Here is a 144,179-nt window from a genome sequence, read left to right as displayed (position 1 = left end):
TGAAAAAAGTCAAAATGACAAAAGCTGAAAACATGAAAAAAGTCAAAATGACCAAAGTTGAAATCATGATGAAAAAAAGTCAAAATGACAAAAAATGAAATCATGAAAAAAAATTCATGATAAAAAAAAGTTGAAATCATGATAAAAAAGTCAAAATGACAAAAAAAAGTGAAATCATGATGAAAAAGTCAAAATGACGAAAGAAGTTGAAGTCATGGACAAAGTCAAAATGACAAAAAATGAAATCATGAAAAAAAATTCATGATAAAAAAAAGTTGAAATCATGATAAGAAAGGTCAAAATGACAAAAAATGAAATCATGATAAAAAAGTCAAAATGACAAAAAAGTGAAATCATGATGAAAAAGTCAAAATGACTAAAAAAAGTTGAAGTCATGAAAAAAGTCAAAATGACCTAATGTGAAAACATGAAAAAAGTCAAAATGACAAAAAATGAAATCATTATTAAAAAAAAATTGAAATCATGATAAAAAGTCAAAATGACAAAAAATGAAATCATGATAAAAAAGTCAAAATGACAAAAAAGTGAAATCATGATGAAAAAGTCAAAATGAGTAAAAAAAGTTGAAGTCATGAAAAAAGTAAAAATGACCTAATGTGAAAACATGAAAAAAGTCAAAATGACAAAAGCTGAAAACATGAAAAAAGTCAAAATGACAAAAAATGAAATCATGATTAAAAAAAGTTGAAATCATGATAAGAAAAGTCAAAATGACAAAAAAGAAATCATGATAAAAAAGTCAAAATGACAAAAACAGTTGAAATCATGATAAAAAAGTTGAAATCATGACATGAAAAAAAAAAGTTGACATGAAAAAAGTCAAAATGACAAAAAATGAAATCATGATAAATAATTCATGATAAAAAAAGTTGAAATCATGATAAGAAAAGTCAAAATGACAAAAAAGAAATCATGATAAAAAAGTCAAAATGACTAAAGAAGTTGAAAACATGAAAAAAGTCAAAATGACAAAAGCTGAAAACATGAAAAAAGTCAAAATGACAAAAAATGAAATCATGATTAAAAAAAAGTTGAAATCATGATAAAAAGTCAAAATGACAAAAAATGAAATCATGATAAAAAAGTCAAAATGACAAAAAAGAAATCATGATAAAAAAGTCAAAATGACAAAAAATGAAATCATGATGAAAAAGTCAAAATGACTAAAGCTGAAAACATGAAAAAAGTCAAAATGACAAAAAATGAAATCATGATTAAAAAAAAGTTGAAATCATGATAAAAAGTCAAAATGACAAAAAATGAAATCATGATAAAAAAGTCAAAATGACAAAAAAGTGAAATCATGATGAAAAAGTCAAAATGACTAAAGCTGAAAACATGAAAAAAGTCAAAATGACAAAAAATGAAAACATGAAAAAAGTCAAAATGACAAAAGCTGAAAACATGAAAAAAGTCAAAATGACAAAAGCTGAAAAAATGAAAAAAGTCAAAATAACAAAAAAAGTTGAAGTCATGATAAAAAAGTCAAAATGGCGAAAAAAGTTGAAATCATGATAAAAAATTTGAAATGATAAAAAATGTCAAAATGACAAAAACTTGAAATCATGATAAAAATGTTGAAACCATGATAAAAATGTTGAAATCATGATAAAAAAGTCAAAATGACAAAAAAGTGAAATCATGATGAAAAAGTCAAAATGACTAAAGAAGTTGAAGTCATGAACAAAGTCAAAATGACAAAAAATGAAATCATGATAAGAAAAGTCAAAATGACAAAAAATGAAATCATGATAAAAAAGTCAAAATGACAAAAAATGAAATCATGATAAATAATTCATGATAAAAAAAGTTGAAATCATGATAAGAAAAGTCAAAATGACAAAAGCTGAAAACATGAAAAAAGTCAAAATGACAAAAGCTGAAAACATGAAAAAAGTCAAAATGACAAAAGCTGAAAACATGAAAAAAGTCAAAATAACAAAAAAAGTTGAAGTCATGATAAAAAAGTCAAAATGGCGAAAAAAGTTGAAATCATGATAAAAAATTTGAAATGATAAAAAAAGTCAAAATGACAAAAAATGAAATCATGATGAAAAAGTCAAAACGATAAAAAAGTTGAAATCATGAAAAAAAGTTAAAATGACAAAAAAAGTTGAAATCATGATAAAAAAGTCAAAATGACAAAAAGTTGAAATCATGAAAAAAGTCAAAATGACAAAAAAAGTTGAAATCATGATAAAAAAAAGTCAAAATGACAAAAAATACTTGAAATCATGATTTAAAAAAAAGTCAAAATTACAAAAAAAGTTGAAATCATGAAAAAGGTCTCTCTTGTGTTTATCTTCCCAAGGAAAAATCCAATTCTATTTCATTTTTTTGGAGCTTTTATTTGCCCACTGGAGAAACATCATAATATTTGTTTTAATTGTATTATGTCTTAACTCAAGAATCGCCACATTAATGCGGTGGAGGAGTTTGTGTGCCCCAGTGACCCTTGGAGCTGTGTTGTCGGGAGCAATAGCTCCTGATAGGGTCTCCCAAGGCAAAGTGGTCCCAGGGCAGGTGACAGACGAAGACCGATTCAAAGACAATCCAAATCCATTTCCTTTTTTTTTGGAGCTTTTATTTGTCCATTGGAGAGAGTTGTCATAATGTGTTTTAATTAATTTTTTTTATCTTTTTGTTTCATTGGTGTTTTTGAAATGTATGTCATTTTCGCTGTCAAGACATTTGTAAGCCTTGGAAAAACTTCAATTGTACTAAACTTTTTTGGAGATTTTACTTGTCCATTGGAGAGAGGTGTCATAATATGTGTTTAAATTTAATTTAATTCAATTTAATTTAAATAAATGCTTGTTAGAGATTAATAAAATTAGCAATAATCTGCATTATGACCTTTAGTAAAATGCTGCTTAGAAATTTATTTAGTAAAACCTAAAACGCACATTTTATATGCCAGGCACAGCACACAGAAATAAGGAGTATCAACAGAAAGGATATACCGATAACCCTTTGCACATAACCACAAATTTGAGGGCAGATGAAACACTGAATCACTCTTTGTACCTATCTCCACCTGGGCCCGTGGCCTTGAATTGTTGCACAAACACTAGACAAGATACAGAAGTGTGCTGTTTTTTTTTTTTTTTTTCTTCCACAGGGCGGTTACCGGAAACTGAAGCACCAAGAGGCTAGGACTAGCCTGTGTGCCAACGTAATGGGCAGGCCGAGTCTAAACCATGGTGCTGCCCCAACAGTTTTAACCATTCAGATAGTCACACATTCACATTATAAAACTCTGTGTAAAAGTAAGTTAGGTATCCTTTTCTGGGAGGTGGTTACAGCTAACTGCTTAGCAGCCTGTGATTTCTGAACAGAGAAGGTCTATGTACATCATTCACTCTTTTATTATTGTCTTAAATAAACAGTCAAAAGGATTTTACTCTCCTCTCATCTGTTCTGCAAAAAAAAACGAACTCTAACTAAAGCTAACCTAAGAGTGGTGTTAGCATTGGGCTAGCCTATTACTACAGAATGCCAAGGAGAGAAAGAAAGCTGAAAGACAGTGAGGGAGAGAGAAGGATTAAGGTATGCCAAGTCATCCATTGCTAGCTAAACTGCATTCCCTTTTTGTACAGACAATTTAAAATGGATTAAAGAGTAAAAAAAAAAGTATGCAAAAATGTCTTCATTAAAATCGAAAAAATAATTTTAAATTTTCATTTTGGAATTTATGTTTGTTTTTATAGGGTCTCAGATTTGCAAAGGATCATTACACACTGTGTATATTGAAATGTCACTACCAACTCAGCACCAATTGATTTTTATGCAAATAAGAGACCCTTTAAAAACATGATTTTAATCAACATTGTAAAGGTTTTAAAGTTCCCAGTGTGGTTTTATCATAGAGCTTTGGTTATCATTTTAATTAGGGCCTCGGGGCAATCGCACCGAGCACTACTGTTATACTGTGGATTTTTTCTTCTTCCTCTTCCGGACGCAATTTAGTCCCGCTACTAGTCCTACAACTTGAAGAGTTGCAGGACAAATTATATATCAAAACTCGCTCAAAGTGAAGTCGGATCAATGATAGGTATTATGGTTTTGCCAAAAATGCTTTCTGTTCGATGCCAGAAATTCCAGTCCACCTCTGGACCTCTGTCCACCTCTGGCTGCTGCCACTGTCAGGTGTCCGTTAATTCTGTTGATTGATTTGATCTGATTGCCTTTGATCTTTGATGTGATTACAATTACAGATACACACACACACACACACACACACACATGCGCGTAAGCGCGCACATTCCTCACACACACACACACACACACACACACACAGGTTACTTTATCTGATTTTAATTACACACACACACAGACACACATTTTGAGGTTAAAGGGCATAGTTTGAAATGTCTGAAGAATCTCATCATAGTGTACACACACCGGCAGTAGCCCCCGTGGCCCTTTCAGAATTTCCCCAGAGGAAATTTTCTAGTTATTATTATTATCATCATTATTATTTTTAGTAGTAGTAGTAGTAGTAGTAGTAGTATTTGAAAGAAAAAAAATAATGCAAAATATTTAAACTGAAAATGTTGATATTGAAGTCTAGCAAAATATATTCTAGGTAAAAGTGTAAATAAATACATTTTTAAGCATTTTTTTCTTTTCGTTTAAATATTTGATTTTTTTTTTTTTTTTTTTTTTTACAATTTTGTCAGTCATAGCAATGAAAGATTTGACCCCAATTTGTTATTCATGTTAAAGTACTGGTTTGTATTACATTGCATATGGCCCATTCGAATCCAATGAGGACTCCAATGAACTACTGCACATATACATAACTTTTTTTTCTGAATTCCCACATTTTAATGACAAACCACCAAGAGAGAATGTGTGCATAAATTAATGTTCCTGACCATATTTATTGCTTTTTCTGCATCACCTCATGTAATATTGTTGTAACAGTTCAAATAATATATAAATGAGACCAAATAAATATATTTTGGCAGAGTTAACAGGCTTGTTTATATTCTTCATATTAAATGCATTGTTATAGCCTAACTATAACTATCAGAACAACCCAAACATATAGTATTATGAAAAACATGCTTCTTATTGAAAGTTTTTTTAAATGCTCGTGGCTATTATTATAACAAGCAAGATTGTGTTTAAGTGGTATAAGTCAGCAGATCAATTCAATTTGTTAACCACAATAAATTGAATTAGATATCATTGTATGTACAACAATGTGATAGGTGGGCATTTGCTTGCTTTTCAGTATTGCATCATGGAAGACATTCTGCAAAATGTAATTGCAGCCCAGTCCAACTCACTCTGGGAATGACTCGTCTCCACAATGCTTATAACTGGGATATTCTACTGTAAATAAGACAGAGAGCTTCCCTGTGAGGATGCATCTTTTGCTTTAAAGTCCTCTGAAAGCTGCATTTTGCAAGTGTGTACTGAACAGACGTTCAGCAGACAGGGGTTATTCTCCCACTCCCACTCAAATGAGCCGTTATGTGTCAGCGCAGCAGCAGAGTCGACCCCACCGGGAAAGGATTTAAAGAAGAGCTGAACTTACTCATGCTAAATTAGTAATTAAAATAATCGGACTATTCCCACAGCAAACTAGAAGTTCCTGAAAGTTGAACTCGCATTGGTGTTGTGGTCCATACATACTGAAAGATGAGCATAAACAAACTCTTACTATCAATCTTCTCTGCGTTTTACTAAAAAAAAAAAAGGACCTTAAAAGGTGTATTTTCTATTTGTGCATTGCTGAATGCACTATTAAGATTTGAAAGCACCCCAGTTATTCCAGATCCATTATGTGTTTTACTTGCTCGTATACTGACTTCTCCCAGATGTATTTTTTATCTTATTGTTACATCTCATAAAGTAGACTTCAGTGTGATTTAGTGTGCAAACAGAAGCTAAACATCAGCACTCCTTAATAATCTGCTGTGTATATATTTCAGTTGGTTTTGAAGATATATTTATGTGTGCTACAGTTTTATGGGGGGGTCCAAAATGGGAACTGGATGAAGTTTTGTTTAGCACTACTAACAAATACAGAAGGAAATTCTCTCGGAGATCTTGGCTGATGTTTTGACCTAATTCTAACCACATATTATGTCATTTTCTAAACCTAGACAGTAGTTTCGATGCCGAAACCAAAGTAAATTGAATCCATTGAATGATGATCTTCTGCCAGCCTATTCTCCCATCAAAAACGTCAATATAGGTTGTGTGTACAAGCAGCGAAAAACTAACTATATTGACGTATTTCACTGTCCGCTACAATGCATCCACCGCCATCCTGCTTACGTAGTAGCGATTGGCAAAGTTAAAATGGCAGCTTCCGCCCTTAAGTTGGAAGCTGGGGTGGTGGATGGCCCCAACAAACTGCAGACTTTCAGAGTTCGGGGTTCGTGTCCCTTGTGAAAACAAATGTAAACCATTTTAACTTAAGTTACGTTGTTTACATTAGTTACGTGAATCACGTTTTAAAATCGAACTTTATTTTTTTTATGTAACTTGCGGTAGTCATGTGACCCTTGTGTCGTTGTGGGTGGTACCGACACACAACCTCTTCTGCCATTTAGGTTGGAGAACTTGGATCAGGCCTCTACTTGCCCAGACTTTTGGGGACAATGACTGCTTATAACGGCCATTCAATAGTGTGAGAACGTACGTTCATGAGGTGTTTCTTTGGTAAAAAATCTGATGTGAGACTGATCAGTTGGTCACCGATCATGGTCACTTAGCTGACAACCGGCTGGTTTTGACTGTTGACCAACAGGCCTGATTCAATATTAAAGCTTGGTATTGAGAGAGAGTTCAGTGAATTTAAGCCAGGAAAGTTGAACCCAAAATGCAAATCATTTCCCTGGACCAATGAACCCTTTCAACACTCTGTCCCAAACTTGCTGGCTTACAGCTGTTGGAAATTGCACGGCGTGCACTGTACAGCAATATGAACTATTTAATTTAAGTGCTGTGCATCACGGACAACTGCATTTACTGAGCTGCATGAATAATTCCTTTGACAAGCAGCACCTTCCCCCATTATTTCCATCAGCAATGTCATTTACCAATTGTGGATTTTCCCCCATTTGTCTCGGCCTTGATTTTCTGGGCCGTTGCTCTTCGTTTTCTCCCAACATAAAAGCTTACAATCCATGCACACACAAGTAAAGTCCTCCCCTGCAGCTGATTGGCTCACATGGAAAAGGCAGGAAACCTTCTCTTCAGTATTTGTATGGTGTTCAGATGAAGCACCCACTCATAACGATACCAAATTGAATAAAAGGATTGAGACTTGAAGAACTTTTCTTAAAGGATTCAAAGCTGGAGCAGAGATGTGAGTGGGCCTTTTGATCTATTTATAGTGGCACTGCTTTGTCTGTTACAGCATTTACACTGATGTGGAAGCAACCTTTACCCTTGAGACATTTTAAAAATCCATCTATGATCTCTCGGTGTGCTCTGAGTTTGACTTCTTTAAAGTTCAGGTTAAATCCCAATATAACTGACTGACATACATCTCTTTGACACATCTGTTAGATTATATTATTACAAGAATAAGGGCTTTTCCTGCATTGCTCTCATTTCATTTCATCAAGTCATTTTCATCTCCTCACCCTTTCATGTTCTGGGGAATACACTCTTCCTCGTCTGTAGCCTGTAATAATACTGATAATAGTATTGACTTAACAAAGCCAACTGATGACTGATCGTATCACCAAGCAATCCAATGGTACAGTAATCCCTTTAAACATTTAATTCTCACATTCTGTACAGCCCTATTTTAGATTGTAATTCTAATATTTTTTTTTTCTTTTTTCTGGAAACAGGTGATTTAATACTGTCCAGGTTTGGCATGTTTTTGCAAACTTCTCAGCCTCTGCCTTAGCTTCTACCAGTGGATGCAAAAGTGCAACTAAGAATGCTATGAAAAAGTATGATTTTCTACACAAAGACACTAAAAAGCCCCATTAAAAGCAGTAACATGCAACATTTTTTCCGTGATTGGAATTCCATTTTACGACACTATTACAACACAAAACACCAGTGCACAAGAAATTTGTTCTAAAAAAAAAAAGAACGATAATCATGGATGAACACAGGTCATAGTTCACAAGAAAGGAAAGACAAAGTTGTGACTATGTGTTTAACCCTCTGAACGCATGTTTTCTTTTTTTTTAAATTGCCAAAAATCCACCATTACTCATAGAAAGAAACTGTGAAAACAGACATTATCATTGTTATGCAAACTTTCTCACAGTTCTTGAACAGATCACAGGTTTTGATGGTTTCAGTAAGAAAAAGTAGCCAAAACAAAGTTTAAAATTGTACCAAAGTCTCTTTATTCTACATGTCTCAATTGAAATGTCACCAAAAATAAACCGTTTGGAAGAACTAGATCTTGTTTCAAACATTAAATTCTGCGCTCATCAGCGACACTGTGAAGCCATGGCTGATTCTACTGAGAAAAACGGTGATGTGACAAATATACACTGAATATAAGAAAGAACTGCAGGCAAAGGGAAATAGTTCAATATGTTTAGCATGTGGAGACCCAATTCTGTTTTTACAATATTCATGACACGTGTTGGCACTTGAAAAAGTGTTGTATATGTGTACTCCATTTAAAAATATATTTATTATAGAAATTTAACTTTATTATTTTTTATGATGTATGGCATTATAATGGTTGTATGCTGCACAAAATACATTTATAAGGCATTCAAACTAGTCATGATGCTGATTCCATAGAGGTGTAGGATTATATATTGCATTACAAGGCGACAGTGAGTAAAATGTAAAAAGAGCAAAAAACGCCCTGAAGCACCTTGGGGCTCAGAGGGTTCATAAACTTTGCGTTGGCTGAAGGGCTACTGCACTATGGTGATTTTCCTCTCTGATAAGTCATCTGTAGTGTCCATTTGGCTGCAGTTACCTTTGAATTCTAGAGAGACATCAGCCACATCAGTGACATTTCCCACCTGCTCCGGTCTGAACATCTGCTGCTGTCTGGGTCAGCAGCTTGTACTCATCTCTCACTCACACTCATCGTCTTTGCTCAATGTGTGCTTTATCCGTCCTTTGATCGCTTTCCCCTCAAAGTTTAAGCAGAGTGGAATGGCCACAAATCACCATAGTGTTGTGTGACACTGACCACTTCGTTCACATTGAACATAGTGGAACCTGTGAACCGTAACATAAATAAATAGGGTATGTAGAACCTTCAACAACATTCAGGTGTCCTGTTATTCTGCAATAACATATTTAACTCAAACACTTTTCCAACAGTTTGTGGTTGTGTGAAGTAAAAATAACATTTGGTAATTTTTTTTTTATTCTGTAGGCACGTAGTAATTTGATTTTAACTTATTATACCTCGTACATCATTTTATACATTATATGAGCAGAATTATTGGAAAACAGAAGATCCAGCTTCTCCTATGGCTACTACCTGACACAAGTGAACAACAACTGAATTAGATGCATTGTTGGATTTTTTTTAGCAGTGCTTTAGGTCACTTTCAGACACTGTGGCTCTGCAAAAGAAAAAGCCAACTGGTGACACAGTGGGGGTGCTAACGCAGGAGACTCTAACAAAACAACACAAGGTCTTTGGGCAAAAAAGTTGAACAGTATATGTATGTCATGTTTCTGAGATGTGTGCTAACTTTGCAGAGTTGTAGAATCCTGTATGTGAGTATTCTAAAATGCTGTGCAGTGTTTTGACATCTAAGTCTTTGAACGTTTTAATCTCTTACTCCAATCAGACTCAGCGATTCATATTTCATCATCTCACCAGTGCTGAAAGACCACACCCCCACACTGTAACAAGATTCTGTAGTTTTTACTGCATTTTAACTGTATAATGCTTACTGTAAAAGCTGTTTACACAACAAGTTCTCCAACATAAATGGCAGAAGAGGTGGTGTGTCAGTACCACAAATTACGGCATGCTGGCACGTATCTTGGTTTGAGTTTCACGGCACATATGTACGTATCGCGGCGCGGCTCGCGGTACAACGGCACATTCTAAAAATATCACACATATACGGTCTGTGGTTGTAAAAAAAAATGCATTTTCTGTGGATTTATGTTGGAAAACAACTGACCTTACGTTTAGGGCAAAAAACATTTCTGGTAAGGCGTTATAAAAGACAGTTTAAACAATAAATAAATGTATGTAAATGTTGGAAGTGAAGTAGATACATGACTACCGCAGGTTATGTTAAAAAACGTAAGTTTAATTCAAAAACGTGATTCATGTAACTTACGCTAACAACGTAACTTAAGTTAAAAATGGTTTACTTTTGTTTTCACACGGGACGCCAACCCCACTCTCTTGGGTGAAATCCTGCCGCTGGTTAAACACATCCATCACCCCTGCCTCCCTTCTGCCAAGCGCGGGAATCCGCCCTTTGAAACTTTGTTTGGCTGTCAATCACTACAACATCAGCAAGATGGCAGTGTGCGCATTACAGTGGACCGTGAAAGATGGAGACAGAGCTCGTTTTTCGCCGCCTGTACACGCCACCTTTGACGTTTTTGACGGGAGAACAGGCTGAATTACACCATGTTGCTGTAGAAATTCACTGGTGGGTACATTTACAGTAAATATATTTTTAATTGTTTTTACATACAATAAATTTGAGCGGGAATTTTCTTTAAATAGTAAAAATCTGCAGCGAGTACATTTTAAATATTTCAACAAAGGAGCACCCAACATCATTTTCCTTGACATCCACACAGGAGCTTATTTACTGCAAAGCAATGTATTTCATTGTTTTTCAAGAGTATAGTGTTTATTAGTGTTTAGGTTTATTTAGCGCAGTTTTAACATGTAAAGTTAACGTTACACACGTATGAGACAACAGGAGTGCACTGTGAGAGAGAAGTAGAGAGACAGGCAGTCCTTAGCTTGCAAGATAGTGTAATATGATCAACATAATAATTGTAATAACCATTTGTACATCTATTTTTGAATGACAGATGTTTTCTGGTGTCTTTAAGTTTGCAACTTCTCCAGTTTTGTGTTATTAAAAACACATTTATCATCACATGGTGAAATACATCTGGAATCATTATCACACAGTTATTACTTGCTATTGTTTGTTGGTGTTAAGTTTGATCTACCATCAAATTCATATAGTACAACACATATGTTTCTTAGATTAAGCAACCCTTTAATTGCAAGAGCAAAATGAGTAAAAACATTGTTTTGGTTGCCTTCATGAATAAGGGTGTAAAATGGGAATAATGTCAAGAGTACAGAAGCTCTGACACTTAAAAAAAAGAAAAAAAAGAAGAGGGAATAGCAAAGCAAGAAACTATTTCTTTTATTTGAGAGAGGTGGGGATGAGTAAGTGGAGGGTTAAGTGGTTATCAGAGAAATAGTAGTGGAGACTTGAAAAAGGGTGAAAGAGGAGAAGAATATAGGGCTCAGGCAATGACAGAGAAAAAACACAAGTCGTTGAGTCTACCTTGACTTCAAGGACAGTTAAAGAAATTGAATAGAAGAAAATAGAACATGAAGTTCTCGCTGATGAAGAATAGGTTGCCTTGGTGATTAAATAACTCTTACAAACACGTGAAGGATGTATGATGTATGTTCGGCAATTATCTGACTAACAATGGAACAGGTTAAATTTCAATATCGCAAACCTTATAGTGGTAGGATGAGAGAAAACACTGAAAACACACAGTAAAATATGCATGCATGAGATGAAAAGGGCATGTGAGAATGTGAAGATAAAGAAACATTAATAAGAAGAATATGAGATATATTAAAGAGAGTATTGTGATTCAAGGACGGGTATGGTAAGTATTTCTTCAAGTGTTGAAGTTCCCTTGGGTGATTTTGCTGCTCTGACTGAAATGTGTCACAAAACTAAATTAAAAAGGAATGAAACATGTAATGATTGTTGTATAATCCATGGAGCTGCTGCCATGCTCTTGAATTAAAAGAAATACCATACATTTATGAATTTATGCAATAACTTGACACAAGCAGTGCTGCATAATAAAAGATTAGCATTGATTTCAAGTTCAAGGGTATGCACAGGAAACGTACAAAAGGCGTGGGAGAGTTAAAGTATTTTCATATATGTGGGAAATAGGACATTCATATGTACTCGCTAGTTGCACATATATATAGTAGAACTGTAAAAATGTATTTGAGATCGAGCTTTGTGACCTAGCATGTTGTCCAGCTGGTAGTAGCTATGAGAAGATGGGTCATACACAGATTGACATGGGCAACAACAATATTTAGGTAAGTTGTGGCATTTAAACAATGCCGTTGTTCCACGGCCAGGGCGGAAGCCGCATTGTTCCTCCTGAATCTGAGGTTCGACAATCGGCCATAGCCTGCTTTCCAGCACCCTGGAGTAGACTTTCCCGGGGAGGCTGAAAAGTGTAATTCCAAAGTAATTGGAACACACCCTCCGGTCCCCCTTTTTGAAAATGGCAACCACCACCCCAGTCTGCCACTGCACAGGCACTGTCCAGACCTCCACGCAACACCGAAGAGGCGTGTCAACCATGACAGCCCAACAGTGTCCAGAGCCTTCAGCATCTCAGGGTGAATCTCAATCAACCCTGGCGCCTTGCCGGCGGGCAGCTTTTTAACTACCTCAGCGACCTCTGCCAGGGATACTGATGAGTCTTCCCCTGAGTCTTCAGACTCTGCCTCTTCTGTGGAGGACATTTTGGTTGGATTAAGGAGTTCCTCAAAGTGCTCTTTCCACCATCTGAGGACATCCCCAGGTCGGGTGAGCAGGTCTCCTCCCCCGCTGAACACAGCTTGGGCCAAGCCCTGCTTTCCCTTCCTGAGTCGCCCGACGATTTTCCAGCTGTGGAGCTGGAAAATCGGCCAGCCAAGACCGAAAGGCCTCCTTCAGCTTGACGGCCTCCCTCACCGCTGGTGTCCACCAGCGGGTTCTTGGGTTGCCGCCACGACAGGCACAGATGGCCTTCAGGTCACAGCCCCTACCAGCCGCGTCAACAATTGAGGCTTTGAACATGGCCCATTCGGACTCCATGTCCCCAGCCTCACCCGGGATGCTGGAGAAATTCTTCCGGAGGTGTGAGTTAAAGATCCTGCAAAGAGAGACAGAGAGACAGACAGAAAGAAAGACAGAAAGAAAGAAAGATCACACATGAATAGCTAAGAGTATTGTTTTTCAAGGTTTGGTTAAGATACACCTATCCATCCTTCTTAGTGGTTGGCATAGCAACGCCTTTTTCTGGTATGCTTTGCAAAAATAAATAGCAGAAGAGAATAATGAAATGAATAAACTGACTTAACTAAAGCACATAACTGTTTTTGTATATTAAGTTAAATACAGCAAAGTTTACATTAAATTCTAAAAGTCTATAAAACAAACTTCCCATAATGACTATTATCATAGGACTTTGGGAAATCATCTTCTGGTTACGAGTCCTCACAAAATGTGCAGGATTTCAGTTTAAGTGTAAAGGAAGAAGAGATATTAGCTGTTTGCAGATCATACAGTACTGTACTTGCATGTTAAAGCACAAGATTTAATTTTTAACACAAGGTAATGAGGCTGTGTTAAGAGGCAAGTTCAGGTCAACTGTCAGTGAGAGCTGTTCATTCCTCTGCTCAGTAGCACACATCTTCACTTGATAATCCTTTGGTATAAATCATATCATTGGATTTGAGTGTTTTCTCATTAAAATGAGAGGAAAAATGTACATTAATTATACAACTTCACACCTTAGCTGCAAACTTGCACCTCCCACCCTCCTCTTCCTGCATTTAAAAATAGCTTTGTCTCACTACATCGAGGAAGAAGGGAACTGAGTCCCACATGAAGCAAAGTCAAAGGAATACTTAAGTGGTTTATGATAAGTCAGTTTCAATGGACTGGACTGCAGATCATGATAGTGACATCGATGATAAGGAGTATTTCACTAAGTGGTAAGAGAAAAATGTAAAAATGCACCTCAAAATTAGTAGCATTTTGAATACATTCTCTGGGGTTTGGAGAAATATTCATGATCCTGTTAGGTTGTCACTGATCATGTATTTCCGTAAAATGGCAGTAAGAAAGACATTTGGATTGTTCTTAATCACCTGAATATATAATAGTGCTAAACTCTAGTGCAGTGGTTGAATACTGCAAAATCGTGGAAAACTAAATACTATTTTGAGGTACTTGTACTTTACTTGAATATTTCCATTTTATGTAATGTTATACTTCTACTCCGCTTCATTTAGAGGCAAATATCGCACGTTTCTCCACTACATTTAGCTGTCAGCTTTAGTTACTTTTCAGGTCAAGATTTAACATAAAAAACATGATAAATTAAACCTCATAACAGTATGTTAAGTAGATAAAATGAGCCTACATAAATACATCAATACAAATAATCAAATAATATATTTAGAATATGTTTAACAATCTGAGTGGGTCAATTCTGCATACAAGTACTTTTACTTTTGATACTGATACTTTTGCACTTTTACTTAAGTTAGTTTTGAATTCAGGACTTTTACCTGTAGTGGAGTAATTTCACAGTGTGGTATTAGTACTTTTACTTAAGGGATCTGAATGCTTTTTCCACCACTGACTCTAGGCAACCCACACTTTCCAACCAATCAGTATAAATCAGTAAAACAATTGTGTTCTCCATACACACTGATACAATGTGCAGAATAACCTTGTGCTGATATCAAGATGAAATATAATGATGTTGATGCCAACATCAGCGATGTCCACCCACTACCTGACAGGAAGCGCCCAGCTGTTCAATTCACATACAGTGGGGTATACATTTGCTCAAAGGTAAAGGTTTGAGTCCAGTGTGATTGTCAATAATTCAGATTTGGATGCATGAACTAAACATGGGTGTGGGTTTTTTTTTTTGTATAACATGACAGTAACTGTAAATAGATACTGTGTTCCCAGACAACAACCCGATATACGACTAGTGCTGTTGTACATGAACTCTGTGATCACTTTGCTCTTCTGCCTCGGCTTCAAAACACAACAGATTGGGCTGTGAGTTCATGATCGACCCATGCTGTGCAAATATTGCCCTGTCAGTTCATTATGCAGCTGCTGTTGTTTCAAAGATCATTTTTCCAACACAACAGATGAAACTCACCGGAGATAAAAGAGAATGGAATGATGGAGGAGAGGAGTGGAGGAGTAAAGGCAAAGGAGGAGGGCAGGGGCAATGTCTTATCCGCCTGTATGGTTATATGCATACATACACGCGCATATTCACACACATGCATGCATATTCACACACACACACACACACACACACACACACGCATATTCACACACACACACACACACACGCACACATGTATACAGCTGGGTTGGAATGATGGAGCACAATGCACAGGATCTGTGCCATTCTTCTTTTCTCTCTCACATATCTCTTACCTATCTCTTAGTTGTCATCATGTTTCTATGTATAGCAACCTCCCCACCACCACACATGCACGCACACACCGCACACACACTTCTCATATTTGTACTTTGTCCGTATAGCTTCATCCATCTGTCTCTATATCTCTTTTTTACCCTTCATCTCTGGGTCTGTCTTTCTGTCCCAAAGGGTGTGTCCTATTAACTGTAAGTTAAGAACAGGCTGCAGTGGGAGGAATGAATCTTCTCTCTAGGCTTTCGTTGTATCACAGTATCACATTAGCCTATACCAGGCTATTTCATAATCCTGACATTTAGATTTTAAGTATCTTCAAAAATACAGGCGTGTGTTTGACTGTATTGGGGATATGTATATGTGTATATCTAGAGGTCAGTCTCTTCTGGCGGACGAGGTATCCTTTTTCTAACCCACTTTAGACAAAAACATGCCCACTTCCACATGACAAAACCCTTACCTTCAAGTATCAACACGGTATCACAAATCTGTGTACAAAGAACAACTTTACACTTTATCAATTATGTGTAATGCAAACACGCAAAATCTAATTTTGCCTGATACACACAGGAACTTTTCTAAATTAGCGACTCTGCCCGCATAGGACATGGTAAGGTTCTTACCACTTCTGTTAGGTTTAGGAAAAAAATGTCCTGGTTCGACATTATAAAAGATAGTTTAAAACGTAAAAAAATGCATGAAAATACCAGAAGTGAAGTACACTGAACAAAAATATAAACGCCCCATGTCAAATTTTAGAACTTTTATTAACGTTAGGTTTATGCAATATATGAAGCGAATCAAAATTAATTTTTGTTAATGACTAATCTTCAGATCGATGTCCATTACATCTTGATATTGGCAACACGTTGGGGCTCAGGTTGAAGAAATTGAACGTTCAGTATCTTGTGCATCCACCATTTGCATCCAGAACATCCCAAAGATGCTCTATGGGCAACATGCCGCATGACCTGAGACAACTGAGGCATGATGACTTATGACAAAATTTGACATTTTGGGGTGGCCTTTTATTGTCCCCACCCAGTATAAGGAGTGTCTGGGTACTGCTCATTCTGTCTGATCACCATCTGGAAATGCCACACCCATGTACCCCATGTAGAGTGACATCACTGAGCAAATGCTCAATGATTGAGAGATGAATTAAAATGTTACACAAATCAAGAGAAATAGTCCTATTGTACAAGAAAAAGTCACTAGATGTTCACTTAGAGTTGTTAACTTCATGTGACATCAATATTTGACATGAGGCGTTTATATTTTTGTTCAGTATAATTACGAGGACAATGTGACTATCACATGGGACATGAACCCTGTTCTCCTGTGTGAAAGTCCAGGGTTTTTCTGTCCATCACCCCTCCCTCCCTCCTACCCTTTGTGCAAATGTTGTGCTTTCTCCTCCACCTCTGCTTCACTCATAATAACCACGGCCGACATGGGGCACCACTAACTTCAAATGTAAACATGGGGATATGTACGCAAAATGTGATTTTGGTGTATGCATTGGACATAATTTCAAGGTCGAAAAAGAATGGCCTGTAAATTTCCAGCATGACTTGTCCGTGTAGGCTAATTTAAAAAATAATTACATATCTTCACACACACACACACACACACACACACACACACGTAGGCTAAGCAATGCCATACATGCTGCAATGTCTTCTATCCCCAAGGGTTCAGCTTTTACTTTTTTTTCCCTCAATTTATTTACACAAACACTGTCATATTGTACACCGCAGTGAAATGTCAGGAAGATATACTAGCATGAAAAAAAATAGATACTGCCCAAGTCGACTCCTCTCCTCCTATCTCTCCTCTTTCTGCCTTCATATCAGCTTTACTTCCCCTCCACTTCTTCTCTCCACATACTCTCTTTTCTTCTCCCTCTTTTCATCCTTCATACCTTTCCTCAATTCTTCCGCCTCAAAACACCTTTCATCTTCCCTTCCTCCATACTCCCCTTACTCATTTGCCCTCTCATTATTTACTTGCCTCATCTCCTTTTATTCCTTTTACCAACAAGCCGGTTGTTTGTGTGTGTGTGTGTGTGTGTGTGTAGCAGTGTGTCACACTTTCACAGTGCGGCGTGTTTTCTTTGGTCGTCTTTCGGCTGGCCTGCATCCCAGTTCTTACCTCACATGGCTGAACACACAGACATTAAGAAAAAAAAAATCCTTCCTTTGCTCTGCCTCTGCTCTGGCTCAGTATTCATCGTGGTCATCTTTGCTTTGTCTTTCTTTCTTCTCTGCCACCTGCAGATGGCAGAGAAGAAAGAAAGACAAAAGAAAACGGCAATGATGTTCAAATTTGGAGCAGGAAGAAAGGAGAAAAAAACATGTGTTTACACCAATATCATTTTAAAAGGAGATTTCTAAAGCTTGCGCCGGTATATACATTGTTTTGTGTTGTTTTAGAAAGCAGCGAATGTGTATGCAAACACTGAAATCCCAAATAACACCTTAAGTAAGGTTAGTGTTAATATCAAGGAAACTGTGTGCGTGTGAACACAGGCAATGATGCTGTTACAGATGAGTCATTAGGCACCAAAGTGGTCTCAAATCAGGCAAAGTGGGATGTAGTTAGACTTCCAGATAGATGGATACCAATTAAGCATTGTCAATCACACAGGGCACCATTCTACCATTGATTTATGTCTTTTTCCTCCTTTTGCTGCTCAAAATAAAAATTTTGCATTTTTTTCCCCCACAGGCTAATATCATCCATGTGTGTTTTTTTTCCACGATTTCTCAGTTGATCTCCACATGATCACAATATGCCACTGGAGTCAAAAGTTGGGTGGTCAAGACCCGGGTAATGCAGAATGAACATCTCATACCTACTCAAGCATTGTGCTTTGGTCCAGGCAATTCTGCTGATGAACTTCTGATGAAAATCTGACTCACTGAAGTGTCTCTGATGTTAAAATATGTTGTCTTTATTAAAAGGTTAATTTTCAATATGTTGCATAAATGAAGATGTATAATTATCATTCGTAGGGTTGCAAAGAGGTGAAAAATTTCCGGGGAAATTTCCAGAAAGTTTCCATGAAGTTAAGCTGGGAAATTTATGAAAATATTCGAAATCGGAAACTTTCCATGTGAATTAAATGGAAATTGGGGGAAATTTAAACAAACTATCATATCCAAACACAAATATAAAAATTTTGTTTTGTCATAAGCAGACGAACAATCAATTATTTCATTGAACAACAAAAACATGAATGTTGAGTTGAATATTACTCACCCTTTACCTTTATTACTCAAACCTTTTCTGAGGCAAAAACGAGCCACCGCTTCATGAAACACTCATTTAGTTGAAGGTCAAACTGTTTCAAAGACTTTTCTGAAGCTGGACCTTTGAGGGAGACAGAAAGAGAAAAAGAGGTGGAGGGAGAGATCAGGACTGAATGAAAATGAAGAGCAAGCGATGCAGCTATTCTGTCTCTCCAGCTCTCCAGCTGGGTAGCTCGCTGGCATCCTGCCTTCGCTGGATGCTCGCGACACAGATAGGATCATCCTATCATTGCACTCATTAGGAATTCAGAGACAGCAATATCACAAAAACTGCAGATTAGCTAAGCCTTAATTTCTTAATACAGCTGGGCAGTTAGCTGGCAGTTTGCCACTTCAATAGGACCCAGCTTTCGCGTATTATCATCACATCATTGAACTCACTTAGGACATAACAAAGGCTTACATTAGTGAAGCCTCTTAATTTCAGATGCAGCGTAATAGTTTGCTGGCAGTCGGCTGCTTTGAAAAGGCTCTTACGTCAGGATTTAAACAGGCACAAATGATTTTTTTTTCTCCCCCCTTCATGATTAGGGCACATAGGCCTTTCTGATCTACTCGTGGCAATCTACCAAACAGAGAGCAACGTGATTTTTAAATGCCCAGAGAAGGGTATGAAGAGATTCTTCTTCAGTAGCGAGAACAGTTAAATACACACAACAAAAGCCTTATAGAGGACCGTATATATTATAAAAACATTGGATGAGTCATAGGAACCATCTTGGTCTTGTGTGTGTGCCAAGTCCTCCATCACACCTGTTCAAAGGTGCATGTTGTTAGGTCAAAAACATGTTGTTGTTTTCAATGTAGAAGATGCTATCTAGATGCATTACTCATCGTCCGCTGCATATGCCTGTGTCGGATCTCCAATTAACTCAAGCATACTCAAGACATAACTTCATTTTTATTGATTACTGTATGTCTATTATTATATTTTGCCTTCTGAATGCATTGATGTGCATACAGGCGTAATTACTTCGGCTGTGGAAAACAGAGCTTCAATGTGAAACATTTATCTTATGGGGTAACAAATGAGTGTTGAAAGTTAATATGACAAAAATTTGCATTTCACAACAAACTACATTTATCAACTTAATACATGGTGGCATCTTGTATTAGTCGGAATTGCACATGTCAGCAAAGCTTGTTTAATTCCACTCTGGCAGCCTGGCCTGTAGTCGGTTTTCGAAACAAAGGAAATCCATGCACTAAAGATGCATACGGTATTTGCCAAATTAGAAACATCCAGGAAATAGGGATAAAAACTTAATTGAATGATTCATGAGACAATAATCCAATGAATAATATTAAATATAGAGAATACTTATTGTGCAAAGATGGTAAATATCATGATAGAATATAACAGATTGTATACCGAACTAAATAAGAAATGGAAAAAAAAACATACATAAAAAGCATACATAAATATCCAGGGGCGTCCTCACTGCTGTGTGTTGAGTCGCTGCCTCCAGTCATTTCAACAAGGGGAGGGCTTCTGATGGGAAGGGGTTTCAGCTTCTCAGAACCTGTCTGCTTTCCACAGGCTAGAGAGCCATGTCATTACGTCTCTGCTTTCCCAGAAACACTAGCACCAACTTCAAGCATAAGAGCAATGTTGGACTGCATCATCTCTTTACAAATGTTGCTCCTGGCTCTACGAGCCGACGTTGGCATCCAAACACGACTGGTTCAACATTTGTTCTGCTCGTCTTGATGCTATGGACAACAATTATGTTCTTATTAACACTGAAAGGAACATGTAAATGTAAGCCTTTGTTGTAAGCCAGGCATGTCCAAACTATTCCACAAAGGGCCGTGTGGCTGCAGGTTTTCATTTCAACCAAGCAAAAGCACACAGTTTGACCAATCAACTGTCTGAAGACTGAGATCAGTTGATTAACTGAGTCAAGTCTGGTGTGCTGCTGCTTGGTTGGAAAGAAAACCTGCAGCCACACGGCCCTTTGTGGAATAGTTTGGACATGCCTGTTGTAAGCTAACGCTAGCCTACGAGGTCTAACTAGCTACCTAGTACAGCCTACCTGGTATCAATCACTTTGCAGTTAAACAAATAAAATAAAATGAATGATACATGTTTAAGTTAGTCTTGTTGGTCACGATAATCCCGCCCCTGACGTAAGCCGTTGGTGGTTTGAGACCAGCAAAGATATGGTGCCGCTCTGGAACCAGTTTTCCTGGCCAAGAGTCGGATCTCTGGCTGTCGAAACGCAAAGGACTGGTTCCAGATTAGGCACCAGCTCCGGACAGGCTCTCCAACTGCCTTTATCAAAAAAGGGTATATGTACACCTTCAAAATTCACCATGGCAATGTTTTTCTGGAGAAACAAAAGAGAGAGAAGCATTATCATTTGGTTCAAATTAATATCATTGATTGTCAATTCAATCAACTATCGCCCCGAGCCTGGTAGGAGGTTGTCAGCGAAGTTTCCACATGGTGGTATGAAAGCAGCTCAAGTCCTATTACAGGCAGACCTGTTACATGAGTAAACTTCAAATAAAGAATATGACTAAACTGTCACTATTCCCCAGAACCACTTTTAAATGTTTTCCCTGGATTTCAACAATTAGATGTGTGAAGTGAAATTGGAAGGCAGCTGCACAAAATTAAAAAAACCTGAAAACAACAACAGGAAGCCACAAGATCGTTCTGCAACATAATGAATACTCCAAAACAATTTTTTGTCTTTTCACAAAAAATCAACGATTTCACAAAATCCTCTAAATGTGGGCACACATAGGTGCCAATTTCAAGAGTATCCTATCTGACCCTAGCCACAATAAAACTGCACTGTGGCCACTCTGATGTCAAGCACTAGAATTGGTAATCAGCTTTCAAGTGCATGCTCCCCTTCAAGCCAACTGACCCTGGGACACAGGCCTGCTGTGTTTTTCTGTTGTGAATTCAATACAACCTCCATTTAGTCCAAATGGTCACTTCTGAGCAAATTGTAATATTTCAGTGAAGTGTTTGTGACTGATGTGCCTTTGATGATAAGGAGGGAGGCAGCTACTTTAGCGTTGCTAAAATGCATCCCTACTGCGTCTGGGTGATTTTGAATAAATGCCATGACCTCGCTAAATCAAATGAGCGAAACCAAACTCTCCACTCCCGTGTTTACTGTCACTCTTCACAGTGATACACATGCACTCAGATAAATTTACGAAGGATAGTCCAGGAAGGAATTTCTTGTCCCAGTTGTGGCTGATTAAAGTGCTGCAGAGTTGGACCAGAATGAACAGAATACTGAAGTGAACTGAGGAGGGTTTTGATTGACAGGCAGCTTGTTACCACTCCAATTAGAGAGTGTTTACCACCTCTTGCTGTGTGTGTGCGGAACTGTGGAGATACTTATATCAGTATAGGTGTGTGAGTCTGTCTGAGTGTATGAGTGTGTTTACAATTACTTCAGCGGTTCTGGTTCTCTCGCAAATTGATGTTTGCTGTATTGACAGGCTGGTGCAGCAGTCGGATTGGCACATTGACAGATGACGGTGCAGGTCTCCTGAGGGAAGTGGGTGATTGGTTCAGCTGTTTGTCAGTCAAACTGCCCTCTTCCTCTCCTGGAGCACAATCTATTCAATATGTTTTCATGTTACGACAGAGAAGGAATGTTTGTTTGACAATAAGAATATATAGTCATGGAAAAAATGATGAGACCACCCTTGTTTTCATCAATATCTTGTTCATTTTAATGCCTGGTACAACTAAAGGTACATTTGTTATTTTTTTTATTATAATGATAACAAAAAAGCTCATAAGAGTTTAATTTAAGAGCTGACATCAAGACATTTTCCATGGTTTTCTTGAAAATGATTTTTGTTATTATAAAGAAAATCATGTAAAATGGCTAGATATCAGTTCTTAAACTAAAATCTAATTAGATTTTTTTTGTTGTTATCTTTATATTTCCAACAAATTGGAGAAAAAGGGTGGTATAATATTTTTTTCTATGACTGTATAACTGTTATTTACAGTAGGAGTAGGAACTTACAGTGGGTTACTGTAACAAAATGAGGTTTGTTGCCAAAACAAAATTTCTCTGTTGATATTTGAGAGGCTGCGTAGCTCAGGAAAACATATAAAGCCATATGCATAAATGATGCATGCTCACAAAACACACGTGTAAGCCGTTTCCCGCACATAAACTGGTACGTGCAGTGAGAAGTGCAGTGCATGCACTTACTTTATTTAATATGTTATGTACCAGCGGTGGAGCAAGTATTTAGATCCATTACTGAAGTAAAAGTACTAAAGCCACACTGCGGAAATAACCCACTACAAGTAAAGGTATAAAAAGTAAACAAACTTGTTACGCACAATGGCCCCATTCACAATTGTAATATATATTTATATATACACACACAGTATATATATTCCAAATATATTATTGGATTATTATATATGCAGCATTTTACTGTCCAGGTTGGATAATTTTAACTACTTAATATACTTTTATGTGGTTTAATTTCTAAATATGCACAATGATTTAAAATCTATCAAATTGATTGATTGTATATTTTCATGTTAAATCTCGTCCTGAAAAGTAACTAAAGCTGGCAGCTAAATGTAGTGGAGTAAAAAGTACAATATTTGCCTCTAAAATGTAGTGAAGTAAAAGATCAAAGTTACATATGTGGAAATACTCAAGTACAATTTTGAGGTACTTGTACTTTACTTAAGTGCAGTACTTGATTAACTGAACTTAATTACATTCCACCACTGCATCTAAGCATGAATCATCTCCCTTGTTAAGGATCATTTAATTTGATCCGAAATTGTGAAGCACTTTGTCTCAACATGAGCGTTATGAATGAATAATTGATTAGCTCCGACTATTAATAATAATGACAATTGAGATTTTAGCGTGATAATGGTTCATGGAAACATGATGAATTGGTGGAATAGACACTGCAAAAGCCACAGCCAAGTGTAATGACAGCTGTTCTGGCACCACTGGAGAACATCGCCGATGTGATACAATCAATGAGATTGTACAAGACCAATCAATCAACCCAGACAATCACAGACCAACACCCCCAATGTAAACACAATAATATATTTCATAATAAAATGTAAGACAAAGTGATTCCAATGTGTTTTAGCGTCATTTTACATGTTTTACCTTTATATGATAAATACCAGATTGTATAGTGAATCATAACTATTTGACATTAAATATATTAATGTATGGAAATATACTGCTTCAATCCATATTTGTTGGCATATAGCTTTTAAAAACACTGTTTGCTCTCAGCAGTATAGCAGCAACCTAACATAGATTTACATCAAGTTATTTTTTAGGGGGAAAGAAATGAAAGACATTCAAAGCATCATCCAAAAACCTCAATAAAATAGTTGAATGTAATACAATGACATCTGGTACAGCCCTGCTTATAGTAAAGCAAGTTAACTGTATTTTCCTTTTACATTTGTATCTACATGTCTGTACTTTAGACCTGATTATAGTGCAGCCAGTAGAGTTAGCTCCATTCCTTTTGTGCCTATTTTCCCCACTTTCTTTTAGCTGTGATGTTAATAACCTTGACATGCCAGCCCACCGAGGTGACGCAATACACTGTAGTAAAATCAAAGCTCCACAGCACACCATATGGCCAGCCGAGCATCACTCCTCTCTGCTCTCCCATGACCAAAGTGCTGTGTGATTTGACCTGTCAGTAATGTGCAATGTTCCTTTAGCGGCTAGAGAGACTCACTGAGGTGAATGACAGACTCTGTCCTCCATTCTTGTCTGTGTCCAAAACTTTTAACCTAAAAATGAGTTATAGAAGAAGAGGGCTGTGTACTTCTGTAAAGTATGAGACTGTTATATAAAGTGTATCGGCCGACTATGGTTTGTGTTGTGTGGTGTCCGTCTTTGCCTGTGATCATGTAAATACTTTATCATTTTGCACACTTGCTGGAACAAAGTTAATCAATACTTGAACATGTTTCTCTCATTCTGATGCTTGTGTTTGGTGTGTTATCGTGAGGGTCAAGTATAGGGTAAGGCGTTAAAGTTTCATAGACTGTCCTCAGACATGTGTACGTGTGTGTGTGTGTGTGTGTGTGTGTGTGTGTGTGTGTGTGTGTGTGTGTGTGTGTGTGTGCAGAGATAGTGAGCTCTGTGCAGTCTGTGTTGTGTTATATGTGCCCCAGGTCTCTGCTCCTCTTTGAAGTGTGAGAGCTGTGTGCTTTTGATATGAAGGCATTTAATAAGCCTCACTCACTTTCTGTGCATGTGTTTGTATGTGTGTGTGTGTGTGTGTGTGTGTGTGTGTGTGTGTGTGCATGAGTGTGTTTAGCACCAAGAAATCCAATCTGCCTCGCCTTCTCAATGTGCAATTGCCAGTGTGTGTGTGTGTGTGTGTGTGTGTGTGTGTGTGTGTTAATATGAAGACATTCAATCAACCCTGATTTTTTCCATGTGCTCCACATGATACATACAGCAGGAACACATACACACTAAACTGACCTTGTGCTGTACGTGGTGTTTAGGGATTTACACAACAGTGAGGGAGAAAGAAACCTCTACAAATAGCCACGGATGCAGAAAGAGACAGCCAGAGAGAGTCTATAAGCAGAGACCAGCAGACAACCTGGGAGACAGAGTGACTGACAAGCAGGCAGACTGACAGATAGTGAGGCAGACAGAGGCAGATGGATGGTGAGAAAACAGGGAAATATACATTGTTTTCCTATTCGTTTCCCTTGTCAGCTCTTGATTAAACAGAAATGTTATTCTTCATCGTCTAAAAAAAGTTTTAATTATTCAGTAGATTTCTATTTTTTCTAGCTTTCCTTTATGGATAAATACTTGAAAAACTAAAAGACATTCCCATCAGCATCAGCTTTTATATTTAGTGCTCATTAACAGTTGTTAGCATGCTCAATGGCAAAGATCACATATGCTTAGCATGTAAACATTGGTGTGGTTTCATCTCATGAAGTATCCCTTTTTTACTGAAAATGTATTCTCTATATGCATACTTTATATTTCTAAGCCAATTATATCTCCAATGTACAGCCATCTCCTTAAGTAGCGCACTTAATATTCTTCTGTGCAAAACCTTCTCTAAAAAATAAATGCTCGGTGCTTGCATTGCACCACTTGTTATACAGGCGTGCAAACTCAAGTTCTGGATCCTTAAACATGTTTATCATAAACACTATACTGTGCAGAGTGTTGGTTGTCTTGCATATATTATACTGGATCTCAGCGCTTTCCTTTATCTTTGCAGTTTGTGTGAACACCACTTCTCCAAGGCTGGTCCCAACTGAATCAGATTTATCCAGCTCCAACATCTTTTGTCTTCTCGCTCCTCTTTCCGTATCCTTCTCTATTTATCACCCAATTAGTGTTTCTTTTATTAGAGTACTTTAGGTTAGACCTCACAAACGACTGCCTCTCCCTCTGTGTTGCTCTCCGCTTCTTCCTCTCTCTCTCTCTCTCTTTGTTCGAGCCTCTTGTTCTATCTCCATTTCCCAGTACCACTTCCAGCTTTCCTCCACTTTGTCTTTCATCTCGTCTCTGTTAGCCTCCCCACTCATCATCCACTAGATCGGCCCGCGCACTCCCTCTCACTCTCTCTCTCTCTCTCTCTCTCTCTCTTAAGCTTCCCTCTTTCTCGCTCTCAACCTCCTGCTGAGTCCTTGCTCAGCAATCTTGTCATTACACGCTAAAAACACCTTTTATCAGATGAGATTTCAAAATAAACACGGTGCCCCATGCTGCGCGCGTGCACACATTAACAGCTTCCACATACGACACGTGCAACATGCAACAGCCGATATACATGATCATGCCTGTGTTTGGACCACCACACTGGTTAAATGTAGAAGCCGTACACACACACACACATTTGCAGAAAATTCTTATATTTCTACTGTGTATGATATTTCCAATCGATGCGGGAAGAGCTGACTTAGGAGGAATTCGGTGTTTTGCTGAAGGACACCTGAGTAGGATGGATGGTCGCTGTCACACTAGGGTTGAACACAGCTCCTGCAGCTAAAAGGACAGTTTCCCAGCTCACCGCGCTGTCCATGTGCTTCCTGATGTGTCAGTGGAGCGAAGCAATGAGTGGCAGCAGACATAGTCATATGACAGGTGGAACATGTTTAGTTCCCATTGTATTGCAAAAAAACTGCTATGGATACAATTACAAGCCTGCAAGGAGGTGCTATGCACAATAAATGCATATATTTGTCATTTCTGTCAAATAAGTAATTTAAGTTGTGATTATTTTTCAAGCACTGGGAACTGCATCTATATAATTTTCCTCTCGGGCAGTTTGTTTTTAAAATTGTATTTTTATTTGGTACAACACAGCCAGCAGGGAGTAATGTGCCTGCTAATTATCGACTGCAGACGTCTCAAAACCAAGTTATTTATGTTGGCCCACCAGCTGAGGAACGGGCTCTACTGTGACTGTATTTCCAGGTGTGTGTTCCGTTGCTCACACTGCTTTATGTTCGTTAATCTCATTATTCTCCTCATCATCTTGGCTTTGTTGGCAGCTCAACACAGAAATGGGATCAGGCTGGATTTAGTTTCCCTTTTAGGATATGCAGAACAGGTTTCTAACTCAATTTGTAATTTTGCCTCACTTTATCCTACTTTGCTCTCTCCTCCATCTTTCTCAATATTCATCATGCTGTCCTTTGTTGTCCTCCCGTCACTCCCTGCCCCTCTCTGCTGCTCTTCCTGATTAAAATGTGTTTTGTTAATGAGACAGAATTGAGTGGACTCATCCACTGATTACCCATCTAGTTAAGTCATTTTAAAACACACCCTACTTACATTACACTCATGTCATCTCATTTAAATCACCGTTCGAGGGGGTAATATTTGTGATAATTTATTGCTACAAAACACAGCATGAGGTAACAGGAAGAATTACATGTCAGCATCCTCCAAAACAACAAAAAAGTTGACTGTAGGTATAAAAAAAGAGGTTATAATTGTTTTGGAGCCAATTGTTTTAGCTCCACACAATCCAACTCCATCATTATCTCTTAGAGCCAGTAGGAATATATTAGTGCCTTGTTTTTCAGATTTTTTGGAACAAACTTTGTTTTGTAATGTTAATTTCATTAACCACATGGTAAGACCTAAATTATACTGGTTCCCTTTATAACTCCTAATTTAATGAGTTGGCTGTTGTTCATGTATCACCCCTTAAAACTTCTTATTAAACCATCTCATTTACATTTATTTAATTGGTCAAACACTGATTGAGCATTTTTTATCCACAATTATATATCTGACCAGGTTTAAAGTGACATCTTCTTACTAAGTAGCAACTAAAGTAATGGTAATAACTCTAAAAGGCCATTGCATAAATGCTGGATGTTTGTGTTATTTCTGAATTTTAGGATTTAGTTGCTTTGAGCAGTTTGGAGTGTTTGGAGTGTGTTTCTTCGCTCCACCAAGTAGTTTATGTTATTGATGCTGTTTGTCAGTTTCAATTTCTGCTTTTTACTACAGAAAAGCTACTTGGCAAAATTTAATCAAACTTTGTAAACGTATGCAGCATAGGTGAAAGAAGGCATTTGTTCTTGATTTAAGAATTTTTGTGTCAGAATATTTGCCAAAATGATTATGAATTATCTGACTCAAATGACAAGTTGATCCATTATTTTATATTTCACTGAACCTTTAAGGAACACACAGTGCCTAAAAGCGTGTGATTTACACTTATTTTATTCATTTCGTATGTTGTTTTAAATTCAGAGCAACTTAGATCCTTAATGTATTTTGAGCAAGACAATGAACGCCAGGTTAAAGGATGCTTTTCCATAAGGCCCGGAGGCGCTGGGAACTAAATGGTTGACTCAATCAACCACCTGAGTAACTGTACACTCACCCACTAGTGACAGCCGTCACTCAAGTGTCCTCTTTTTACTCCCTTAATCCATTTTCCCCGCTCACTCTCTCTCTCTGTCTGTCTGTCTGTCTGTAATTTTCTCTACAACTCTCACCGTCTCACAATTTGCCTGTGTATGTGTGTGTGTGTGTGTGTGTGTGTGTGTGTGTGTGTGTGTGCGTGTATGTGTGTGTGTGTGGAGTTCCTGAAGAGGTTAAGCACATGATTAATGGGTCTATCTAACAGCATTTACACTGTACCCATCTCCACTTAACTACACACAGGAGCACACGCGTACACACACTCAACAAAACACACGTGCGCATGCGTCAGCCTCTCCTGCACCTCGTCGCCCAGGGTAACGGTATGTAAATGATATGCAGATGACAGAAAGTCAATTAGGAGACCAGAGAGCTATGACTCTGCAGAACTCCATTAGCGAGGCACTGATCAGCTCCCTGACTGTGACTCCCTTTCTCTCTCTCTGTCAGTCTGTGTGTGTGTGTGTGTGTGTGTGTGTCTGTTGTATGCTTCGTGTGTGTGTGTGTGTGTGTGTCCGGCCAGAAATCCATTAGTAGAGCACTAATCTTAGCTGTGCTTTGCAGCTGACAGTCTGTCTTTTTGCATGGACCTTATCTCGTATAGTTTCTTGAGGTTTGCTTAATGTAAGATTAAAGAATTTGCTGTGTGTACAAAAAGTAACAAAAACAAACAGAGAAAAAAAATGATTTGATGTATCAGATATTTGAAAGCCATCTGAACAGTGCATGCCACATTTTATTTAAGAGTTGGAAGAAGATCAAAAAGCAGAAAGTGGCTGTGGTTGCAATTGTATTTCTTTTCATCCTTTGTTGATTTTGAAATAAATAGTCATTTTCTAAATTAATAAAAAAAGGTAATTATACCCGTAATCACACAAGATTTTGTACACTGATTAGAAATAAATAAATATGTGTTCAAAATTAATCATTTTCATTTGCTGTTTGGCACAGAAGTGGCTTGGTCTACTTTCAAGACCTTTTCATGGATGATGGCTTTGCATCATTTAAACGTCTATGTGAAGATCATAATTTACCAAAGTTATCTTTGTAAAAAATGCTTAACCAATGATGTCAATGTTTTCAATATGAAAAAATCATAAATAAAGTTGTAAAAAAAAAAAAAAAAAAAAAAAAAAAAAATTATTCATTTTGTGGCTTTTTTCCCTGCTGTAATCGGTTGATTCCCTAAATAATTGTCAAATAACCCAAGGGAAAATATTTTTACTGTTAACCAGGTCTACTGGAAATTAAAGTTATATTTTTATCATTATCAAATACAATACATTTTGAAATATTTTAGGAGAACAATGCATGAAATATGACAAAGTATTAGATTGGTACTCCACCTAATGGTCCAATTTCCTGAGTTGGGAAGTGGTATTATATTTTTATATTTTTGTTGTTTTTGCATTTTTATTGCCTAAAGTGTTTAGACAACATGTTGAGCTGTTTCAAGTGGATTAGTTTATATATTGAGTGCCCTATCTAGCAATTATATTAAAAGTGAGGAAAAAAATGTGTATTTGTGTATTTCTCCCCCAGGATTCAGATCTGATCCACAATTTAATGGGTTGTTTCATGACCTATGCCACACCCTTCCTCTAGGTTTCATGAAATTGTACCATTAGTTTTTTCAAATAAACAGAAAATGTAACCCCCTCGGTGAAGTTAATAAGCTCTTGATCACAGAGTGAATTCATATGTAGCTTGAAGCGCATGAACAAATATTGGGGAGCTGTAAGGATGAGCAATATTAAACTACTGGAGGCTACACATGGAAACTCCCTTTAATTCTTGTTAATTTGGAAAGCTGGAGCCTTTTCTTGCCTAAAATATATATTGATTTTTCTCATTTCACATTTATTCAAATTGATTAAACTATTATCCCTTCCTTACAAAGTCCTGTTTATCCTGTCTGCAGGCCATGCACTGTAGAATAAACTAATCCAGAAGCAGAAAAGCATTCTGTGCTGTTTTATTTCTAATAAATGTCAGCAATTGTACACCTAAAATGTTATGTTTTTTACGTGACAAGCCAGAGCAGAATTCAAATAGAAAACATCTTCATGCATATTTCTTGAACCCTGTTCATGCAAACTCCATGTATACAGCCAGCCAACAGCTGTTGATGTGTTTGCTATTCCTCAGAGATTCAATATGTCATGTTGCTTATGGATCAAAAGTGCATTCACAGACTTCCCTTTGACAAGCAAACCATCCTTGATCTCATCCTCACTAAATCCCTTTGGGGGCACACAGACAATTATATCAAGAAATCTTCATTTCATTGTCATTTCTTTGATACTTAAGAATGAATTTGGTTAAATCAGCCAATACAGAGAAAAAGCGTACACCCCCTGAGATGACAGTTTTTCCCTTAGGCCATGTTCAGCATCTCAGGGGAGTAAATTCATCCAGGGAATTACTACTCGTTATAGTAAGCTTATATACTTATATAACTTATATAGTAAGCAGTAGTCAAGATACCAAATTATAAAGCATAGTGCTGTCACTGTCAGTTATGATGAAGAAAGTTGGTATCCAAAAGTAATGTCTTGACCCAAGAGTGAACTTTAAGGAAATAATGCAATAGTAATAATAATTTGATGGCGTTTGGAAGAAACCTGGAAACTCGAGCATCTATAATCTTAACGATCAATTAATTGATAAATCGCTATTGGCTTACTTTTTTATTCATTCATTCATTATCCTTAAATGCTTATCCGCACTTGGGTCGCGGGGGCTGGAGTCAATCCCAGCTGACATTGGGCGAGAGGCGGGTACACCCTGGACAGGTCGCCAGACTATCGCAGGGCTGACATAGACAATCACGCTCTCATTCACACCTACGGCAATTAAGAGTCACCAATCAAACCTAAGTGCATCTTTTTGGACTGTGGGAGGAAGCCGGAGTACCCGGAGAGAACCCACGCTGACACGGGGAGAACATGCAAACTCCACACAGAAGAGCCGCAGGCGGGAGGCGAACCGACAACTGTGAGGCGAGAGCGCTTACCGTGTATTGGCTCCTTTAACTAAATTCATTCATTCTTAAGTATCAAAGAAATGCATACATGGGCAAAATAAATGATGTGTGTGTGTGCGCAGTACTATGCAAAAGCCTGTTTTTAATAATGGATGCTTTTATTTTGAAAGGATGAAAAGAGACTTGCCTGTCGATTGTAAACTAACTCAAGTGAGGTGATACTGTAAAGATAACGTCAAGGAGTTTAATGTTTGAAGAGGCATGAGGCATGAGGTTAGTGTTCAAAGTAATCTTCCATATTTAAGGTTTTTGTGTTTAAGTTTTAGATCAAATTAAACGTAGTAATTCATGCTAGCAAGGTTTGATACAACGAATACCCTTGTATTTCTGTGTGTTTTATAATTGTTTTTGCGACTTTCTGTTTGCAAATTGTAGCTTTATCCAATTTAATTCTCAGCTCATTGGCTTATTGACGTACGGCCGCAGAACTGAAAGCTGTTTCAGTTGAGTGAGTACTGATACACAGTCAGAGATAAAATTAAAATTAAAAAATACACAGATTGATTAAAAATTCCACATGATCGACCAAATTCTTAACAACCATTAATTGATCATTGATTCATTATTCCCATCCCTACTGTGATGTCTCTCTCTCACTGGTGTGTTTAACGATAAATGTACACAGAGGCATTACTACAGCGTGTTCCCAAGGACTGGGCCGGTAAGCAAACAAAAATGCCTAAAACAAACTTAACAAGGCACCTTAGAGCACCCGCACGGCCCGAGTGGAACCTGAAGTGAACTTTCTGCATGTCTTTTGACTTCACTTTTAAACTTGGCTGGCCGACTTTAGTCTCCAGCTCTAAATATGTTCCTCTATCTGCCCGTCTGTCCTCTTTTACCTGACCTATTCCCCTTATTCAACACTCACTGTTCTCACTGCAACAAATGTGCTACCCTTTTTATGAGGCACAAGGAGCATAAATGCACAATTTCCAGCCTCTGCCCAGTGTCCTGTCCCTTTCAAACCTCTAACCTTTTTCTAAAAACATCTCATCTTAAATCATGCATGACCGTACCTTGGCCAGTCACCGTCAGAAAATGGGTTGAGAGACTGAAGCACACCTGTGTCTGCTCTATTTTTCTTTCCACTCTCTCATTTTTCTATTCTGTCCTCTCTTTCAGTGTGAAATAATAAAGTTTTGCAAAGTGCTTCCTTCCTCCCTCCCTTCCTTCCTTCCTTCCTTCCCTCTCTGTGTCTCTGTTCCATTTGGTCAGCTTTTCCTCTTTTCCTCCTCCATCCTCTCTCTGTCTTGTATCTGTGTCAAGTCATGCGGCTGACAACAAACCTGTCCTCATCTCGGATCCTTTCTTCCTCCTTCACTTTTGCTCTACCTCTTTACTTCTTTCCATCAAGCTACTCCTTTATTTTTACCCTCTATTTTCTCTTTCGCCTCTCCTCATTTCCTTCCCTCTGCCTCTGTGTGACCGGTCATGCGGTAAACAGCAAAGGCAAGCAGGTAGTTGCTGCACACCGGCATGATTCACATGGTACACTGAGTCTCTGACTTCCCCAGCCCAGCACAGATAGACACAGACACCAACAACTCTCACAGGCTTTCATCTCCAATCCACTGGCTGCATTCATACCAGTTAGAATCCCAACAGAACCATGGATCCCTCACATAAGGATACAGCTTCATTTTACTCCTTAAGTCTTGTAGCACAGCAACCGGACTACAACCTTGACTACAACTGTAGGATCAAATCTTTTATATTTTCACATTTTCAGTTTCTGGGGACCACATGAGATGAATGGCCCACTGGGGAGTTCACCTGAAAACGACATACCTTCAAGCACTTTTTTCTGCTTGCATCCGCACCATCAATAAGAATGCTGAAGTGACCTATGCTGGCTGGTGGTTGGAGAGTATTTCCCCTAACGTATACAGTATATGTTGCGTAAAACCTGGATTTTCCTATCAGTTAAATTATTTTTTCCCATGTTGTGTTCAACCAATCGATGTACACTGATGACTCTTGACCAGTCAAAGTACACTTATGTCGCTCACAGTTCTTCTTGTCCTGAGATAGTAATTTCAAGTTCCACCATGGCTGTATTTAAACATTCAAAGCATTTATCATTGAGGTGATCGGCACATCTCAATGTTGTAACGGTCCCCTGGCTGATTATTGATGCATCTATTTGGTGCTAAAACTCCGCCTACCTGGAGCCTGGCGCTCTCTTTTTTTTGTGTGCAGACACACAACATTCTCTTTTCACATTACAGCTACACTCACGCATACGGTCATCCAAACCATTGACTTTACTGATAATCACACCTTTTCATATCTTTGGTTTATGTTTTGATTAATGGTTATTCGTTTTGTTAAATAAATCATTTGTTACCTTCTGCCTGCCTTACCCAGTCTTTTGGCATGGCTTTAGAGCAAGTTCAAGACAATGTGCCTTGGTATCTTGGATGTCTTTCCAAAATTGTCCTATCCCATGCAATGCATAGCATTTCTTAAAATTAGTGACCCTACCAGTTGTAGGACATTATAAGGTACACTGTTGTAAAAAAAAAAAAAAAAATGCTGCAGTTTTGTTGAATGTATGCAAGAAAACAACTTCTCTAGCTTTAGGGTAAAAAGCTTCCTGGTTAGGCTTTATAAAAATTAGTTTAAATTGTAAATAAATGCATGTAAATGGACTAAGTGAAGTAGTACTGGAAGTTACGTAATTACGTAAAAACGTGATGCACTAAAGTTAAATGACGTTTGAATAACATTTACTTTTGTTTCACATAGGGTAGGAAAGTTTGTTTGAACCCAAACAACCAACTTTTATTATTTATACTCCACCTCAGCGTACTTCATTAATACTTTGTCCACTAGAGGGCACCACCATCTCCAAACATAAACATGACAGATTGGTGTATCATATACACGCAAAATTCGTCTTTGGCATATGCATTGCTCACAATTTGAAGTTTTTAAGTTGTGTTATTTGTACGCAGATTCAAGAGAAGGGGCTTTACGCCAATCACCTTAATGTGCTAACCTCATTATATATGTTGCTTAACAACATACAGGCAGCTAAAAGTTTCCGGGCGCTTGTAAACCTTGGTTCCATTTTGAATGCATTTATCAACAATATAATGTATTCTGCATGTAGGTGCTTTTACTAGACTGTTCCATGACAGACTGCTATGAACAGACAACCCTATACGGTGGTATTTATTTCCGGAGTATTGTATTGTTGCACATGGTTTTATATTTCAGTGAACTGTGTAATTTTTAAGCATTGTAATCTGGGCTTGGGTGCAGACAAGGTTATTTGTTTGCCCGTGCCCCAACATATCTTTTCTTTCTCAATAAGCCAACAATTTCGATGCTCGTCTTTTACAGGCAGCAGAGCACACACACCGTACTTGTGTTGTTGAAACATGAGCAGCCTAAATCCTCCTCCCGCCCAACAGACACATACGTAGATTGATCTTGTGAGTACCATCAAAATCTGTATGACATATGCAAATGTTAAAAAACATCCCCTACATACACAGCGTCTCGACATAAACACACACAAACGTTACGAAAAAAAACTCAGCGCTACCCATAACCCACAGCACACATGTTGCGTAAACATACACCTCAAGGAAAGTGTGTTGAAAGCGAAGCCTGAGCAGCCGTGTGGGCTGCAGAACGTGTTATCAGCATCGGAACAGTTTGAGTTCCAGATAATTGAAAGGAGTTGAGGAATCTGTCTCACTCTGTCAAACAACCACGCGCACACACCAGCACACATTTTGAGAAACCGGCTTCAATTACTTTTCCCTGCTCTCTCGTTTTGTACCACTGTTTTACTGTATCAAACAGGATTTCACTGCACTGCATATAAGTGATAAACAATTGTTTAATGCTGTAGAAGACTGTTATGTATGCTAAATAATACACAGTGATGTGATAGATTACATTTAAATGCTGCCAAACACTTGTAAAAGTGCAGGTGTTTAAAACAAGAATTTTATTCAAACACTTGTGAACATGTGACAGTGAAAACAGCATGCGGCTTTTTTTTATTCTCATGTTGCATGTTTGTTTATATCTGCTAGGATTTGTTGCCTCTGTCTTCCCCTGTGTTTCTGTCTCCTGCCTTTGCTGTTATTTCTTTCAGGGGGAGAAACAATCTAAGTGCTGTCACTCAGACACTGTTCTCAAGTTGACTTGCTCTTGCACTTCTTCGCTGTACTTGTCTAAATTGTGGTTACAGAATGTGGCAGAGAAACGATTTGGGCTCAGAGTTCAAAACCCTCCCTGCCTCTGGAACTACATTAGTGGCCCCTCAAGGATCAAAACCCTGCCAAAACTTCCTCTCCTGGGTTTCACTTTCTACTTTCCAAATAAATAAGGAGGAAAAACAGTTGGATTCTTTTTTGTCCCAGTACCAGCTGTCTCTGAGAGGAAGCAGTTGTGCTGAGAATAAATGGAGCAGCGACAGATTTACTTAAATCACTGAGTATAATAATTTGACAACGGCATACTTCTTCACACATCACGCATGCATTCGCAAATTGGCATTCCCAGAATCAGAGTGGCACAAAATTGGGGTGTTTGTATTTTAGAGTGCAAGCAGAATTCTTTTCTTTTTTTTTTTAAACAATAAACCACAAGAGGGTATTTTTTACAGTGATTTTACAACAGCCAAGAGCTGTTCTCTGGCTCTGCAATGAGAAAACCCTCTCAGTTATTCTAAAATCACTTTAGTACAGCCTGAAGTGGATTATTGCTTTTTATGTAACAAAGGTTACAAATTATAATGCAAAAAAGCCCACATTCAATTCATCTTCTATGCTTTTAATCAATAAAAAAATGAATTGAATTCTTCCACTACTACCAACCAGTTTCCCTGCCATCCATCATGTGAAAACACAACCACTCAGCCAGTGTTTAAAAATAACTACTTGTCCATCCTCTCTTCTTCTACTTAATAAATGTGACTACATTTTTTTATTTAGGTATCAAAACTTGTGAAGATGGCCGTCAGATTTGGCCATATTTACATTTTAGACTGTCCTACATCTCCCTCTAGCGACAGTAGAAATTATGAATGACGGCGAGGTGGTGAAAAAAACACGGAATTAGCACTTGGGGCGGGAGGGTCAAACAGACCCCAGACTTGTGAAAACAAAAGAAAAACTATGTGATTTAAACATCACTCAGTGTTTTGTGTATCATGTTTTTCAGTACTATTTCACTTCCAGCATTTCAGTACATTTATATATTCTTTTATGACGCCTTACCAGGAAGTTTTTGCCCTAAACCTAGATCAGCCGTTATTTACAACTGTTTGACATGTGCGCTACTTTCAGAATGCTTCACCCATAAAGGTCATTATGGGTGGTAATGACTAGAGGTGTGGAAAAAAATCGATATAGTATAGTATAGAGATATTTAGCATTGGTAGGCCATTTTTGTTTTTTTCTGGAGGCCGTAGCGAGCTCACTTTGAGGATTAAACTGAAGGTATACTAGAAGATCTAAGGAATCTATAGCAGCATGAGCATCAGGATATGATGTCGAGAAGTTGTTGAAATAACAGTGAAAAGTTAGGCTTTTTTAAATTTATGTTTCATTTAAAAAAAAATCAGAACAGTGAAGCTTAAAGTTGAGGAAAGTTTGAGAAAACGCTACAGTTGTTGTCGTCCACATGTTTGATATCAGTTCAGTTTAGTTTGACTGAATAATTTGTTGGTTGGTGTGTGTGGGTTTGACTTTCATTGTTTAGAAATAAAAGAGAGGAGTGAGATGAATAGACTGAGAATTTTCTCTTATTTGACAAAACAATTCTTGATTGAATTGAATTTTGTGGACACAAAATGCAGTTAAACAGTTAAATATATTGTATCGCAATACTCACTATATCTCTAAATGCTTAAAATCTCAATAATATATCAGAATCAAGTATCAGGATTAAATTGTCTCGTGGGGCCTCTGCTGATTCCACCTCTAGTGTTGACAAACGTATTCTGTCGTTTAGGTTGGAGATCTTGTTGCTCAAGCCTGGATTTGTTGGGTGAACTCTGAAGGTAAATGGCTGTGAAAAATCCAACCGAGCTTGAGATTTGCCCAAAAAACTCAGACTTGCCCTGACGGTTCAAATAGTCCTGTCACTTTTCCAGTTGGCAACCATTTAGTATAACAAAGCCTTTCCTCTTCCTCCCCTCTGTCTCTCTCTCCATCTGTCCCTTCTCCTCTTGCCTTCTCAATAACTGTTCCCATTCCTTCTGGTTCTACTTCCTCATGATTCTCCTTCAGTATTTTTAGTCCCACATCTTTCTTAGTGTCAGTGCTCTTGTTTTTGTCTTGATTTAGTTCGTCTTAAGGCTATTCATACAGTAATTGAGATGTGACTTCAATCCTCAGTGGAGCTCACCAAAATACAACTCGCTCCACTGCTGCTACTGCCTTTACTAAAATAAACCCATGGGAGAAGGATAACAGACAGACTCCACTCAGGGTATATTCATGTGTGTGTGTGTGTGTGTGTGTGTGTGTGTGTGTGCGCACGTGTGTGCGTGTGTGTGTGTGTGTGTGTGTGTGTGTGTGTGTGTGTGTGTGTGCACATGTGTGTGTGTGCACATGTGTGTGTGTGTGTGTGTGTGTGTGTGTGTGTGTGCACATGTGTGTGTGTGTGTGTGTGTGTGTGTGTGTGTGTGCACATGTGTGACAGCAGAGAGCAGCTGGACAAAGGGATGAAAATAAATAAATGGAAGACATCTTCTCGACTCCCCACAGAGAGAGTGAAGCAGGGGGTGGATCTGGGGAGGTAGGAGGAGGAATGAGAGGCAGGGATGGAAGGACAGATGGATTTGTTGTGTCCATCCATCTCACATCTTGAGATGCAGACGGACAGGGACACGAAAACAGAAAAAAACAAGGGGGTGGCATGATCAAAATGATTCAGCAGTTGTGAGAGAGTGATTGATGAATATGGAGGCAGGTATTGAGGGCTGAGAGATGGGTCGATGTCAGAAATAACAGATGAGACAAGAGTTAAGAAAGACAGCAGGGAGAATTAGCAAGATATAAATGAGGAATGAGAAGGTGAAACAACAGCCGATGCCTTGATGCATTTACTAAATTATTTAAAGTAACATAGCCTCAGCCCTTAGTTAATGCCTTATATTTCATTAGAATAAGAATTTTTACTTCTATATACATCAAAACCTTTAAATGTTTAAGTCTTTGTGTAAAACATTAATCTCTTTCTGCTGTTTAATGCATGTACTGCAATACATATCCACTTTAGTCAATGATTGGTGCAGAGGTACTTTGGTACCCCAGGGGGAACTTGTTAAAATGTTCAAGCTGGTTCTCAACAATGATTCCATTAGCCCTACCCTACATTCAATTGTGCAAAAATGAAGAATAAATGGTTCAAAGTAATGGATAAATAGTTTAAAAAGTTAGCTAAAGGCAAAAAAATGCATGTTTAAAAAGCCTGAGTGGTAGTTGCCATTGCAAACATAACCCATTCATGCCTACGAAGGGCCTTTGATGGAAGTGTGATCTGGGCTCGCCTTAACACAAAGGTGGAGAACTTTTCAAAATTGGTCAAAAACATCTGCCGAAAAAGTTTGTAGTTTTTGTTATCATAAAAACATGTCATACTTATAATAATATTAAATCTAATCTCTGGGCACATGGGACTACTGTTTTTGCAATATACTGCATTATATTGCTGAAGAAACACAAGTACCATGTGCCCAAAAATAAATATAGTATCATAAATATTAGTATGAAGAACTGGCTGTTTCTTATTTTATCCAAGAGCACTGGCAGTTTTAAGTAGGAGCTAATTGTACCAATATTTATGGAAACAGACATTTCTGTGGAGTTTTTCCCCATTTTTTTTGTTCATCTTTATGGCTGATAACTGATAAACTGCACTACAGGTAAGAAGGTAAATGTAAATGTAAATTTTGGGGTTTCACTTTGACAACATCAGCCTTAAAACTTACAATGTGTATGTAAAAAAATGTAAGAAAGTGTACACACATTTGGAACATGACGGGTGGTTTCAGTGCAGGGCTGCTGTGGAGGAACATCGGACAAAAAAGGCTGTGAATAACTGGTGTAGAGGTCTTTCCTCTTGATGTTGTGCCTCACAACGCCTCGGAGCATTTAGCTTGGCTTAGTTGCTTAATTAAACTTCTTCAAGTCTGAAATTCAGTAGTTTACTCTCATCCTGGGAGATGAGGTCAATTAAACATGTTGGAATCCACACTAACTGGGCACTTAGTTTAATTTGTTTCTTGATCCATAAATGAAAATGCATTGTTGGAGGGATTTTTCCAGCATATTGAAGCGTGAACAAAAGCAGTTTTGTTTAAAATGACCTTCACCAGAAGTTGCTTCATTTACACAAACACTGTTTGCACTGTTTTGGAGGATCATTTTTTTCTACTGTCTGCTATGTTGTTGAATAGAATATTCTGGATCCATATGGCGGGTTTTCTAAGTACCTGCTACATGATTTGTGGGGAAACGGTCTTATTTTTAGACAGAGCATTAGAACTCCCATGGTAGTCTACAAGAGTTTGGGTCACTCACAGTTTCACGTGCTGAAATAGAATCTTGTGCTGGCTGCAAATTTTACTGCAGGCATTTTAGTGTTCATCTAAAACTCCATGCTAAACCTGTATGATATGACTGGCCTTGGGGACTTGCTTGATATTATTTCCCTGACAGCCCCACCCAGCTTTTTAAAGCACTCTGACTCCACTTGTGTAGTCCAGGACAGCACAGGATAAATAATGCAGTGCGTCTTATAGTGCTCATACTTGCTCATACTTGTTGTTGCTTCTTACAACGCTTAAGTTCTACAGAAGTCCTTCAAACACTCTGAAATGCTTTACACTCTCTTTTACAAAAGAATGAAACTGACAAGCAGCAAAGGAGGAAAAAAGAAAGAAAAGAAGTCGAGGTCAGAGGAAGAAAAAGGAGAATGCCGAATGAGAAAGACCCTAAAAGAGGTCTGTGTTTATAACATTTCTCTTGGCAGTGTGAGTGCCGAGAGGTCGGAGAAGAGTTGAGAAGAGACTTCTTTTTAGATCCGTGGAGGCCTGTAGGTCAATGTAGAAGCAGCTACAACAATATTTGGCTTTTGGGAAATCAATGCTGATCGTAACCAGGCTCTTTCAACTACAAGAGTCTGAAGAGCTGCTTTGATGTAGTCTATGTCTTCAAGTCAGGAAAATGTTGTCAGGATCAGAGTGCCCAATTTCACTGTTCAAAAACCTAAAACTCATAGTATATCAGTCATGGTCTCAGGGTGAGACTGCAGACGTTTCCTCACCCACCTACATGACGTATTACTTTAAGGTCATGTCCTTTACGTCTAAATGGCAAATGAAATATACTGTAAAAAAATACATTCATGTGTTTGGACACGTCGGATGTTAGGAAGCATCTTAGATCCCAGCATGAGATCCATAAATGTTCCATGTAGCAGCATTGATTTAATGTGATGACATCCTCCTCAGGGCTCCCAGCTCCTACAGAGATTATCCGTGTGATCTGCAATAAATACCTGCTTAGCTGCCACTGAAGTGTCATGTTCCAGAAAGGCCTACAGTATGTGTTAATAAAGATAAAATTTTGATATTACATGGTATTCAGTATCTATCTCAATAGAGTGTGGATTGTAGAACCTGATAATGTAATAAATTCCCGATAATGCAATAACCCCGATAATGTAATAAAAATCTGCACTTGAGTCCATTGAAAATGTAATAAAACCTGATAATATAATAACTTCCCGATAATGTAATAAAGTGCATTTCCCAATAATGTAATAGACTTTTTACCAATAATGTAATAAAGTATAACACCAAGCACCTTTAGATGTCAAGAAGCTGTTGAATGCATCCGTGTGTCATGGATACCTCGTTTGTGAAAAACGGATGCTGGTCTGCTGTTAAATTATTACAATATTGGGGAATTATTACATTATCAGGACTTGCGAAATGAAGGCTAACCTGATATTGTAATAACCTCCCATTAATGTTATACTTTAATACATTATTGGTAAAAAGTGTATTACATTATTGGGAAATGCACTTTATTACATCATCGGTAAGTTATTACATTATCAGGTTTTATTACATTTTCAATAGACTCAAGTGCAGATTTTTATTACATTATCGGGGTTATTACATTATCGGGAATTTATTACATTATCAGGTTCTACATGGATTTAACTTTAAGCAGTTGGCTTAAATAGTGCATATGAACACAAAATTTTAGCTATTTTGATTGATTTTACATTAGACAGGAAAATTTAAAAATCCAGACAAAAACATCAAGGCATTTGTACAAGCAGCAAAATACGACGATGTAGACTGTCCTCCGCCGCCATCTTGCTGAGGTATTAGTAATGATTGACGGCGATGCAGAGTTTAAATGGCAGATGTCATACTTGGGAAGGGACGATGGAGAGGTGGTCGAACAAACAGTGGACTTTCACCCAGGAGAACAGGGTTCATGTCCCATGTGAAAACAAAAATAAATGAAATTTAACATAACGTGGCTCACGTTTTGTTAATCAGATTTCTTTTTAACGTTTTTAACGTAAGTCACGTCACCATCGTAACTACTTCACTTCTGGTATTTACGTACATTTATTTACTGTTTAAATGGTGTTTTATAACGCACAACTAGGGCTGGGCAATATGGACCAAAACTCATATCCCAGTAATTTTAGGCAGAATGGCAATATATCATATATATATATTGGTATTTTAAACAACATGTGCAAAGTGTTTAGTTCAAACTCAACATCACAAGTATTCATCATCAACCTGTTTGATTTAAAGACTTCAAATAAGTCAAATTCAAAACCTTCAAAGCCTTTTGAAGCAATTTGCTTGCAGCGTGTTTTGCAAACAATGTCATGTTGCTCTTCATCTGCAATATTAAATACCTCTTTATCAAAGAGCACCATGTCCACCATGGGTTTTTTTTAAAAAGTTTGTTATGTTGCATCCTTGCACATGTGAAAGAGTATGAGCAGCAGAGAATGCTTTGTGTCTGCCGTGCGCAGAGAGGAACAAATGGCTGTAACAAATAGAGGTCATACATTAAGGCAACATCTAAAGATATTATATATCGGTATGGCGGTATTGTCTCAACTACATATCTCTTTATAAAATACATCGGTATAACTCGTAATACCGATATAATGCCCAGCCCTATGTTTAACCAGCTATTTTTTTGCCCAGGGTTAGTAGTTTTGTGGCCTAAATTAACCGGAACTGCAGCCTTTCTTTCAACCATGAACCATACGTGTATGTATAATGAAGTGTGTGCTATTTCTAGAATGCTTCTTTGTACCGTGAACCACTCTTGACAAATGCTCACGTGTCATTATGGGTGGTATTGACAAACAGTCTATTCTATCGTTTAGGATGGAGATCTTGTTGCTAAAAACAAGGAGATCTACTTTATTTGAAAGTGCTCCACGTTGCATTAATATGAAATAGTCACTGGATGCCACTTTTGATTTCCCTCATGCCATCAGATCCTGGAACATACAATCAGTCTTTATATGCAAGTTCTGAAAATATTTAACATCACAACTGGCATCAGGTTATGCAGAAAAATATGATCCTCTAAATTAAATGAAATAAAACTTCATTAACTGCATGAAATTATATACACCCATGATACTGCTTAACAAAGGCTCGGTGCTGTGAGCCAGGTAAATACTTTCTAAATATGATTGTGCATCGGCTGGTCCTCATGCAAATCTCTGCCACTTGAAATGAAAGAAGCCCTTTGCTGATGAGTCTTATAAATATAGCCTCTTAAGACTTTGCAAATGACTGTAATTATTGCAAAATCTAGAAATATTGGTGTAAATTGCATGGTACAAAAGCCTGCTGCTATGGATACCTATCTATGTCACCATGCAGAGATAAGCACATGTTGAAACTGGAAATGTTCAAAATTATTTTTGTCTGATTAATCTCTACGCGCATACGTGTAAATCCCTACAACAACGGAGAAAAGAAAAACAGTCATCAAAATAATGTCTAATCCTTGATGCTTCGCTGTGGATGCTTGCCAACTTTCTTTCATGGCTTGTCAGGTTGTGATTATTTTTGATAAATGCACTTGGAACGCTTTTATTTGGAGGTTGTTAAAACACTTCAACCCACGACCCATTTCAACCTTTCTTGCTCTTATCCTCAGACTCAGGCTATGGTAAATATAATAAGCACATTGGAAGTCTTGTCATGTGTAAAAGCACCACAGGTAGGAAGCCCTGGGCTGAAACGTATTCAAGAATCATTTATTTGTGAGTCTGCTTGAAGCAGGTACAGGTTGGCACCCATGGGTGAAATGGATCCCAACAGGTTACAATAAACGCTAAGAACTGATGACAAATAGCATGTGGCACATTTGTCCGTGAGCTGAAACTAATGTATTATTATGTTATTCTAAGTTGTTCCTCCAATTGTAACCTTCATGTTCAAAGAACTGATGCAGCTAGAAAGCTGTAAGACTGGAACAACAGGCCGAGGTCCGCAGTGGTCGTCTGCTCGCCTCCTGTAGGGGAACAAAATGTGCATATTGCAGTCACACTTTCATGAATTTCATGCACTGTCACGGTGATGCCGAGCACTGAAACAACATGAGTACTCTCCAGACAGCAAATCAGAGAGGGGCTAGTCTTTGATAAAATGTAGTTCACCTACTTGGAAATGAGGAGAAATGGCAAATGCTGCACGCCTGCCGAAGCCTTTTGGGGCTTTTCGCTGTCTCCGTTTCTCAAACACAGTCCCTCGGATGGTTTGATGGCAAGATCTCCTGCCTCTGCTTTCCAGATGACTTTTTTTTTCCCTTTTGTCTTGTTTTGACTAGCAATGTCAGTGATGTTTTCTGTGTTACTACTGATTTAAAAAAACATATCAGCAGACTCATCTGTACTTTCTCTGATATTTTGGAAGACAAGAAAAAAACATTCTATGAGCTTCTGATGCTAAAATTAACATTAGGTTCAGTTTTTGCACACATAGACACTGAAAAAGGGAGCAGAGAATTTGTCCTGTGCACTTAACCCATCCTTTACAAACCAATGAACACACAATGCTAGGAGCAGTGGGCAGCACATTTGTGCGCCCAGGAGCAGCTTGATTCCTAACCTCTAGGCCAGCTATTGTCAACCTTGGGGTCCCGACCCCAATTGGGGTCGCGAGATAATTTTTGGGGGTCGCCAAATCATTTTGGAAGTCAGCTCTGTCTCCACTGTGTTAAAGTGTTCATGGGTTAATGTGTTTTAGTCTTTTTGGTCATTTAATGTCTTTTTTTAGTCATTTTGTGTCTTTTTTAGTCATTTTGTTTTTTTTCTGGTCATTTTGTTTTTTTTCTGGTCATTTTGTGTCTTTTTTATCATTTTGAGGTCAATTTGTGTCTTTTGGTAATTTTGTTTCCTTTTTTTGGTCATTTGTGTCTCTTTTGGTCATTTTGGATCTTTTTTTTGTCATTTGGGGTCTTTTTTGGTCAATTTGTGACTTTTGTGGTCATTTTTTGTCATTTTGTGGTCATTTTGAGTCCTTTTTTGCTCAATTTGATGCATTTTTTTGGTCATATTGTGTCTTTTTGATCATTTTGTGGTCATTTTGATTCTTTTTGAGGTAATTTTGTGTCTTTTCTGACAAATCCCAAAGTAGCAAGTTCTTCCTTTCCAAGGAGTCTCTGGCTTGAAGCTGACTGTTACACACTCAGGAGGTCAGAATGGACCTTTAAACTTATAGCAAAGGACTTAGATTAAAAGTAACAATAAAATATAAAAAAAATATATAAATGCACAGACAGAGAGATGTTTTAGTTGTTGTCTGCTTCATTATTTGTCCAAAATCAGTCGTATCAGCTGAATTTGTATGATCTGAACTGGTCGTGTGAGATTGTGTTCAGTGAGCGGGGGTCACGGACAACATGCATGTTAAATGGGGGGTCGCCACTCAAAAAGGTTGAGAACTACTGCTCTGGTTGAGCCCTGCAACACTGCCTCTCCTCTCTACAACATTATCACCCATCTCTTGGACAATATCAACAGAAACAGACTGAAACTCACCTTTGAATGAAATATATCCATTTGCACTTTTCTGCAGTCTTCACTTCATTTGGACATTTCATTTTTTATGCTCATTGTTGCTTTTAGTGCTTGTACTTTTTTAATCCATTCCTCAAATTATTTTTAAATTATTCTATCCCCAGGTATGGTATTTTCATTTCCATCCCATGTGTGAACATGGGATGACAATAATGATTCCTTGAATCCCTTGAATAAGGGATTCATGAAAACACAATTAGATACTTTGATAACAGCTCGATGGTACGAACATCAATAACAGGGTCCTAGTTCTGTAACCCAAATAAGTAAATCTAAAGTTGGCTCAAACTGAACCAGGAATAAATATAATTTCATTTTCACACCTGAATTATACAAAACATTCATATGGATTCAAACAGAAAGAAAAAACATCCAGCTTCCAACTATGATTTTTCACTTTACACCTGAAATACGCCAGTCTTGCATCTAAATGCAGTCCAGAGTAGAGAAGAAAGTGCAGGTTGCCGAGCACATGTTACTTCAGGTCATGTAAGCATGTTGTCCAGTTTCCTCCTGTACTCTGATCTCACCTACTGACCTAGTTGCTAGTGTGCATGTAATGGTATTCAGTGTGCCTGCAGCTCTCAGCCCTCCTCTCATATTTTACAGATTAAAAAGAAACAGCATTAATATTGAATTTAATATTTTCAGTGCAATAATATGACTTTGACATTCCTGCGTTCAATATAAGAAATACTTGTATTTAATAAAAGTGGTTATTTTAGCATTTGTCTGGGTAAGAATGAGATTATTTTTACCTCATTGTATTCTGGGCTAAGAGAGTTTAACAATTCCCACCATATAAAGCTTTATTCATATTAATTATGGTATTTACAGTCTAGGTTACAGTGCATTAGCTGCTACACTCTGCGAGGTCAGCATCATATAGTGCTCAAGGAAAAGACCACCACTGAGTATTTAATAATGCATGCCGTAGTGGTTAAGAGATTATGAGTTATGTAGCAACACCAAAAGTGCATGCTTCTGGCAGCACTATTAACTACAGCCTAGGAGGCTGCATTACTGTGGGGACAGCCGGAGAGTCTGAAGAGGATTATATAACACCACCAAAGGAGATGTGACTTATGCAGAGGTATGACAACGCAGATTTGACTAATGCACTTCCCAACAGGCAACAAGCCACTGGGTGGAATATAAACCTGTGTCCACCAATCACCTTTATTTATTTTTAGCAAGAAGTGCCTCACAGCTTTTTTATCGTGCCACCATAATCTCCATCTTTTACTGGGAAGTTTTTAGTTTTCAGTGCCTGCCACTTGAAGTGCTAAAACACATGCGGACTGAAAGCTTCTGTAATAAAAAGGCGGCTGACGGTGTAAGAAGATGTCCTCAGAGGAAAGTATTATTTAGCTTAAGGAGGAGGATGACACATAGCCCTGTAGGAGATCTTTCACCAGGCCCAACAGGAATTTAGAGATTATGAGAAACATACAACAGTAATAACAGTGTACAGCTGGCTGCTTTTTATTCACTACAGGCCGGAAGAGCTTTGGTCTCATTTTCTCTGTAACCGAAAGATGGATTTATCTGCAGCTTCAGGAACGGATTCACCCACAAATAATTGACAAATAAAGGCTTCAGGCAGCAGATAAAAGAAAGTAAAGAAAGGATGCAGAAAAATAAAATGCATGCTTTGTTTTAGGTTAGGTATCTCTGATTAACATGTCTTTGATTCCATAAATATTCTTTGTTCTCGCTCTCTTTGAACGGTTAAGTCTGATTAGGATAAAGAAAAAAGGCCCATCATTTCATATTCTTACCGTCAATCTACGGTTTATGATTTTCACTGTAATTCAGAATAAAATAATATATAAGCATTTTCTCTCCACCTGTGTTCTCTTCCTCAGTGAACGAAAGATTTCATGTCAGGGGGAAAAAAGAGAGTATGCCCTTTACTCAACAGTACATTCCATTGTGCATTGCATTATGATTTATTGAGACTGCTGTCTCAGCAAAAACTATGTCTTTGTACAGTGGTTTTTACGCTCTAATTTTTAAAGGAGCTGAATATTCAGCAGTGATGCTTTGATTATCTTAAAAATGCCTGTTATCAATGGTGTCAAGTGAAGCTGCTGTAATAACAAAAAAACTGCATTACAAAACATTGGAGGCCTGAATCTGCAAGACACATCAGCAATGACCTTTTCTCTTCTCTTTAACTTTACAATGAGTCATAATAAGACAGGAGATTAGGAGATTGGGGGCAGTGAAAAAAAGTTGTGAACATCTCTTGACACATCACCCTTTAAAGGCCGACTCCATTAGTGTTCTTTTCTGGGTTTATGAAATGGAACTGTATGCTCAACCAGAAAAAAAGCAGTGACGTTAATTTTTCACAGTAAACGCCAACACTATAAGTCAACATGCTGTGCTGGAAATATACTTTATGTTAGTACGGATCCAAAAGTCACACAATAACACAGAGAAATCAACTAAATGAGGTGACAGTATCATCAGTCCAACAACTTTTGTGTTCTCTGAGGAAAAATTGTTGTTTTTTTCAGTGGAGTCGGTTGGCTTAGAAGATCACAGCTTTAGTTTCCCGACGTAAAGAGCTGACGACATGGTAAAGGGGTAAAAATATTTTTGCTATAGCATACACAAACTGATGGAATGTATTAGGTTGTCCTTTTTTTCAAATATATTTTGCTGAAGCCCCCATCCAGTGGAAATATACCAGAAATGTTCCACCACTTTGGAATCCTTGTTTGCGCTAATATAATAATAAGTCTCTAGATAAAGATAATAAGGGTGTGTATGTAGACATGTCATCACCAACCTATGTCAGATCACGTCAGAAAACATTTTTAGAAGGGCGTTTTGACTTTAAAAAAAGACATATTAAAGCCAAATACCAATGTTTTATTTAATACATAAGCACTGCAAAAAAAGAAAAGTTGGGTGAACTCAAAATTTCAAGGCAACAAACTTCGATACAATTTTAAGTTGGACAATTAAACTAAATATTTTAAGTTTTGTTTTTGAGTTTGCTTAACTCTGAATTCAGGTTTTTGTCAACTCAACTGTAAGTTGTACTAACTTATAATTTTACAATGTAATAACTTTTAATCCTTACTCCTGCTAACTTCTGCAATGTGCTGAATTGGCACGATTGTAACGCCGCTATGAAATAAATGTCAGCTAATGTTGCGACCACAATTTTTAGTTAGCATTGATACGCTAATGGCTACTCTTGTTGCTGTAACAAGCAGCGCGACTAGCATCAGTTAGCCGCTAGCATCAGTTAGCCGCTAGCTTTCGCTAATGACCAAATTTCACAACAAAGAAATAAGAGTTAGCAGAACTATTGTCCCTTGTTGTGAACCCCAACTTAAAGATATAATTAACAACAACTCACCAACTTGTTTTTGAGCAGACAACTGGCTTCCTTTGTTGTGCTAACTTACATTATTGCCCGAAATGTCAGTAATTTATATTTCCAAGTTTTACCAACATAAATCACTGTTTTAGGCCAAAAAATACAAGTTGGCTTTTTTGCAGTGAGGAGCACTACTGGAGCTACAGCCTGATATAAAAGTCTTGTTTCTAGCCAGTGATGCATTGTATTGATACATAATATAATAGAAAGATGAATTATTGCAGCTTTAAATAAGCAGTGTGGGCTTTCTCCACTTGTTTTTACACACACACACACACACACACACAAATGAGCCCCACCGAATCTGAATAACGTGAATCAGTATAGAAGCACAGTAGTCTGTGGACAAATGGTATTAAATCATCCAATCACACTGCAGAACACTGACCAGCGGGCCCATTCATCACCCAATTATAAGCCAGCATGCTAACCAGCAGCTCATGACTCAAGCTCTGTCAGGGGGAGGAAGAACACTGTGTAAAACAGGTAGGAAGCATCATGTATAGACCTTCAGGCCTGCAAATCTGCTTACAATTACAGAATATACATATTCATACTATTTACAACTACACTGACATATGATGCCTGTTTTGTTTTTTTTATACCTCGCATTACCTTCTCTCATTTACTTCTCATTTCAACATATCCGGCAGTATCCCTGACAGCACTATCCATCTACACACACACACACACAGCCTCACACACATACTGTACACACAAAACTGTTGCAGAATTATTCTCCTCTCTCTCACTGTGTGACAGATAATAGATCAACCAGCACTATGTACCCCCACACACACATTCTCTCTTAAAGCAGAGCATACACACATAAGTTAGACTCCTCCCTGGTGATGCAGCAGATAATAGAGAAGCAGGACCAGGGGCCCCCTTTTGCTTTTTACCTGCAGCACTGGGTCATTAAGTCACTGCGGACAGTGTGAAACAAGACAGCGTGGAAGACGGGCTGAGACATAAGGAGAGACTAAAGGAGAGGGAGGACAGAATGAGAGGTAAAGTGGAGTGAAAGAGAGATCGAGATGATGAGTATGGGGGAGTGACGAGAGCGGAAGAGAGACAACAAGAAGCAGTCAGACAGACAGACAGACAGTGTTTGGTGGGTGGGATGTGATGAAGAGATGAAACATTCCACCCGTCATTAGTGAAGTCGTGCCAGTCTCTGAAGCTCCCCCGAGGCCTTGATATGGAGGGTCGAGATAGGGTCGTGTCTCTCAACTCCACCTGGCTGCTGTTTCAATCAGTCAGCAGTACACAGAGTTTCACTTTCTCTTGCACTGCTGCTGGGAACTTAAAATCACAGAACCCGCTGAGCCAGTCACAACTGTGTAACCTTCAGCTCACGTTGCCTGGAAACATTGGTCAGACTTAACACTTTCATTTGAAAATTGTGTATCATCATTTGTGCTGGCCAGCCGTGGTTTCAAAAAAATCTCTTCTGTGCTTCTAAGCTTCTCTAACCTACCTCCATAGTGCTTATTTAAGGCTTCTTGTGATTGGACGGCTGCTGGTTTGCCCCCGGGAGCACCAGTGAGATAAATCTGGGTGGAAGAAGTGGAAGAAAAGCTGCTGCTTGGTAAGGTGCCCTTGAACAAGGCACTTTACCCCCAGTTATGCCGGTGGGGCTGCTCAGTGGCTAACAGATCAGCCTCTGGTTGTCCTGGGCAGCTTCCAGGTGTGATAAATAACGATGTGTGGAGCAGAGAGGAGAAAGAACATTCATGCACAGCAAAGCTACACTGGTTTAATAAAGTCTGGAAAATGACTCACAATGTCGACAGTAGTTTGCAATTCATCCCTGAGAGCCAGTGTGTAATGTGTGCGCGCAGGCTTCATCTTAGTGTTGCATTACAATACAATTTTCGTGGTGATACCAGGATTTATTGTTTTTTTTCTGACATGCAGGTGAGATCAAAGCTGAAAGGGGAACTAATTGTTCCCTTTATCCTCTCCACCATGGAGGTTGTGTTCTTGGCTCGGTTTGTCTGTCTGTCAGCAGCATTACAGAAAAATCACTTGTCCAATTTTCATAAAATTTAGTGGAAAGGTGTAGAATGGGCCAAAGGAAAAACTATTCAATTTTGGAGCAGTGTGCGTGGTTTGGTTCGTTGGTTTGTTAACAGAATTGGGGAAAAACTCCTGGCCGGATTTATATAAAAGTTAGAGGAAGGGTGGAGTATGAGCCAAGGAAGAACACCTTAAAGGGAATGTGAATCACAAGTCGAATAAACCAGTTATTTTTCCCTTTCATTAATATCATCAAAGAGGGTATTTGACAAGGTCTGCGTTATATGAAAACAGAAAGTACTGCTTCAACTTGCATTTTTATCCCGATACTTGAGTCACGAAACAATATGTTTGCGATTTTAAGCAGTTTACGATATGGTGAGTATTGCGATACAATATATTGAGATTTAACTGTTTAACTGTGTTACGTCCTTGGGGTACGTTGTGTGTGTGTGTTTTGGGTTTTGCTTTGTTTGTGCCTCAGGACCGCAGCAGCGTCACTGGCTCCGTAAGAGGGAATCCCCGCTGGGTAACGCCTCCACCGAAGGCCGGATCGAGTGTTCCCCTGGCTCCGCCCTCTGTCCGCTCGATTGGTCCGGCGTCCAATCATCTGCCGCACCTGCCTCCAGCTCGGCTTTAAGAGCAGCTTCACGGGGCTGTGGACGGCCCCTCCTTTTTCTTTGTATGGCCTTGTGTAAAGTGTGTCTCTTGACTTGATTATAAGGTATTTGAAAACCTAGTGTGTGTAGCTACTAGAAATTGAGGCACTCGTATTGTTATCGTTAACTGTTTATTGGGCATTAGGTTTAGTTTTTCTTTTTCACATTTATTCACATCACACTCCGATTATTACCTTTGTTAGTCTCACTAGTTTATGGGTGGTTGCATTTCTGTATTTTTGTTTGTGTAGAGTAAACCAGCGTAGTTAGCCAGAGTTCCTTTGTTTGTTGTGTTTTAAGTAGAAAGATAGTTTTGGGGAAAAGCGAGTTAGGAAGATTGTTTCAGTTTGTTTGTTTTATGAGTTGGCGCCACCCTCCGCCCTGTTCATTGCCTCACCTTATACCACTTGTATCTAGCCTGAAGAAGGTTCTCCTTTCCTTAACATTGTTTATTTTGCTGTTACTCAATACAAATCTGTATTTGCCTGAGTACACCGGGGTTGTAACAAACTGCATTTCGTGTTCAACAAAATTAAATTTGATCAAGAATTGTTTTGTCAAGTAAGAGAAAATTTTCAGTCTATCCATCTCACTTTTCCGTCTTTCTATTTCTCCACAATGAGAGTCAAACCCACAGACTGACCAACAAAGTATTCAGTCAAACTGAACTGATCTGATATCAAACATGTATGGACGACAACAACTGCAGCATTTTATCAAACTTTCTTCAACTTTAAGCTCCACGGCTCTGAATTTTTTTTAAAGAAACATAAAAAAGCCTAACTTTGCAGCGTTATTTCAACAACTTCCTGACGTACATGGTGCCTATAGATTCCTTAAATCTTCTAGTTTCATATGATACCAGTATCACCAGTATATTCCTAAAAGTGAGCCCGATACGGCCTCTAACAGATAAATCAATGAAAATACTGATGGCCATCGGAACACTAAATATTAATACTTGGCGGCCATGAATCGATATAATATTGCCACGCAAAATATTGCGTTACTATGCTGTATTGATTATTTCCTCGACCTCATGTCAATTATGAAACACAAGTTAATATAATCTTCCTCTCACAAATGAACAGTTGAATTTATAAGCAATAAATCGCACTGCTGCTCAGTTTAATACTCTGCTGCTCTTCCTTTAATCGGTTGGGTATGATTTTTTTCTTGAATTTTTAAAAAAAGGTCTCAAGCATAAAGAAAGAGATTTTGGGGCTATAATACCCACCCTTTGTACTTCGTCCCTTTGCTGACTTTTTCATTTTAGTATTTGTCATGCCACAGTGGCTACTATCAAATATAAGTTATAGTCTACCTCTAGCTGCAAATAAATCACCTTCCTTTATCTTCTACCTTGTACAAAAAGTGAACAAACCTCTGTCAAGAATGCACGCACACTCACAAACACACACATACACAATATGCCCTGCAATCACTCACATTCATATGCATAGCTCCTACACATACAAATTCAACAAGAAAGAATAAGAATCAAGACCAGAGTGTAATTGCGATCTAAATCCTGTGATTAGAGGGAGTGAAGCGCAGATGAGCTGATCAGCTGATTTGGTTGATTAGCCTGACGCCGACAACTTTAATTCACTGCACAGAGTCACACGGAGGACATGGCAGCATGAAGGAGTGTGCAACTGTCTCCTTTAATTTGCAGAACAGCCTTTTCCCCTGTTAACCTTTGCAATGTGTCTTGTACAGCGTGTGTGATTTTTTTTTTTTGCTATATCATGATTCTGCAACCTTCCACAAACAACATGAATATCTAATTGAGATTGCTTTGTTCACCCTTTCAGAATAAAATCATGAACATTTACCATAAGCACATCTGGCATTTCCTCCCACATGCTGAACTTTCTCAGGAAGATTTACAAAACCAAGCACGGCATGTATTTCACAACTTTCTGAGCAAGATAACTAAACCGAAACGATTTATTGAAACTTCTTCTGTCAGATGTTCAGACACTTAAAAGGTTCAGTGAGTTTTGGACGGCAACAAAGCGTTTCACCTCTTGCGTGATTTACTAATCAACACAATGACACTGTTCAAAATCGTGACATTAGATAGGAGTAATAAACCTAACAGTGTGCTCAAAAATGTATAGCAAACTTTCCACACTTCCAATCTTGCCTCATCAGATTACAGTTACACAATTTTTTTACAATATGATGGATTTTTTTTTCAGTCTACTACTGTGTTCATACGATCTAAATTTACTCATCAGTCATTAATAATAAAGCCAACTACTGACTTTCTGTCATACTGAAACCACAAAACTGTTACCTCTTCGCATTCTGTTGACAATGTTGGTTCATTTTTTTTTTTAATGTTCAAACTAAAATTCTAGCCATGCCTTACACAGTACACTTTTAAGGCAAGAACTGTCAAACTTTTCCCTTGCAGAAACCCCAGTTGCAAGTTGCTATGATCTTATTTTTGTCTGGGTCTCCTCATCCCCAACTGAATCCAGCAGCAGACTGACAGAAGGTCAAACTACAAGGCCCAATTCTCAGAGAGGTGCTAAACTCTTCCTCTCCCTGATGAGTCTGTCGGCTGTGAGTGCTGTTGTCGAGGAGCTGATATGGCTGACAGTTTGATGGAGAATTGCCAGGAGCTAGGTTACCCTATATGTGGTGTGGTAGACAAGAGGATGTAGTGCTAAATATGTGAGCTCTGCCTGACTGCCGCTGCCTCTCCCCACAGTGCTGTAGCTGAAGGGCAGTCTTATTCAGAGAGAGGGTTCTAATTTAGGACCAGCACCGATCAAGCAGAGTGACTGTTCTCTGGCAAAGTGGCAGTTTCATTTGGGAACTAGTGATTTTTTATTTCTACCTGTGCCAGTTCTGTAATTTCATGGCTTGCGCTTTGATATCAGTTGCAACAAAATAGGTGGGGGAGCTCACTGTGGAGGGGAGTGGCAAAAAAAGTAATGAACATGTCAACTCAATGCAAAACATGCTAGCATTGCAGGTGTTTTGGAACAGCTGCAGCCAGCATTGGTGGTCCTCTACATCAGTAGTTCTCAAACTCTTTTAGCCACGCACCCCCTTCTACAATCACAACAATGCAGTCCCGCATTTGAATTCATCTGAAATTATTATTATTTATTATTATAAATTGAATTATTAACTGAATTATCTGCAAACTTTCACTTTTAAGAGCAAAGAGGATGATGACAGGCTCAGGGTGAGAGGCAGAGAGCAGATAAAATGTAATATGTTATAATGTTAATAATAATATAATATATTATGTATATATATTATTAAATAATATGTTAATAATGTTAATATTTTTTGCCGCATTAAACAAAAATGGCAGAAAGTTTAAATGACCATTTATCAATTAATATTACAGTTTTTGATTTAACATTTTATAAAGGAAATGCTTTATTTACACATCTTTATTGTGTGGGGAAAAAAATTGAATTGTGTAATTATCAGACCGCCATTACATTTTTCATCTTGCGCACACCCTAGTGGCAGCTCACGCACCCCCAGGGGTGCGGGGATGGGTTGGGGGCATAATCAAATGTGCCATACAGTATGTGGGAACCAAAAAAAATAAATAAAAAAACAACAACATTACAAACTGTCTGATCATAGCTGCCCCAGTGGATGATGTCTCCATATCAAAACATTGCCTGGTCTCTGCAGTTCCTTTGGTGCATACAGTGTTATGATAGACAACAGGAACCATCATCCCCCAAAATTGAAAATAAGATTGTAATGAATTGAAATGATCCTTAAAGGACACAGACGGGCAGTTCCAGGCTAATCTATTCTATTTGCATGCAACCTGTGTTATTAAAAACGTAAAAGTTGCTAAAATTATTGTACCAGCACCAACTGCAAACCATAAGGTGATATGAATGCATTTCCTTTTTTTTGAGCAGTTGAGTCGGTGTGTTGTTGAGGCTTTAGATTGTAGGAGTTTTGTTAACTAGAGTTCAAATGAATACAAAAAGCCGATGAGACTGCAAGTGTAAAGAAACTTTATCTAGAAAATGTGTTAATTGACAGTTTAATCAGATCATAATGATATATTTCTCAAAACCAGACCAGTTGAACCCTTATTTGGGGGAAAAAAGCCACTTCTTTTATAAAGCATGGTAAGGTAGAGTATTTCTGCTGCTTGGAATATAAGTGTAAGTGTGCATTGACTAAACACAAGTAGCAGTGCTCTAGAGGAAATGCATGATAAAAGAGACTGAGAATTAGTAAATGTTGTGGTTTAGGTTTAGAGTCTGTGACTTAGGGGATTTCCCACATTGGGGCTGAATAAATGAGGTAAACAGTTTCAGTTAAAAACACTCCTGAGCTGAGGAGGACAGACTGATTCTATGGACTCTAAATGTTGGCACTTACATTAAAGTATGTAGGCTATTCAAAAGGACTGATGATAAAGCAAACTAAAATAAGTTCTGCCAATTAATGTATGCTGCTCGTCTTTCTTGAAACAAAAATATAGAAATATTAGCAATGCAACATTTACGTTGCATACATAGTCCATCAATTACATAAACGAGACATAAACTCAAACACAATTTGTTTTGCATGGCTGGTTTTCCATCCACACTTCATTAAATTTTGCACATATACACGCACCAGTGACTTGAGAAAAAAATTTTGCGTGATCCACAATACTCTCCTGTTAACCCTTGTTGTCACTTGGTGAGAAAGCTTACATAATATTTCCAGTTGTCTAAAGTAGATTTTGTGCACACAAGTCTGACAACTTAAAGAGAAATTATGAAATTTAGTGATAATGAGAGACAATTTTATATGTAAGAATGAATTGAACGGATGGGGCAGTCCATGGCCTAGACGTTAGGAATCAAGCTTGTAACTGGAGGGTCGCCAGTTCAAATCCCATGACTGACAGGTCAGGGACTGAAGTACCCTTAAGCAAGGCACCTAACCCCCCCATGCAGCTCATCACAGTGTTGTGCAGCCCACTGCTTCTTGCATGCTGTGTTCATTTATGTGTTAAAAAAAGGATGGGTTAAATGCAGAGGTTAAGTTTCCTCATTGTGGGATTAATAAAGGATTAATCTTAAATCTTAATTTTAAATCCATTTGCAATTACTTGACACAACCATTACTATTATGCATTAAACTTATGTAGAAGGGCTGCTCACAACTGCTTTATATTTTTCCACCATACAAAGTGGCAATGTGTGGGTTTGATAGGGACATTAACCGGCCAGTCATTCTATCAGAGGACATAATGACATAATTGATGTCACCTATAATTTCATCTCAGCACAGACGTTTATGATGAAGTGCGAGGTTATGGTCAAGTGACTAATAGTTAAAGACGTGATTGTCATAGAGCCAAAACCACTTCATTATTACAACCTTTTGTGCATATAGCTGTGTATGCAACCTGAAACTGTCTGGTCACCAAATTAGGTCAAGAGAAAGAATGAGTTACGTTAGCCGATATTATTCTGGATCCAAATGATTTGGATTTGATTATTGGATTCAGAACCACATTTGGATTTGCGGAAATACAACTTAAATATAACCTGATGAGCCAGATAGTTTGTTACAGAGAACTATCCCAAAAACCATCACTGGAAACTGTTTAAGTGAGTGCAGTTGATTGGATAAACCATCTTTTCATCTCCATCGATCATAGGCTGTCAACGCCAGTCAGGAGCAGCCTTCAGTGCAACAACAACATAAGCGGCGTAGGAGGTCGTGTGTCAGTACCACAAATTGAGGCTCGTAGGCACATATCGTGGCTCGCGGTACAACGGCACATTCTAAAAATAGCACAAAGGTACGGTCCGTGATTGTAAAAAAGGCTGCAGTTTCTGTGGATTTATGCTGTAAAACCACTGGCCTAGGTTTAGGGCAAAAACTTCCTGTTAAGGTGTTTTAAAAGACAGTTAAAACATTAAATAAATGTATGTACATTTATTTATTATTATTATTATTTATTAAAGTTAAGTAGTTACAAAGGTCACGTGACTGCCGTAAGTTACTAAAAAAAACGTAAGTTACGTTCAAAAATGTGATTCACGTAACTTACGTAAAGTTAAAATGGTTAACTTTTGTTTTCACACGGGGCGCGAACCCCGCTCTCCTGGGTAAAAGTCCACCATTTGTTGAACACATTCACCTCCCCAGCCTCCAAACAAAGGCAGAAAATCTGCCATTTTAAATACATTTCGCTGTCAATCGCGACTACGTCAGCAAGATGGCGGCGGACGCATTGCAGTGATCGGTGAAATACGTCATTTTGACTAGTTTTTGCTGCCTGTACACTAGGGGTGTAAGATTAAACTCGACGATATTTCTTGTCGAGCTAAAAATCAGTCTTTGTGAGTTATCCAAACTTGTGAGTTGTCCAAATTTCTATTTGTGACCTGTGGGGGCAGTAAAAGGAAAAGAAGAAGAGGAGGAGAAGGAGGGGAAGCAGCAAGCAGCCAGAATGACGTCGCATGGGCCGGCGGCTTGTTAAGAAGAGTAAGAACGAATCGAAACAGTTCTGCTAACAGGCTAACAGTTAGCTCTGTAGCAGTACAGTGTGTATGTGCTAACAGGCTAACAGTTAGCTCTGTAGCAGTACAGTGTGTATGTGCTAACAGGCTAACAGTTAGCTCTGTAGCAGTACAGTGTGTATGTGCTAACAGGCTAACAGTTAGCTCTGTAGCAGTACAGTGTGTATGTGCTGCTGCTGCAGGAGGTGTTCACTTAGCGATCTCTGTTTGTTTACAACAAGCACCGGACACTCTGTACACAGTTAGCATGCCAATTAATTCAAGATCACTATGTTTATGATAATTAGCCATGCTGCTTTGTTTTGATCAGCTGCTGATGTTGTGCGATTACGCGATGATCGAAAACCATAAGTAACCTCCGGAGTCTCATTAATCCCTCTGGGGGATTTTATTTTTTATTTATCTTATTTTAACTTTTATAAATTTTAGTTTCAATTTGTGGAAGAAGAAGTTTATTAAAAGCTCATGCTTAAATCATGCATGTAAAGAGTTATAAAAAAAAAACATTTAAAAATGCATGTGCAACTTGGTTAAATAAAAGTCTTTTGGTCCAGTCATAGACTGCGTCATTGTAGTTTTCTTAAAATCTCGTCTCGTCTCATTCTCGTGAACCCAATATCGTGTTTTGACTCATCTCATGAGCTAAGAGTATCGTCACACCCCTACTGTACAGACGACCTATGTTGAAGTTTTTGACGGGGGAAACAGGCTGTTCAGTAGAAATTATTTGCTCTTCTTTCACTAAAATCATACTCTCCTGTTCTGATGTAACTGATGCTATACCAGCACCTATGCTAACCTCTTCAGGGGCTGCCATTGTTGTAGTACAAACAGTGACTTCTGCTAGATAAGATGCATTTTATGTGTATGTAATCTTGTGATTCTTCAATATCACAAGAATCCAGCTGTCGCACAAAATAAACTGGACCCCCCACTAGTCAAGAATAATTTCCCTTTAAGTGCTTACTCCCTATTTTGTGCCAGTGGAAGTACTTCCTGCGGTTTGTTTGGTTTTCATTGAGCAGTAAAGCAGGATGTAGACAGTTTTGAGACAGTGGATTCAAATAAGCGTGGGTAAACACACACATTGGTAATTTAATGGTCTCAGATATTCTGCAGCCCACACTCTTCTTGCAGTAAAATTCAACTTTTAGTTGCAGGGAAAACATGAACACTAAACAGGACGGAACAATGTCCCCATTTGTATGGAGCTGAAGCAAATGTTTCTGACAATGTAATGGTCTCATGGGTGCCCAGACCATGCAGCGCTGTGCTCCACTGATTGATTTTCAGCAGTTACATTTCTATAGTCCAGTGGTTGTTATAAAAATCAAATTTTGAGCCACAATGAAATGCACCCACTCCGGAGCCATGTCTCCGTGTTGTTTGCAGCCGACTCTGGAACAGAATAGGATTTTCATTCAAGGGCAAACAGACATTTAATATTAAGTGCATTCAGGGAAGGCTTTTCAGCAGACACTGAGCTGTACAGACCCTTCTTACAATGTAATTTAATTAACTCGGAGGGACTTTATCAGCAGTTATTTCAACAAGTGCTTTGCTTTCAGGATTCATCATTGCACCATAGGTAAACAGCAGCTCCGCTTGTGTTCATCTGAATACAAATTATTAATTGACTCAAGGGAATACACAGAAGGAATCACTGGGGAGATAATTTGCAGTTTCAATATTTGCTAAAAAATATAAAAATTAACAGGTCTGGTTTGACTATTGCAATGAAATCTATGTGTACACTGTTCGTGCTTTGTCTCTTATTTTCAGCTGAACTGACAACAATGAGCAAAGAGCACTGGGGTACCGAGGATAACGGGGCCATACATTCCAGGGACCCTGCTTTAATGAAGTGGCTGTTGCTGAGATTTGTAGCAGATAGTAAATGAGCATAACAACTCTGCTGTAGTGCAGCATCATCATTTTATACATGTGAACAAAGTTATTGTCTATAAATCCAGCGCTGTTAGTGTGGGGGCAGCATTAAGTTAATGTAAACAAAGAGATGCATGTCCCATTATTTCACAGCAGGGCATTATCAACAACACTGGCTACATTTTCACTGTGGTGTTATGGTGCAATTTTTCTGCAGCCTCTAAACAATTTGCACATGTGATTTCCTCCAGCATCAGGAAATAAATACATAAAAACACACTTTTTCCATGCCCTGGTGGTTATGAAACAGCAGAGCAGTTGTAAGACGGAGGAAAGATGGCTAGAAAAACAAAAAACACAATCAGCTATAGGAAGTAATCCGCCAGGGCTCGGAGAAGCTGAGTACTCTGACAAGCATCCAATTGATGATGAATGGGGTGTGTGTGTGTGTGTGGGTGGGTGTTGTGACCGAGTCAATGGAGTGCTAGCAGGGCAGAGGATAAAGGGGCTAAAACAGTGACCCAACCAGAACCCTCTCAGCTAAGTGACTGTGGGCTAAGCTGGATCACAAGCTGGTGTCAGCTTGGGTCAGTGGTTGCACCACTTTTCTACTTTGACATGACAAAGTAAAATCTACCTGAATTAACTTTGCGTGACCACTATAGAATTATAATAATTACTTAATTGATTAATCCATCCATCACTTGGGCTAGAAAATGTTAGAAAATGTGAAAATATTTTCAATTTCTTCTGTTGTCTCAGTACACATATGTATACACACACACACACACACACACACACACACACACACACACACACACACACATTTATGGTTCATGATTGTAAAAATCATTAAAAAAAAAAAGCTACAGTTCCTTTTACGGAGGGTACAAAAACACTGATCTAGATTTAGGGCAAAAAAAAGGTGTTATAAAAGTCAGCTTAAAAAATAAACCAAAACGTAAAAATGCCAGAAGTGAAGGAGTTACAAGGACGACGTGACTACTAAATAAACGTAAGGCTGCAGTTTTGTAGAATTGTGCTACAAAACCACTGACTTAGGTTTAGGGCAAAAAACGTCCTGGTATGTCAGTTTAAATAGTAAATAAATGTACTAGGCAGAAGTGAAAGAATTACGTAACATAGTTACGTTAAAAAGTGAACGTGAAGTGATGTTTTAATCACTTTATTACTTTTGTTTTCACGTGGGACACGAACCCCGTTCTCCTGGGTGAAAGTACGGCATCAGTTCAACCCATCCATCAAAACCCAAATAACCAAATAACCAAATAAAATTCACTGTGTCAATTTCTTACCATTTTTGGTTGCATTGTCTAGTAATTGAGTCCCTTTGGCCCAAGCACTTCCACTGAATGGATACACTGTGAATAAGTGATTCCATGAGCTCATCACAGGCTGCAGCCAGAGGCAACAATGCTTCTTTGAGTTTTGATTAGCAGGTAAAAAACAGTAGTGCTCTCTCTTTTCTGTTAACAGAGGAATATCTCCTTAATTGAGCGGTTTTGTCCTGAAGTAATCTGAACAGTTTCGTCTGTATTTCCATGTCTTCTTACTTACAATAATGTATCTGTCTGTGTCACTGCAGCAGACCAAGCTCTCTGCTCCGACTTCAGAAATGATCACTTCAGTTTGGATTCTGCATTTAAACATGTGTTACTTCTTTTGAGGACTGATTTAATTCTGGTTGTTTACTAATCCTTTTACGGTATCAATTAGTCAAGAACCAAGCACAATGTCACTCTTTAATTAAAAAAAATGTAAATTATCTTCTTTGTTTTTTTTTTGCTGTTCAGGATCACATCCAACCTGTTGGGTTTGATTAAAGCAAACGTGTGTTTTCCTGTTCAGTTCACTTTATTGACTGGTGTAAATGTTTAAATCATACTCTGTAACAAACTAAACAACCTGACTTGACTCTGCTTTTGTAAGATGTAATTGTAGCTTGAATTCAAGAGCTGATTAAATCCTTCTGATGATCAAGTAGACTGCCAAGCTCGCTATTAGCAATCTATATAATTATGCAGGATGATATCCATAGTGTCAGACACCTTTTCTAGCATCTCATTTGTCTATATGACATGACTTCATGTTGCAGTGACGCCATTAATGTTCCCTGTTCGTGAGCTCTTTGTGAGATCAGAGAAGACAGAGAAAACATAGCATGGAGTTCGGTGCTGTGTGACCTGCTGTCACCATGCTTTTGCATTACCCTAATCTGTAGCATTACATAAATATTACATGTATATAGACCATGGAAATCTCAGATCACTGCAACAGTGTTTAGTGGTAAATTTGGTTAAATCAGCCCACACAGTTTTCAAAGGATTGTGTCTGGGCCCTGAGGAGAGAGAAGGATCTTTTGAAAAGATGTTTTCTCAGATTACAGGCAAGAGCAATTTTGTGTCAGACTAGTTTGAAGATTTCGGATCTGTGACTCCATGGCAGATTGAAATTTTCCAGAGACATATTTTTTGTAATTTTTCTCAGTTCGCCCTGAATGCAGAAGTCACTGCTCAACATGGCCTCTGTTTTGTTTAGTGTGGGGACAAAATGTAGAACAACACTGTGTCATATCTGTTCAATCATGTTGATGGACCAAACCTTCAGTCTTCCTTCATGCATGCGCACGCGCTATGAGGGGTATTTTATGCCAGCACACTATACTAAAACGTGTGTACAGCGCCTATGCGATGACATCAAACGTCTAACGTGCGCGTGTCAATTCACGTCACGCAGACGCTGTACACGCATTGTTGCGCATACGCCTACATGACGGCTGCGTGACGGGTGAACTACGCCTCAAACACGTGACATGAAGACCCGCGTGACTGTTATGTACAATTCTACATGAGCGTTAGTTATTTGTACATTGAGACGAGCGTGCACACAGGTGTCCGCTACTTTCGCTCGTGGCACTTTTCACCCGTCACCCATGTTATCTGGTGTACTCTCAATACGCGTGTCTGTAAGCACGCCTATTCATCAGACTTTATGCTGGCACAGGCGACGCGTTTTAGGCATTTAAGTTAGTGTGCTGGCATAAAATACTCCTCATACACGTGCACACGCACGCGCACACACACACACACACACACACACACACAACAACAGTGGTTTTTAATCCCCTGGTTAAAATAGAAATTAAACAACTGTGCATGTGTGTGTATGTTTGTGTTCAAACTGCTCTGCTACAACATCTCCCCCGGGGTGTTGCTGTACACTTAACAGTGTATTCTTAGTCATCTTTTTTTTTAAAAAGAGGCTGAAAACACATGAAGCCTCCTGCGTCACATGTCATTTTATGTTACATGTGTTTTCATGTGTTTTTGCATGTTTGAAATTTGAAACCTCCAGGTTAGACAAAAAACAACCAGAAGCTAATTTCTGCAACAACTTCCAATGTTCACTTGACAAAAGACCTTGCACACTGTTAGGTCAAATCGCTGTAACTTTAGAACTTGTTCTCTGGAAGTTCATTATTTGAGTTTCCATGGTCTCTAACACGCTGAATAAATGTCATAACCCTACTCTCCATGAAATCAATATCAAAGCATTTTGATTTTCCAAACACAGTTCTTCTCAATAAAAAAACCCTCACTCTGTCACATCACACAGTTAATAAATATGGGCCGCTTCGGTTCACATCAGCCTCCTGGTCTTTGTACGTCGTAGAATCAGTGTGAAGCGATGATGAAAATAAACAGCAAATGTCAAGAAACCCGGCGAAACATTTATATAACCTAGAATCATCTGTGGGAAGATGTTTTGTTTTCTCTTCTGCTCCGTTGCACTGTGTGTGTGTGTGTGTGTGTGTGTGTGTGTGTGTGTGTGTGTGTGTGTGTGAATGGCTCAGTGATATTTGAAATTTGAAGATAAATAAGCTTAGTTGGACGGTAGAAAATAAGAATATGGAGGAAGAGAGGGGAGTCGTTTAAATGGGAAAAGAATAAAAGAGAGGAAGACTGACGGAGGTGAGGCACGGAGTGTATCGGGAGGGCAGGGTGAGTGATGGAGGTGGGAGTGAGGAAGGAGAGGGGGGGTGGGATGCAGGGAAGATGGAGGGAGAGCTGGAGGAATGATAGGATGGTGGGAGTATAGAGAGAAGGAAGAGGGAGGGGGGAACAACAGTGGGAAGGATGGAGGAGGAACAGTATGTCATGCGTTGTTTTATTCTCATCCAGAGGCCAGTGAGAGGAGGCAGATACCTGCTGATTATTCTGTTGTATTATCTAACACTAAAGAGAGAAAATGTGTTTGTTTGTGTATTTGCAGAGTGTTAGATAAGAGCTGCTGTTGATATAAAGCAAACATTTACACTCTTGTTACTCCCTTTACTCCCCTTCGCCTCTCAACTTGTCTCTCCTAATTCTTCTTCCCCTCCTCTTCTGCCTGTCCTCTCCTGACCTACCCTGCTGCCTTCTTCTTCTCCTTCTTCTCTCCTTCACTTCTTGTGCTTCCTCTCTCATCTCTTCCTTCCCCTTCCCTTTCATCTCCCCTCTTCCGCAGTATTCTTAAAAGGATATCCTCACACTTTGCATCCAAAACCGCAACAAAGAAAAAAAGAAATCATTCTTAAAAGACATCCGAACTTTAGTCGCTGTACGTTACATAAGCAAGTTTTAACAATGCATAGAACTGTACGCATTGTTGAGAGAGGGCATAAGAGCGGATGTAGAGGTAAATAAAACTCCTACACATGAAATGCATCAATGCATCTGGCTGCTACTACCGCGTGTACTGCTCTGTCTCTGCATGTGACTGCTGCGGCGCATGTTGATGTTCCCTCGAGGTGGACGGGTCTCAGACGCAGCCACAACATTTACATTCCCTGGATATGTGGATTGTGTGTTTGAGGAGAAAACAAGTGGAGGGTCACAGATTCCTCTGTATGGTCTCGTTTAAATATTCATGTTGTCTTGCACTGTAACTCTGTACATCCCACACATGAAGAAGAGAGAGCCTCGTCCGAGCGCTCTCCTCCTCTCTCCCGTCTGCACAGAGGCAGCTTGGCTTTGGGGAGAGGTGAAACTTCTAATTTGATATCATGAGGATGAGGGGAAAAAAGATGTGTTGTTGCGTGATTGAAGGCAAGAACAAAGTGTTCACCTGCCAAGTGAAAATGAATGTTTGATGAGGCTGATTTTGTCTCTTGACACTTTGATGAAATGTTTATGGGCAAACAGGGAAGAGACCAAATGTACATGTTTGTATGCGTGTGACTGCATATGTGCCTAGTATACAGTCAGACCATTGATTTCTCTAACTTCTTGTTCATTTTAATACCTGGTACAACTAAAGGTACATTTGTTTGGACAAATATAATGACAATAACAAAAATAGCTCCTAAAAGTTTAATTTAAGAGCTGATATCTAGCCATTTCCCCTGGTTTTCTTGATAATAACCTAAATCATTATCAATAAAACCATGGAAAATGGCATGTAAAAACAAAGGTGGTCTAATTTTTTTTTCCTTGACTGTAGGTTTGAACACTCAGGGTGAATAAGGTTATATTTTGTGTGAGTTCTGTAACAGTATGGCCTAGGGATATTAATAATCAACCATTTAACAGTAGTTGAGTTGAAATGACAACTGCTAACGGTGACACATGCCAACACACATGCCTTTTATTGGAGTAGCTACAGGACTCTGAAATCCAGGCTGTTCTCCGGTCAAAAAAGTCAATATAGATCATGTGTACTGGCAGCGAAAAATGAGCCGTATTTCTGTCTCCGTATTTCACTGTCCGCTGTAATGTGTCTGCCGCCATCTTGCTGATGTAGTAGTGTTTGGCAGCTAGGCGAAGTTTATAAGGGCGGATTCTCGTGTTCGGTTGGAGGCTGGGTGGTAAAAATGGCGGAGAGTGGGGTTCGTGTCTCATGTTAAAACAAATGTAAACCATTTTTAACTTATTTTTTAAGTTACACGATTCACGTTTTTTTTATGTAACTTGTGGCAGTCACGTGACCCTTGTAACTACTTCACTTCCAGCATTTACATACATTTATTGACTGTTTAAACTGTCTTTTATAACGCCTTACCAAAAGTTTTATGCCCTAAACCTAGGTCAGTGTTTACAACATAAATCCACAGAAACTGTAGCCTTTTTTACAACCGCAAACCGTATGCTGGGGAGGTGGTTCCAATAGCTACGTGCCGGAATTTGTGGTACTGACACACGACCTCTTCTGCCGTTTATGTTGGAGAACTTTTTTTCAACTAAGTTTGTGGCTACCTCGACCAACTGTTGGAGAGCATTTACAATGGAGAGCTACACTCACCGGCCACTTTATTCGGTACAACTATTCAACTACTTATTAACGCAAATATCTAATCCAATCACATGGCAGCAACTCAAAGCATTTAGGCATGTAGACATGGTGAAGAAGAGCTGCTGAAGCTCAAAGCGAGCATCAGAAAGAGGAAGAAATGTGATGTAGGTGACTTTGAATGTGACATGGTTGCTACCAGATGGGCTGGTCTGAGAATTTTACAACCTGCTGATCTACTGGGATTTTCACACACAATCATCTCTGGCAATTGTTCGCTAAAGGTTTCTTTTTCTGGAGTGAGTGGTGAGTGAAAGTTCTTTCCACTCAATTCACATGGTCTGTCTGTACAGCATATTTAGGTATGCAAGCACTTTCCACATTTCATCCTTTGGTAAGTTTATTTAGAAATAGAAGTGATCAATTTTACTGAGAAAAAAAGTTTTTAAAAAAGTCTAACCAGGAACGTCCTATCAGATTGTCACTCATCCAGGAGCAAACTAGCACATGCAGCAATCACAACTGAAGCAAATGAAAGATGCTCATAGAGCCCTGATGCAGATCATTAAATGACAGTGTGTGTTTTTACTTAGCAAACACTCACAGTAGAGGACTAAGTCTAAGTGGCAGTGAATGCAAAACTGCACTTTCCCACTACTGTGTGTGCACTTTGTCTGAGTGTATTTGAATACCCAAAGAGTCAACAGACACAGAATGACTCTCTTGTGTTTTCTGTGTATTCTGTTGCTAAGGAGAAAAAAAAATAAGCAGTCAGATCCTGCATATATTACACAATCTGGGGGGAAAAAAAGAGTGTGTACAAAAAGTACACACTGCTGGCTGCTTCCTTTTAGTCAGTTTGCAACGACTTGCAAAGACTTGATATAAACAAATGATCACGTTAGCCATTCCTACCTTAGGCATACACAGAGATCACATTTATGAAAAACACCAACAAAAAAGTTGATTGTAAAGTTTGGTAGGGGCATTTCTACATCACTGAAGCAGTAAAAAGTTTCTCATGAGACATCATCAGTCTGCATTTTAAATTGGTCTTTGTTTTTATCGTTGAAGTATCTTTTTAATCTTTCCATTCCTTTTCAGCTGATAAGTAGCAAAAAAAATGGCAAACTGAGAGGTGCCTGAAATGTCAGTGAATCGGGTGCTGATATTTCAGTGGAGGGAAGGACTGAGACTTTTTGCAGTATAAATACTGCAACGTAAATATACTTCATGACAAGGAAAAGCTCTGCATTTTTCAACCCTATTTAAGTACTATCAAGTATCAAAAGGGGGAAAATGTCCTGTGACTGATACTTGATTGTAGTATATTTCTAAGATTATAGGCTGTATCTCTAATGTATTTTTTTCTCACGTAAAAGAGCTTACAAATCATTTATAGTGCTCCTTGTAGGTGCCAGCATATCTTCTAATAGCTTGTTTGTTTCTTAGGCAATCTGTGTGATCACAGTGTGTTAAACCCACCACCATCCCCACATGAAAGAAATCCTACCAGCAACGCTGCCATTTCTAAGCATCTACGCGTTTCTAAAAAGGTTTTTGAGGAGGCAGTGAACCGGGTTAAGGGTGAGCTGTAAGGGAAAATATAATGGGATAGACATGCCTGTTCTGTTTGATAACCATTTTAAGCTCTTTTTTTTTTCTTCACCCATGATTCACGGATTCATTGTGCTCTGTGTGTGTGTGTGTGTGTGTGTGTGTGTGGTTGTGTTTCTTCCTAGTTTTTTTGCCACGTGTCTGTCCACCTTCGGATCTGGTAACTGTTCCAGTTGGAGATTAAAACAGGCTCAATGAAGCTGAAGGTCAAAAATAAAACACTTCTTTAACACAGAGTGCCTTCAGTTTAACACAAACTGAACAAAATGCAACAGTTTGCCATTTGGCTGCCAGGAGTGAGAAGACATTTCTATTAGAAAAGATAAAAAAACGTAATAATCCTTCTGTCAGGAATAGGGATGTAACGATATCTTCAACTCACAATTCAATATGATTTCTGATACGATTTTCTCATTCTCATTTTTCGCCATTTCTGAGGTGGGGTGAAACTGCAAAACACAAACTGCAATTAATGCAAAGTTTATATATATATAAACTACTAAATATATTTTCTCTTATCTTTAACAAATTGAAGAGAATCACTTTTTATTTCTCTGAGGTCAACTGTGCAAAACAACGCATTTGTAAAAATGCAACTGAAATAATACTTTATTAATTGTTAAATAACAAAAAATACATTTTTATTTTAAAACAAATCCCACATCAGAATAACTAAAAAAAAAATACAAATAAATACAATCTCTTCAAATAAACAAACTGAGGCTTGCATGTGTTCCTAGTTTGGAATATACATTTTTTTCTAGGTTTTTCTGGGTAGATCAGCCCATAATTCCCAGGCAGACGCAGAGAACTCTGCATAGTCACAACATCGGCTGTTAGTAAACTAAGTTAGCAATTTGTGAGCAAGCTACAGTTAGCTATATGTTAGCAAGCTAATGTTACTATATGTTAACCAATATCCACTTTTGTCCTCCTAAAAGTTATTTAACTTGTCAGTACTGCATTTCACCACACAGCAGCTTTTAGACATTATTCCTTTGTTTGCTTACAGACGAAACTGACGAGGCTCCTTCATTCAACACTAAGCCACCAGAGTGCGATGATTGTTTTCCGCGGGCTAAAGTGGCTCTGTCTGTATAACTCACAGTGACGTATGCCGTCACACAAGTGAAGTGACATGCCCTCTGCTGTTGATAAAGGCTATCACTATTAATTTTTCATCTCAATCAACTTAAATCGTCACACATTTATATCGATTTCTAACTGTCTTGCTCTGCATCGTTACATCCCTAGTCAGGAATACTTATCAAGTGAAATACTATACAGTTATATAAAGCAGTATAGACAAAGAGCTCTCTGTGTGAACCCAAGTAATTTGCACACACTGCAGGCAACGTCTGTCTTAATAAACATATCATATACTAGAATAAGAGGAGATCATGAAGGTGCAGAAAACCAGCACAACAGTATGGAGCAGTAGTCATGAGAAGACTATAATATTGGCAGCTAACAACAGAACTCCATGTTGATTTGTCAAACATGGTTAGATCAGCTCACGGTCAGCTCATGTGGTGCACATCATTTAAATGCTTGCCATAACAAGCGTGATTTGTGCGGAAAGTGGGTCAATGCAGCAGCCGGAGTAACAGGATAGCACAAAGACAAACAAAAAACAACCAGAAAAATAGAACAGAAGCTTAAATATAGATGCACACATACTTGTGTATTGTGTTATTTGCTTGGCAAAGAAATTTACTGCTGGAAACATATCGAAAATAGTATTCTTAATGCAATGATTCCTGGAAAAAAAAGTTTATAAAAGTGTTAAATCGGTGGTATATCAGCTAGAGCAGCACAAATTTGCTGTCAAACACATTATCACAAAGATACATGGAAATGGCAAACATGCAAACATCTTTTCAAGCTAAATTAACTTTATCTGCCCTCAGTGGCTGATTTAAACTTTTCTTTCATCAAGCACTTATGGCACTGTGATGCAAAGAGAGAGAGAGAGAGAGAGAGAGAGAGAGAGAGAGCAATATAAGTAATTGGATTGCATTGCAACTGCACTACATTTGCACTGTGTGTGTGTGTGTGTGTGTGTGTGTGTGTGTGTGTGTGTGTGTGTGTGTCGATCGTGATGGTTAAAGAAAATATGCCTTTGATGCTTTGCACCCTACCCGATTGATTCACCTAAAATAAAGCCAAGTTGGCATATTTGTAGGGAAAACACAAAAATGAGTCAAGGTGTGAAAAGCAGTGCTGAGAATTCTCTATATGATAAATAAATCTTCTGTGTACTGTGCTGGTACCCAGACCCTGCAGCGCCCTCCTAGCTGGCTGGTGACGGCACCATTTGGATTAAATAAAAATGCGTCAAAATCCATTTGCACTCACAACAAAAAAATAAATAAAGTTGAAAATGTTGCCCTGAAGACAGAAAGTGGAGTAGGTCAATAACATGCTGTGGAACAGTAAAGGTCAGGGACTGGAGCATATACCTGTGGTGTACAGTGACACCTATTGTGCACAGGGAGCCACACAGTGTACATGCTGTCACACACACACACATACACACACACACACACACACACACACACACACACAGACACACACAGCCACACACAAACAAACACACAAAAATACACACATACAAACCTGCTGTAATACTCACTCAGTGATGCAACCCTGCCAAAAACCCACACACTTAGAATTGTTAATGCCTGTGAACAACTTTCTAAACTTTCTTTTTATTCATAAATGGAATTTCAAATCACTGCCCTAATTTCTCTTCCCTCGTCTTTCCTTTTCTGGCTCACTCGCTCGCGTCTCTTCTCACACTTGCAGTTGAAATGGAGATTGTGTTTTCGCAGCAATGCAGAGCAGACCTCCTTAAAATTGGCTCTCTTAATAATTCAGCATTTGAATAAAGCTGGAAATCCGAATGTCACTGTGTGTGATTGTGTGTATAAGTGAGAGTGAAAGACAGCTTGTGAAAGGAGAGAGGAGGAATGGGGGGAAAAGAGGCGGGGCACGGGAGAGAAGCGGGAGAGAGCGAGGCTTGAGAATGAAAGTAGAGAGGAGAGAAGAGCAGGAGAAAGAGATAAAGAGAATTTGGAGAGGGGTGTAATAGGGTTTGAAAAGCCTTTTAACATTAGCACTTACGTGCTACTAAGACTGTGTGCAAGCAAGTAGATAGTAAGGAAAGCCTCTGTGTGTGTGTGTGTGTGTGTGTGTCCTGTAGACTAAATATACACAGTGTTAGACATCTGCCTCATGAAAAGGCACCTCTCAGTTGTCTTTACAATCGCCCTGACTTATCTCTATTTACTCCTTTGGACCGGTATATGTTAAATACTTAAAGGAATACTTATAATCTCACTGAGAATTTGATGAGTGATAAATACCAATTGAAATATACTGCATATCACTGGTTACACTCAATGCTACTTTACAATATAACTATCTGTGGAGAGTAATGTCTTGCATTACTTATTAACTAATTAATTAATTAATGATTCATTAATAACCACAGAAATACTGCCAGGCATAATAAGATGGAAGAGGGCAATGTTGCTTCATAGTGGGTAATTAAAGCACAGCCTCTTGCAGTTTTTTTCAAATCTCATTTTGGGAGATAGTGCATAACCAGAGGGCGTGTCCATAGAGTGGCAGAAAAGCGCTGACATAGCACTGTTGAGCGCTTCATCCATGAGGTTTTTCTGACTATATTCTAACATATCACCACACTACCCACAGCCATTGAGCTGGGAGGATGGGTATGCATGACATGTGCATTCGGTATGATTACTTATGATCAAAAACTAGTCGACAACATTGCTAACACAGCCAAACATCAAGCAAATACCACTATACAAGAAATAACAAGCCAGCTGATATTACTTAGGAGTCAAACATAAAAACAGCCGTGTTTTGTTTTGCAAAGCTCTCTAAAAGCCAGTTCAAAGTTTTCTCTGGCACAGTCATTCTCCCCTTTTCTCTTCCTAGCTCAGCAATGCCTGAAAACCTCCTCCTCCTAGTGGTCCAAAGCTCCTTCGGTAGTGGGGTAAACAACAATGCTCCCTCAGTGTTCTGAGCTTTCAGTCCTGGCAGCCAGCTAACTGAGCTAGCTGACAGCAGCTACAGTTAGCAACAGTAGGTGATTTGCTATCAGCTAAACACAGAGATTGTAGGAGAGGAGAAGTAGTAGTGCAGGCTGCCTCTCAACGTTAGTGGTCGGGGAAATACTGTTTCCTTGTGTGCGTTTGGTTCTTGATATGCGGCGAAAACATAATGAGGAAGTAGTAAAAGTAAGGTTGTATGGTTATTTATAGTATTACTAAAATTGTTATAATTCATTGCACTACTCGTTACTGGGGAAATAAATATTATTTCTGTAATGGGTTACCAGTAAATAAATGTAAAGTTCTAACAGCTAGACAGTTAGCTTAGCACAAAGACTAGAAATGGAAACAGCTAGCCTGGCACTCTTTGAAGATAACAAATCTGCCTGCCAGCACCTCAAAAGCTCAATAGTTACTATGTTATATTTCATAAGAGGCGCTGGCAGGTATTTGCCATCAAACAGAATGGGGCTAGCTGTTTCAGTTTGTGCTAAACTAAGCTAATTGGCTGCTGATTTTAGCTTGACAAAAAGAGCATGTATTTTCCAAAATGCTGTTTAATGTATTTTCTTTTAAAAGGCATGAATATGGAATGATTTTGTTTATCTATTCTGAGTGCATTAGTATAATTCATGAAGAGAAAGCTCTTTTTGAAAATTCAGCATGCTTTTCGGTCATTGTGTGTGTCTCTATGTGTGGATGTATGCACACTCACATAGTTTGTGTGAATTTTATGAGACCATGTTTCAAGCTTGCACATCTAGGTGTTGTTTGTGTGCCTGCGTGGGTACCTATGTGTACTCGGTCTTTGAGTGTGTATTCAGAGCAGAAAGTGGTTGTGTGGATAAAGGCTGCTTTTTCTGTCAGAGCACAGTAAAACACAGAGTGTGTAGTGGCGGGCTATAGCAGGGTTTAACTGAGGCGTGCAGAATGTAACAGCATTCAAGCTGTCAACCCAGTTCACTATAAGGGAACTGAACTAGACAGAAAATCAGAAACACACCATTCTCCACTCCAAAAGAGACTGTGTTTTAATGCTCACACTGTCGGCGCTCTGAGCTCAAAGAGGCGGGTGCAGGCTGTGGGTGGGCTGGCTTCCACTGAATTTCAAATTGATTTGACAAACAACAATAGAGTTGATGTGGCATTTTCAAATGTAGGGCAGTCATTTCAGCACACAGAAGAAACACAGAAGGCTGCAAATATAAGGCTGCAAGGAGTCTATGGAGATGGGCTACTCAGTGAGGGTGGTGGTTTCTGTGGGAGGAAGTGTTAAAAAATGGGGAAAGGAAGTTGGAAATAGCAATTTAAAGTTTAAGCAAGCTGCATCTATTTGTCATGCAACCCTATTGTGGCATGTTTTCTTCAGCTCATTTTACACATCCAACCGAGGAACCCAGATAAACCCAGTCTGCCCAGGAATTAGCTTGTACTGGAGGATTCTGCAGCTCATAACAATGAATAAGTCTGCACGTAGGGCATCTCAATGCACAGCTTTTAGGATTGTATATTAAAACTTGTTTACATTGTAGACTGTAAAAAAATATGGAGGTCTGATGTCACTGAAAAGGTGACCTTCGAACTCTGCCTAACTCCGGAGTAATCCAAAAATGCGCAAAGAGGTGGAGCGTGGTTGAGCTGTTTGTTGCAGCCTGATTATTGAAACACGCCAGCTGTGATGGGCCCCACCCTCAACCAAGCATAACTTTAAGACTTGATATAATTTAAACAACCCCGTACAGTTGTCATGATCAAGTAAATTAGCTGTAAAGATGTTTATTTCTGCTGTAAAGTTTGGTATTTTAACATGGGGGTCTATGGGCACTGACCTGCTTTTGAAAGCAGTCTCACTCAGTTTTTGGCACTTTTTTCATTTTTCTGGCACAAACTTCATTTTTCAGCCCCACAAGGTTGCAGTTTGGTTTAAAAAGGTAATCCATCACAGTGAGTAATACCTTGTGGAAAGGTGAAATTTGAGGAATTGGTTGAGAAAAAAAAATAGAGAATTGCCAAACCTGATTTGCTCCAGCGAGACATTATTATGTAATTTTCACATCATGATGGAAAAACAGGGACTTTGAGTGAATGTTCAAAGATTGAAATAAGGAGTAAAATGTGTTTGCATTCACATTGAACCAGCCCTCCTGTCAATCACAACTCCTTCAAGCCAGCTCACAAATCACATGCTTTCCATTTTCCATTCCCTGCTGTGCACGCCTCACTTTCAGATGAAGTGTTGAAAAGCATAGTTTTGTGGAGTTTGTGAAAAGTCCAATAAATGTGCCGTCAGTTTTACAATAGCTTAAGCAATTCAGCTCAGGTATTCTAAATGATACCCCTTTGCATTCCAGTGGCACAGACTTTTTGTAGACTTTTTTCTTACCGAGGTTGGAGCAGACTCAGTCTTAATGCTAATGCTGGCTTTCCTCAGTATATTGACACTAAAGGGCTTTCTTAGTTACCAGAACCAAAGTGGTTGTTATCGCCAAAATGTCCACTTTTTGACATTTTTGTTTTTGAAACAAAATCACAGCATGAATTTACTGTGGTGCTCATCAAAGTTTTTTTCCAATTCTTTTCAATCAATGCTCGAGTACAGAAAAAGAAGGTAAGATCTAGCACCACATGTACACAACAAATGGTATTAACACAAAACTGGAACCCAACAAATGACACATAATTGAGCATGGGAATAGCATTCATACACTCATATCATAATGTTCTATGCCCCTATACACTAGGGCTGCAACTAACGACTATTTTAATAGTCGACTAGTCACCAACTATTGAAACGATTAGTCGACTAATCGGATAATTATTCATTTTTTCTTAAATTTAGCATGAAGTTGCTTTAAATATGTGACAAATGATAATTAACACAAGAAAGATGGGTACTTAAATGAAAAAAACATATTTTATTCAACAATTCAGCTGCTGATTCATACAAAAAATAAATAAACCTCTGTCCATTTTTTCTGGACAGGAAAATGTGTTTTATAAAACTATTTCTGCTCCATCAAGTGGATGGAACTGGTTCTGGGTTCTGGATGTAGTCTGGGTTGAACTGGGCTCACCTGTTGGAACCTCATATCACAGACCAGCACCAGTACTGACTTAGTGAGGAGCCTGTTGCTGCTGCACATCTGCTTCTTCTGCAGAAAGGCTCCATGATGGCTCTCTTCTTCAGACTGCATGCATTTAATTTAAAATTTGTTCGTCAGACATAACGTTAAAGCTCTCTTTTAAAGCGAAAAAATGCGCTTATAAACGAAACGTATCGGCTGAATGTTACTTGAATCTTACCGAGGCGAGTCAGACTCCGTTTGGTTCAAATGCCCGACGTGCTTTCTTTTTAAATGCTCGTGCATCGCCAAGGTGCTGCCGTAACACGCAAGGTCTGCTTTGCAAACCTTGCAAGTCATTTTTTTATTGGCCGTATCCAGGCTAAAATGCTCCCAAACTTTCTATGTTTTGGTACGTGTAGCTGTGTTGGACGCAGCCATTTCTGTGTAGGCCTACGTTACCGCTCGCGCTCGGCAGAGATTGTAATGAAGTGAGATGCCTCACTCTGTTGGAAAAACACGTCTGGCGACAATAGTCGACAATGGAATTCATTGTCGACTATTTCTATTATCGATTTTTGTCGACAACGTCGACGAATCGTTGCAGCCCTACTATACACTTAATCATTCATTAAGATTTTAACTGATGAATTAAATAAGTAATTAATATGACATATTTATGAGTGGAACATCTTGACAAACAGTGCTGAGCTGCATCCTAAATTAATCTTTCGGCTCCCAGCTTTCAGATGGTGTATAGCAATTATATGTGACATCACTGTTGACTTGCTATCTCCCCCTAAATACCCCCAGCTCCACACCCCCTATTCTGTATAAAAGAGGGCAGAATGTTAAGTTGGTCATTTCTGTTTTAAGTTGGATTTCCACAGTAGCAGCAGAATGACTGTCGAAGTGTAATAACATGGTAGTACTGTAAAAAGGTGGTGCACAGGACACAGCACACTGTACATCTTTAATATTGATGGATTCTTGACTCCTGGAAGTGTGAAGTGAATCAACCATGAGGTAATATTATCATCACACTTAACCCTGAGACCTCTGACCTATGTCACCTGGCCTCTGATGATTTATTCATTACGATGGGAAACTGTCAGTCAGGCAGACAGAAAAGCAGATTAAATAGGGAAAGGGACAGATGGCTTAGAAAGACAAGTAAACAAGCTGACAGACAAACTGAAAGACATACTGCTACAAGATAAAATAGGAGGGGGACAGACAGGAAGAAGATAAATGACTAAAAAATAACAGTTCTGACAAGTTTTGAATTTACAGAAACATGCAAAAAGACAGACTGAAGGAGCAGTAAAAGAAGTGGCGTATTTGCATTCACTTATTAGGCTGGATAACTTGTCAGTCAAAATAGGATCACTTTAAATCATCAAGGTAACCAAAAGTGACTCTCTTTAATTGGATTTCCCTGGGCTGGCTTTAAATCCAAACTGAGCTTCAGTTTGTTGAAAGAAAAGCTCGAACTTTGCTGAACATGACTGGCTAGATGATAGAAATTCCGACTAAATGCCACGGCAATTATACGAGACATCCTTGCATACTATATTCTTTACAATGTCAGTGACAAATTATCCCCAACTGCAACTTGTTTAGGCTGCTTATTTTCTCTGTGCAAAAGGCATGAAAACAAAATGTGTTTTGAACCCCTGTTTCTTGAACATCAAAAGATCTACAGATGTATTTTGCAAAAATATTGTATATCGTATACTGAATTGAATTATGGATGAGCAGTCTAATGAGCAAATTAGTGAGTCAGTTACAGCTGCAGTGTTACTCACCTCCTGAGAATAATTAGTTGTAAAAAAAACAAAAAAATACACATTTCATTAAATTGTTTCCTGTCAGAAAATAGAAAGCTGGTAAAAAAAAATTAAAAAAAAGAGAGGAGGGAATAAGATGTTAGAATATTCCTATTCGTTGAGTGACAGTTTGGCTTGTTTGACAACTTGCATCGCAAGGCCTCGGAAAAAATATCAAACAGCTTGATAACAATCTGGATGTCCCAGACGAGGTCATGAGCACAGGATGCAATTAAACAGGGGTGCTAACCCTGTCACAGCATGGGGGGCGCCAAGGCTCCACGCTGACCCTGCTGACTTGCTGATTCCACAAAAACTCGTCTGGGACAGTGTAACAGTGCACAGGCCTGTTCATTATCACATGGACTGGACAACTGCAGAGGGTGGCAATGTCACATTCCCTTTCTCCCTGCTCTGCGTGTCCCTGTGTGAATGAGTAGCCATGCGGTATTCTGCCCTGAACCAGCTAACACGACCTGAAACAGGTGTACAGGCTGGCACAGTAGGAACAGAGTCTGCTTTCTATCCTCAGCCAGAAAAACACCCACCTACACTGCAATAGAAGGTGTGCACATGTTGTTACTGTATGTGTACCATTTTAATCACACCTGTGGGTGCAGCTTCACCCACTATACATGTGGGCACGCTGCGAATCCACACAGTCAAAGGCAAAACTCACCTTCACCGCTGAGTATCGATGAATACTTTGAGGTTCGCCTTCATTCACAAACCCATGATTACTCACATAAACATTCAATGTTTGTGCTGTCAGGTGGAACAGTAAAATCAGTCCAATGCACCTCACCAGTCCTACAAATCTTTATTGAGTGTGCTTGTAAGAGCACACTATATACTATCCACCGGGCTTCTACCCATTATTCTTCCGTTTCTTCCGTGTTTTTTTTCGGTCAACTACTCCTCCCAGAGTTTTGGTTGCACATACACTAAAAAAGTATCAAATCAACAAGTGTGCCATGACTTTTCTAAGGGTTTCGGCAAAGAGTTTTCAAATTATTCAGCAAAAACACACCAAAAATCCCCCCAATGTTACTTTATGAAGAGGCTAGAGTGCATGACGTCATAGCTAGAGTGGAGAGGGAGAGGAAAAATATGTCAAAAAATAAATTTGGAATCTGCGCTTCAGGCCGCAGATGCCACTCTACAGAAATAATTTAGAGTGAGCACATCAATTGTGAGGCTCAGTTTTACTAACTAAGCAGTAATAAATGTTGGATTTAGCTTAGTGAAGCTGTTGGCACAGGGGTTTTGCCACAGAAAAAGATTCTGTGCTAGCAGCTGATAGGCTTGGCAAATATGTTGGGGTTTTTTTTCACCATTTTTTTCTTTTCTACGAGTAGGCAGAATGTCAGCAAACCAAGATTTTATTTAGTTGACCAGAGCCTTAACTTACAAATTATGGAAAATATACAATCCTTGAGGGTTTATATTTTCGTTTTTCATTTTACAACAATACAGAGAAGAACACAAGAAAAGTGTACTGTACACCTGATCACAAGGCAATATGCTAGAAGTCAACAGGGATCAGATGCATCAGAGAGACTTCCCCCTGCAGTGGTTAAAACCAATGAATTAAATATTTTTAGTGGGATTCTTGGTAACAAAAACACGGTGTAGTTTCACTCTAATCATGCATCCTCTCTAAGCACAAGTGTTAAGCCCCTTGTGCCTGACAGGCTCATGGCATTACAGAAACAAGGTGCACATAATGGAGCTTTTATGGACACGTACTTTTTTATATCCACATGGACTGTTGATCCCTCCTTTCTACTGCTGGTTATGTTCACTCTCGTGGTAAATACCTCCGCTACAAGAAGGCCATTCTTGTGCTGCAGAGGAGTCTTGAAAACCTGTTTGCATCTGTCTCAGTCTCATGGTCACTTTCCTTTTGAAAACGCTGTCAGACAGTGAATCATACTAACCTGCTACAAACATTGTTACCCTTTTGGTTAAGAGGTCTAAGTACTGCAAACTGTTTTTATAATCCCTGGTTATTCTGTACGGTCAGAAGCAAATTAAAACTAGGTCTACATTTTAGACAAAATAATTGCGTTTATATGTTAAGGCCCAGAATGGCATGTTTCAGATAATTTATATTAGGATGTTTGTCCTCATCAAACGCCTACAAAACATAATTCTCAACAGCTACACCAGCTACTCTTCAGTCTTATTATTGTTTACCATTCTCCATGAAAATACTGTTAAAAAATAGATGATTACACTTACTGATAGCAGCATTTTTTGAGTTTAAAACTGTAGTGGAGTGTGTCTGCTTCACTGCGCTTACTAACAGCATGTGCATGTCTACCTGACTAATTATAGCAGCTTGATTGCAATTATACCTAATGATACTGCTATAAATATATCCAGTAAATCTAGCAGTAAGGGGGTACAGGACTGATCAATGAACACTCCAGAGCTATGCTGATTGATGACCTGATTATACAGCACTGTGTTGACATTAATAGGTTCTGGTAAAAAGCAGACATAGCCTCACATTAGTCTGATTCGTATGGAAACATAGAATCCATAGAGTCAAATCAACTCATAAGTCAGTGCCTTCATACAGCAGTCTACTCTCACTCACAGCATAAATTACATGCAGTATGTGCTGGATTTGAGGTATGTTATCTGTGTTAGGGTTATTACTAATAGTATTATGTGTAATTTATTAATCTTAAAATGTAATCAGAGTGGGACTTCGCTTGAAGTGACATTATGTCATGGAATTATGCAATTCCTCCACTATGAATGTTATGTTTTTGGTTTGTCTTTGAGAAACTGCTGGCCAAGTTTTCATAGATCTTGGTAGAAGAGTGAATCATAGGCCAAGGAAGACTCCGTTATATTTCGCAGTGGACCCGAATCACAGGGTGGATACAAGGGCTTCAGCCTGCATGCACGATTTGTCAGACTAACACTGTTGAAACAGAGCAGCTTATATTGGTGGAAAGAACAAGAAGGCGGCAAAGTGCTGATTCATCACTTTTCCTTTCACCAGGTGGAGGTGGCAAAGCCCTGCTGCAGGTGACACACAGAGATCAAAGGAGAAACGCTGACAGCAAAATGAGAGCTGCAGATGTAACTAAGGTTCTATGAGTTCTTCCTGACCACCAAAGACGGTATTAAAGAGTACTGGGATGACAATTCCTATGCAGGAATAATGAAATAGAACAATGTAATTATTTATGGCTGTGACTAAGGTTCTATACACTCTGGATGGCCAACAGAGTTCATTGTCATGCCTTCTGTCTCTGGCAGTCAGGAAGAATGTGGTGTTTTCCTCAAAATGTCTCAGTCTGTTGGTGGACTAATGCCCTTCGATTCTCAATAAAAACTAGACATTTTGACAACAGACTGCAGTACTTCATTGCCAGACAACTTACGGAGTGTCTCCATAAACATGTCTCTTTCTCCTTCCTTGGATCTGATAGCACTGTAGTTTATGACCAATGTCTACTTACCCTATTATGGAATAGCAATAACAATGACAACAATGACGGGGACCAAATGTGCATTGTTATCTAATCGTAGAAATTGGTTTGAGTTTCATGAAACAGTTTTTCAAGTTTCTGTTGTTCTCTTGAAGAGATGTTAATTTTTGTTTCCCTTTATAGGTCAACAGTATGGTTTTTTTCAAGTCCTCTGTGACCACCTTGACTTGTCTAATAAATTCTTGCCCAATTACATGAATATCGGTTGGGAATACAGAATATACTCATTTGTTAAGACGAAATCAGTGAACCATATCCATACAAATAATGGCTATAAAGAAAAGTTTAAAGTTTTGTTTCCATTTGGCAGGTGCTAATTTTAAGTTCTGACGTTTACTTGGGTGTCACAAAGCTGAAAAGAGCAACAGACAGAGAGATGCACACTTACAGTACACATACAACTACAGACCCCCTGGTACTAAACCGTTGCCTTTGTTCTGTCTGGACTGGCTTATTAGCTCCTCTCACTTTCACTGATTGTGTGTCCCAGCTATCCAGGGTAACAAGACACAGACAACTAAAGCTTTAGGGAGTGGGCGGCTCCAGCAGCTCACAGTAATGAGGCAACACACAGAGTCACATCACACACAGTGAAACATAGTAGCAGACGCAGAAATGACCAACAGCAAAAATGAAGGTGAGCCGCAGACGGGCAAACGCTGACCTTAAACTAAACTGCTTTTGAAACAATTTTAGAGTTGAGACAAATTTAAAGTTGCAGTAAACTGCTGTAGATACCTGTGTGCTCCTGTCATGAACTTCCTTACTGTGAGTTACCTCTTTCAGTCAACAATAAATAAAAATAAACTAAAAATAAAAGCAAGACTTAAAGTCTGAAACATTGCTAGCATCCCCTAGATGTTGCAATGCTCATTGTACCTAATGATATATAATGCAAGTGAGGACATACTGACCAATTAGCTGTTATGTTTGCCCAGAAATGCCTGATTTGTTTCTTTTTTTATAAAAAAAAAGATAATAATTCTATACAGACTATTTTAAGTTAACTGCAACTTATATTCAGTGTTAGGACCGCTGGCAGACCCCCTGATCAAAGCTATGCCTTAAAAACATTTTAAAATATAACGTGTTTGTACAGAGTTGTCCGTTATCTAGATTAAAAGGTGTCATTTGTAAGATTCAGCCACTTCTTCAGTTTAAAACATTATAAAAAATGAACAGGGTTGGCAATCTGATAGTGTTGATGTTATATCAAATATTTTTTGTATTGAGTTGTAGAGAGAAAAATGGCATGCTAACCAGCTGTTCCCTAGCCCGCTACACCACTTTAGCTTACACCACAGCTTTAACTTACAACGAAGACTAAAGTTAAGACCACCATACAAACTGAGATTCTGCGTCAAAGAGATTGTTGCAGCTGTTTCTCGTGCAGATTACTTGTACAGCTGAGCACAAAAACAAAAAAATGCCCAGCAGAGAGTATTCATAGGCGACAATGTGAGAGGAGGCAGAAGCTCGGCAGGCGAGCCGGGATCCAAGCTGAGCTAAGAGCAGCCCAGCAAAGAAACTCCTGTAGCACATTTTCTTGCCAATGCCCACTTTTTCATCAACAAGCTGGATACCACAAGATTACGAACCACTGCACGGACCTCCGCATTATGGTGATATCAGAGACCTGGTTGCATGAAAACGTACCGCATTTTGCTAAGCTGTGGAACTAGCAGGTTGCATCGCTCCGACACCCGACTCTACTCCTGGCCAAATACAGCCTCTTAAACACAGAATATCAGCTTAATCTTAGTTTGACAGTTTGCTAAATGTTTTTGAGGACACTAAGGTTTAGTGAGTGTCCTCACTGCCTTTAGTAAATAATGCAATACCTGGACAAGATGAAATACTGCCCCCTATTTTTTGGAGCATGTGGCCAAGAATTACGAATTGCACCTTTAAATCGTGCAACAAGCACCAGCTTGCAAAATAATTATCTTTATTTGGCTGTTGGCTGCAACCTCAGAACATGTTCTTCCGGTGATGATCCCATAAGTTGCTTGATGGAAATAACTGATTGTGAAAATTCCTAAGAGTGTGATTCTTTGGATTTATTTGCTTACTTATTATCTACTGATTATTTACTTACAGTTTCAGCACAACAAGAAGCAGAAATAAATTGAAGAAAATAATGAAAAAGCAGAAGAAGAAAAAAATGTATCCAAACTGCATGTAATGAGAAATGTGTGGATTTCCTGATTAAAACACAAATGCTTTTTATACATCAACAAACATTCAACTTAAGGGGTTGGCATATCTTATCATCAGTTGTATTTAAAACCATAAGTCACTCACATACTGTATCTCTGGTGTGACGGTGACAGACAGCAGCCCATGGCATGGGACTAAATTGGCTCGGTGAGCTTGCAAGTAAATATCTCGGGGTAATGTGCACTTACTAATGATATAAAATAGATAAGGTTAAAAGCCAGTCATTAACTCCTCAAATGTCAAGATGAGTCATGTACTGTAAACAGCTGCTACTGTTATACTAAACATTAGTGCCTCCTCAGATTCCAATCTGCCTGCCAGCTCTTAAAAGGTAAAGGTTCATCTCTTTTCATAAACATTGTTTTTACTAGATGAACCGGCACAACATTTAGAACACAAGTTCTTGGCTGCACAACAATATACCATAATGACTTGTCCACTACCCTGTGGTACACTTGTGGTTTTCAGTGAAAGTGAAGTTTTGTGTCAACACTTTTTGGATGGACTGCCATAAAAGTTGGTCAAGACACCCTCATAGTGATTTGTTATATCTCTAGTCCAGTGTGGTTAAGTTTATGAAACATGCATATCTAAAATTAAGAATGTTGACACAAATCTCCTCAGTTAAAGTGTTTATTTGACCCCACCACCACACTTGAACTGTCGTTCTTTAGAGTCCTATCCTCACTTCTGACTTCTCACACTTAACATATGGGGGTATACTGTGTACACTATGTAGTAACTTGTCTATTATGTACATTTTGACAGTAGCGTTGTATCAAATGACACACGATCTATTGGACTTGCCAGAGGCTCGGTAGATGAGTCAGTGATGGTCAGCAATAGCCATAAAATGATAAATTAACCAAATAATGGCTTATATCTCACTATGGTATATTGCTGTACTTAGTGGGAAAAAAACACACATTTCACTTTAAAAAAAAGCAATTGTAAACACAGAAATATGCAAATTGAGACACATTAGTCTCATTTAAAATCATGTGGTCATCCATTTTAAGTCTCCAGCACCACTAAATAAATTTAAAAAAAAAAAAGGCAAACCAGGACTCAGACCAGCTAGTGTATCGCATCACAGACTTTTAGCTGGCACCTTTCAGCTTCCTGTGACAGACAGACTAGTTTAGCTCGCACTAGCAACCTTTCAAGACAGCCACTCAGAGAATCGACACATGCAGCTGGAGTTTGAAGAAGCCAGCAACGCCAGTCAGTCAGTCAGTAAAGTCTTCCAGACTAGCAGCTTATTTGATTGGACACTTCCTTTTTGGTTGCCAGATTCCTCTGCTACTCTCGCCTCAAGCCAAAAAACTCTCTCTCTCTTCTTTTTATGTTCCTTTATCCCCCCTCTGTCCTCCCCCTGGTCTCCAGAGGAAAAGCTCAGTCAGTATTTTAGCTCTGAATCCGTCCCTCTGGTATGTCGTACAAACGTCTGATTCTCAATCTTATGTGACCCAGAACTGTTTACTATGTAACTGTCTTGACATGAAATATAGAGAGTATATAGAATTTTTAAATTGAAGGTTTGTATTCCTGTGTGGAACCAGCGTCAGATCATAGATCGCAGGAACAACCTACTTACATCCAACACGGCATCAGTCACACAGCCAAAACAAGATCGCAATATATGCGGTCAAGTCTAGGTTAAAATGCTTTTTTCCCCATCCCTTAAGTGTTCTCAATTACATTTTTAATTAATGTTAAGTTGCAAAGAGGAAAGAGTATCAGATTGTCCTTTATAGAAGCCTTATCCACACTGATTTTGTCACAAGGTTCATCTAGAGTTTCATTTAGAAGAGCCTACATGACGTCTCTTTAATGATCATAAGAGACAAGCATAAACCCTCTCAAGGGAGCTTTTTTTTCACTGAAGTGAAATATATAAATAATGAGTGCCAAGTCTTGAAACTTTTTTTTTTTTTTAGATTCATGCAGCACAGACGTACATAGTTGAGTCCCGGAAAAGTTATGGATGAATGTGACAAATCGAGAAGATGACAGCTTAGAGCCTACAGCGGGAAGTTTCTCTGTATCGACAGCACTTTTTCAAAATCTTTTAACACTCTTCAACTTGTCATGTCTTTCATGTTTTTTTTTTTTGCTTTGGGAAATCTTATTGAAGAACTTATTAAAATTAGCAATGAAAAGAATCCATAATCCTTTGAATTTACAACCAGACTGGCCAATTACAGTAGGAGCTGTAACGTTAGCCTGAGAGGGCTTTGTGAACACCAGGCCTGACGACTGTTGAGATCAGAAGTGACTGTCTCATTGGCATGAAAGTGTCTGTAGTTGGGCTACTTATCTCTTCTTTTTTTTCCATTCTCAGCTATTAGCTGAATTAAATAAACCTCTTCTCAGGCAGTGCGGTGCTCATTTGACCTCTCTCCTTCTGTCTTCTCCCGTCTAGAAATCAGGATGTGAAATGATTGTGGCAAGTCATTTTTCCCCCTACTTTAGATGATTATAGACAAGTAGAGAATAAGTATTGTGTGTTCTGAACCAATGACAATGAAGCTGTCTTTTAAGCCACCAGCTTTTAATGCGAAGGTCCCCTTAACCCTTCTTCTTGGAGAAAAGTAATGGTCCTGCTAAATACTATAAATTATTAACAACTAGGGTATTCAAAGAGTTTATTCAACTGAAATTGTGTCCTCTATAATCCTTCTTACCTTGTCTTATATGTTTATATCCTTTTATCAAGCCATTTGGGAAACCAGTTTTCCTAATTTCTCACGACCTTCTTATTTCCATCTCCTCAATGTCATTGCGAGAAATATACTATGAGACTTTGTGATGTTGAGAGTCACAAATACTTTGAAATCCCATTCACACCTATTTACCTTGCACACAACATAGTGGGAGCCCAAACTTCTTGAAGTATTTTCTCCTTCACAGAACATTACATTGTCACCAGGATAAGCCAGTAATCCATTACACATGCTGTTATATTGCGAGCCTGAAATGATAAGAAACAGAGAGCTCGGCTCAGTTAGCTAGGGAAATTACAGACCAATGTCAGCCTGACCTGGCATTTAGATTTGCGTGTGTCAGAGCTGACAAGCAGTGATTGTATCCCGTGCTGATGTGTCCACAGGCTTGGTGAGGCGGCTGGACATGATGCCAGTCCTTTCTTTTAAAGCCTTTGGTCTATTTTTTACCAGATACGCTCCCATCTGTGAGTTGAAAAATGGGCAGTTTTCATATTTGTGATGAGTTAGAGATGATGTGGTTACAGGGCAGCCTGACTGAAATGTCATTTTTCGTCAGTCTTGTTGTACATTAAAATAAAATTGATTTGGTCTATTTTAGGGATGGGCGATATGGACCAAAAGTCATATCCTGATATATTTAGACTAAATATCAATACACGATATATATCTTGATATTTTGATCAAAAAATGAGAGCAAATGTTCAGTCAACGTCAAAGCCAAATATGACATGTCACAAGAAGTTTTATTGGAACTGTTTAAGTGAACATTAATACTGTATAACAGGAGTACCTTTTTTATTTAAATCAAAAGCTCCAAAAAGTGCGCATTTAAATTTAAAAAAATCTTAAATTAAAATAGCCTATGAAATAAAATAGGCCAATCTTTTTTCTGAAATAAATATATTTATATGAGAAAAGAATAACGAACATTACAAAAGAACTACATATGACAAACCCTAGTAAGGGCAGCATTTATTTTATTAAAAAAAAAGAAAAAAATTAACTGTATCGATATATGTGATATGGTCTAATTCCATATCACATTTTAAAAAATATTGATATATCTTTTATATTGATATATATCGCCCAGCCCTATTCTATTTGTCATTATGCAGTTAATGTGCAGAGTTTTAGTCCCATTTGTTTGACAGTTTCTTTGTCAATAAATTAAGCATTAACTTTGGATAAAAATCAGGCTATTGGCCTGAAGAAAGAAGGCATTCTTTAGGAAATGTAGCCATTCTTTCCCGGTTTTATGTCTTAAGTATAAATACCCTGAGAATTTCTCCGTGGACATCTTGTTCTCTTCCCCCATTCTTCCTCTTATCCCATCCCATCTCCTTTGTAACCCTCACCTCTGTCTTTTATTTCACCATTACTTGCTTTCTGCTAGCTTTGTCCCTATCTCAACATCTTATGCTATTACGTACTGATGTGCGATGTGACCTTTAAGAGAGCCGGGCTGACAGACTCTGTGCTTTGATCTCTACTAGATATTTTATCTCGGCCTCGGTTGTGGCACCTTAGAGATGACAGTGTTCTATAGATGCGGCCCAGATGTCAAAGGGCTCAGAGGGGACTGAGGCTGAGGTGTCCATGAGAGACGCCTCTTTGCACAACTCGCTTTCTATGTCTTGTTGCTTTTACTGCAGAGCTAAATAAGTTCAAAGAGTAGAAGACAAACTAGGAAACATAGTCATCACTTACTTACTTCCAAGAGAAATATAGCTTCAAAAACAACCGGGAAGAAATATTTCAAAGCAGAAGCCCTGCTGTAAGATAAAGTGTTTTTTATCACCCTAAGGTTAACAATCGCTTCAACCTGTGCAGCTCAATGTTTTCTGGCTTGAACACTGGGGCCAATAGAATAAAGTGTTTTATTTATATATCAGTGGACTGGAGTTGGGTACAGAGTACTGTTAGAACTTTACAATGTGTAGGATGGGTCATGATAAACTTGTATTGCCATAGATATACAGGTTTGAAAGTAATATAATTATTTTTTGAGGGCAGAGCCTACGACTGTGAAGCCATACAGAATCACACAAAAGAGTTAAATAGTTCCTGACTGAAGACAGACAAACATAATCATTAGACTATTAACGTGATGTCATTTATTCATTTGATTTTGTTTATATGTGAATAAAACATTAAGGGAAATGAAAAGGAGTTCTGTTGGCCATGAATGCATGACAGTGATGTTACACCAGGTGTCCAGTATTACTTGTTTTGGGAAACCCCTTGTGTGTAAAATACAGGTGCATCTCAATAAATTAGAATACCATAGAAAAGTTTATTTATGTCAGTAATTGAATTCAAAAAGTGGAAATAACACATTATATAGATCCATTACACACAGTATGAAATGAAATGCAATGAAACATTTCATGGCTTACATTTAATGAAGACCTAAAATTCAGTGTCTCAAAAAAAATGTAATATTACAAAAGTCCAAGTTTAATATGGAAATGTTGGCCTCTGAAAAGTATGTGCATCTATATAACTCAATACTTAGTTGGGGCTGTTTGACTTGAACTACTGGAAATGGACTTTTCCATCATATCATTTATTGAGATGCACCTGTACAGTAGAAATCAGCTTTCCCACACAATGAAACACTGAGTGCAGGCATTTCAAACCACTGACACAATTTATCACAAAAATCAAGTCAGGAGAGTACTGCTATTGGAGTCACTGCACTTCTGCTTCATCTAAATAGGCTGGTCTGACTTCACAGCTACAGCTGAATTCCTAATGTATATGCCCGACACGACAGACACACATAGGTGTCTTATTCCAAGAGCGGCAAAAGCCAAAGGCACTTTTATACATTATCATACATTATAGATGGCGTTAGAGCTTGTAACAATCATGGCCGATCAGATTCACTACCTTCATCCCCTTCAAACAAAAGCCTCTCGTTGTCTGGACAGCTTGGGAATTCTGCGCAAAGTTTTCCTCAAAAGCAATCTTAAATATGAAACAGCAGTTCAGCTCAGCAGAATACCACAGTACTGACCTGAATAAAAAAATAGCCCTAAAACATTTTTTTCCAGTGTTTTTCTTTGTTCATTAAATTATTTTTTAAAGTTAAATTCAGTAAGATATGACCATTCCATGCTGACTGTTGATCTTTTTAATCTCCTGCTGTGTCCTCTGTGTTTAGACCTGTTTTCAATGCATCTATTCCCAAGACGCATGTTGCTTTTTTATGTCGAAGTATCCTTGAGCAAGATACTGAGCCCAATGGTGGCAGGTGGGACCGTTTAGGGTCTCCTCTGCCACCAGTATGAATGTGTGTGTGAAAGGGTGAATGAGCGCAGTCTGTAGTGTGAAGCGCTTTGAGTGGTCGCAAAGCGACTAGAAAAGCGATATATAAGTCCATTTACCATTTACATGTGCATTGTTATTTCAAACAGTCTGGTGCTGGATGCACAAAATGTAACTAGCAGATCTTCCGTACGCAGGTGTGGCAACATCACAGTGCACAACATCAATCCAATTAGAGACTGTAGACGGAACAGATGCAATATATGGTTTTGCCTTTAACATATGAAGTGGCCAAAATATTACGGAAAACAAATGATGACCAAGATACCAGCATGATGCAACCCTGCATCATGTGAAGATATTGTATACATACTCCTGTTTCTGAGAGGGGCAGAAGTTCTCCTTTCATAATGAATGACTCCCTGACTTTCTAACCAGTCTGAACCACAAGCGGAAATTCATGATGACATTTTGTCATCCCGCTTAGAAGTTACACTGAGGATTAGAAAGATTTTAAAGGCTGATCTAGTTTATTTAGGGAAGAAAAATGAAGATAAAATAAAGAAATTTTCACCATGCATTTTGTATGGGTCTTACTTGACTGAACTTGAAGCAGCTGTCATGAGGTGTTATGCCATGGTGTTACCACACTCCCCAGTCATTATGGTCACTGACAGCCCGATGATGTTCAAAGGATTGTATAACCTTTCATGCAGAATGAGGAAAATGTTCAAAAGCAGTTCTGATACTTGACCTTTTTAACATAATATCATGCTTGTAATGCCTAACAAGGCGGGACAGGAATCAAACAAAGAGGCACAGATGAGAGAATTGCAGCTATAATTGGAAAGGTTACACTGATGTGAACTGCGGCTTTCCATGAGACTTACAAAGCCAGACAGTGTTATGTTAGATCAATTAATAGGAATTAGTAAGACAGGATCCTGTATATGTTGACCTTGGTGCAAAAAGTTCTAAAACAATTTACGTATTTTTTTTACTCATGCCTAAAATAAAATAAAATGCTCCCTACATGTTGCCCTAACCAACAAAAAACCTCATAAGGTCACATGAGTTCTGCATTTCCCAGTTTCTGCACGAGGCCCATTACCCATTATCTTGGATGTCAGCTTCACAATGTATCTCTGCAAAAGCTGGCTGATCTGTCCACGTTTCACACAAAATAACATAAAGATATGCACATAGATGCATAAACAGCTGCATGCACAGAAAACACAGACACTTGCAAACATAACATAGCCTGAAGCAGCAGAACTACAAGATTAAATAAAGAGCCATCTGCACAATGGGATTAGCCAGTGGAGTGGAGTGCACACACATGAACACACAGACACAATTGCACTCATAAACACACACATGTACGCACACAGAAAAACGCACATATGCATGCAAAAAACAAAAACCCACATGAAAAAAAAAAACTTGAAGTAACTTTTTGTGGAAAAAATAGCAGATCTAGCCCCTTAAAACCACCTGGGCCAGCTAAGTTACCTCAGAAATTAAGGGCTCATTATAGCAGTAATGCTGAAAGTCAAATAATCTAAAAAGGCACTGTACATAGAATAATATTGTTTTACTTACAACTGTAAGACAATTCACACTTGTAAAAAGATATTCCATTTAATTAGTAAACTTTACGATGACATTTCGACAACAGATGTAATTTGACCTCAAAAGAAACAATGCACATGTTATCATGAATGACTAACACATGCATCTCCTTAGTTAACAAACATACTACAAAGCCCTGATGCAGATACAGATCAGTAATGAATACTCAACAATAGCATTCACACATCCAAACATGCTTGTTCACATCAAACATAGTTTAGCATATCCAAACAGTATCTAAATATGGAACAATGAATGATCAAAAGGTATCAATGCATGTATCAAACGCATGACTTGCACATTTGCATATGTAGGTTTGCCATACAAATCACAACCTACACAGCCAACAGTATTCTAGTTAGATATTAGATATATTACACACTGTCTGAACAACATACAGAGTCCTGCAAGTGTATTTTCTTGCCACTGTGTATGGAAACAAATTGCTTGGACTCAACAATGTGAGGATCCAGACAAACAGCAGCACACAGGTATATAACCTTCATAAAATCAGCAAGCACACTGCATATGAAAAATGCACTCTGAAAGCCACACAGGGTCAGTAAATACACCAGCAAGCAAAGACAGACATGTAGGTAGATAGCCAGCTGGAATCAAACTTAGATCATACCTTATTTGAAGTCGAAGCCCCCTCTCATTTCTTTCTGGAGATTAAGTGGTCCATATCTGTAATATCCTCCTGTTGGTCCTTGTTTGTAGACTGAGCTCCTATCTCTGTCCATTTCTGGTTGCCAAGTTCTCTTCTCAACACCACATAAGCTAATGTCATTAGCAACGCGGGGAAAACAAGCAAACTCTGTCGTAGTTCCAGTTGTTGATAACTTAATGGTTTGTTGAGGTTCACAACTAACTCCAGAGTTTCCTCTTCCAGAGCTCAGCTCACCGGCAGCGTGACAGGAACTGCATGTGCTGATTAATTCGATGTCAACTTCACCTGTGACCTTTCTACAGGTGTGCCTCGGCATAAGGGTGCAATGGCATCTTTGACCACACAGAGTGGCCGTTATGAGCCGCTGTAACCCAGGGAGGCGCTGTTACATATTTATTTATTTTTTGTGTAATGAAAGCTTGGTTGAGCTGAGTTGGCAGCAATAACAAAATCTAAAGTGTCTGTTGTCAAATTTAAAATACTTCGGACAGGCAGTATCAGTTTCTGTAAATTTCTCATGAAAATAAATTAATTTACAAGAAAAAAACCTGGAATGTCAGACTCATATTTAGTCATCATAATACATTCTAGTAACAGCCTCTGAAAATGTGTGGAGAAACTTAATATTTAACATTGATTTACCTTCATGGGTCTGTGTATTTATCTGCTTTATCAAAGATTTCCACTCATCACCTAAAAGCAATAATCTCATTGGACATACGGTATTTTGATCTAAACTTTTGCTGTGAATTTTCCATTGTTAACCATGTTTATGATTTGACTTAATGATGTCATAATTGCCATTAGGTTACAAAATGATGTGAAAGAAATGAACAGTCAGTTTGGATATTTAATGTTTAAAGAATTGCAAGTTTCCCATTTTGTCTTATCCATTAAAGGATCACATATAATTGAAACATGCATGCACAGCATTTAAAGCATAACTTTAAACTGCCGAGGCAGCAACAACAGTAGACCTGCATCTGCTAAGAGGTGTTTTTAAATGGATTTAAGACACTTACTGATGTGGCCACATAAATTGATGTGTAGCTGTTTAACAAGTGCATGCACACTGAGCATATTAAAATATAGCAGTATGTGGTAAAAGTATTGAAGTGCATATTTTAGTGTCAGTGTTTTGAGCGTGTGTCTGTTTGTGTTCAAGGGGTCCATTTGTTGTTTTGCATCAACCTTAACCCAACCCAGCGATTAATAAAACATGTATACTAGGTAGGGGTGTGTGTTCCCGTGTATGGATGTGTGTGTCAGGAGAGAGGGACTGCAGCAGAACATGGTGGCTGAAAATCTAGGTCATCAGTGAGAGAGAGAAAGAGGTACATTATAAAACGGCAAGTATAGCACATACAGAGGTAATCAGACAACAATGAAAAAGAAGCAAGGCTTAGTGAAGATGTCTGGTTAGTGTCTATTTTTCTAGATAACACAGGTAATTTAAAGTTGCCTACTGCCTAAAGCAATGTAATATGTCTTTGAAAGCAGATAAATGTAATTCAGCCTTCAGTAAATTGATAATTTACACCTGTGATTTTCCTTCTATGACATGTCAAAATGTCTTCTGTGAAATAGCTGTATTTCCAGTACTTCATGTTCAGAGGATATCCATAAATGTATGTAGCCTTGTATGCAACTGTATCTTAGGAGATGTATTTACTGTTTTTCTTGCAAATATATTATAGTTTTAAGCATTATTTGTTTTTTGTCACAACTAAGTTTTGTAAATTACCCATTTCCAACTTGTTAAATATTGACGCTTGGTCAGTGACCAGCGGTTTCAGATATGGCTGCTCTAGGTTCTCCTCTAGTGTCAGTTTAAGACAGTCAGGGATGGCGTGTCAGTCTCCGGTTGTTACATGCATTGGCTTTTCCAAATAAACTTTCAAGTTCACAGGGAATGGTTGAATTTAGGTGACAAAATGGTTCAGAAATCAAAAGTACTCTATTTACAACAGTTTACCGACTGTTTCAGGTCAAATGAATTCACAGGTTTGAAGGATTCTTCTCAGTCAATACTTCAAAAATAGTAATATCCATCCATTATCTTTAACCATTTATCTGAACTCGGGTCTCTGGGAGATCAAGCCGATCCCAGCTGACATTGGGCGAGAGGTGGCGTACACCCTGGACAGGTTACCAGACTATCACAGAGCAAACACAGAAACAGACAACCATTCACGCTCTCATTCACACCTACGGGCAATTTAGAATCACCAATTAAACCTAAGCTGCATGTCTTTGGACTTTGGGAGGAAGCCGGACGACCCGGAGAAAACCCATGCTGACACGGGAAGAACATGCAAACTCCACACGAGTGCTAACGACTACACAAAGTAAGTAAATTCCAGTATTTTATATTTCTAATTTGTTCTTATTTGTGTGTCTTATGTAATGTTTGTGAACCAGAGAATCCCTGTTTCCTCCCAGTGTATTGGTCACACAGGATACAGTAAAATTAAGTCACAAACTAAAAGCATATAAGAAACTCATTGTAACATTTTTTCCATATTTTTTACTTGGTATTTGCTATTGTAAGACAATATTGTCATGTCAGTGTCACCACCACTGCTCTATTAGTCAGAAGCTACATACTTCCTCAACTACCAAAACCCTGAGAATAACATGTGTGAACTTTAAAATAAAGTGGTGTTCCACTGAGAACATTATTCTAACTACACTGTTTTAAAATATTGTGCTCTTTTTGTGATTTATTTTTATCCTTGTGACTACTTTTTATTCATTTATTCTCACACAAGGCTGTCTTGCAAAGGAGACTCCAGCCTCAGTGGAATCATCTTGTTAAAATAAGAATACTTTAAAAAAAAAGAAAAAAAGAAAGAAAGAGTGGGAAATAAAACGTGTATTGTCTCACATACAGTAAATGTATTCTATGGAGTTACTGCTGCACATTGTTTTAATTGCCTGTCCAGATCATGGCCCTTTTTAAAATATCACAGGATTCACAGAAGCAGCCAAACACACACACATGCACAAACACACACCTCACCCTGACCCTGAAATCTGCGAATCAGCAGAGGAGCTTCATTAGAGCTATCATGAAGAGTAATCACACCCTGCATTGGTGCATTTTGTGTGTGAGCCCCGAGGGGTCCATTTAGCCCGTGATATTGTTGCTGTGTGTATGGAGGAAGTCGTCACAAGCTTGCTGAGTTGGAACACATGAAGCTGAGATACGTGCACGCTAACACACGCAGCTTCATCAGCAGTTTGGACTTGAGTTGCTTCGAATAATAATGTGATCATTGTAAATATGTGCACACAAATGCAAAGAGGAGGCTGTGAGAGAATGTACTAATTCAATAATGCGTTAACTAGATGCCAGCTGTACGACAGCATCTCAACATACTCTATCTGTATAGCTCAGCGGCTGTGATATACACTGTAAAAAAAAATCAGTTAAATTTACGGTAAATTACCGGCAGCTGTGGTTGCCAGAACTTCACCGTAAAAAATACAGTGAGGGGGTTTTCTACTGTAAATTTAAATGTAACTATCAAAAACTGAAATTTTGACTGAATATTCTCGTAATTTTTAGGGTAATTGTGTCATTCATTCACACATCATAGCAAATCTCCATTAACTTTACATGAAAATGTTATATTTTTACAGCAGAACTGTGAGTTTCCTACAGTTCATGACAGTAAAAGCAAAAATTGTGCTATTCCTTGATTTACGGTAATTAATAGTGCCTACTACGGTGATACAAATTTTTTATTTTACGCCCCATTCCTGATGCAATTTGACAGTGTTTTACTTTAATTTCTACAAACATTTTTTACAGTGTAAACTGTAAAAAAAGATAAACAATAGCTACTCAATAAAATTTAGGCAACAGATTGCATGCAATATTATTAATTAAATCTAACTAAGTTACAAGTTGAGTTAATAACAACTTAGCAGGAAGTGCCTGTTAACACTCTATGGTACGCATTATGATGCCAGTTAGGTCAATAATGTTTGGAGTGGGGTTTTTTGTCTTAATATAGACTAAATAAACATCATCTGAAGAAATTTTATAATTCTTTTTTTTTTAATTTTTTGGGGTTTGTATGCATTGTTATAGGTTAAACTTTCTAACATTGTACCATACCAGTGCACAAGTGGAAAAAAAAAGTTTAAATTAATTTTAACATTACTTATTTAATAAACATGTGTAAAAGATTCAGTAGCTTCAACAGGGTAAATACATAACATTTTAAATTTAAAGGAAGTTTTTTAACTGGTTTCTCGTCTGAATGTTGCCTGTAGGCAACATTGTAGCATTGAACCAACGATCCATTGAAATTAATGTCTTGAACAGTCTAAGTGTATGAAACTGTCAAAAAGGTTTTCTCACCTATCAGTAGAAATATATTTTTTTCCAGATGGAAAAGGGCCAGGAAATGACATTTTGGAGGTCATGTGACAAATTAAAGCATTGCTAGTGGTTCCCTATACTCTTCCCTCTTTTTTAAGTATCGCATCACTCAAAAACATGCATTGTAGAAATTTGACAGGCCAAAAATGGGTATGTTGCCTGAGGGCAACACCGTACCATAGAGGGTTAATTAAAACGGACTAATTCTATTGTGTTGGATTAATTCAAAATTCTCATCTCATCTCATCATCTGATTCTATCTCAAACATTCGTATATTAAAGTTACTTAAACAACTGCCTCAAAATCAAGGACACATTTATATTTAATACATTTTATCAAATATATTAAGTAAAATGAAATCACTACAGAATAATTTATTACAGTGTAGGGACTCATATTCTTCACTTTGAGTCACTGCTTGTGATGTTTGTTGGAATATATTTAGTTAATTCAGAGTTGGACTGACTTTTAATGCTGTTTTCACCATCCATGCAAAGATTCACAGCCTCGTGGGGACATTTTGATGTCAACAAAAACCACAGCTGTGAGCAGTACTTAACGTTACTCATGGGATCATAATTTCTTCCTCCTATATTAGCAGCAACCTGTTAATTTAAACAACGAAGATGAAGCTGGCAGCTGCACCTTTTCATACTCCTGTGCTGGTGGACCTGTGTGTGTGTGTGTGTGGGTGTGACACCACAGGTGCACTGAGTTTATTGGTTTATTCATGATAATGGTGCAGGGTAGGTTTGTTTGTTTTGGATACTGCCATGAAGTTGGCACTGTGCATTTTTCTGTTCATCTAAATTACATAACCTAGGCATAAAAAAAGACTGATACCGCTGATAACTGGTTAGTGTAGCTGGACTCTTCAGGGATCCTACCAGTGTGGAGTTATTCCAAAAGAACGAAAGTGCAAGACTTGTTCCAATATCTTTAATCCCTGAGTATGCTATTGTTACTAATTTATTTGTGTTCATTTTCTTAAAATGAGGCCAGTGTGAGCTCTTAATGACCCATGGTGATAACTCTAGCACTGGCTTTTCAATAAGTAATTACTGGAGGATATTTACTGGCATATTGGCTTTATCAGCTCAGTCTAAAGTTATTATGTTATTTTGTTTTTTTAAAGATCCTAAATCTCAATCTCTCATTAAAATAGTTTCAAAGAGGTGTTGACTCAAATTTATAGATGGATGGATGCTGTGGCTTGAAATATAATGTGTGGTGCAGAGTTATATGCAAGAGTTTCTCATATTTTCACATCTCAGTTATATCAATGGGGATAACTACTAAACTGGCAGCAGGGTGGTTTATAAACAACAAATATACATATGTCCTGGCGCCTCAGTAGCAGTGGTGGAGAAAATATTAATATCCCTGCAAAGATTCATATTTTGCTTAAGTTAAAATACTAATATCACACTGTGAAATCACTCTACTACAGGTAAAAGTCCTGAATTCAAAACTTACTTAAGTAAAAGCGCAAAAGTATCAGCATCGAAATGTACTTACAGTAGTAAGTAAGAGGTTTTTTTTTAAAAGTCTAATCACTTAAAATCAACCTTTTTTATATGTTGAATTTAACTAAAACTGGCAGCTAACTGTATTGGAGTAAAAAGTACAATATTTGCCTCAAAATGTAGTGAAGTGGAAGTATAAAGTTACATAAAATGGAAATACTCAAGTAAAGTACAGGTACCTCAAAGTTGTACTTAAGTACAGTACTTGAGTAAATGTATTAGTTACATCCCAGCAGAAATTAGTTTGTTTTCTGGTGGCAAGAACAAGAACATAGTTAGTTCTGGCCAGGACTTTTGATACTTCACAAGAGACTCAAGTGCAGAACTCCTGGGAGGCCCTCATAGGGCCTTCCCACTGCAGCACACTTCAAATTCAAATTCAAATTTACACAATTCACACAATAGTTTCGGACACCACACAAGAAAAAAGTTCTGTCAAGAACACATAAATTATGTCATTCTCTTCTTGACAGACCTGGGAGAGAGAAAAAATGCCTCTGTTCTTGTGGAGTCTTAATTGATCTTTAGTTCTTGCAATGCAGGGGGCGGGTTCGAATCCTGCTCTCTCACACTTTCACGACTATCAAATGAAACCAAAAAAAGGCCTAAAAAGTAAATAAAACGTTAACATAAAACATGACTTTGTCAATTCAGGTTTGCTTGTGTATAACGGGGAACTGTCCCATATCACATCGAACTCCCTTTTTTAATGTTTTTTCCATTATAGCCCATTATGTCCAATGTGATGTTTTCTCTGTTGACAATCCCATTACCTGAGACAGTTGCAAACTGTCTTTGACTTGCTGCATGGGTAACATTCCCGAAAATGAACTCCACCACATATTGCCGTCCATTTCCATTTTCCAAAAATATACACACTGAGGGCATAGACACTTAGACTTGTACTGAATATATATATATATATATAAAAAAGAAAGAGCACACAGTCAACCCAGTAAGTGTAGGTGTATGAATGCTCTCCTCAAGTGTGAAGAGAACTGCATAAAATATCAAAGAACATCCCAATACAAAAGTCAAATATCCACGCTGAATGGATTATCCTCCTGGTAAAAGACTCTGCATGGGGTGCCATTAAACAACAGATGTTATAAGATCAGAGGGCTTGTTAAGTGGCTGTTAAGTTGGTGCTTTGAAAATGTGTTTAAAATGTGAATTATATATTTCTCTATTTCATTTTCATGCTTTTTCAGGATACCTATTGGTGCAAGAGGAAAGAAAATCTTTTTTTAACAGGAATTTGAACACAGTGAACTATTACTCTAGGCAAACTGAAACACTTAGTGCTTAACAAATATACATAGATTAAGACAGAATATTCAAAAACATAATATTACTTTATTACCTGAATGTGTTTGCCCATCACTTCAGTAGAATCTGACTCAATCTTTTGCAGAAATACTCACATCAATATGATGTAAAACCCAAATTGATTTAAAATCAACAATACAAATGATTGCACCAAAAATAATGAATTAAGAGGCCGCAGACTGGAGTGTTGAATGGATTTTTCAATAACAGAGAGAAACAACAGAGACCCAGGAGCACCGGGGAGGAAGAAGATTTGTTTCCAAGTCACAGGTCAGGCTTGAAGACGTGATGCTGACTTCTCTGACTGAAGAAATGATAAAGAAAGAAAAGTAAAGACATTCTCAGCAGATTAGTGTGAGAACACGTACCAGAACAAACCACAGATTGATAGGCTTTCAGCTGAGTGGTGTGGAGAACAGACTGTATTGTAGGTAACAATGAGAAGACTAACAACCAAGTGAGAAATAATAATGTAACATAAATGCTGGAGCAGGCAGGGAGATGACGACCAGATGTGATGAGACGTATTCAGCATATGGTCGATAGGATCTGCAGACAATTACACTCAGTCAGTTATAATTACAAAGGCACACACTGTAAATTACATCCCCAAATACACTAAATGCTGGGCTGCTTATATGTTTATGATGTACACTGATGAGATTAATGAAGGTAACAGCTATTATCCTTTATAGTTTCACATGTATGAATAATAAAAAAAAGGATTTGTTTAATGTTTCATACAGATTGTACAAAAGCAACTCAACATCAGTCCTTTTTACATTCAGTGAGTGGCATCTCTCAGCAGCTTCACACAACCAAATACATTTCACTTTCTCTTTGATTGTCTACTTCAACTTCACAATTTTAGTGCTCCACACCCCAAGGGCTATAAGCTGATGGTGTCTGAGAGAACAGAGCAAAAGGAAAGGAAAAACTACAAAGAAAGAGATAGAGGAAGACATAAACTGTGTCTGTGTGAGAGAAAAAACAATGAGGGGATGAGATGAATCAATTCCTCCTCTAGTTTGTCTTACACAGAGGTTTACGTCCCAGTTCCGCGTTGAAACATTTTATTGATCTTTGATTTTTTTTTCTTTTCCTCGAGAGAAAAAACAAAATGTGTTTACATGCAAGAAAAGGCTCAGCTCACACAATCACAATAAAGAGATTTCCCTGCACCCATAGCAGTGTTTACAACAACATATATCTGCTGCTAGTCGCTCCCCGGTATACTATAGTAAGAAGGTTATTACAGAGCATGTTCTGCACGTTCTTCCGTGGCCTGGGTGAACCCAGTAACCTGGTTTCTTGTGTGCATTCAAACTAGATTAAAGAGGCTGACCTGAAACTTTGTGACAAAATACATTTAGAAGATGCATGTCCTCCTCCTGGCAGAAGCAGCACAGCTCTATCTGTAAAAAAAAAAAAAGTTACTTCCTGCAAGGCTTTTTCGGCTGTACACCTCTTGGGCTCGGCTGGTTTTCTGCATGAACGAGCAGGAAGAAGGAGCCGGAGAGAGGCAAGGTGAAGCTGGTCAATAACTGTGCCTCTGTGTGTGTGTGTGTGTGTGTGTGTGTGTGTGTGTTTGTGTGCTTCTCTGAAAAAGACGGAAGGGAGGAGAGAAATAATTGTTGAATTGTTTTTTATAGAGCTTTCCCCGGGAGATTTGGATGCAGATTCATTAATCTAAAAGCAAGATGTATGCCCTCTCTCAGGATTTTCTGTGGAAAACAATACAGCACGGGGAAGAGAGCAGCTCCACTTGACTTTTTCCTCTCCCTCTTTCCTCTCATTTTCTATACATTTCTGTTTCGTTAAATTCTTGCTCCTCACCGCTCCACCTCTCTCTTTCTCCCTCTCTCTCTCTCTCTCTTATTTCTCTCTCTGACTGTTTTCCCCAGCATTAAAACATTGGATGCAAACACTTGATGGAAAATAAGATGCATTTGAAATGCATTGAGTTGACTTTTTTTGACAAGTTCAGTTAGAGGTTTATGGAGCTTCTTCTTACAAGACAATGTTATGAAATTCTATCTTTAAAATATCAATAAAAATGTATTACATATTGTTGTAATTGATGTTACGACAGCTGGTGGCTTAATCACTCATTGGTCTCATTCATCTACACCAGACTCTATTTTATTTTTATATCATTTTTATTTGGTTTCACATAGGTAGACAAGGATTTGCAACCTTTGATATCAGTTTGTGAGGTAAAATGTTACTAATACTTTATTCTGTGGTGTTTCTACCACATAAAGCAAAGAAAAAAGGAACATAAAGTGAAATTGGAGCCCTCGCCTGAGAACTGGATACTCATGAATCGAGCTGAGTTCACGTTATCAAGGACTGAGACTGGCCTCTGCAGTGGGTGTACAACGTTCTCACCCTCCAATTGAACCAAACTAAAAGAGAAAATGCTCAAGAGGTTGACTAAACTGTTCCAAACATAAACAGTGCAGTGAACGTACTTTTTGTGTTGCTTTTCAGGAGTACTGGATGCCTACACACACACCCACAGCTTCCTCAGTTTACATCAGCTTGTGGTGCGCTGAAAGCACTCACACATAAAAATTCAATCACAGGCAGATTTTGCTCACTTTTAGTTTTTACTTGACTAGAAAGGTCACTTCAATCCTTATTCATAAGAAGACAGCTTCACATCTATCTCCCATCAAGTTTAATAGTACATCAAAACACACACATTGATTCTGAGGCTCGATCAGCTGATGCAAGATTTTAACTTTTCAATTGATACCCAAAGGGAAACACTCACTGCAGTAGGACTTGTTTTAACTACTGCTACTAGAAGGGATTCAGAGGGTTGCTCATGGATACTTCAGCAGCACATTTGAACTTTGCTGTGAGGACACTTGAATAAAAGAGACTTGAGGCTGTTTCCTGGTTAAAGGAAAACTCCACGGATTTTACACATGAAGTTTGGTTAACTTGTCGTGAGGCTGTGGAAACAGCTGAATAATGTCTTCCGGGGCTCTGGAGGGAGCTTTCTCAGGTAAGAAAAAAACTATGATTGGGTTTACGACTTATAATTTTTACAGGAAGACTGCATTTAAAAGCAGGGATTTGGGATTTGAAGGAAGATTTATGAAGCAGGGGTGAATAAAAAATGCTTCTGAGATGCATCATTAGATAAAAAGACCAAATGTCTTGACCCTAATGAAGACTAAAAGTCTGGAGATCTCAGCTTTTACTGCTTTGATTTACATCATTCTTTTTAAAATCTGTCTCCTGTGAGTCACCAAATTTAATGGAGGTGCAAATTACACCTACTCCTACCCTTTTAAATATAATTAAACGACCACATTTATAAAGGTTTCTGGTAACAAAATCTGAACGCATAAACAAAAGTGACCCAATCACTTCAAATCAGGCTTTTCAGCATTTCTAAAGCCATAAAAGCCAGAAAGCTCTAATGAAGGATAAGTAAATTCATCCATCATGACTGAAAGAAAGTCTGTCAAATGGACATTTTATTTTTTTCGCCAGTGAAATGGACATTTATTTTTTGCAAAAAAAAAATGTTTTGACCAAGTCGGCGTCTGGTGGCCGCCGTGACAGTAAAGATAGACAACATTTCACTCATAGAGATTTTCACAGCTGACATTTTGACTTATCATAGCCACAGACTGGATAAAAGTGGATGTAGCAACCTTGACGTCACCTGTTGGTTTGAGAGTTTCACCATTTGCTTTTTTGTTTTATAAGCCAGAGGAGAGCATGCATATTTTGATGAGAGGTTGAATGTGACAGAAAACTTAAGAATACTATGCACGTTGATCTATAACGGCAACCTGACTGTGAGTTCTTTGTTAACAAAGTTAAGTTACACAATTCAGGTTCAAGGCTATTGAAATGTACATAGTGCAATTTCTTTTCGCGCTGCCACACGTCTTTCCTCAGAATCTCAGAAGACTTTATGGTCATTGCACACGTGGTAGAACGAAATTTGTTGTGCATCATCTAAAAAAACACTACACATACATGCACACACTCATTCATACTCAATTTTGATACAAATGCTACTTTTCCTGTATAAAAACGGTAGAAGTTCCTTTGTGCTGTAGAGGAGCTTCAATCCACTGAAACAGAACTTTTCTGTCAGTTTTAACAAAAATAGCATCCAAACACAGTGTGTGCTGATCAACAGGTTCCTGTGTTTGCAACTCTTTAATCATAAGCCAGCCTGACCTACAGTATACCCTTGCTATTCCACTCGAATTGGGACCACTATCTACAAAATGAACATCATGATGAATTGAAAAAGACTTGAAACTAGTGTTTGAGACCATAACTCATTAGGAAGAATGCAGATTAAAAGCACTTGGCTTCACTTAAGAGACCCAGACATCTACCTCCATCTCTTATATGCAGTTTGAGGTCCGAGCAGGAGAAGCACAGGTGTTCCTTAATAACAGTAATGATGACTTCGTTCTATTTAAGCGTCCCAGTGAGAGTGAAAGTGAGCCAGCATGCACAATACCAGGAGGCTGATATCAAGCAGTGAAATGGAATTCAGCCATCATTAATTTCATTATTTACACTTTCCCTACTGTGACATGTCAAAATGTCCTCCATAAAAAAGGCCTTTTGGGGCATAAAGTGGGTCATTCAGCCTCTCCCGCAGTGTATTCAAGGAGAAAATCCACCATATTTTCCTACAGTTGGATGTAATTGTTCTCCAGTTACTGTTTGTATTATGGTGTGTATGTGTATCTGTATGAACGTGGTGTGTGTTGACTAAACAATGTCTGACTGCTGACCTGCTCTTCTCCCAAACCTGCTAAGTTGAATTGACTGCACCTGCAGGTGCCCTGTTGGCTTAAACACACACACACACACACACACACACACACACAAGCACAAAGACACACAGATGTACACATACACACACCTGTGAAAATTATGACAAGTGCTGATATGCGTGAATGCACAAGGACAAAGGACACACACAAATATGCCCACACACAGACACAAGCACACACATACACACTCATACAGTATACACCTGTGGGAAAAAAAATAGAAGCTCTGATACGGTTGGTTGCACAAGGTCAAACCTTTGTGTGAATATGCAAACTATTCACGCACACACTTCAATACACAGATACACACATAAATTAGGCCATACAAATTCATACTGGCACTTGGATTTAGCCACAGGGGGGAAAGAGAGAGAGAAAACAGGAGTGGACAATAATGAGAGAGATAGGAGGATAGAGGGAGCGAGACGAAGAGAAGAAATAAAGGGATGAGAGAAAGCGAGGAGTAATTGGGTGAACAACCAAACAAGAAAGACACGGAAGAAGGGTGTGCTGCAGGAACAAACACAGGGTTGAAAAAGAAGATAAAGGGCACAGTCATTACCTTGTAGATTAATTGCTGCACATTTTTCCCCTAGTTATAGTGGTTGATCCACGGTTTATCTTAGTATGACAAATTGTTATAAATATGTCAATCGATACCCAAATTACGTTTCTGGTATAATTTTACAATAATGTAGATGTTAAAAAAAGGTTAAAGTTGGAATACATCACACAAAAAATAAATAACAATAATAAAAAAGTTCATAGATTTTACATATTTCTATATAGAATAGTTGTTATTAAAGAATCTTGTCTTCATGTTTGTTTTTTTGTTATGCAGATTTCCTGCGTCATTAGTTTGCTACAAAGTTTTTCCTCTACTCTCCATATGACTCATGCCAGCTTGTTCAGACTTTTATTTTGGTAGTGAAAGAAAAAGCGAGGGAAAAAATCAAAGGGGAGAATTGTGAGAAAGAGACATCATGATAAAGTGACAGGATTTCCGGAAACATTGGTTAATTTAGCAGAGAGACAAATTACAGCAGGAATAATGCAATTCCAAACAGGAATAATAACAACATGCACACATATGCACATGCAGTACATATAGATACATATATGCAGAGCTTTTGATCTTCACACAGTCTCTCGTTATCTCTTTCTTCCCATGCGTCTTCAGATATTTGTACTTCCCAGTGTGGTTCATTCAAACACAGAATCTGGGTGAGCCACTTTCCTCCATCAGTGTGTACAGTATGTGTTTGAGAGCAGCAGTGGTTTGTTGGTTGGGTTGCTCAACAGAGAATAACAGTTGGCACGAACAAGAGGCAGAGACGAGGCAGTGGAAAGGCAGTGAGAGACCTTAATAATTCAGCTTCTGGCATAAATCGCTGAAACTGAAGTATTACTAATTACTTTTGATCTAAACTTCCAGTGAACTTTCAAGTGTTGTCAAATGTTCGGCGTAGAATCGGAGATGTATGTCAAATGCAAATATTTGCCAACGTCATTAATTCACAAGGGGGGGGTGTTGATGAAAGATATCTAAAATATAAAAATATTTTAATTAGAAAAAGAGTGCATTTATACAAGCCAAACATTGTGTTTGTGTCAGAATGAGTTCATAAGTGATTTTCTTTTAAGTGGTATTAGGTTTGAGAGTTTGAATTTCAATGAGGTGCAGCAAAATTCTTAATAGTCCTTTGAGCTCATAACCATTTAACATCACATTAATGTTACATTGCAAAATGGCTCTGACCAAAATCCTGTTAAATCTGCCTGGATGAGTTTTGCTTGATTTGAAGGTTCTCTCTTACTTAGTAATATCAACTGTCACATTCTTTTTTAACTGATTCTGATTAAATAAGGAGGCCAATCATAACATGACAGGTTGGGTTTGCAATATCATGTCATGATTGGCCTCATAAAAGATCACAATTTATACTGTCATACTCTTGTCTTCATTGCTTTCTGCTTGGAACTGACACCAGTTCAAATAGCCTCATCAAAAGTTTTGTTTTTTAAACATGGAATCATACAGGGTACAATGCTATCCCATCTGCTTCTTCAACTTGTGTATTATTCACCATAAAGCATGTCTCCTCCGGTTTCCTGCACGTCCTCTGTTCTGTCACATTGTTATGTAAAGAGAGTCACCTTGTTGAAGGGTGCTGTCTGTTATTGTAGGATTTAGACAACCTTGGGTGAAACAAAGAACATTACAATTCCAGATATGCCGAAGAAAAGGAGCTGTTAACGCTTTATATTAAGGTCCTTGTAATAACCATTAATTAACAAGTAATAAGGCCCTTGTAAGTCCTTACAAGATGCTTATTAACATTATTGTGTGTTTATAAGCTTATATAAGTGTTAATAATGGCATTACAAACACCCATGACCCACCCATTATGTCTTTGCCATGCCTTTATTAATCTTATTTTGTTTGCTTATTGATATTAAAATATACTTTTTTGCACATCTATTATAAGTTAACTATAAGTTAACTATGCTTTTTTGCAACTACCGGATCTAAAGCGAGAACAATACCTTATTACTTGTTTATTAATGGTTATTAAGGACCTAATTATAAAGCGTTACCAAACAGCTTGTTCACACTTGGTTTTGAAATGCACCTTGAGTGGTCAGCGCTAAATACACGTGTCAACAGGGTCCATTATGATCGGATCAGTCAAACCACACAGAGGTGGTGTAAACAAATTTGACCACATACACGGTCGCCGATGAAATGATTGTTATGAAATAAAAGTACTTATAGTTATATACTCAAACAAGTTTGGTGAATATTTTACATTTGGACCATTTTCACAGCCTTTTGGTTGAAGGAGGTAAACAATGTTTTAAAGTAAGTTTTAATCCCAAAAGAAGAGGAATTTCTCAGAGGCAGAAAGTGAAACGCTGACGTCCAACAGCTGCAGCAGAACAAACTGTTTTGTTTGGCAGCATAAAAAAGTGAAAAGGAAGGAAATCAGTGGTGCTGTCAGCAAAGGAGCAGTGGACCATTCAACTCCTGGTGAGGTTGGATTATTTCATTTATACATTGTGATATATAAAGCCTAATAGCCTATATAATATCCAACTATTGTTGTTATTACTGTAATGGAGAGATATCATTCACTTCTTTTTTAAAGATTATTTTTTTGGCATTTTTATGCTTTTATTGAAAGTGATAGAGTGAAAGGGGGTGATAGAGGGGAAGACATGCGGCAAAGGGAGCTCAGGCCGGATTCGAACCCGCCAGACTAATCACAAATGAGATTAGTCTGGAAACCAGCCGTTCATTTCTCCGTGGAGGAGGTGTGGTTTACGATCCTCCAGAGCCGTTTATTGAACGCTACGAATGTCTATCAAAAGCGTCTGTAGGTAGCTCTTAGCCAATCGTATCAGTTATACCAGATGACGTAGTAGAGCGACAGAAATTGAGCATGTTCTGGCTCTGGCCGCTCACAGTCTACCAGCAGTGTTGGTGTGTGTGTGTGTCTGTGAGAGAGTGTTGCTTGCTGCTTTGCTTCTCCAGTTCTCGCTTTCGGCAAGATTATTTATTTTTACACCTTATTCCCCCTCATGTCATTTAGCCACACACATCCACTGATTTTATGGTCAATAGACGAGCTGCTGGGGGTCTCTCGGCGGCTCCGCTGTCCCCCGGCTCGTAGCGAGATCACCGGCGTTACAGCAGCGAGCGCTAGCGGGGCCCGTTGGTAGATTAGGCTTTTGCCAAATCCTGTTGGAAGCAAGGCTAAAACACCCTTTTTGGTGGTGAAACAGGAGTGTAAAGTCAAACGTTGTTTTTCTTTTAAAATCAACTTTCGCTCTAAACTATTTAAAATGTTGTCTACAGCTAGATCGAAAGAGAGTTTCGCGTCTGCTGCAGCCATGTTGGATCCGTACGAAAACTACAAAACTACAAGCTTCCGTCTGCCGAGTAGTATGCGTTATCATCTTACCGTCCCTCCCCGTTCCGTGATTGGATCCCTAAAACAAGGCTAAGAAACAGCCATCATTGCCAGACTGCCTGCAGGTTCGAAATGAAATCGAGCGCACGAGGCAGTATGGGTAAACCCGGCTAGCCTCGGCTAGTAATGTGTTTAAAGAATTTCACGGTCGCAGGGTGTATTTATTTTTAATCAGGTTTTTAGTGATAAATAATATTACTTAAACATGCTTTGATTTGTCACCATTAAAAAACAAAACACGGCAGAGTTTTATCACCTCCAGGCATCGATGCTATAGTCTAAGGTCAATTCTCCGACTCAGACGTGTGGACTTCAAGCTGACTCAAATGTGCGTACATGAGCTGAGAGCAGACGTGAGATCTGATCGTCCGCTCACGTCCAAATTGATGAACGCTGAGGCTTGCGTAGAAATGATCGTGCGCCCACTTTACGCTCACTTTCTGTCGTACGCTCGTTTGATAAATGAGGGCCAGTGTGTGAGAGTGTGTGTGTGTTGTCCTCATAGGCGTGTAGCCTAGAGTTACCACATCTAAACATGACAGCTGAGAACCCAAACTGTGCCCTTGAACATCTATGAGAAAAAGATTACAGGTGGAAAAGTCACATTTACTCTACTCATCATTATAATTATCCATATATAACAATATACACAGCATTATAATTATCCAAATACAAGACAACTCCTGATACGTCCCTGACAAGGACATAACAGGAAAATACGTCACCAATGCAGGCCGTATGGTGGCCGTTTTGATGATGTGCAATCGTCTTTAAAATAGAGAGCAGCAGTGATGTATGTGACTGGAGTGCAAGTGAAACTAGATGTCAAATCTCGATTTGAGCAGAAGATTTAGTCCAAAGAATACTTGATGAGTTGTTTCGTTACCCCACCATTTGCTAGCAAGACAGCAGCTAGTGACTTGAGTTGTAAATAGTTTATAAGTTATCAGACGTAATAAATGTGTGCAGTCGGGATAAAAGCTGGTAATCATCTTTTCCACCTTTTTATCTGTGTTTTCTCTATATATAAGTCTGCTAATTATAATTATAATTATAATTAGCAGACTCAACCCTTAATAAAGTCAATAAAGTTTGACTGAAGTCAAGTGTCACTATGGCAACTTAGGTGTTCAGACTTGCTTCATAAAATTGTTTGACAGGAGGAACTAATATTACAATGTTAAAACAAAATATCATCTTTACAAATGATCCCAGTTAAAAAATCCTTGTCTTAATTAAATGTTTTAGTTATATTCCTGCTATTTATTAATTTTCACTTTTGTTTACAGTACAGGCCAAAAGTTTGGACACACCTTCTCATTCAATGCGTTTTTCTTTATTTTCATGACTATTTACATTGTAGATTCTCACTGAAGGCATCAAAACTATGAATGAACACATATGGAATTATGTACTTAACAAAAAAGTGTGAAATAACTGAAAACATGTCTACTGCAACTCCCTCATGGCAGGTCTGCCTGCCAAAGCCATCCGACCTCTACAACTCATCCAGAATGCAGCTGCTCGATTGGTCTTCAATCTTCCCAAATTTTCACACACAACACCCCTCCTCCGCTCCCTCCACTGGCTACCGGTGGCTGCGCGGATACGCTTCAAGACTCTAGCTCTGGCGTACTCTGCTGCTAACGGTTCAGGTCCTACTTACATCCAGGACCTTGTCAAACTCTACACCCCTGCCCGTCCTCTCCGCTCTGCATCAGCCAAACAGCTGGCGACTCCCACCCTGCTAGGGTCAACTCGCCTCAAAACCACTTCCAGACTTTTCTCTGTCTTGGCTCCCAAATGGTGGAACGAGCTCCCTGCTGACATCAGGACCTCAGACAGCCTGTACATCATCCGCCGCAGGCTGAAGACCTATCTCTTCCAACAATACCTCGGTTAAGTCATGGTCACCTAACAGATATATTTAAAAAAAAAAAAAAAAAAAAAAAAAAACCTCTTATTCTTTTCTCTTCTTTTCTTCTTTAACATATAGTACTCCTTTAGCAATGACAGTTGGCTCTTGAAGTTATGTACTTACTCGATTCCTATGGTCTATGTCTAGTACCATCAGGTTGAATGCACTTATTGTAAGTCGCTTTGGACAAAAGCGTCTGCTAAATGACATGTAATGTAATGTAATGTTGTATTTTAGATTCCTCAAAGTAACCACCCTTTACTTACTAGAATATAAGACATGTTTTAAGTTATTTCACACTTTTTTGTTAAGTACATAATTCCACATGTGTTCATTAATAGTTTTGATGAATTTACAATGTCAATAGTCATGAAAATAAAGGAAACGCATTGAATGAGAAGGTGTGTCCAAACTTTTGGTCTGTACTGTATATTTATTTTTAAATCTAGCACTGACAAGGAATGCACTTAATTTCATTGTACATGTGACAATAGTAATAAAGATATTATATTCTATTCTGAATTACTTCAATTTAATTGATTTCAGCAAGATGCTCAAATGTTTTACACATTTGGTGTGTGTTTAGGCTTGGTTCTGGGATACTGTAAAATCATACTGTGGCTGTGACTAAAATGAAACTGCAATGGAAAAAAAATGAATTATTCACAAAATGAGTAGCCTAATTATTTCCTAACAGCTAGATGTAAATTATATATGCCCAATTTGCAACAATTACAGCATCCATTATGGCAATAATTTATAGGCCTACACAGAAAATATGAATACTAAATAATGAAATTGTTTGTCTTGCTTCAATAAACAGAGAGTCTGTCTTTTCATACTGTGCTAACATTAGCTTCATTGGTTTTAAGGTGATTTCACATTGAACCTAGCTTGACTGTATGAGTCTGACTGCTGCAGCACCAGAATTTCCTTGCCCAGGGATCAATACATGAATTATTTTAAGTGGCAAATGCTTCCAATTCAAGTACAGTAGGCCCTTCAGCTAAAATGCAGTCTTAACAGTGCGGTGGGATGCAGCGGAGTGCAGGCGATACAATCAGTCCCACGGGCCGAAACAGCCGGTGCACACAGTGGAGAGTTCCAGAGAGGCAGGAATCTGAATCACTGGAGGTTTACACCTAAAATTACAGTTAAGGGTTCATGTTGGTTCACTGAGTCGTTGATTTCCACTGAATTGACTCAGACTTTCACAAGTAAAAGACTGTGAAGGAAGAAAGGAGGGGATTATTGACTAACAGGCGGAGGACGCAAGTGTGATGACAGTAATACCGTGCAAAGAATGACACGGCAAAGAATGGAGCGAAATGAGTTTTCAAGTTCTATATGACAACCGGTTGTCAGTTTTGTTTCTTTGTGTCTTTGTATGTTATCAATTGTTTCTGTTATTGATCTAGTCATTTCACAGGGATCAATGAAGTACAGATTCTGTGTGTCAACCAAGCTTGCTTACTGTGGGAGTCCTGTGTAAAACTAGAAGCCCACATGTGCCAATTATATTTGACAAGTTTTTTTATGGTTATGGTGCCTGATCTTTTTCACGGCAGACAGCTTTCAGATCACTGGATTGATAAGCGTGACTGTACGTCAACATTTCTGACGTTTCTGGAATTTTCCACATACATTGACCTTTCCCAGCCGCCAAAACAAGCCATACTGCTTGACAAGCAGGGTTTTAAAGCTGTCATCTTTAGGACAGAGATAGATGTGTGGTTATAGGCTATGGTTTTGACACAAAATGTTATGTACGCATTAGTGACTCAAAGGTTTCATAGGCTCAGGCAGTGAGGAAAACACAAACATCCATCCCCAGTAATGGTTCTTTTCTTTTGAGCAAAAAAGTGCTCGTCACTGTCCCTGTGAAAAGAAGCAATACAAGTGATTAAATCATGATTTTTTTTTTTATGCCTCCTAAAACTGTAGGTCTCATTAAATGTCACTCCTGTGGGCTGTGATCATCTGTCAAGGTTTATTTCCAGACTTGTTTACCACAAAAATGCCTAATATGCTCTCGAACCTACACCCATACCTTTCTGTGCACAGCATTTCATAGCTGTTGATGTTGAGTAGTAAATAAATGTTGACCGTTCTTATAAGCCATTCTGGTTGTGATTGAAACTGTTAAGATGCATAGTTTAAAAATAAGGACAGGCTTTAGGTTATAGGGTTTAGTTTTAAGGTGAAGTTTTGAGAGCCTTGTTTCAAGATAAACCAGCTTGGATTAAGAGAGAATTAAGTCATTCTTCATATATATATATATATATATATATATATATAGAGAGAGAGAGAGAGAGAGAGAGAGAGAGAGAAAGAGAGAGAGAGAGAGAGCAAATTAAGCTGAAGATTGGTAAATATATATGTATATATAACAAAATAAAATATGGAATTGCCTATATTTAGTGTAGAGTTACATTTTTAAGTAATCTCATTTTAAAACACTTTATGCTTATATTATGCTTGTGTTTAGTATATTTCACTTATTTGGGGTTTGTAAAAAGTTACTTTTTAAGAAATCTCACCTCTAAAATCAGTATTTTCTGCTTATATTTAGTATATTTCACTTATTTTGGGGCTGTAAAAAGTTACTTTTTAAGTAAGCTGATCTTAAAACCAGCATTTTCGGCTAATTTTAAGCATTCTAAATGCATCTGTAGACATGCTTATTTCTAGATTTTACAATCTTGATTCAAGAAATCTTATCAAGTGAAATTATCTTGCTACATGGAAGATAATTCAACTTGTTTTGGGTACCTTTTCCCTCAGATTTAGTGTTTTTATCTTGCTTTCAGACACCCCTTTTTTTGCAGTGTACAATTTATAATCTGCAATCCTTTAATACTACAATGCATTATTGTCCGAGCTATACATCTTCATTTTCGGCCCTGTGAGGCAGAGAGAGAAAAAGAGGCATACAGGAGGTATGAAGAGACGACTGAATGAACAACAGTAGTAGAAAATGCCAAGTACAGTGTAGGACATGAGATGATAGAGGAGGAGAGCGGAGGAAAAAAGAAGGAGTGAAGAAGACAGAAAGCATCAAAAGACAGAGGGAGAGACAACAAGAGCAAGAGGGACACTGGGGGTGGACACAGGGAACAGACAACCAGGGGCCTGGAGAGAGAGAGAGAGACAGTTGGCAACACTTTGACACAACAAAGGCCAGAAGCACACTACTGCTGAACAAAAACTGAGCTGCCGCCAGAGGGCTGGCTGGGTGAGAGAAGGGGAGAGAGACAACAGAGAGAGGAGGAGGAGATAGAGGCATATTGATGTGTGTGTGTGTGTGTGTGTGTGTGTGTGTGTGTGGGAGACACCAGAGAGACTGTGTGTTGGGAATGTGTTGGCAGGGCGGCACACTTTCTAGAGGACAGGCAGAACATAACTGTAAGCAAAACTAGGATCCAAGTTCAACAGAAGGGCAAGACAAAAAGAAAAACAGAGAAGGGCAACACACACACACACACACACACACACACATATAATGGGAAAAATATTTTCAGTTATCTCAATAAAATGTATACATAGTGTTTGCCAAGACATGCTATTAAAAGAAACAGCTCACCCAAAAGTGGAACTCTTTGTCATGAAACTGGTGAAGTTCAATGTTAAACTTGCATGACTAGAATTTGTTTTGCCATTTCTGGGGGCAGAGCAAGATGCTAACAACAATATTTGGATAATATTGAGGAAGTATGCAAGTTTAACCCTTTATCAGGGAAAGAACTATATTTGGTAACTTCAGGTAATATTTCGAGAAAAAAGTTGCAAATTTACTAGATTAAAGTGGCAAATCTACAAGAAAAAAAGTCACAGATTTAAGAGATTTAAAGTGGCAATTCTGCGCGAAAAAAGTCACAAATTTACGAGAAAAAAGTGGGAAAAAAGCAACTTTTTCTTTTTCTCCCAGATTCACCACTTTAACCCTTAATAGGGCAATCATAAATAAATGTATATATTTGAAATACTTGCAAATTCCAAATTTCAACCCTAGAGAATACTGGATATTGGATTGGATATTACATACAGTCAGAATGTGTAAAAAAAACATACAAAAATAATATTTTGAGAAAAAAGTTTACAAGATTAAGAAAAAAATAGATTAGATTAAAAATGCGCGGATTTATGAGATTTAAAGTGGTGCATCTGGGAGAAAAAAGTAGCCTTTTTCCCACTTTTTTCTCTTAAATCTGCAACTTCTTTTCTTGTAGATTTGCCACTTTAATCTAGTAAATTTGCAACTTTTTTCTCAAAATATTACCTGACTCTAACTACCAAATATAGTTCTTTGCCTGATAAAGGGTTAACAAACTCTGAGCCAAAGCTGAACTCTAAGTTGACTGTCATTAGTCATGTTTCAATCAACACATTTCTATGCACGTTTTGAAGATTTGCATGAGAAAAGCTCGATGGAAACATCAAAACTTGATAAAATTTTCGGAGATGCGCAGAAAAGTTTTCACGCTTGCTTGAGTTGTTTTTTTGTCTTTTTTGAAAGATAGTTAATGTGCTAAACGGGAGGTAGAAACGCTTTTTCACACGGCTGATCAGCTGTTACCGCTCTGCCCGTCAAGATGAGCTGACATGAAAGACAAATTATAAGTTGCCCAATTGAATCCAATTCATGAAGACTTCTAGCCTGGGTATACCCAGACTGCCTTGCGCGCTCGAATTTGATTTCGAACCTCCAGACGGTCTGGAAACGAGGCGATTATCTTAGCCCTGTTTTAGGGATCCAATCACAGAGCGGGGAGGGACGGTGAGACGATGACGCGTACTACTCGGCACTTGGAAGCTTTCCGGATCCAACATGGCTGCTGCAGACGCGAAACTCTCTTTAGCTGTAGATGGTGTTTTAAATAGTTTAGAGCGAAAGTTGAAAGGCGAAAGGTCTCTCGGCAGCTCCGCTGTCCCCCGGCTCGGAGCCAGATCACCGGTAGCGGGGCTATTAGCGCCGCACGGGCGGTTTCTGCGGCTCGTTGCGCCGAGCCGGTGAGACCGCCGGTCACCGCCGGTGATCTCGCTCCGAATCGGGGGACAGCGGAGCCGCCAGAGACCCGCAGCAGCTTGTTTATTGCCCATAAAATCAGTGGATGTGTGTGGCAGAATGACATGAGGGGGAATAAAGCGTGAAAATAAATAATCTTGCAGAAAGCGAGAACTGGAGAAGCAAAGCAGCAAACAACACTCTCTCACAGACACACACACAACAAACATCCATCTCTGTTGCTCTACTACGTCATCTGGTATAACTGATCTGATTGGCTAAGAGCTACCTACAGACGCTTTGATAGACATTCTAAGCGTCCAATAAACGGCTCCGGAGGATCGTAAACCACGCCTCCCCTACGGAGAAATGCATTGTAGGTGTCCAGACCTAATCTCCAATAAGATTTGGTCTGGTGTTAGCCAGGCTAGAAGACTTCTCTATAGGTGGCCAAAGTTGTTAGATTATGAACCTCTTTGTTGTTGTCATTTTTCTCTCTCTGCAATCTCTTCTTCTTTGTATATTTGCTCTTAACCAATTGTTGGAAATGTCTCTAATTCGCATTTTCTTTCATGCAACATCTCAGAATTTCGCTTCAAATGTTAGCTTTGACTTGAATGGAAACACGGCTATTGAGATGATAAACTCATGGATCGAGTTTTTGGTTGCAGGACAGCTGATTAGAGTCAGTTCAAAAATCTCTGACTAAATGAAACTTGTGCATGGATTTAAAAAAAGTCATCATCAGTGGAGCTTGACGATTCACAATGAGGTTCTGCATTTTTTTTGTTACCTGTTTTCAATTTAAAACAAGTGGATGGTGTGTCTGGCTCTGTGAGGAGATAAACTCAGTTATCTCTCTTTCTGAAACTTAAAACCCAACATTTCCCTCACGTCAGGTGTAACAGAGTCAGAGCTTTCACTAAAGCTGTTTTCTGAGACAGGAAGAATAGCACCTTATAAAGTTCATGTGGTAAATGTATTAGTAAAAAGCAGCTATATGACACATCCAGCAGAAAATCCACAATAGTAGCATTTATTTAGAGCCAAATAGTTTTCATGTGATGAAGTGCAAAATTTCACTCTTACTTTCACTCTGTTTTGGTCTCATTTTCATTTAGAAATTGAAAGATGAGATGCACCACTTGTTTTTAAGGGGATTCTCGGGGAAATATTTAGCACTTTTGCATGAAATGTTCCCCTATTTTTACCAGCTAGCTGCTATTTTTTTCTGCTTGTCATTGGTGGACAGGTAGCGTACAGTTTACCTGTAACAAGAACAGAACAGACAGGGACCCACAAGCACAACTCAGAGGTTTACTTCAAAATGATGCAACGAAGATAAACCGTACACTGCCTGTCCAGTAATGGCACATAGAATAAGAAATAAAAAAATAATGGAGCATTTAGAGCAAAGGGGCTAAATAACACTTGACAGATATTAAGATCAGGTAGTCAGGGTTAAGATAAGGTCACAGGTATTAATGCTTAGCTAACGTAAAAGGCAATCTGACAAAGAGCAGGTGAAGGTGGCCAGTATTTAAACTGCCAGGGGAATCAGGGTAAAGTGAAGTGAGTGAGTGGGTGGGTGGAGTCGGCCAGGTGGAAGAGCTGGTGGTAAAGGGGTTACTACAGGACAGGAGGGAGGGACAGGGTCTGAAGAGAGTTAGTCATTATGTAACGTAACTGGGCAGACTGTGAGCCAAAACAGTCGAGTTGCAGGCTCTAAAACCAAAAGATTGAGCTGAAAGATGCTAAAAGGGACTTCAGAGTAGTAGTGAAGTGATGAGCACTCTCGGCTCACAGCAAGAGGGTCGCGGGTTTGACTCCGGCTTGAGTTTGCATGTTCTCCCCGAGTCAGCATGGGTCCTCCGCTTCCTCCAGCAGTTCAAAGACATGCAGCTTAGATTTAATCAGTAACTTTGAATTCCCGTAGGAGTGAATGAGAGCGTCTGTCTCTATGTGTCAGGCCTGCACTGTAACAAATTGCTGTAAGAAAACAGCCAAATTGTGACAGTAACATACTGTTTTCCATTAAAAAGGTATTATACTGTAGAAAACAATGCATTCTATTTGTAGGTAGCTTGCCGTTTCCCATAAAATATATGATATATATAAGTGATATTTTCTAAGTCTCTTCTTGTATACAGTTTTTAATGGCTGTATTTTACTGAACAAACGCTCTATCTATCAAATGCTCTATTTACAAAAAATGACTGCATTGTATACTGCAACAATATTGTAACTAGCTTCAGCTCTATACTGTGTTTTAGTCTACTGTAAAAATCAATGAAATGCAGGATTGTACTGTAATTCAGTATGTGGTTTTATCACAGTACCAAAGTGTAAAGTAGATAACAGTAGAGAAACTGTAAAAATTAACAGTAGAACGCTGGCAACCCTGCTGCCAGTATTTTACTGTTAATTTACAAGACAATTGTTTACAGTGTGTGATAATATATAACTTTCCAGCGGTTGAAAGTATTGTTCCATTTATATTACTACAAGTGATGTATGTTTTAATTATGTTGGGTTTGTTTGATTAGAATCCCCTAATCTCGCTACTGTCAGCGTGAAGTGGGCGGGGTTCATTAAATATGCAGTTAATCCTTTGATTTTATTCCACTTCACTTAATTGATTGTCAGAACCGGTACGCCTTGTCAGTGATTGACATATTAAATGCTAGTATTGCTACTGTTTGAACACATATTAATATTACATGAAAAATGTAAAACTTACGTTTGTTAATCCTGAGTTTTGTGCTTAAATTTCAGGTTTACAACCTAACTAGGGGTCTAAATAACTTTCTGTCCATCGAGCTAACCACTGATTAAGAGTGTGGGTAGGCTGGTGTGTGGATAGTTGTTGTGCGTGAAAAAGAGACCAGAGTTGTATCTGCCATACTTTTCCTGATATCCCTTCTATAGGGGAGTTTACTAAGCTATAATAGTGTCATGTCTAGAAAAATGTGTTAAGTTAATCAATTCAATTCTGTCTCTTTTCTATGTTGCCTTGTGATTTCCTGTTTTATTTTGGTTCCACTTCCTGTCTGTGTCCATTGTTCCCAGTTTTACTTTCTCCCTTTGTCTGTTTTCCCGCCTTTAGGATTACCTGTCTCCGCCCTGATTGTTTCCACCTGTCAATCAATATGTGCTGTGTGTGAGTCTGAGTGTGTGCTTGTGTGTGTGCGTGTCTATGTGCATGTGTGTGTACATACAGATGTGTATATGGGGATGGGAGGGATGGGTTTTGTCATTTTTATTGTCTGTTTTTATCCTTATTTTTTTGTAAAGCACTTTGTGTTACATTTCTATGTATGAAAAGCGCTATATAAATAAAGTTTGATTTGATTTGATTTGTGTCCTTACCTTGTGTGTATAAATAGTCAGTTTCTCCCTTTGTCCTGTGCCAATTCATCTTGTCCCATGTCAGAGAACCAGTACTTTGTTTTTGTTGTGATTTTCAGGGTTGTTTTTTTTTTCTAGTATAGCCTTGCAAGAATGTTTTTCTGTCTGTTTCCTTATTCCTAGCTTAGCCTCTATAAAGAGTGATTGTCATTTTGTTTAATAGAACTTTATTTTTAATCTTTCGTCACAGAGTTGTGGATTTGGGTTCGGATCAATAGTTTGGTCATGACAAATGGTAATTTAGTAAAAATCTGGACAGATAGTCTGTAAGGACAATGGATGGACCTTCGCTACGAGTGATCCCTTTTATATTATAACTGGCTATTTATTTCCCTTGATACTATAAAAAATGATTAGTGCAGCTTAGAAAATTCTGTTTTGTCTTCAAACACCTGCATTATGCTCCACCAGCTGCTTCAGATAATACGCATTTTGCTTCCACTGTTCGAACAAAAAGGAGAAAAAACAGTCATATTTTTTCTGGGAGGAAAATAATTTTAATCAAATATAATGAAAAATGTTGTATGCTAACATTACTAACACACTATGGATATGTGACAAACCAAGCCTTGGCAAAAAAAAAAAAAAGTCAGCAGTCTGTTGTTAATGCACACACCTTTTCTGCTGCAGTTTTGGCCACTCCGACAGTTAATCTGCAGTGAGGAAGTCTAGTTTAATTAAATGTGAGAAACACAATTGTCATGCAAAAGATTTCACAGCCAAGTATTACAGGAACAGCAACAGGAAAGTTGTTGTGTATGGAGCTGCAAACTTTGGTCTCATCTCGTACAGCCTTTGCTGCAAGAAATGTCGAGCATTTGGAGATTCATCAAGAGCAGAACACTTCAGGGATTTCATTTCTCAATATATTCATTGGCTCAGGGTGAAGAGTGCTGCTCTGTGTGTGTTATTATTTAGTTAAATGTATTTAATGTTTTAGCACTAAAGGAGGGAAAGTGGCCTTCGAAGACCGACAGTGCCGTGACTGTGACTAAGCCATAGAGACAGTCACTAATCAATTCACTAACTGATAAATGTTTGTGCTGCATAAATTAAATCATTATGACTGTCAAGTGTACGTCTGGAGATATGAACTGGTATGCGGTTAGGGTTAATCTGGCGGAGGAAGAGCTCCCAGGCACGCCAATTACACATGGTGGCCTCACAGGCTGATGTCATGAATTGATGATCTCACTACTCCACCATTTATCAAGATTGATTTCTTATCCAGCTTGTTGCACAGATGCAAAACTAATTGCAAAAGCTGCTCATTCAAAGACAGTATATAAAGTAGTCCCTGTTGGATGAGTGAGAATACGCAGTGTGTGTTTATACTTTCAATTGCATCACTTGTTCCAGCGAGCCACGGCTTGGTGGAAATATCTCTTTTAGTGAGCGTGGCTATGGATTGGCCTGGCAGCAAATGGTGCATCAAAGCTGCGTGACTGTCTGTTTTGTTTAGGCCTATATGGCTGTCTTCCTTTGTCTGTTTGTGAGCTTGGCTGGCTCACTGTTGGGGAAAAATAGTTTAAATATTGATGCATCGGGAGATTTAAAATATAATGAAGAATCTATGCCAGGGCCTCCAGTTTAATAGCAGCACACTGACACTGAGTGAAAAACCCTGTTTATTCCGCATATAGTACTTACATTGTGCTTAAGTAAAGCTTCCCTTCTTAAGTTTGTCTGGCCTGACAGTAATGAAGTGTTTAATTAAAGCACTAACATGCAATCCTCATAATTTATGGATCATGGCATGATGCTGCGAACACAACTCTTCCACTTCAGGATTCAGTTAAATTGTTTTTTCAGAACTAACTGCAGAAATCATTGTCACCATGTGTGGATCATGAGACAATGGGCCCTGCTGCGCAGATAATTTTATGTCTCTTTGTAGTTATTTTGTGTCTCTATGTGGTCATTTCATGTTTCTATATGATCATTTTGTGTCTTTTAGGTCATCTTGTGTCTTTGTAGTTATTTTGTGTTTGTATGAGGTCATTTTTGTGTCTTTTAGGTCATTTTTTGTGGTTATTTTGTATCACTTTGTGTTCATTTTGCATCTTTGTTGTCATTTTGTATCTTTTAGGTCATTTTGTGCCCCTTTCTGTCTCTTTGATGTGGATTTGTCTCTCTTTGTTGTTATTTTGTATCACTTTGTTGTCTTTTTGTGTGTCTATGTGGTCTTTTGTGTCTCTTCATCTTTTGCATATCTGTGTGGTCTTTAATCTATTTTTATGGTCACTTTATGGTCTCTTTGAGGTTGATTTGTTCATCTTTGTTGTTATTTTCTCTTTCTGTGTGACCATTTAAATTTCCATTTGTGGTTATTTTGAGTCTCCTGGTGGTCATATTGTGTCACAATGTGGTCTTTTAATTCTCTTTGTCATAATTTTGTGTCTCTGTGGTCATTTTATGTTTCTTGCAGTTGCTTGCATCTCTTTGTAGCTGTTTTTTTGTTTCTTTTTGGTCATGTGATATTTTGCAGGTGAAGGCCAAGAGGTCCCTGACACTTTGCCCTGTGCCCGGCAGCGCTACCGTCTGTGACTTTCACTTACATTTTATTGAGAGTATAATATCCCATACTGCTCATACCGCTTTGAATAAATACCTCTTAAAGAGATCAAATGACTTGCTTTGGGGGGAAAAAATCATATCTCTGACAAGATATCTTTTATTTTCTTTTTACTTCCTCAGTTGCTGTTATCTCCTCTGCCTCCTCTCTTTCCACATACCTTCTCTGCTCTCCATTTTGTCTATAATCTTTGTTGATATTCATCAGATGAAATGAGGTGGAGAGACAACACTCCATTAATATCCCGTGCTCTCCTGAACATCTGCAGTGACACGTCGAAACATCAGCAGTGACAGATGAGTGTGCTCAACTGCAGCAAGACTGATGCACATCTTCCTTCCTTCTAAGTATTCTTCGCCTAACACCAACCACTTTGCAGACAAACAGGAGAACAGCCGGCACACAAACACCAAAACAAGGAAATATATACAGACAGATTGTTCATTACCAAGCCCCGGAGGACTGTGGAGGATGTGTGTGGCGTTCGCTCTCAGGTGTGTGTCACCAATCAGATATCAAAGAAAGGAACAGAAACATATACAGTAGCGTCCAATATAATAGCAGTCCAATGTGACTAACCAGATTAATCCAGGTTTTTAGTATATTTTTTATTGCTACATGGCAAACAAGGTACCAGTAAGAGCAGTAGATTCTCAGAAAAACAACACAACCCATTATTCGTGATATGCAGCTCTTAAGGCTGTGCAATTCACCTATGGCTAAGCCCCGCCCCCTCAACTCACTCGGACAAACTGTCAACATTCGGTGATGGGCGCTATGGCAGCTGTGACAGTCGAAGAAATTTCACAGGAGGCAATTCATCATTTTTGGAGACAGAAAGATGAAATATCATCTCGAAGTCACCAAAAGGGCCTTCATTAACAGGTTAGAGGTTTTCACTCGTCTTTTCACCCCACTGACACTGCTCATTCCGGTGCTTGTTGTAAACAAACAGAGATCGCTAAGTGAACACCTCCTGCAGCAGCAGCACATACACACTGTACTGCTACAGAGCTAACTGTAGCTAACTGCCGCTAACGAGGTCGGCGGGCCTCGTTAGCACTCGTTAAGACGGAGTCGCTGGATTTGTCTCCAGTCATTAATGAGGAGATATTGATTTTGATATTGATAGAAATTGATTTCTTACGGCACACTTGTGTGCCGCGGAACAGCGGTTGGGAATCACTGCCATAGGGAACTGGGTTACTGCTCCCATATTATTGGGCTATACCTTGTGTCAGAGTTGCATGTACCCCATGCACACCGTTTGACCATTTTAAACTTAAAATCTCAAGAAAAAACACATAAAAACGACTGAAAAGGGACTAACCCTAATGCATTTCAATGGATGTGGAAGCAGAGAATGTCCGAGTGTATTGAGTTAGCTATGCGCACTGTGATTGGCTCATCACGTTTGGGGGTGTGGCTTAGCCATAGGTGAATTAGGCAATTAGTTGAAAGGGATGTGTTAAAAAATATAGCAGTGTGGCATTCAATCAGTGATGTCATCAATTTTGTGAAAAAACAGGTGTGAATCAGGTGGCCTCTATTTAAGGATGAAGCCAGCACTTGTTGAACATGCATTTCTCTTTGAAAGCCTGAGGAAAATGGGTCGTTCAAGACATTGTTCAGAAGAACAGCATACTTTGATTAAAAAGTTGATTGGAGAGGGGAAAACTTATAAAGAGGTGCAAACAATTATAGGCTGTTCAGCTAAAATGATCTCCAATGCTATAAAATGGAGAGCAAAACCAGAGACACGTGGCAGAAAATGTAAGACAACCATCAAAATGGATGGAAGGATAACCAGAATGGCAAAGGCTCAGCCAATGATCAGCTCCAGGATGATCAGAGACAGTCTGGAGTTACCTGGAAGTGCTGTGACAGTTAGAAGACGTCTGTGTGAAGCTAATCTAGGTAAGAGGTTACAATTTGCCAAAGAACACATCAACTGGCCTAAAGAGAAATGGAGGAACATTTTGTGGACTGATGAGAGTAAAATTGTTCTTTTTGGGTCTAAGGGCCGCAGATAGTTTTTGAGACGAGCCCCAAACTCTGAATTCAAGCCACAGTACACAGTGAAGACAGTGCAGCATCATGATATGGGCATGTTTCTCCTACTATGGTGTTGGGCCTTCTTATCACATACCAGGGATCATGGATCAGTTTGCATATGTCAAAATACTTGAAGAGGTCATGTTGCCTTATGCTGAAGAGGACATGCCCTTGAAATGGGTGTTTCAACAAGACAATGTTTGGCCCTGATGTTTGGCCCCTCCACTAGTAAACAAGCAAAATCTTGGTTCCAAACCAACAACATTGATGTTATGGAGTGGCCAGCCCAATCCTCGGACTTTAATCCAGTTGAGAACTTGTGGGGTGACATCAAAAATGCTGTTTCTGAAGCAAAACCAAGAAATGTAAATGAATTGTGGAATGTTGTTAAAGAATCTTGGAGTGGAATAACAGCTGAAAGGTGACACAAGTTGGTTGACTCCATGCCACACAGATGTGAAGCAGTTATATAAAACTGTGGTCATACAACTAAATATTAGTTTAGTGATTCACAGGATTGCTAAATCCTAGAAACACCCTTTTCAACTAATTGCCCAATTGCACAGCCTTAAGAGCTGCATATCATGAATGCTGGGTCTTGTTGGTTTCCTGAGAATCTACTGCACCTACTGGTACCTTGTTTGCCATGTAGCAATAAAAAATATACTAAAAACCTGGATTCATCTGGTTAGTCACATTGGACTGCTATTATATTGAACACTATTGTAGATACAGACTTATACAGGGCAATAGAGTGGGAGATAACATACTGAAATAAAATGTACTGTCAGCTACATCAAATGAAAAATTTGATAGTTTGTCACTTGAGGGAAAAACCTTGTTATCCTCAGAGATGAGCATAAAATAAGTGTTCAATGTGATAAATCCCAAAGCAGTAACATCTAATTATCTGTCCTGTGACTTTACCAGCAAAGCAAAAAATGTTTGACTGGGAGGTTGATTTTGATGGAGCATCCCTGTTGTCATCATCAGTGATGAGAAATAAAGAACTGCTGTCTCTGGTGCATCCCACAGAAGAGATGCAGAGGCTTGATTCCAAGCAGGAACAGAGGCTGCTTTTTTTCAATTATTTATATCTGTTTAATTACATCTAAAAATAGAAATCCTGCTTAATTAGAATGTGGCAGCATGCAGAGTGAAAAGAAAAATGAGATGATGGATGGGAAGATAGAGAAACACAGGTAGAGACTTGTCACATCATTTGAAATTAAATGTCATATCAATGTAAATGCATTTTTTTGTCCGTAGCTCTAGAGAGAGCAATGTTGGTCAGTCGGTCTGTCCAACACTTTGTTCCAGACTGAAATACTCAACAACTATTGATTACATTGAAATGAAATGTGGTGCAGGTGCTAATGTTGCCCAGAGGCAACATTAGCACCTTATTTTATTTCCATCAGCAATGGTGGAATGTAACTAAGTACATTCACTCAAGTACTGTACTTACAATTTTGAGGTACTTGTACTTTACTTGAGTATTTCCATTTGATGTAACTTCATACTTCTACTCCACTACATGTTGAGGCAAATATTGTACATTTTACTCCACTACATGTAGCTGACAGCTTCAGTTACTTTTCAGGTCAATATCTATCTATAAACCTGTGTTTGTGTGTGTCTGTGTGAGTGTGCGTGTGTGTCTGTGTGTGTGTGTGTGTGTGTGTGTGTGTGTGTGTGTGTGTGTGTGTGTGTATGTGTGTGTGTGTGTGTGTGTGTCTAGGGCATATCTCGCTGACCATTAGTGTCAGACTGACCTAAGATTTCGTACGTGGCTTGTGCATGGCACAAAGGTGTTCATCCTTGATTTTGAAGATTTTTGAATTCATTTTTCAAAATACGTAAGATGTGTTGCGGCATTGCACTGTTTCCGATCGGACACCTTTTAGGGGAGCTCCAACCCATTGTGTGATAGGCCTACACCTGGTCAGTAACACAAATCGCTCTGGATTTCCACGCCTGACTCATCTTATCTGTAAGTCTTTTTAGCCTACCTATCTTGCAGAGTTTTAAAGTGTGCTACAATGTTCGATTTTCCAAAAATATTCAAATAGTTTCCAGCGAATATCAATGTTCAATGTGTATGTGCTGGATGGTGTGCGTACCTTATGAAAAGTAAGTGTTTTATGGAGTTGCAGACATTGTAGTGTGGCATGTAATGTATGAATACATACTTCATACGGGCACTAGTAATCTAATAAATATATGTATACAATTCTGAGTTGGTCCATTCTGCATGATGAGTGCTTTTACTTTTCATACTTTAAGTCCATTTTAATGCTGATACTTTTGTACTTAACTTACAAAATGTTTTGAATGCAGGACTTTAACTTGTAGTTGAGTAATTTTGCAGTGTGATATTAGTACTTTTACATATTAATGCTTTTTCCACCACTGTCCATCAGTAGGTCAAAGGTTTCAGTTATTTAATAAAATAGAATTTATTAGCCTAGCACATACATTGGCAAGAACACAATGGCCTGAATAAGTTAATGCACACACCCGTTGATATCTGTGCATTTTCGGTGTTGAGAACCGAAAATGCATTTTTAAATACAGACCTTTTTGATTTTTAGGTTTGATTTTGGCTTTACAAGTCTTGCTAAAAATAACTATACATTCTTATCTCCTTTGTATTATAATGTACTTGACAACAGCAGACACAATGGGATTCAATGTGTTTATATTTATCTAGGTATCTAAGAGATTTTAATCATCAAATCTAATCATCAGGAGTGCCATAAGGGATGAAAGTGAGCTAACTTTTGGCTGAACCCAAGTCTGGACAGCCTCCTAATGCTACGTCTTTTCTAAGCAGGTACACTCACCATGGAAACTGTGCTGATTATAATTATCTTTAAATGCATAACGTCTTCCTTAACTCAACAGTCATCTTGGAAAAAATGCCAACGCCCACCAGTCTTTGAAGACACTGTAGAATCACATACATATTTAGTAAGAAGGTGGTTTTTCTTCTTCTTCCTCTGATAAGATATACTACAGCTCTTGTGAAAAGTATTCCACTGTAATGTTTATGCACCACCTTCAGTTTCTTCCTCCAGGAATCGTCTGAGCCTTGGCAACGGAAGCACATTTTCATTTTGTGCAGCATATTGATCATCAAAGATTGTTCCAGATTTTGTGTCTTAGTCATGGTGAACGTCCCAGCAGCTTATGTTTACATAACCTCACAATTATTCATGGCCTAGTTTATTGAAATTGTTTTGTATTAGTTGCATATTCCAATGCATATATAGTCTTTGTTTAAATATTTGGAATAATTTTAATATTTTTTTCTAGCAGAAAACCTACTTTGAAACCTACTCTGAATGCCTTTAATGTTATTGTTCTAGAAAATGTGACATTCATATTAATCACCTCAATAATAAATAGTGATAGAATCATAGACTTTAAAAACATAGATGTAGTTTTCATGCTGTTACCAACAGATTTTTGAAAATCTATTGTGAAGCTCAATCTAGATGACCATCATTTCAATACCTGACTCCTGGCTAATCCAAAATGGGTCAAATAGAAGGAGCATGGGTGAGCTGAAGCAGGGGGCTGAAACAGTCTATGCTCGCCCCCTCTGACGGCATTAATCAATTATTATAAATTAGCTATAGAGACCAAAACCATTGTTCTGTATCAGGCATAGACTGTATAAATAATGGATGTGACTGTGACATCACCCATTGGTTTGTGGACTGCCCGTTGGAAGCATCGAGTTCAGCGTTACACTTGTGGGCATCTTGTTTTCGGAAACAGGAAGCAGACCATATTTGGACTGTGGAGGAGCGAGAGGGATCTGACCACACTGATACATGCCTCTCTACACCGGCAACCTGACTGAGCGAAGTCGCTACTAAATTATGTTAGCATTAACTGGGATGTTAATTTTGGCTAGCACAAAACAAAAACAAATTGTATGTTACTTACGTCCACATTGTCGTGGATACGCAATGCTTTGCTTCTCTTCTGATGATGGCTCGCCTTGTTAGTGACCTGTCAATCAAAGGTAGGCAAGCCCAAAATCATACGATTCTTTATCTTCTATGTTCTTCTAAATGGGGCCATTATTTACACTATTAACATCATATTGTCTTGAAGAAGATTTTTTACTTGCGATTGAGACCATAGTGTTGTCCTAAAAAAAATTCTGAGGTAATAACTCAAGTGAGAAGTTTTCTCATTTTGTATTGAAATGGATGGACCCAAATGCTTCTGCAGCCACTTCCTGGTTTGCCTCACTGCTCAGAACCAGAGGTTGCCGCTTGGTAACAGGCTGTAAACATGTCCCTTTTTGCTTTTAGGTTGTACATTTTAACATGCAGTCTATGGGGATTGACTTGCTTTCAGAGCCAGCCTCAAGTAGCCATTCGAGGAACTGCAGTTTTTTGGCACTGTGTGAGATGTTTAAATGACATTGTTTGCTTTTGCTTTCACATGGGACATCAACCATGTTCGACCTGTTCGCCACCCATCCCACCCATCCTGAGTGTGGGTTCCATGTTTTATACTCTGCCTCGCTGTCACTCATAATGATTACAGCCACTAGAGGGCAGGACAGCCTAAAAACGTAAACATGGGTTGTTTTTTGCTGCCTGTACAAATGAACTATGTGTTTGTTTTTGAGTGTAGATCAGTCTGGTGTGGCTTTTGGTGCTGGCTTAATTTTTCAGACCAGAATTCCCTTGGATAGACTAATAATCAAAAATATTGTGGAATGCTGATGAAACTGGAGGTAAATTGTGTCAATCTGCTACTCAAATGACAGCAGATAGCAACAAGATGATTGGCTCACAGAGGTATAAACTGAAACCGCAAATGCTCTCAACCAGAGTGTTCCACTTTCATATTCTACTTACTGTTTTGAGTGATAATTTGCTATAAAAGTACACCACTCTTAATTTCCTTTTTCATATGTCACAACTTATTTAAATTCACCAATGGGGCTTAGTCAGTATCACAACATCATGCTCCCATATTTCCCAAACCTCAAGACTTGGTTGATTTAACCACTGTACATTACACAGTTCATAGCCCCAAGTGTGTGTTAGCATGTCATTCTGTGGTTGCTCTGTCAACACGTATTTATATGTACTACTGGGCAGGTGGGAGACAGAATCAGGGCAACAAGCTGCCTTCTTCAACTACACATTTGTTCCTATTGCCACCAATCCTACAAATAAATAACCTCCTTCCCCTAATTAAACTAAAAAATAATACAAAACTTTGTGTCCATTGCATCATACCCACACACACAAGTGAACACCTAATTAGCACCCAACCTAAATATTTTTCCATCTATTATGTCCCCAACAAGATGTCAGATTTTAATGTTATCAAAGGTAGTTAACTCATTCAAAATGTAATTATTTAACCACATTTTCCTCCATTTCTTGCCAGAAAGAAACCTTTCAAGTCAAATCAAAGCAGATTTGACTGTGCATTTGGTCCCAGGCTACAGAGACAAATTTCAGCATTTGCATTATATTTCATTTCTGTAAATGGTTTGTGTTTATTATGTGCCAGTGTGTAGCTTGTGGAAAATTACATTTTTTTCCCTTTGTCCTTGTTTCTCTATAGATTATGTTTAAGATTTCATGGTATAAAAGCCTTCTGCAGTGTCTTTCTGCCTTGCCAAGAACAATTTTACCACCAATTTTGACTGCAGAATTCAATATTTCCCTCTCTGCAGTCAGGACAGTGGCTCTCCATCTTTAGTTGCAGGTTGAAAACTCATCTCAGAACTACAGCACGTCCCGTCTTCCCACTGAATCGTGTCCCTGCTGCCACAATGATTTTATCTCAACAAAAAATATCCCCTCTATCTCATTTCTGAGCCATTTTCTACTGTGTTTTATAGCGCTTCCCTTCCCACATGATCATTCTGGGGTCACAGGAGTATTGTCTGGGCACTGTGACTCATGCAATGCCTCCGATGGGCTTTTTGTGATTGCAGCCATTTAGAAATTAAAATAGATTTTACTGTTGCCCCCTCTGTAAGCTGCTGTATACAGCAACATCAGACAACTTTTCAAAAGTACAATTTAAGGTATTGGTTTACTGTAACTGCTGTTCATTTTATCTAAAAATATAGAAAATTTATACACGATGGCTAATGAAGTTGGAATACATTTTTTTTGTTTACCTCTTTCAATGAAATGGTTGTGACAATGTGATTTATTATAGACAGATAAAGTGTATATCTTCTCAAAAATGTAATAATCAATCTCTTCCAAACATATCACAATGAAAATGAAACCACAATAAAACCAACAAAAATATTTCAGTTTTATGGACAACCACCAATTTTAATATTTAAAACAACAACAGCAACAACAACAACAAAAATCCTTAACTGATGCTTATGTTGCATGTAAAAATAAAGTATAAATAATCTTAGAAAAATATTTTTTTATAAAGCATACTATCAATTCAAAGCTGCATTTGTCAGTTTTCAGCACATACCTGTCACCCAGCTTTCAGATAAGAAGTCAATACAGGCAGAATTACAAGCATATTACCAGACATTAATATCTAAGTGACCCTCTGTAATAGTGTATTCCTGAATATTTTTCATATCCAAGGGCAGATTTAATGCTGTAGATATAAAAATACTAAATTACTTGTAAGATTGTACTTTTTTTATTGGCACGAAACTTCAGCAACACCCAAAATGTGCCAAATCATCGCCTGCAGTCTTTGGCTGGGTTTATTTTTGCTGTTCCAAACCTAAAACCTATAGGCTATAGGCGGGTCTTTGCTATTGGGGCTCTTGGCTTCAGAACACACTCCCTGAAAACTGGCATAGTTATTATTATTTTATAAATGATTCTTTATAATTATAGATTTGTTTTGTTTTTGAATTTTATCTTTGTCTCTTTGATGGCCTTCATGGACCCACAGTACCTTATATTTCACTTCTTTACATAGTTTTCACAGCTTTAGAAGTCAATCAAAAATTGGTAGACTGGAATAAATAATGGGAAAGGCCACGGTCATCAATAATCAATGAGACAGGCAGAAAGCAGACAATGACAGCAGAAAAGATAAAGGGGAATAAAAGAGTAAAATGATTCTAGTACAAGAGATGCACAGCAGTGTCTGTATTCAAGATGCAACACAGCACAATTGTAAAAGAGGATGAGAATTTGGTCAGTAGCTATTGTGCTGTCATAGACTGCCAGGTGGAGGACTATATGATAATGCCATTCTTTCAGCAGCTTATGCAGAAATACTGTAGCACCTGCATCCACAGCCAGGAGGAGGTCCTCCATGTTCATAAATTACAGTTTTAGAGCAACAAAATGGATCTATTTCACACTAAAATATCAGCCTCAAAATCATTTTGATGTCACACTGACTTGTAACAGGGATAATGGACTGAATATCAAACCAAATTAATAAAATTGTGACAGTGAAAAAAATGGTCATTCTGCAGGGGTTGTGAGGTAAAAAAAAAAAAAAAAAAAAAAAAGTATATTCTGATTTACAGACATCTCTTTGCCAGTGTAAGTCTATGGGAAAAAGTCTTTTTCAGCCCAATGGTATCCAGTGAAAGACCCCAAAGTCGTAATTCCACCATTGCACGCCATAGGTAAAAAAAAAAAAAAAAAAGAAAGCCTGGCACTCTTCCTTGGGGCTGAAAGTTGATAGAGCAAGCTTAGAAGGGAAAGAGAGAGTGACCTTCCAAAAGACAGCTGGATAAGAGTCAATCTTGGACTAGGTTTTTGTCGTTGGTGAGAACTTGGGGAAATATAAGTCTGCAGAGCTGCTCTTGTTGCTGTTGGAGTAAGTAATATTAGCTGGCTGGCTATGGCTTGTGTTGCTGCATTTGCTTGATGTTTGACTGCGTTAGTTAAGTTGTCAACTTGTTTTTAATCATATGTAATCATAACAAAATACAAGTGTACAGCTGATCGTACAGTCATGGAATAAATTATTAGACCATTGTTTTCTTCAATTTCTTGTTAATTTTAATGCCTGGTACACCTAAAGACAAATATTTGGACAAATGTAATGATAACAAAAAAAATAGCTCGTAAGAGTTTTATTTAAGAGCTGATATCTTGCCTTTTCCCATGTTTGTTTTTTTCTAAGACTCAAAATCGTTATTAAGAAAACCATGGAAAATGGCTAGATATCAGCTCTTAAATTAAACTCTTATGAGCTCTTTGTGTTGTTTTGGTCGTATTTGTCCAAACATATGTACCTTAAGTTGCACCAGGTATTAAAATTAACAAGAAATTGAAGGAAAAAATGGGTGGTCTAAGCATTTTTTCTGTGACTGTATATATAGCATAGAGGTGAATTTGTCTGAAACTGTGGGGGCGTAATGTTGCGTAAAGTTATATTATTTAAATATGCTGCTGGACATTTGGTTTAAGCAATGTGCAGTCATTTGGAAGCAAAAGTTTTTAAAAAGTGGAGAGAGAGAAAGTACAGGTGGGAACTCCTACCATAGCTGGATGGCTGCCACACTGGTTAAATCAAGCTGAATTTATTTCCTGCCACCTGTGCTTAGTTTTGTTTGTGCTGCTGCATTAAAGATGATTTATATCATCCCAGCTCTGTGTCAAAGATAATTTATACATGTACGATTTCTGTGTGAAAATCTATGGACTCCCCATCTGACCACAGATTCTAACGCTGCAGCTGAACTGGTTCAGCACCACAACAGCTTGGTTTTGAGGACAGTTTGAAGACATGTCCTTGCCTATGGGCAGTAGACCAGTAAAAACCACAGAAAGAAAACAAAATTAGTTTCACAGCATTACTATATTTATGGGCTGGCTGGTCACCATATTTGTGCTGGCTTATCATATTCAATATTTGACAGGGCAGTGAATTGTGGGAAAGCAGCTGCTCAATTAAGCACACAGATTCTTTAATCAGTGGTTGCTATGGTTTCCCTGGAGGTCTGTGGTCTATGTTCCATATGTTCTGTACTCAAGCATGTCTTATCTGGATTATATGCCAATGTGTGTTTGAGAGTTGTATGGGCATTTGTTTGCCCCTCCCTCTACATGTGCTTATGTGTGCCAAGCTGCATGTGTAGCTGTTGGTGTTATTAATGCAGAGGTTGTGAGTTTGTCCCTCTGAGGAGGAAGTTGAAATGCATGATGCCTCTGCTTGCTCACATGTCTGTTTAAATAAAAATGGTGTGCGAGTGTTTTTTCTGTCATGCCATGCAGCGCTGTGTGAGATGGCGGCTGCACAGCTCTCTAAAAGGACAGCCACATTCAAAAACTGTACAGATCAACAATATTTACACCCACACAGACATAGTGGGACATTTTTTTTGTGTTTTTGCAGGAGTCTTGACCTTGAAACCTTTGAAACAACAGTAAAAGGCCCATGATGTAACAAACAGATAGAGTTTTCTTGGTGTCCCTGGCTGTACATTTACTTGAGCTACAACTCAATTCAGGGAATGCATTATTCAAAGGACAGTGCCCAAGCATACTCCTTAGTTGCCTTTAAACTGCACACAAAGTTGGAAATAGTGCAAAACTTAAAGTCCACCTCCAGTCAAAAATATGTTAACAGAAACCCTATATATAAACGAGACCAGATAACTAAAAAAGGAGACAGGTCTCCCCTTAAAAACAACAATATAAGTTGTTTGTACAGGCAGCAAAATATGACTCATATTCACATTTTAGACTTTCCTCCATCCTCATATTGCTACCGTAGTAATAATGATTGATGGTGATGCAGAGTTTAAATGGCAGATTTCACACTCGGATTGGATGGGTTGAACAAATGGCAAACTTCCACCCAGAAAGAAAAAATGTAATTTCCCAGCTTGGGATATATATATATATATATATATATATATATATATATATATATCTATCTATCTATCTATCTATCTATCCATCCATCCATCCATCCATCCATCCATCCATCCAACCATCCATCCATCCATCCATCCATCCATCCATCCATCTAGGAGAACAGGGTTCGTGACATATGTAAAAACGAAATATTTTTTCGTAATTTACGTGTTTTTTCATTTCGTAATTGTGTGCAGAAGGGCATCCATTTCTCCACCCGATGGCTGAATGTGTTTAACATCAGCTTTTTCTGCTGGCCTCAGATCGCTTACCACAGGATTCTAAATAACAACTGGAACCGGGAAATTTTGGCCAAGAAATATTCCCAGATTTTGTGACCGCCAAAATTGGCAGTTTAACATGGATTATTTCTGTGAAAAAAATAAACTTGAGTGGGTAACAAACTTTTTTTCAAGGTTGTTGATTTTTTTCCTCAATATTTATAATATTTTCTGGTTTGTAATGGCTTTTTCTAACCAACCTGGGAACACTGCAGTAACTGGCTAGAAGGCAACTTGATCAGACTCAGTATCTTCTATTTGGTCGGACAAGATAATGTTAGTAGCAGCTAATCAGCAAATGTTACAAGATTACAATAAGGTCTATAGTAATAGTCCACATATTTTTAAATATGGTTAAATTTGATGAACCTAAAAATAAAGCGTTACTGCCCACTATATTTTAAAACGTGTTTAGAGAAGGACTTCAAGAGAGTACAACATTATTGTGGTGAATAGTAAAGGTGTGACGTTTTTCATATCACGTGGAAATTCTACAATATCACTTATTTTAATCTATAATGTCCCTTGATTAATGGTGAATTAGATGACTGGCAAAAAAAAACATTGGAGTTTTCTGCATTGATCCATTTCAAGTTATGTAAGTATGTCACAGTCACTGATATTTCCCAACAAGAATTTGCTGACACCATTAGTTGCATAATGAGAGGATAAACCTCTTTCATATTCTAAATTCAGGGAAAAAGGTTGTATTTTTCTGTGACAATTAGAGCAGCATTTGGAGAGAGGCAGCTCTGTCAAGCCTTAATAAAGCATTTATTCTTTAAACAAATGATGAAGCCATCCTCATATTAGGATGCAGAAAAAAGACTCTTGGGTTGACTGGCAAAATAATAGAATAACCTTGTGTGAACAATCATTGTGCTATGATAATGCATGTCATAGTGCACATTACTGGGACCAACCATCACGATTAATATCAACAGTTTAATGTGGCTGTTAAGTTTGGGGCATTGGGCGGGTGAGCAGCAAAAAGGCCAACACTTTGTCACGTAAGTGTTTCAGTTTTAATAGCAGACAAAGAAGGAGCAAGCAAAAGAAACACACATTTGTATGTTTGGGCTGCAGGCTGTGGCTTATTCTAGCTGGTGGGCAAGCCAAGGGGGCAGACAAGAGAGAGGAAGAGAGACTCACAACATGGCATGTTTAGTGTCTGTGGGGAAAGAAACAAAAAAGGTTGAATAAAGTATCACAGCATTACTTGCCATTGTCAAATAGCAGGTTAGAGCTGTCCTTGGTCCTGATATCTCCACTGAGAATAGAAGATTAAGAATAAGATTCAGTTTTGCACACACACTCTGAGTGAATTTGTCCTCTGCATTTAACCCATCCTCTAAATCACCAGTGAACACACCCCAGTGTTTCCTGATGGATTTTTTTCAGCAGCGGGTTTAAGGGTTATTTGTCCCCTATGGTGTGCACTTGTAAATATCAATCAGTAATTTAGAAAGTTTAAAAACTTTGACTGCAACACAAGCTTTAAAAAACAGAGTTTCTCACAGGATTTGATGACTATGAGGATTTGAGACTATGATGGGGGGAATGTAACAAAGTGAGGGGGTCCGGGGGTATGAACCACCGGCTAATTTTTTTGCCCTAAAAGCCTAAATTTGGTGCCTCTCGCACATTCTAATGCCAGTATTCCATCTTAATCATTGCATATTTTAATGAATTGTTGTAAATGATAAGAAGGGCTCTTATGTGGTGGACTCTGTGTACACATCCGTGTGCTCTTATTTTGAAAGCTACATGCGTTTGTTTGTTTGTTTGTTTTTTTGAAGGCGGGTCTAACACATTCTTAGCGGAAGGCTTCGTAAATACAAGCAACAGGAAAACAAGTGGAGGCTGAATGACCGCAGTGTGCTTTGTTCTCTTCCAGTAACATTAGCTAGCCGTTAGCTCTAACAGGCAGTCTAACCTCACTCAGAAACTACACTAATGCTAACAGAGGGCTTGCGCTGTTACGGTTGTTACGACATCTCCATTTGCTTGTCCCCACGACAAGAGAGCGATGTTGTCACTGCTATACAATTAAGAAAAAAATGAAACAATCCCCTATTCTGAAGTAGCACCATGCTTAGGAGCAGTGGGCAGCACATTTCAGTCCTTGAAAGTATCCACATGAGATATTAGGCGGTTGCAGAGGGCTGGACCAATACCAATACTGAACTTTACTCTGCTCAATATTAATCAGTAAATTATCTGGTTTTGAGCTGCTACTGGTAAGAATACATTAAATGATAAGATTATGTTAATGTGGAGTATATATCGCAGCAAATGTAGCTGTAAAAACTGCAAAAACTCCAATATATACAGAACATACATTCAAACCACAAATACAATATAGAGCATGTATGTTATGCAGAAAGCCACAATTTATTATTGAGTTTTTGAGTGTTTCAGTCCTTTTTTTTGTTATTTACTGAGAAAGGTCCAGTCTGTCTTGGGTTTGAATGTCTTATTAAAAAGTCTACACTCTGTGTCAACTTCTGTTTTTTACCATAAGATGCCATTTTAGTAGTTTCAGTGCTTTTTTGTGGAACGCATTTCTGTGCAGGTGGGTAAATCACCTTCAAAAGAAAAGCACTGCAGTTGTATTGATTTCTAACTTCCAGGTAACCTCACGCAGGCCAGACAGGGACAGCCAACGGGCCGGATGTGGACTCCTAACACCCAGGTCTGCTCTAGGCCATGGACTGCCCATACAGCAGCCCTGCGCTCACATACATACAATAATGTGTTATTGGAATATTACAAAACATGGCACAAGGGCAAGGCAATCTAAGGTATGACACGTTTAATAAAAACATAATGTTATATTTAATTGAGGAACTAATTGTAATTCTTTTCACACTCACTTTAGCAGCAAGGTGAGAGTGCTGGCTGACCTAAAGGACAGTGCCTCTGGAGCTGACCCACTTCTCACTAAGTATATTACAAATGTGTGCTGTGGAAGGTTGGGTACATGTAATATCTCTAAATTAGCGACATTAGAAGCCATAATATTCACCTCATCTACAGACAGAAATCATTTTAGCTCTAGCCATGCATGTCATACAATACTTAACATCACATTTAAACAAAGAATGAAATCCTTTAGATTCGAGAATACTTCAGTTAAGATGTGACAACAGTAGAGCACAGGAGACAGAGATTTTTAGATTAAAGAATTTATTATTTATGTAGCTTAAATTAAATAAACCACCCACACAGGGCTGTCAAAATAGTTCTTGTTCTCAGTGTGATTATAATGCAATAAAAATGTAACTTTTAGAAGAAAAAAATGATGCGGAAAAGAGATCAGTGGCTGTCTGGGGAAAAGTGATTTCACCAGTTTTAAAAAGCTTTTTAAGCATTAGGTGTCCAGCATGAGGAGATGCTCAAATTTGTTAAAACCATACCATTTTAAAGAGATAGTGTGGATTTAATGAAGTGTGGTTGTGTACAGTACTTATTAGGGCTGGGCGATATGGACCAAAAGTCATATTGCGCTATATTTAGGCTGAATATCGATATACGATATATATCCCCATATTTTTATCGCAAAGTGAGAGCAAATGTTCAGTCAAAGTCAAAGCCCAATATGACATGTCACAAGTAGTTTTATTGAAACTTTTTATTTAAGTGAACATAAATACTGTATAACAACAGGAGTACCTTTTTTCAAGTCAAAGACCCATAAAGTGCACATTTACATAAAAAAACATCTTAAATAAAAACAGCCTATGAAATAAAATAGGCCAATCTTTTTCTGAAATAAATATATTTATATGAGAAAAGAATAACGCACATTACAAAAGAACAAAATATGGCAAACCCTGGTGAGGGCAGCATTTATATATAAAGAATGACATTTCTTTTAACTGTATCGATATATGCGATATGGTCTAATTCCATATCACATTTAAAAATCTTTTATACTGATATATCGCCCAGCTGTAATACTTGTCCATAGTCAGTACACTGCAAAAAAAGAAAAGTTGGGTGAACTCAAAATTTCAAGGCAACAAACTTAGATAACATTTTAAGTTGAACAATTAAACTAAATATTTTAAGTTTTGTTTTTGAGTTTGCTAAACTCTGAATTCAGATTTTTGTCAACTCAACTGTAAGTTGTACAAACTTATTATTTTACATTGTAATAACTTTTAATCCTTACTTCTGCTAACTTCTGCAATGTGCTGAATTGGTACTATTGTAACGTCGCTATAAAATGTCAGCTAATGTTGCGACCACAATTTTGAGTTAGCATTGATACGCTAATGGCTACTCTTGTAGCTGTAACAAGCAGCGCCGCTAGCATCAGTTAGCCGCTAGCATCAGTTAGCCGCTAGCTTTTGCTAATGACCGAATTTCACAACAGAAATAAGAGTTAGCAGAACTATTGTCCCTTGTTGTGAACCCCAACTTAAAGATACAAGTAACAACAACTCACCAACTTGTTTTTAAGCATACAACTGGTTTCCTTTGTTGTGCTAACTTACATTATTGCCCTAAATGTCAATAATTTAAATTAAGTTTTTACCAACTTAAATCACTGTTTTAGGCCAAAAAATACAAGTTGGCTTTTTTGCAGTGTACAAAAATACACATCACTTCAACAGGGCTTTCTGTCAGCAGTCACCAAGTGTTGAAAATATCCTAAATATAGCACTTGATGTTTTTTTAGGTGAGCCTCTAGGTGGCTAAAACCATTTATGCTTCTGCCCTGCCCACAGCTGTGCTGTGCTGGTACTCCTGCCTGCTGCTCGAAACTAGGGGAGTGCCGACCGCCATCTACTGTAGGTAATACACTGACTATCAATAAGTACCTCATATAACCTCACTTCATAAATAGGCAAAATGTCTCTTAAAGGGATAGTTTGGATTTATTGACTAAAGTTGATGCATTTTGCAGCCTCATGTTTTGCAGAAAATGGCGTGGAGATATGGATGATTTAATGTGTTGGCAGCTGTATTATTTGTGGAGAAGGAAGAGGTGGAGCTTTTATGATGCATCCCCTCAATCTATTTGAAGTATTATAAATATTAATGACTTGGGGTTTTGTCATAAAGTTGATGTGGGCTGTGATGGATTGAACCCAACATCCAAACATAACCACAAACAATGCCAAAGTTTATAATTCACTGGGACTCTTTCTTGCTCTTGATTTAGCTGACTACTTCATTTCCCAAAAGAAACTATGAAGAAGTCGCAAGTTTGGAAACTGGATTGAGTAAATGAATATCTGTTTTCTATTTCAGGTCATTTATTATATATATATCAGTTCCTGTTGAGGTTTATACAAGCTTTAGAAACAGCAAACACTTTGTGGCAAGAGTAATGTTGTGCTCAAATGATCTGTTAATACAGTCTGTTTCAGCTTGTTGATGATAGCCTTGAAGATGTATTTCTGCATTCAGTCACATCGACATTTGGCTAGATTCAGTGGGGATTGCCTGTGTTGATTTTGTGGCCTTGCAGAAGATGACTGTTGTTTAGATTGTTTGGAGTGTCAGAACAAAATGAGAAAAGTAGAATTGCCTTTAATATTATATGAAAGCTGTTGCTGTTTTATGGCCGCATATAACACCGTGTTTTGGGGGAAGCTGATATGGATTTTAGAAAGACTGCAGTCTGCTTGTTTCACTCCGCCGTTTGCTGCAGGGACTATTGCGAGGATTTAAAACCACAGTCACGATTTACTGTATAACCTGACAGCAGCCACAGAGCGCCCAGGGGAGAGGCTGAGCGAGCCCAATGAAGATAAATAGCAAACTGAAGCTTAAGTAGCTACAGTTAAAGGCAAATACCACAGAATTCTGTTAAAAATGTAATTCATCTGACCCGGGGCAAAATTGTTTGTCATAATGAAAAATAACTCCTATAGAAAGAAATAAAAAAGAAGATTATCCTGTCAGGCCACACCAATGCACTGTGCTGTACAGCTCTACTGAGAAGTAATTTGGAAAAGTCTCATTTGAGTCTGAAAGCTCTTATCAATTTTTCTGTCTTGTAATAAGGGGACGAGACCCAGGTTGCAAATTTTAATAACATCAGAGAATAGAGTCCAGTTTATTTGAGAAGGAGTTGTTTATATTCATTAATACTGGGTCACAGGGTGCATTTGAAATTAAATCCAACAGGAGCAGAATGTTGTCATTTCACTTGGCAACATGCTGCTCTCAAATGCTTTCAAAACTACTGATGACCACTTCTTTTTTTTTTTAAAGATTATTTTTTTGGCATTTTTTTGCTTTATTGATAGTGACAGTTAGAAAGGGGGTGATAGAGGGGAAGACATGCGGCAAAGGGAGCTCAGGCCGGATTCGAACCCAGCTCCGCCGCAGCAAGGACTCAGCCTACATGGTAAGCGATCTACCAGTGTGAGCCACAGGGACGCCCCTGATGACCACTTCTAATATTGGCCAAGGACCAACCTGACTAGCTTTGAGATGCAATGCAATGACATGTTAGCTCTTAAAAGGATTGATAATTCCCTTTAGCACCAATCATCACCACAAACATTCGCATAATAAGTTTATGGTCTCAATCGGTAGTTTCAAGTGTTATGCCCCAGTCTAGGGGGCCTAGAGCACAACATGAAAAGGCCCCATCTTCCCCATCTCCCAAGTAGCCACAAACAAAGATGAGTTTGAAGAATGGGTAAATATTCATTTACAAAGAGAACTTAGGTAAATACAAATATTCTTCAACTTAGGGGTGGACTAAAGCCAAAATAACAAACAAAACAATTCTATCTTAAAAATAAGAAATTTACCTGAAAAACCAAAAGATACAAAATCTTACCTCCCTACCTACTTAAACAAGAGAAAACGAGAAACAAAACCTGGCAACCCACCCTTACTGCTCAAAACAAGGGAATTAAGTCCAAAACCACAAGTTAACTCAAAGGTGTGAACCAGTAGGGAGAAGAGGAGGATGAGGAATAAGCCTGCTGCCACCGACGGCCGCCATCTTGGCTCCATTTAAACCAGGTGGTTCCGGCTGCAGCCAATCCCAGCCCAGGCGTGGAACCTCTCCACCAATCGCACCGTGGCTATGGCACACCCCAATCTGCATAATATTGAGGCGTGGAACCTCTCCACCAATAACACCACAGCTATGGCACACTCCAATCTGCATATAAAAAAGGAAAACAAAAACACAGGGCAAATACAAATGCAGTTTGCTAAACAATAACTACAATATGACCACAGTCATAACACAAGCCTTCTTCAAAACACCATGATGTTCATTTTGTAAATTATGGTTCCATTTAGAGTAATACAGACCTGCCCGATACGTCTTATGCAATCGGGCCGGACCTTGTGATTGACATATTCTACACACACGACAGAAAAAGACTTGCGTCCTTAAAACACTTACGTTCAAAAAGCACTTACGCCCTAACAGGACTCAACTTAATACACACCAATTATTATTGCTTATTCTGGTGTTGTTTCTTGACTTCATCCTTGCTTGTGTTGTATTATCTCTCAAATGTATGTGGATAAAAGCGTAATGACATTGCTTGTAGATTAGCACCATGGTGCATTATGAGTGTTTGTCTTCAAACTTTGCCCCTTTAAACTGTGTTTTTATTTAATAAAGGTTAATTCTACCATTTCGGGAGCCCATAAATATCTTGTTCAGTGTTCAGTTAAGGAGTCTCTAAAGATTCGTTGGCTCGTTTTGAATTATAGATGCACATTGCAATCCAAGCTAATTAGCTGGTAATTTAGCGTCTTTCTCCCCAGCTCCACTTTATCTTTCTAATATGGTTACTTCTGGTTCCAAAAACAGCAAAATGGCATCCCTGAAGATACCACTGTGACTACATCTATTTCTTTTAAACAGTCTATGGTTTTAACACAGAGCTGTTTTTTTTCAGTCTGATCGCCCATTATGCCACCAGAAACACCTGCGGGAACTCATATTGAGAGAAATTAGCCTTAAGGGTTGCCCTTCTGGTTAGGTTTAGGAAAAAAATCATGGTTTGGGTTGAAATTGCAAGATTTCTAGCACTGTGATTTTTAAATTCCTCTGAAATAAAATACTGGTTACTGTTACTGTCAAAATATCAGACAATAAAGTAATAATCCAGACTGGACCACAGTTAGAGTTCATTAAAATTATTCTAACTGTGGCATCAACCTTCTTACATTAGAAACATACTTCACTTGATGTTGGTAGCCCCAGAAACTAATTTAGGTGGCTCTTGATTTCAAGTCCAATGCCATTTGTTACTGTCATTTGATTGCTACTTGTTTTTTAATGAGTTTGCATGGGTGTGGTTATGCCGTTCACAATCACTGAAGCAGGCACTCCAGCTTCTTATCGGCAGGGGGGCCTCACACAAACAGCTCATCAGGCAGGCTGCAGGAAGTGTTCTATCTTTGTTGCAGTGTGTCTTTGTTCATGCATGGCAGTGTGACATGTGGTGCAGCGAAAGATGCTTTTCTCTGGAAAATCGGGTTGACAGGTAAAAACCTTCAAGTGGGTAGGGGGTCATGAATTATAGAATTGATGCAGTTTAATTGTATGTATCTTTGGATTTATTGATGGAGACATGCATAATTCAAAGTGTGTGTGTGTGTGTGTGGGTGGGTGTGGGTGTGTGTGTGTGTGTTGTAGTGTGGACAAGGATGAGGATAACATGATGACTGGCTTGATTGAGATTTATTAATGCATGTGTTACTGGAAAGATGATTCTGGAGAGCAGGCACAATGCTGAATATGAGAGAAGAGGAGGAAGGGAGTGACAATAAAAGAGAGAAATTACTTGTAATCACAGTTTCAGTGTCCAGTTGGACAATTTGGGTGCACTTATAAAAAAATTCATAGTTGCTGGTGATGCATGTGTTCTCTAAACAATGGCCTAAATGACGCATTCAAGAAAAGGAAGGAGGAAGAGAAGAGATTGCACACAGATATAAAAGGGGCCTCATTTAGAGAGAGACAAGAGGGAGTGTAGTGTGTCAGCGGGCTACAGCGTGTCCAAGGTCAGGGGGAGAATGAACTGCCTGAAGGGAGCTGGCTGGAGGAGCACAGAGCAGGGCAAAGAGGGAGACAAGAACTAGAACAAGAAAGAGAGAAGGTGGCAGGAGGACTTCTGGGAGGGGATACGGAAAGTTTGAGACCGGATAGAAATGAGAAGGAGATGAGACGGAACAAAAAAGGAGACAAACAGGGTAAGAGGAGATGTATAAAATGGAAGGAAGGAGGAAGAATGGACTGCAGGGAATTGTCAGGAGCACAGAGGTGGGGAAAGACAGCAAGGATGGACAGAATACATCATTCATTCATTATCCTCAACAGCTTATCCACACTCGGGTCGTGGGGGGCTGGAGCCGATTCCAGCTGACATTGGACGACAGGTCTCCAGACTATCACAGGGCTGACACCTAGAGACAGACAACCACGCTCTCATTCACACCTACAGGCAATTAAGAGTCACTAGTTAAGCCTAAGTGCATGTTTTTGGACTGTGGGAGGAAGCCGGAGTACCTGGTGGGAACCCACGATGACACAGGGAGAACATGCAAACTCCAATGAAGACAAGAAAAATGAGCGAAAACATATATGACATTAGACAGAGGAAATGAGATATAGAAGCTGTGGTGGGAAGGGTAAAAATGGGTGAGAAAGGTGGAAGAACTAGAGAGAGGGACAAGTTCTCCAACATAAACGGCACAGGAGGTCGTGTGTCAGTACCACAAATTACGGCACCTTGGTAATGTATTGCAGCTCGCGGTACAACGTCACGTTCTAAAAATAGCACACATTTACAGTCCGCGTTTGTAAAAAAGGCTGCAGTTTCTGTGGATTTTATGTTGTAAAACCACTGACCTTAGGTTAAGGGCAAAAAACTTCATAGGAAGGCGTAATAAAAGACAGTTTAAACAGTAAATAAATGTATGTAAATGCTGGAAGTGAAGTATTACAAGGGTAACGTGACAACCGCAACTTTCTTAAAAAACGTTAGTTACGTTCAAAAACATGATTCACGTAACTTAAGTTAAAAATGGTTTGCTTTTGTTTTCACACGGGACACAAACCCCACTCTCCTGGGTAAAAGTCCATCATTTGTTCAACCCATCCACCACCTGAACGCAGGAATCATCCCTTTAAAACTTTGCTTGGCTGTCAATCACTACTACGTCAGCAAGAAGAAGGTGGACGCATTACAGCAGACGGTGAAATACGGAGACAAAACTCATTTTTTGCTGCCTGTACACACGACCTAAATGTATGTTTTTGACAGGAGAACAGGCTGAGAGGAGGACAAAAAGTAAACTAAAATCTTCTACTTTCTACAGTATATTCCAGAATTTGGAAGTGAGATGCAGGTGCAAAACCTGTGAGTGAAAGGAAAGATATGTAGTGAAAGGAGTGGAGGAGTTCTTACTGCAAATCCTGTATTACATAAACAATCGGACACGTGTTGCTGGAGAAGCTCCCACACAAACACATGCACTTTGTTTCTTTGTCATTCTTTTTATTCTGTTTTTTTGTCTTTTCCCCTGTGCTTTCATTAACTCGACCCTCTCCGTTTTTCTCTCAGATTGTCTCTCTCTCCCCTCTACTTTATCTTGTCTTTCACTTCACTTGGATTTTCTCCCGAAACAAGCACTTTCTCTTCTAAATGGGGCTTTTCTTTGGCTCTCTCTGTCCCTCTATCCTTCAACGTGGCTTTTGTCCTGCTGCACAGATCCATTCATTTTATTTCTATGAAAAACCCACACCGGGACAGTCGTCAAAGCAGATTACTCATGTACAGCACATTCTGTAGATAGCTATTTTTCTTCTATTTTCTGTGTATTATAGTGCCAACCACCCACAGACAGGGTGAGGTACAGGCATAGCTACCACCAATGAAATGCAGACAAGCATTTAAACAGAGAGCAATACAATGCAAACACAGGATGTGTTCAATATTTATTTCTGCTTTTTTCAAGTGAATAATTTCTACTTTTAAAGAAACCTTGGCAAGGACTATTTTCCCATGTTAAAGGGAAATACAGAAGAAGTATCTGCTGTGTCTATGTTGTTGCAGAAACTAGTGTGGATTACTTGAGGAGAACCTCTGTAAATTAACTGGATTTGAATGTTATCAGACAGTTGAATAGCTGTTATCAACGGCAATGATAATCCATGGGCGTGTAGGGGCCTGCTCCACCTGCTGTTATCAGCCCATTGAATGGGCGGTGATATTAACGTGTTGCTTAGACCAGCTATTCTCAACCTTGGGGTCGGGACCCCAATTGGGGTCAAGATGATTTCTGGGGGTCGCCAAATCATTTTGGAAGTCAGCTCTGTCTCCACTGTGTTAAAGTGTTCATGTGTTAGTGTGTTTTAGTCTTTTTGGTCACTTAATGTCTTTTGTTTGGGTCATTTTGTGGGGGGTTTTTGTCATTTTGTGGGGTTTTTGGTCATTTGTGTCTTTTTTGGGGTCTTTTTTTGATCATTTTGTGGTCAATTTGTGTATTTTTTGGTCATTTTATATCATTTTTTTATCATTTTGTGGTCCATTTGTGACTTTTTTGGTCATTTTATATCTTTTTTTTTTATCATTTTGTGGTCCATTTGTGACTTTTTTGGTCATTTTATATCATTTTTTGATCATTTTGTGGTCCATTTCTGACTTTTTTGGTCATTTTGTTTACTTTTTTAGGTCATTTTGTTTCTTTTTTGGGTGATCTGAACTGTGCATGTGAGATTCTGTTCAGTGAGCGGGGGTCGCGGACAACATGCATGTTAAATTGGGGGTCGCGAC

The 144,179-nt window shown here is 38.4% G+C and overlaps 1 long non-coding RNA gene across 1 annotated transcript; it reads right to left on the bottom strand.

Annotated features, from left to right (window-relative positions):
* Positions 1–44,004: 44,004 nt before the first annotated feature.
* On the bottom strand, positions 44,005–91,503 carry LOC131970509 (uncharacterized). Its single transcript, XR_009394187.1, has 3 exons — positions 91,210–91,503; positions 44,419–44,613; positions 44,005–44,269 (listed from the first exon to the last, which is right to left on the bottom strand). It is a non-coding gene; the product is annotated as an uncharacterized LOC131970509 (long non-coding RNA).
* Positions 91,504–144,179: the final 52,676 nt, after the last annotated feature.

The sequence above is a fragment of the Centropristis striata genome, chromosome 4 (assembly GCF_030273125.1).
Source record: "Centropristis striata isolate RG_2023a ecotype Rhode Island chromosome 4, C.striata_1.0, whole genome shotgun sequence".
NCBI lineage: Eukaryota > Metazoa > Chordata > Actinopteri > Perciformes > Serranidae > Centropristis > Centropristis striata.
This window is presented reverse-complemented; position numbering and strand designations above follow the sequence as displayed.